The 144,179-nt window shown below is 42.3% G+C and overlaps 1 protein-coding gene across 3 annotated transcripts; it reads left to right on the forward strand.

Annotated features, from left to right (window-relative positions):
• The first annotated feature begins 51,017 nt into the window (after positions 1-51,017).
• On the forward strand, positions 51,018-106,945 carry LOC147443354 (protein SEEDLING PLASTID DEVELOPMENT 1-like). 3 transcript variants are annotated; one of them, XM_086529233.1, is made up of 9 exons: positions 51,018-51,533; positions 54,081-54,295; positions 76,969-77,119; positions 78,310-78,501; positions 104,091-104,253; positions 104,355-104,614; positions 105,162-105,338; positions 105,454-105,639; positions 105,718-106,945. In XM_086529233.1, the coding sequence occupies exons 1-9, from the start codon at positions 51,063-51,065 to the stop codon at positions 106,009-106,011; spliced, it is 2,109 nt and encodes a 702-aa protein (XP_086385359.1). In that variant the 5' UTR covers positions 51,018-51,062; the 3' UTR covers positions 106,012-106,945. The 3 variants fall into 3 exon arrangements, with proteins under 3 accessions (XP_086385359.1, XP_086385361.1, XP_086385360.1); XM_086529235.1 differs by lacking the exon at positions 51,018-51,533 and adding an exon at positions 53,134-53,254 and having other exon boundaries at positions 54,081-54,315; XM_086529234.1 differs by lacking the exon at positions 51,018-51,533 and adding an exon at positions 53,134-53,254.
• The last annotated feature ends 37,234 nt before the right edge of the window (positions 106,946-144,179 follow it).

Genomic DNA, 144,179 nt, shown 5'->3' on the forward strand with positions numbered 1-144,179 from the left:
CTTTCAACATGAGTGTCCTCCTCTTCCTGCACTTCATCTTCTATGTTACCATCTTCTTTTGATGCTATGAATGTGGGTGCTTGAGCTGATACATCAACTAATCGAGTTCGTAGTCTTGTTGCCACTGTGGTGCACTTCTGGATCCTCATCTGTCTTGTTCAGCAACCATAATTTTTTCTCTGGGCCAGGTAGTAAATTCTCTATTTGGCCTATAGCGTGATAGGAAATTCTGGTGAGCACTTCTGGAGATCCTAAAAATGTGATGTTCTCTAGCTTCTTCACATGAGTGAGGGTTGTGTAGATGTATTGTGTGTGGTTCACGTCTGTCATCCCCTCTTTCTTTGATGCTTGAGTGAAGGTGGAAGCCACGGCATGATTGGGAACTATATACCTTGGTAGTCTCTTGGCAGTGAAGTGAAAATGTTGATGATAGAGCCGTAGCACCCGCTCTATTTCCCTTTGCTTCAAATCCAAAAAGGAGGATGATCCGCTGTCAAAAATACCATTGGTTGGTAACTGTCTATCCCTCATAGATTTTCCTCCTTTTTGAAGCTTTAGTGCTTCTGCCACTTGGTCCTCTGTTATGTGAACTTCAATAGGAGAGACATTGAGATCATATATGGTTGCTCGTCCTTCCTTTGTGATACTGTGCAAGATCCCATAAGCTCTTTTGTAATCGACACCACAAGGATCTATCTCTATGTAGTCTTTAAGGCCAATCTTTTTCCAAAGTGGTCAGGGGCTGCGTGTTCTTTGATGAGGTCCTGAGCTTCCCTTGGTAGCATCTGTACTTCAACTTTGGTTCCATGAGAACTCTTGAATGATCCGTGGTAGACAGTGACATGTTGGCTATCCAATTGGTCTCTTGCCAACTAGGTGACATTTGCCTCTCTCAACAAGTCTTCCTCTAGTTGATATAGTGGGAGTTCAGCAAAATTTTGCTTCATGATCTTTTTCTTCGGAGCTCCCAAGGTAGATGAGAAAGAACTTGACAGTGTATGAGCACATCCAAAGATTAGACAATCCTGGCAAGTTACAACTAAGTAGCATAACTAAATAAGAAAAAAAGAGCCCTAAAAAAATTACAATTTTGGCAAAGTCTATCTTGGGCGCGCCTAAAATGCAAATGGGTGTAGGTGCATGCAAAACTGGTGTCAGAAGAGCTATATGGAAAATATAAGTGTTGGTGGTGATCTGAAAGAATCTTGAGAGCTTTTGGACTTTTATGATGGGAGCTGTGAACAGTTATTTGTCCGCTTGACCGTAATCTGTACTTTTGGTAATTGACCAAGTGAGGATTTGTCAAACTCGATGAAACTTGTGGAAGTGTTTAATGTGACCATTGTGAATATATATGTGTATCACATATGCAAGTTAGGCTCTTCCATTACCATTTCTATCTTAGGTGCACCTAAGATAAAAAGAGGGGGATTTAAGGCCATTTCTTATTTTTGGTGCTCTGATGGTCTTAGAGAAAATATTATTGATGATGGGTGAAGTTGGGTTGATTTGGCAAGCTAAAAGTGAGAATTGGGCACAAACGGCTATTGGATGTGGCATAGTGTGTTTTATGAGTATTTTGCATGAAAAAATGTGATAGGGAGGGAAAACATGCTAGTGTAGAAGTGGGTGCCAAAAAATGGTGCCATGCTAGTGATTCATCTTCAGCACGCCGAAGATAGAAGTCACCCTTTGTTGCATTTTTGGCCTTGCTTTTGCCCTACTAGGTCTTTGATGGTTGTTGGAACCCTTGGTCTTTTTTTTGGTAGCTGACGTAGTTCTCGATGAGGTTGACCGTCTTTTGTAGAGCAAGGTTTGACTTGGAGTCACTAATCACTATACTGGAGATTGGTGCAGGTCCAATATGGTGTAGAGAGTGTCCCCCTTGATTTTGAGGTGAGTTGGGTCAAGATTTTTCATTGCGGTGGGTGCAAAATGTTCTTTGCGGTGTGAATATGGTCTTTTTGTCTTATACTATTGACTGAGCCTCAGTTGCACCCCTAAATCTCCACAGTCCCTTAACTTGATGGCCTCAAAACATTTTTAAATTTTAGTCACCATGTGACTCCTTTACCTTCAGCGCGCCGAAGATGCTAGGTCAGATTTTCTGAAGCTTTTTTCACTTTGGAGCTTATCAATGTGTTGTCCCCCTAGTAACGAGCCTCTGGTTTAGTTTTGGTGAAATTTGGGTGTTAGGTGTAGCCGGTGTTAGCATTTTCGTTCCTAATCGTTCCCAGATTTCCATATGTTTTCGTGCCCCTTGTAGCTCCCATTGTTGACAATGTGGTAATCAAAACACTTCTAGATGTAGTTCAGAACTTATCCCTCATAGCTGGTGTGAGTAAGAGTCAGCGGGCAATGCGTATGGGAGCGTAGAAGGTCGCCGAAATCAACTACTCAGAGCTCCTTCTCTAAGGTCTAGAATTCAAATGAGAGAAATATGGGTCTACGTGGCTATACATACCTGGAATTTCCCGACGCCTCTTTTTAATTACCTACCTAATGAGCTCATCAGGTCTAACTTCATACTCTTGGATTGAAAATTTCTGAAAACTGACATCCCTCGATCATTCCCAGATGACTAGTTGGTGAAAGGCCACTGAACTTTTTGATCCGATTTGCTTCAATTTTTTTCTGACTCGTCCCTTGAACTTTGAGATTTAGCATTTGAAGTCGGAATCCAATTTTGACCTTCCTTCTTACTTATTCTATTTATTTTGGATTTTATTATCTTTTATTAGAAAAAAATAAAGAAAAATAGCTAAATCACTTAAAATTTTCTATTCGATACTTTAAAAAATGTAAAACACTTCCACTCTTACTATTCAGCCATATTTTTGTGGATTGCTCCTATTTTTCATGATTTTGGCCGTATTATATGCTAACAATTGAAATTGTACTATATTATAATTATTGAAAGATATGTACAATATATATACGTACACCTAGGGGTTATCAAATGAAAATCCCCATTCATCCCATTATTAGGGAAATCACTTAATTGGCTCAAAAAAAACCAGACATCAACACATAATTATGTCAAATCATTGCCCTTTTTACTTTCCAGATTCATATGCTTATGTTCTTCTCAGATTGTCTCGTTGTCTCCTCTCCTCCTGGCTTCAATTCATCCTGGGTTGTGCAGTGTAGAGGGTAGAAAGTTATGTCTATGCATGGCCCTCATTGGCCCTATTATGCTATGGAGGTCAATGCAAATAAACACATTATGATGTGCAAGAAATGGGTCTTGAGTATGGCACTCAAGGGTTTTCGATGTTGAGGTATCCAATTGCATGAATCTTTTGAAGAGAAAATTTTGCTGCAATTGAGCTTGTTCTTTGATAGTGCAATATGCATTGTCCGTTGTGTGTTGCTTGGATACAATGGTCTCTATAACTATGAGTGCCTTGACTTTTAGGTACCCACTTATACCTGAGTGTAGTCGGCTTGACTTGTTGTGGGGTCTTCGACACCCATTGTTGAACTTGTTTATCGTGGATGTTTGGTTTTATTGTGGCTTTACTTTGCTTCTTCGGTTGCCATATCCATGTCCTCCTGAGTAGCAATGACTTCTGTTGAGCAGGTGGATGTAATTTTTTTTCTATTAAGTTGTCGGCATTGTGTAGCAGCCTTTTTGGCACCCATACTTATTGAGGCTGGCTCTTGAGTATCCAAATTTTCTCTCCTTTCATAGGCTAGTTAGAAGCAGTCTTTAATGGAGTAGTGGGCATATTTCTAACTGATGACTTCTGATTCCTAAATGGGAAATTACCGAGAGATACCTTCCATTCTTCCTTACTATATGCAAATGGTATTCTTAGTTGTCCGCCTTTAAGTATGAGTTCCAGCATTCGGGCATCCCAATCTTGTACTGCTTTGTAGGTTCGCATCCATGGAATCCCTAGTATTAGGTCTTCATTCATGTGTTCATCCGCAATACATATGAATGTATGTAGGCAGGAAAATCCATGAACCATAATATTCAAGTTAATTTTTCCTAGTGTTGGCGTGATTTGTTTGTTATAGCCTTTGACAGTGGCTTGACAGTACTCAAGTGGTTAAGTTGTTGCCTTGAGATAATTTGAGTAACTCACATCATTTGCTATAGATCCTATATCCACTAAAGCTTTCACTTTGTATCCCTCTTTCAGAAATTAGGAAGAAAATGGGGTCTAGGAGGGCCTCTTTATTTCGTAGTTTAAGGAAGTCAAACCTTTAGTATTAAGAAAGTAATCAAAGGACAGCTTTTGAATTCAAACAGTCAAAACGGCTGGTTTATTTGAATTCAAAGTTTCCCCCCACAATGGAATTTAAAATCTAGCAGGTAAAACCATATCATGTAGCATATGTACAAAAAGCGCTCGATGCATAGATTGCAGATGTATGATCTCCGCTTAAATCGGCAATCATATGTGGGACTTATGGGAGGCCAAAAATCATAAAATTGTCCACCTCCTTTTTGGGGGCAAAAGTGCATCCTTTGACCACTCTTATGTATCTCTTACACACCCACCATTCTTGCACACATGGCATACTCCTGTTCGTTTGTAAGGATTCCACTTTCTGAAACCTTAGAAATTGTACAAAGCCTAATTAAATTAACTTGGTTGTTAAGAAAACACTGTAGAATGATCCAACTATGGTAAATATTGGTATTTTTGGAACTGTAACCAGAGCTTTACTAGGGTTAGAATTTGTTAGAACTGAATTCCAATAAAATCTGGAAAAGTTACGGGCTCTGAAAGGTTACACTATGAATTTAATAAGTTAAGTAAAATTGAATGGTTTCAGTAATTATTACTGCAGATAGTTCCAAAATTAATCATTAAAAGTCAACAAACTAGCAAAAAATCGATTTTGTGTATTTGGTGGGCTGTGTGGGATAATGATAACTTTCTCAGACTAGATTTAGTAGCAAGGGGTGTTTCTGGAGGTGTAGGGCTACTTGGGATGCAAGTTATTGCCATTTTCTAGCTTGTGAGTGCCCAGAAACCTTTAAATATGACCCTTGCTTCACAATTTCAGACAGATTCGGAGCCTTGGTACATTCTCTCTCATCTAGAGAGACCTCTACGCAGAAATCACTAGAGAGCAAAGCTCTAGTTGGTTAATCAACGGTAATTAGCACCAATCTTTTTTAATTAGTAAAATTAGGTTAACCTATTTATAAAATTTTTAATTAATTAAAGATTAAACCTATGTATACTCTAAAATTCTCTCCTAATTCAAAACTCTCTGTTGATTATTGTGATTAAGCTTAGGGATACTAAGCTAATTAATTATTATATCGTATTAGGGCTGAAATTTACTCCTTTTAGCCATAAATTAATGATAATTATACTAATTAAGTTTAGATTAAGATAAAATAATTATCAGAGCTATGTTAAACTATCATTATGCTAGAGAAAATATCTTGTAATGTTTTGAGTAATTTTCATAATTAATTAAGCAGAATTACACTCTTTTTAAGAGAAAAGTAAAGGGAAAAATAATCAAACTGATCCAAAAATCTTTGAGATAATTATGAGAGGTAAATCACATCTTAGAGAACCTATGATAATTATCTTAACCTCAGATAATTAGTTTACCTAATTATCTCATCAGAATTATACTATTTTTAGGAGAATATAAAAGGAGGAAAATAGTAAACTAATCCAAAATGCTTTGAGATAATTATCAAAGGTAAATTATATCTTATGAAACCTGTGATAATTATCTTAACTTCAGATAATTAGTCTAACTTATTATCTCAATAGAATTACACTGTTTTTAGGAGAAATTACAAGGGGAAAAATAGCAAATTGATCCAAAATGCTTCGAGCTAATTATCAAAAGTAAATCACATCTTATGAAATCCATGATAATTATTTTAATCTCAGATAATTAGTTTAACTAATTCTCTTAGCATAATTATACTATTTTTAGGAGAAATTAAAAGGGGAAAATAGCAAATTGATTCAACATTCTTTGAGATAATTATCAGAGGTAAATCACATCTTATGAAACCCGTGATAATTATCTTAACCTCAAATAATTATTTTAAAAAAATTATCTCAAAAAAATTACACTGTTTTTAGGGGAAAATAAATAGGGAAAAATAGCAAAATGATCCAAAATGCTTTGAGAAAATTATCAGAGGAAAAAAACATCTTAGGAAACCCTTGATAATTATCTTAATCTTAGATAATTAGTGTAACTAGTTATATCAATAGGAAAACATTGTTTTTAAGGAAAAAGTAATGGGGGAAATAGTAAATTAAACTAAAAACTTTTGAGATAATTATCAGAGGTGAATCACATCTTAACAAACGCATGATAATTATCTTAACCACATATATCTAGTTTAGCTAATTATCTTAGTAGAAAAACAATATTTTTGAGAGTAAAGTAAAGGGAGAGATTAGTGAATCATGTGATATGATTACATACTATTTATCAAAGTTAAACTACATGATAAAAAGGTCGTGATAATTATGTCAAAGTTATAAAATTAGTATAGATATTTACTAAGTCAAATTATACTAATTCTAGCTGAAAACTAAAGAGGAAAATTAGTAAATCATGGTATATGAGTACATGCTATTTATCACTACTAGATTACATGATGAAAAGGCCACGGTAATTATATCAAGGGTAGAAACTTAGTATAGATATTTAGTCTAGTCAAATTATACTAATTCTAGCTAGAAACTAAAGGGGGAAATTAGTAAATCATGTTATATGATTACATCCTATTTATGAGAGTTAGATTACATAATAAAGAGGCCGTGATAATTATGTCAAGGTTGAAAAATTAGTATAGATATTTATCTAAGTCAAATTATACTAATTTTAGCTGAAAATTAAATATGGAAATTAGATAATTGAGTTGGAAAATTAAAAGATAATTACCAGAGATCACCAACGTCCTTACCTCCTCATGATAGTTATACCATAGTTAATTAGTGAGTTTAGAAAATTATAATTGACCATAAGTCCTATGTTTAGCAAAAGATTAATTACAATAAATAGACTTTGCAGTCACAAGTTTTTAGGAAAATTATAGTAAGTGTAAACCTATGATATAAAGTGGAGGAAATGAAATCTTTGAGAGAAAATGAATAGAATAAATATTAAGCTCAAAATAAACAGATTCCAAGCTTAAAATTCGAAGGAAAATTTAGGAAAAAGATATACAAAATTATAAGAAAATTAGGATAGCTTAGAAAATCCTTAGGAAAGTTGTGGAAAAAGTTATCATGCCTATTTAGGCAAATAAGAAATTACTAGGTCATGAATTTACCAATTAAGACTACAAATTTAACATTGGACGGGTTAAGTCTAGATTTCAAATAATTTACCTAATGATTAGACATCCTTGACGTAGCTCCAAAACGAACTAGAGCATCACACGACGATGAAGTCGGGCCTAGTAGTAGGCCTACAGAGGAGAGTCTTCAAGCGCCAGCACAACAGAAGATGGCCGATCAATCCCAGGTGGGTTTCCCATTATGCAATTAAGTCTTTAAATAGTTTAAGTTCTTTTATAAGTTAGCATTGCATACGTAAGGAGTGAGTAAGAATCAGAAAAGGAATAATTGACCAAAAACGGAAGGTAACTTTCAATGTGCATTTATTTATAAAGTAGGAAAGAGTTGTTTGGGTTAAAACTGGTTGAATTAGGAAAGATATGATTGATCATCCTTAAGACAGCTTGTCTCAAGACACCTTCGACTCCTTGGTATATTTTGATGATAATGATGGCTTTCCAGCCACAGATAAGTCGGTTACCCCCATGAACGATGAGTTTCTACTCTGTGTCATGTCTTGATGTTTCTACATAAGTTAGGATACCGTTTTTTATCCTAGGGGAGCCGCCCAGTTGTATGGGCAACTGGTTTGGTGTATGGGCACCCGGAACCTTGGGTGGGGGTTTATCCACTCCGGATTTGAATAAGGAATGGGTGCCATTTTTTCACCCTTAGCTGGTCTTGAGACAAGAAGAGTACTGGTCATGGTTATTATTGGACAATGTTTTGATTGACAGTACCCTGTCTTAAGTTTAAAGATGCCTGTTTGCTAAAAGAATGTTTCAGTACTGTTTTCAAGGGCTGTTTTAATGGAATTCAGTTATGAAAGTTAAAAGAAATCATTATTTTAATTGTGACAAGAATGTGGTAGTAATTAAATAACAAAGCAATATGTGTGAGTGCGGGGTGGTAAGTGGGAATTGACTAAGGTTGTCAATCATGGACTGGTGGACCTGATTAGTGAGGTAACTATCCTTCCCTGCGCACTAAAACGTTTAGAAAACTTCACTTGAAAGAGGAATCTACCAGCGGCTATGCCCTCACATATGTTAGGGGGGAAAAAGCGTTGGTTGAGGATACCTTAGCCAAATTTGTGGAAGTTATAGAGTCAAAATAGTTTTTTGGACTTTTAATACGTTGTCCCGTTTCCGCTGCGAGACAGGACTAGGTCTTCTTCTAAGGCTATAGACCCAAGCCATCGTCAATGGTAAAGGTCTATACCTTGGATTTTTCTTGTTTAGAGACTCTGATTTTTATCAGACCTAGAGACCTGTCAAGGATCCCATCGCGATCTTGGTATTGACGGGTTTGGGATCTCACATCGTTAAAATCTTAATCACCTCCATAAGCTAATGGAAAATAAAGAGGCCCTCCTACACCCCATTCTCTTCCTAATGATCACGTTGATCCACATATCAAGACCATCCATCCACTCATCATCAGTCTCGACCTCATCCTTAGTGATGGGCTAAACTTGGAGAGTATTGAGTGGTACCGCTAGTTGCCTTGCAGCTTTCCATTTTAGAATCCAAATGTAAGCCTCCTTTTGAGCCTCGTCTATCACCTATTGTCGTTTAAGCTTTCTTCCCTTGGCTGCATGCATTCTCTGCAAAAGCTCATTAGAGTCTAATAGGACATTTAGCTACACGATGTGGATCCCCACACTCATAACATTGAAGAGGTGGTCTCTTAGCAATGAGATTGATATTTTGGCCTCTTTCTGCAAGAGCAACTACTTGATAAATAGGTTTGACTTGTTCCCATGAGTCCTCCACAAAGTATTGTGGACACTTTTCAAATGCATCCATCCCATAGACAATAGTAGGGTCTATATCTTCCTCACAGCCTTCCAAACAAGCACTAGATGGCTCGCAACCCATATGATTCACAGGGGTGACTCTTGGATGTGGGGGTTGTGGTCCTAGCACTGGAGGTGGTAGTTGTGTAGCTTGAGCAACATTTTGGGCTATAGGAACCATGTTTCGATAGTTGTTCAACAGGTGAGACAGGCATCAATGCAAGAACTCAAGGTGAATTTGTCCAGGATAAGGGTGGTTTATTTGCCTTGCCATCACACGTTTGAACATTATACAATCCTTAGCTTGGTGATTGTACCTACCATATGCATTGCAATTCTCATTGAATTTTACTCTAAATGTAGGGCATTCACTAGTGCTATGTGGACCAAAGCAAAATGAGCACCATTGTTGTTCCCTTCTTGGATACATAAGATTGTTTTGTGAAGCACGATTATCTCTAAGACTTTCTTGAATGGACTTGGTGAGATCTGCTAAAGTCATCTCAGATATCTTTGGCTCTTTATTAACAATAGGCTTTGTGGTCATTGGCTCATGCATCAATGCTTGCGAGCTAGTAGATTTATGCTTGAATCATTAAATTGTCCTCCAATTGGATTGTAGTGGTGGTGACTGCTTCCCGAGTGGTGATACCTCTAATGACTAGGCCATTGTAGATATCCTTATGCCATAGTCCCCTAAAGAATCTATCAAGCAATTGGTTATTATTGAAGCGCTCATTTGGATTACAACAAGAATTCAAATGCTTCAAGAGATTAATAAAGTCTCTCACTGACTCCCCTTCCTCTTGTTGGGCTTTCTAGAGCTAAGATGCTACACCCTAAAGCACTCTTTCTCGTATATACTCCGTTAGGAACAATATTCGAGAGTAGAGTAAATCATTTTCTCTTCCATCCTTAAGGTCCTATACCAATCCCCAACCTTCCCACTCAAAGTCAGGCTTAAAGCATTCCTCTTATGTAGTTTGTTATGTTCTCCTAGGGAATCACATATTTGTTCAAATACTTCGATATGCTTTCTAGCATCCCCGTCCCCACTGTATTTTTGTGTGAGCTTGGAAACTTGTACTGCCTTACTTCTAGGTTCTCTATCAGGCGTGTTACACATATTTTCAACAATAGATCAATTGATAGATTGAGCAAATGTTGCCAAGTCACCCAAGTGAGCAGGTATAGTGGGGACAGGTGCTCTAGGGACTGCAAGTGGAATGAAAGTTTGCATCGTGTTAGGCATACGAATGATCCTTGAGTCCCAAGCTGGGTACTATGTTGTGCCATGTGGTGGCCCAAAGTTCATATGTGTGGCCCTAGGCATAGTGGATATAGGATATGACATGTTAATACTAGCTGGTATGGCCCCACTAATGAGTAATCGGATAGGGTGGTTGTGGAGTGTAGGTTGTTACACAATCGGGGGTGTGGGAGTTGCATGGGTATGAGGGCCCATAGGTACATATGATCAATGTACACTAATTGTAGGTATTGTTGTGGGGATTGTGCTACTATGTCGCGGAGCTTTACTCATGAATAAGGTCCAAGGTGTACTTTTTGGTGGGACTGAATAAGTAGCCATAAATTCTTCAAGGGAAAGATGAGCTAAGTTTGGGAATGTGAAACTATTGTTTGTGGGTTTAGAGTGTATCGAGAGTCCAGGCAAAACAACATATGGGATCAATGGGACTCACTAAGGGAGTTTCCAATTGTGATAGGATTGGTCATTTCGTATCCAAGAATCTCATAGGAGCCGTTGAAGGAATGTTAATTCCATGGTCTTGCCTCCCTAACTAGACATCATAGATCGTCCATTGCTGCTCCTCTAAACTTGTGGCCTCAAACGTGGATTGTACCACCTCTAACCACCCCACAAGGTATGTGCAGCCTGTGTACAGGTCGGTCAACATCTCAGCTTGTGGGTCATACTCCCAATTTTTTGTAAGAAATATCCCCTCTAAGCTTGGTGTGTTGGGGAGGTTTCCCTTGAAGTGGAAGCATTATGGCTCCTCATCGCCTAACTCTCCATGACTGCTATCTTGGGAGCCCTCAGTTGCTTGACTAGTATGGTTGTTTTCATAGGGGTCTTTGCTTTCATGGCTCACCTTTGTTCTAGCATTTGTAGGTTCTCAATTTCCCTCTCCCTCGTTGCTTGCATATATCGTTCAATCTCTTGCACTTTGGCAAGACTCCTACCATCGGATAGTAGAACCTCAAGGGGTGATGGCTCGGTAGGGTCTTTAATGAGCGGAGTAGGTAGGATTTCAACATGGGAATCCTTGGGGAGTACAGGGTCTACATGAGAGTGAAAGGCAAATCTACCTCCCCATTTGCTTCATTCACTTCACTAGTTGTGGGCTCCGAATGGGTGGCTCGACTAAAGGTTTCTTTTAAGCGGCTAAACATGCTAGATCCGTGCCATGGGGCAAAGACATGCATGTCTTGACTTGAAATTTCAGTTTTTTTTGTAGGATATCCCTCCATCATGTTGCAGTCAGAGAAAGAGTCACTAGCTGCTAGGTGGGGGTCTTGAGTAGTACTGCCTTGGGTTCCCGCTGAGGGCTTAGAGCTTAATGTGAAGGAATAATGGGTGCCCGTGTAAGCAGAGGAACTCTCTATATTCTCATGCTCTAGCACATTACCAGAGTGTAGGTGCATGTGGGTGAGTGCCCGTGAAGGCCACTCACCTGTTTTTTTGGGTTTTTTGGCAACCCTATTTTACTCTCAAATTTTTGATTTTTTTGGTCTTTTTTTTTACCAAGCTATGGAATATAGCGTGTGATAGCTCAAAATGAGTGTCTTGGTCAAAGGGATGTGGTGTGCTTTACAACCCTAGATTTGGTTACTTTACGCCCTCTAAATCCTTGAAATAGTCTTTCCAAGTGTGAAGGGGAGGGAGGAGGACTTATCCCACATGCCCTCATTCCTCTTGGGGGATTAGACTATATATATAGTCTTGAGTCTACACTATATCGTAAGACTGAGGATTGAGGCATGGGCTTGGCCTTGAGGAATGATCCCGATCATTCTTTTAATGCGCGGTTTTTTTGCATTTATTTTTGAAATGCCGTATTGCTTGTGAGTCACTAAGGCTGCAAATATGCAACTCCTGTGTGGGAAAGCTCGGGAATGCAACGGTGTGTCACTCACCTCTGTCTTTTTGTCATTGTTGCAGGAATTTGGTGCCACCGTGAAGAGGGAGCCCACCGACGGCACTGCTCAACCGCCGATGCCGCTGCAATGCTCAATCGCTCTCTCTCTCTCTCTCTCTCTCTCTCTCTCTCTCTCTCTCTCTCTCTCTCTCTCTCTCTCTCTCTCTCTCTCTCTCTCTCTCTCTCTCTCTCTCTCTCTCGTGAGCACACAATGGAGAAGGAGATGGAGATAAGGAAAGAGCACTCTCTTTAGCATGCACCTCTCAAAATGAAGGATTAGGTCACAATGACCTTTTTACATGGGTTTGGCCCATTCACACATAGGCATCCATACTGGCCAATCAAAGTAAAAATTACTATCAATTGAGATATGTGGTGCACCTCTCATTGATGATCACCCAATCACCTATAGGACCAACAAGCCTGATCCCTGACTTTAAACAATGTGATATCTGTGGATGTTTACTGGGCCGACGTCTAGCCTCATATTCGCTCGGTGTGTTGAATCCACTGCATGACCCGTAAAAACATCATCACACGGGTCTTCGTCATCGGTTAACAGGCACATTGCATTCCAATTCTCTTGCACTTCATTTGAAATGAATTCAAAAATTGTACCGACTCACACTTATGGTTGACCTACGTGTCATTAAGGCATTCCCAAAAGAGACAATGTGAATCCATATCCTCTTCCTTCATTTTGCATGTGTCCATAGTGAGCCGGTCCTGCTTGCCATCCCACCCAAGAATAAAAATCGACTTTCTGCAAAACAATGGTCTCTGTAACACATAGTATGCTAGAAAAACATACCTTGGACCATATACATGAGACACCATAGTTACCCACCAATCCATGATCCATTTGGTGTGATCAAATTGAACCCAAGCATAGCGTGGATCTCTTGTCCCAATTTGCCTCATAAAGTTCATAGGTTGATGCATGATGATGTACCCACTATGAAAAGAAAGCTCTTTTTGTTACCATATGCATGTGGTAGTGATGTGTGTGAACACACTTAAGACCATTGGGGCATTTTTTCGCTCACTAGGAGCTTTTTTTCCTAGTGAATTTTATATACGCCCATCCCTCTAGGGCTATCTTATCTTTCCATTGCACACTAAGTAATACATTATTTGTTATGTGCCTTGAGCTTCCTTTGTCTTCTACAAGCTGTGTGTGTTTCCTTGCAACCCTAATTCCAACAATTAGTATCAGAGCAGGTTTCCTTGCAACCCTAATTCCAACAATTAGTATCAGAGCAGGTTGCGTCCTCTCGAGCTTAGTCGCTGGCAGCTCTAGCACACACTTGCTCACTTTCTCCAAATTTTGTGAGTTTTTATGAGTGTTAGCACGTCGACAAATACTTCAAGAGAGGTCATAGAGCTAAGACTGCTCAATTTTTCATTCGGACTCATTTCGATCTCCGTTTCCATTACGGGCAGCACTACACAGGCAATTTCATCATTTTGTACAAAAATTTTATCAATGCTATTTTTTCATAACATGTCTCTTACAGTCTTCTATCGGTTGTGCTTTGTAGCATGTGTTGGTCGCGCTTCATATCTCCTCTTTTTAGGAAGTTTTCACATCAAGTGCAGAAATTCGCCATGGCTGACAACAATACATATGTATTCAAGATGTTTGATGTTGAGGATATATTGGAGGATAGATTAGATGGGGAAAATTACCCTATGTGGACTTACATGATGAAACATGTACTTGTGTCAAAGGGCGTTTGGAATATTGTGTAGGGCATTCATGTACATCTTGATTCTGAGGATGTTGCAGGTTTTGTTGAAAGGGTTGCTGCCATAGTTGTTTTGCCTATGCTTGAATAAGCTCTTTGGGATGTAAGAGATGCACATGCTCATGCATTGATTGCATTGTCTGTGAAGTGCACTATTACTCCTCATATGCATTTAGCAAAATCTGCAAAACAGGCTTGGGATATTCTGGCTGGTCTCTTTATGCAAGTCACAATGAGGCTAAAATTTTATTGTTGCATAAAGAGCTGGAGTCAAAGATTATGCATGAGGAAGATGAGATGGATAATTTCCTTGCTAGTGTCAAGGATATTAATGAGCAACTTATTTCTGTAGGCAAATTCATTTATGACAGTTCCCTTGTGCAGACCGTTCTTGATGGTTTGTCAGATTCTTACTAGACTCTTGCTAGTACTTGGAGACGTATGACCCAAGGAAATCCAAAAGTTGTCAATTTTGATGCATTATACACATTGCTATTTCAAGAGTCACTTTTTGAAAAAAACAAGGCTAAATAGTGTGTAGTTGAACATGTTTTTTGGTACTCAAAGAAAAGGTGGTAACAACAATGTAGTCACTTTTGATGGTTCTTTAATGAGTGGAAAATAACTTGTTTCCAATGGTTCTACTAGCAACACTTTGTCTGGGAATTCTGGTGAAAAGGGAAAAAAGAAGATGCATTGCCATTATTATAAAGCTAATGATCACTTGATCAAATAGTGTCCAAAATTGAAGGCAAAAGAGGCTAAGAAGAAAGAGATTGGTTCCACTACAAGTGCAGCTATTGTTGAGTCTTTTGTGTGCTTTGAGAGAATTTCTATCTAATTGTGTTCAAACATAGTGATGTTGCTTTGTGAATCAAAAGTTCCTTGTAAGAGACAACTATTTCGTATGAACAATCACATCTATTCCCCTCTGTGAATCAAGAGAAAACTCTTCAAATCTTACACACCCTTATTTTAAAAAAATTTAATTAATCAAGGCACAGAGCAAGGTCATAACATTTCCCATCTTGAAGCTAACAAAATCCTTCCAAGCCTTTTGTATGCTCAATAGTGGTAAGGCCAAAGGTAACCCTTGTAAGGGTCCACTCTTAATATGACAGTTCCCAAGCCCGTTAGGTTGCACAATACATGGGTTAATAAATCCCAATACTCCCTTGCAACAATTAAGATTCAATCCTTCATGCTCAATATTAAAACCGCCCTTCCTTTAAAAAAAAGAGATAACCTAGACACGCTCTGATACCAATGTCAGAGAATTGGACTTAAAGTGCAACAAGAATTACATATTAACTAGAATAATCAATAAATTTGAGCATACTCAAGCATGGAAATTGCAAAGCAAGCATTAACTTAGACTCAACCACACATCATGTACATGTACTAAATCTGAGAGAGAGAGAGAGAGAGAGAGAGAGAGAGAGAGAGAGAGAGAGAGAGCTAGTTTAACACCACTTGAGGGCCATACTTTTTTGGATTTGACTCCCTCCCAAAAGGACTGTATTAATATAATTCTTTTTCTTAAAAAGAGTTTTGACCAATACAATTGTCTAATTGCACTTTTAACTACACAAATTCAAGAAATGAAAGCTCTAGAATTTGGCAGAGATTGCAATTAGGCTTTTCACTTAAAACACCTCTTTGAACTCAATCCCAAGGTCCTAAACACCTTGTGGGTGATCGGATCTATGGGAATAAAGCAAGAATCCGGTTGGAAAGAAGATATGTAAGCTTGAATAAGTAGTAACCTATTTAGTTAATTATGCATTGTCATAAAATCTAATATCTAGCCAACCCAAATGATTTTATCATATTAAACTGATAATTTAATGTGGAAGAATAAATGAGAACAAGGGTTAGAATAGAGACATGTGCTTTTAGATCTATCTCACCATGGGGCCAATGGTAAAGGGGTCCAAATGAGAGATGGTCTGTCAAAGAGCAAAGTTATCCAATGGAGCTTAAGAGACCTTAGGGTTAGCTTCATTGAAGACCTCCAAAGGTTAGTGTTAAAAAGTCCTTTGACCTTAGGTAAGATAGGGCTAAGCTTGAGGTGGGAACTCAGCCCAAGCTTGAGGTGCTTGTCGTGGTTGATAACTAAGATGCTTGAGGTGCTTGTCGTGCTTGATCATTAAGGTGCTTGTCGTGCTTGCTTGCTAAGATGCTTGAGGTGCTTGTCGTGCTTACCGACTAAGGAGCTTGAGATACTTGTGGGAACATTACCCAATATTGAGGTGCTTTGTCATGCTTGCTGACTAAGGTACTTGAGGGTAAGGTGTTCCCCAAAGTCAACATCTATCCCTACAAGGAGGGGGCAAGCACTACAAGAGGGGGCTAGAGAGAGAACACACACACCCTCACACAACAAGCTCGGTACAAAGAAATCATATAGGACACTTGGTCAAGTTCCTCCTCATGTTTCCCTCATGGTGTGCCTAAAGCCTATTGGTTAACCTCCCAAGGGGTCCAATGATAATTTAGTAGTTGTAAGTAATTGTTTTTGCATTTATCAAGTCCTCTCTCTCAAAGGGGAAAGGGGGACACTTGTCCCAAGCCTACCCTTGTTGCTTGATATGCTTCTTGTAGGTGATTGGCTAGGCATGGGAAGGTCCAACGAGCTTCAAGCTTGTGCTAGAAGAGGGGGTCGTCGACCAAAGCAAGTAGGGGGCATGCTTGAGGAGTATAGTCTCCCATACACACTCACACACACTCTTATTGTGCAAAGTGCAAAGTGCAAGAGCTCCATCTTCTTCTCCAAGCTAGTAGAGAAGTTGAGAGCCTACACCAACACTCTTGGCTATGGAATGTGAATCCAACCAAGAGCCATGCTTCAATGCTTAAGCTTGCCATCTTCTTCATCTTCATTACTATGCTTTTATGTATGCTAGCAAGAAGAGCGATGATAAGTGAGGAACTAATTCTTTCTCCTATGAAATGTTTCTTCTTCCTCTTCCCTACCCTCAATCCCCGCTAGCTCTCTCCACCTTCAAAGGTGTTTGAGGCCTTGGGACTAAGGCTTGGGATAGCTAATGCTTTCTACAAAGTTTATGTTATGCTCATGATGCATGAAGCTTTCCATCTTCATTGCATCACCTAGGTCACAAGCAGCACAAAGATTGTATTGTACCAAGTCTCTCTTAATGGGAGAACCTATAATACATATGCCTATTGGAGCGGGGACTGGCTCCACATAAATCCGGTCCTCAATTGTGGTCATGTTCTCTAAACGCTCTCTCTTGCAAGAGTATTGTTCATGCCAAGTTAACTAAGTACCATGTTTACGGTGCTACCATCAATTAAGTTCACCATCTATGCTCACAAAGTAATCTCACAAAAGTGCTTTATCTAATTTCCTAATTCGGCTACTCTCAAAGTTCATAAGCATTTCCATTACATGCATAAGCTTGAGCAGCCATAGCTATGAAGACTTGTGTGTGTGTGTGTGTGTGTGTGTGTGTGTGTGTGTGTGTGTGTGTGTGTGTGTGTGTGTGTGTGTGTGTGTGTGTGTGTGTGTGTGTGTGTGTGTGTGTGTGTGTAGCTGTTTAAATCTTAACTAATAAGACATAATTAAATTTTTACATTCAAAAGACATCTGGCCAAGGAATAATGAACTGATTTATACAAAAATAACTCAGTATCAAAATTATTTAGGTACAATGATTGTAGGAAAGAGATCCTCTTTCAGTAGGATTAGTAAAAGAACTTCCCCATTCCTCAGTGAGTATTTCGTTACAGTAAGGTTGCTTGCCAAAGAAAAGAAAACCCTCCAAGATAAGATAGAATCCTTACCTGCATCCATCCAAACAAGACAACAATTCAGTTAGCCTTGGATGTGTATTACAGGTATCAATGGACCATAGTTGTTATCCATGTCCATCTTATAGGTTTTAGTTACTTTAGACAAGCTAGGTTATTCATTAGAACTAGTATTTTTAGCAATCTTTTCTTATTACTTCACAAATGAGTGTTATAGTCTACTTTCTTACATGGTGAAGTCCATTAAGAGTCAAACTATTTCGAGAGCCATAGCTCAGTAACCATATACTTACCTTCAGAATTAGTAAACCCATGGAATCAAAGGTACCCCTTTAGCTACGGGGATGTGAAATCCGACTTACTTTTTGTCAACGGAAGGTATCAAATGAGGGTGATAACTACCTCGCTTTTTTTTAATAACCAATAAGATACTAGTATAAACGGTTAGTAGAGTAGCAAGACTGCTAGGTACACTCCTTTTGGAGCTACTGTTGAAGCCAAAAACTACCATATACTTACCTTCTCAAACAATTTGAGGAGAGGACCATTTCATAAACCATAAGCAAACCCAAAACATTGGGTTATAACCACCTTTATTTTCAAATATAGATGATGATCCTTTCTTCAGAATGTGAGCACGCACAATGATATAGAGTACCTAGTGCCTCAGTTGCTACACAGGCTAAGGGTACTCCCATTTTTTGAAAAGACGAGTTACGCCGAGACTAGGAAACGTGAGAATCGTACAATAATGCAAAATTAAAACAGCGCCTCAGTTATTATACAGATCAAGAATAACCCCAATTTTTTTGAAAAAGACCAGTTATGCCGAGATTAGGTAAAGCATGCAGACGGTAATTCCCTGCGGCAGCGGTTTTAAAAGAAACCCATTTACAAGATCATATCACTGTATATTGCACACAGTTCCTTTCCAAAAAACATCAGAAAAACCCTATCTACCAATGTATGCCGAATCATTCCAGCCATTCATTATCTTTTACTGGCCTAAGAGGTGCCAACCACACACAGTATGAAGAGCTGACAGACCCTGACAAATTACCAAAGACGCGGCAAAACCAGTCCAAGGTCAAGAGCACCTCCCATTTGCATTACCATAATGTTATATCATACCATGTTAGCCCATAGCAGATGGGGGTGTAACATGCCCTAGTTATCATACTAAGAAAACACCATTACCTCATGTGTTCATCTCCATTGGTAGAGTCATAAGAAAGGCCAAAAAAACAGTTGTTTTTTATGCATAAGCAGTCCCAAGGCCCACAATAATGTCCCATTCTATGCATATGGAGTCTTAAGGCAATGCTAAAACATGCCTCGGCCGAGTAGTTTCATTGAGAAAAACCAGTTAATCAATGTTTCTATCAACATGCTCCCAATTGAAGCCAACCATGCCATAATCCATAACCAGGTACCTTACCACAAAATCCATAACCAAAAACTCATGCCCAAGTACCTTTCCACAAAAAACCTAGGTAAGGTCCTAAAGCGGCAGAAAAAAACCCAATATGTCCATTAGTACAGTTAACATCACTCCCTTAGGTGTTTATCCCCATAGTAAAATGCCTTGCTTCAATATCTAAGAGCCACAGCGAATGTTTGTCGAAAAAAACCAGTCAAGCAGAGTTCTGCCGAAAAGACCAGTCAAGTAGAACCTTTATGCACAATCAGTCCCAAGGCCAACAATAAAGCCCATGTTATGATTATGCAGCGGTTTTTCTCAGAACTGACACTTAAATTACATGCAAGTGCTTCAAAAAGCTTCCTTATTTTGCTCAAATGCTAGGCAAAAGAGTTTGTCTCTCCAAGTCTAGGACATATACACAGTGCAGATGACATCTTTCTTACCATGCAAGGTACTGCAACAACATTAAAACAAACACTGAAGCTTTGTAGTAAGGTACCTGAGTCTCTTGAGTTGCAAGCTCCATTTTATCAAGATCAGACAGCAGCGGAAAAATGAGCAGAAAAAAACCTACTCCAGGGCTAAGTGAGGGCTAGAGGATGCCCTCACCTTTGTTTATAAAGGATGTCATGCACGTTCCCAGAGCCCTCAGTTTTGAATGCAATCGGCCGCCCTCAATCTGCGCGAGCCTGTAGGCGCCATAGCCTAGGAAAGGTGATCGAGAGTGGACAGGGACCGCCTACCCTTTGTAATGATAATACTTCACGCTCCGGTTTAAGCGGGGACCAAGTCCCAGTATGTCTTTATTATGCAACCATGGGGGGGGGGGAAGTTTTTCTTTGAAAAACACTTATGACTAGTATACTAGGGTGTGTGTGTGTGTGTGTGTGTACCCGCCCTAACCCAAGCACCACACACAATGGGTCAGTAGTAGGCCCATTGTGTATGGGCCTACTACCTTATGAGAGAGATGAGACTCTCTTTCTGAAACAATAGTCCAAGCCAGTTATGCCGACTGAGAGCTTGTATTATGGTGTTTTGGATCTGATTATGGTTAAATCCGTTCTAGCAGTATTTTTTTAACTAATACAGATATCTCTTCCCAGGCAAAAGAGGGGGTAGATGAAGAGTAGCAAATTAAGTAGAGAAGGCCAATACTATGGCCTATTGCTATTTCTTTTAATGAATTCTATGTGAGGAATCTTAAGAAGATCCTTTCTCCAGATAAATCTAAGGTCATATCCACCTGTAGATGGGGAGTGAAGAGATATTGAAAGGTTCAGAAATTGGGTTGATTTGCAAAAGTCCCCAAGAACAGTCGAATTACCTGGGAGGGAAGTAGGCTCAATTTTTAGGCAGTGGGGGTAGATTAGATCAATCTCTCTGGAGAACATTCTGTTGTCAATGCTAACAGGTCATCCATATATCTAAAAGTATGATTGAATGATGGAAGTATTTTATGGTTAGCTTTTATGTTCTTAAGGCACCATTTGTATTCGAAAAAAGCAGGTAAATATTACACATAAGTGGTGAGCATGAGAAGCCCATAGGGATGCCAAGGCATTGGTTAAAGCAGCAGCCACCTGCAATAATAGTGCAGTTATTCAGCAGCCAGAAAATATAGGAGCAGAGTTTTGTTTCATTGAAGTGTAGAGGGTGTATGGAGTGAGATGCTTGAATCCATCTGGGTTTCTTGGATAGGGAGATAAGACGATACTTTCTTTTTTTAGCATTGGTAAAGGCTAAATTAATAACCTTAGCTAAAACAGTCTTAAGGCCGAGATCTCCACTAAGTGGAATGTTTTCGTAGCATTGTGTAATATTAGCTGTAAAGATGTGGAAGATATGTTGAGGAAGGTTAAGTGTAACTTCTGTTGCGTTGTTTGTTAACCAGAAGGGATTATATTGGATATTTAGGAAATCCTTGCAGATTCTCTACTTCTCCGCACAAATGAGCTCAAATTCTGTGGGAATAATATCAAGGCAAAGAGTAATATCTTTGGTGATATCTGTGAAGATACAGTTAGAGGCATCAGATATCCATCTGAATTTATGTTTGTGGAATTTATATGGAGGAACTAGTACTGGTAACCTGGTGTTACTAATAGAGTAACCAAACTGTCTTAAATGTTTAGAGATCTTGTCAGAGATATCTTGCGGCGTTTTGTTAGTATGACAGAATTCTTTCCCGGATACTCGATCCCGAGATGCTTTCCAAGCAAGGTATTTGCACATAATAGTAGGATAGTTGGAGCTTTTGTCAAGCCCGACCACAAGCCATTTATCTGAAATTAGTTGAAAATCAAAAGCTAGTTGAGGTGTAAGCCAAGAATTATCAGAAGAAAGCCACTTCCTAGGAAGTAGAGAAATTTTATGACGGAAGCATTCCTTCACTAATTCCTTTAAGTCCGGTAGAACTGTCATCTCCAGTCGGAGAGCACTGACAAGGTCGGTGAGGCAGCTAAGTAAATCTGATAGGGCAAGGTACGGGTTTTTTGGATAGTTAGGTATGTGATTGAGCCCTTTGGCTAGTAACTTACGTATTGTGACATTATCGATAATGCTGAGGTCCTGAGTACAAACATGGTTACCAAATCTTCAAAATCCCTGCAGAATGAGGCAAATTGAATGCATGTAAAACTAATCCTTTAATAGGATGATGGTATTTCCATCCTATGAGAATATTGTCAAGCAGTTTATGATTCCCAAAAAATAAGTCAAAGCACTCACAAAAAAGACTTTTTGGTAAGATCCAATCGAGAAGTATATTGTGAAACAGACAGTGTATGTAGATAGCACCACAATTCGAATCTTCTTTGCTGATAACTTTTCTTCCACACGGGTTTGTAGAGACCTGCAATATATTCATGGGTTAGATTTCAGGGAAGTTTCTGATTGCAGGGAACCTACCTCTCCCTCTTGTAAAGCTACGAGTTTTTCCTCGATTAGACGAGGAGCTAGGTGTAAAAAACGAGGTGAAAGAGTTGGGAGTAGCCAAAGAGTTAACTCTTTTCAGAGCAGGAGAATCATCATCTTCAATACAAGGTTTAAGCAGATTAGTGATAAACTTGACTCCTTTAAAGCTAGCATATGTGGTGAGGTATAGACCGGGCTCATCATCTTTAAGCTCTTTCAAAATATCATGCATAAGACCACGGAAGATATTAAAGGCAATTTGTGCAATCACGATCTACTTAGCCTATCCACCTAGCCATGAGCAGATGAGAGATAGGTGAAAATCGACTGGTTTCTCTGGGAATAACAGATCCAAATGGTTGAGGATATACCATATTGAATGATCAAACCACATGATACTTGATTCACAGGTAGCTTTGGGGTCAAGGAATCTGTAGGCACATTTTACATAGGGACGGAAGATATTCCAGATGAACTCTGTGTAGAAATCTGGGTTACTTTTCGCAAATTCCATGCTACCTTTAGTACGTATGTACAATCTAGCATTTGAGGGGCATTTGGAGTGGTTGATGATATGAAGGTTAAAGGGGGTTTTAATCAGTTCTCCCTTGTCCAAGAACTACCCACCTTTAAGAATCTTGAGTTTACAGTCTTCCATGTTAAGTATGGAGCCTGATTTACCCTTGTAATTTTCTGTGGTAAAAGCGCACATTTGTAAGGCCCCCATTATGAGGAGAAGCCATCATGCGTAAAGGAAAATCACTCGTCGGATACCAAAATTTTCACGGCCAAAAATCAGGGGCAACTTTAGGGGCCTCGGGGGCGGAAGCCCCCAAGACTTTTTTTTCCCTCGCCGGAATATTATGGCCGGACGGCGGCCGGAAAGTGGTCGAAAAAAAACCGTCGATTGGCCGGTGGCCGGTGGTCGGAAGTCAATGGCCGGTGGCCGGTAGTCAATGGCCGGTGGCCAGTGGTCGGAAGTCAATGGCCAGTGGCCGAATTCAAAAGCGGATTTGTCTACACAAGGGCGGCCACACATGGACTTATTCACACAAGGGCGGCTACACATGGCTGCCTCTCATAAGAGAGGGCATCCCTTTTGGCCTATAAAAGGAGGCCATTTCTACACACATTTCATAGTGTGAAGTTGATGCAACAAGGTGAGTGTGAGGTGGTGAGAGTGAAGCAAGGCAGGAGCTCTATTAAGGGTTTAATCCCTTTGTAAACTACTTCTTCTTTTGAAGTGCTAAAGCCATTGAGTGGCTGCTTTCCCGTGGATGTAGCCCACATTGGATGAACCACGTATATCGTGTGTACTCTCTCTCTCTCTCTACTCTATAATCTCTTGTGTGTGAAATCTATCTCTCTCCATCAAGTAATCTACTCAAATATCTATTTAGCTACGTCTTATTTCCTAACATTCCACTGTTGAGGCGGGAAGGTTGGCCAAGTACACCCAGGTTTCACTAAGAATAGGAGCCAGGAAGGCTTTGTTTGGTAGAACCCACAGTTGATGGTCAACTCCGAGAGATTCAATTTCTATTTGTCTTATTGGTAAGACAGGGAAAAGTTTAGATATTTTTGGTACCATCTCAAGGAGGTTAACATCATTGAGTGAGCAAAGATTATTTTGAAATTCTTTCACTACTTCTAGTGTTGCACTATCTCGACAGAAAATGCCACCAGTTGGAGGGATGGAGGGGGTATTTGGGGTGCAGACAAACGAGGGGTTAAGCCCATAGAGTTTTCTAAGGAAGTTTGACAGCTCGGCTCCAAATGAGGAGAACAGGGCAAGCTCTTGCTGGTATTGTGAAGCAAGGACAGGAAGTTGGGCAATATATTGGGAAAGCAAATTAACACCTTCTAGGGGGTCTTTGTCCAATGTAGCCATAATTTTTACCCAGTCATTAAATGACAACATATGCAAGACATATAGTTTTTTATCCAAGACAAGAGCTGAATCATAAATAAGTTGTGAAGCATCCAGACTGCTAATACATCTGAGGACAAGAGAGGAGGCCACAGAGAGGGGCTCCGAGGTAAGTTACAATCCTTGAAATAAAGCAAGAGTCTGCAAAAACAGTGAGGTCAGGTTTACTTTTTCTTGCCATAGTATGTAATACATAATTTGGCTTTCCTAGCAAGGAAAGGTCTAGTTCTAGTAGCCAAGGCATTCTTTGGTGTATGGTCTTTAAGGTAAAGCTTAATCTGATCAAGAATCTTTGCATGATTCTCAGGGTTGTGATTAGTACTCATGCGAGCTGTCATTCTATAACGTGAGCAGTCCTAAAACAGAGGTGACATAAAAACTAGCAGATTGTCTATATTGTAAAGTATACTTGGTCCTGCAAACCTTCAACCGGCAAAGTCAGAGACTATGGTAGCTGTGAGCAGGGAACCAGAAAAAGAGTCTAAAAGGGGCCACCTAACATCAGTCTACCAATGAAGGATTTACAGACTGTGGGTCCAATTTAGAGCTCCATTCCTAAAATAATTTCCTAGGCCAGCATCCCGGTTTCCCCCAAAAAGAAGAAACCTTATGTATAGGATGTGTGTGTAGCTGTTTAAATCTTAACTAATAAGACATAATTGAATTTTTACATTCAAAAGATAGCTGGCCAAAGAATAATGAACTGATTTGTACAAAAATAACTCAGTATCAAAATTATTTAGGTACAACGATTGTAGGAAAGAGATCCTCTTTCAGTAGGATTAGTAAAAGAACTGCCCCATTCCTCAGTGAGTATTTCATTACAGTAAGGTTGCTTGCCAAAGAAAAGAAAACCCTCCAAGATAAGATAGAGTCCTTACCTGCATCCATCCAAACAAGACAACAATTCAGTTAGCCTTGGATGTGTATTACAGATATCAATGGACCATATCAGTTGTTATCCATGTCCATCTTATAGGTTTTAGTTACTTTAGACAAGCTAGGTTATTCATTAGAACTGGTATTTTTAGCAATCTTTTCTTATTACTTCACAAATGAGTGTTATAATCTACTTTCTTACATGGTGAAGTCCATTAAGAGTCAAACTATTTCGAGAGCCATAGCTCAGTAACCATATACTTACCTTCAGAATTAGTAAACCCATGGTATCAAATGTACCCCTTTAGCTAAGGGGATGTGAAATCTGACTTACGTTTTGTCAACGGAAGGTATCAAATGAGGGTGATAACTACCTCGCTTTTTTTTAATAACCAATAAGATACTAGTATAAACGGTTAGTAGAGTAGCAAGACTGCTAGGTACACTCCTTTTGGAGCTACTGTTGAAGCCAAAAACTACCATATACTTACCTTCTCAAACAATTTGAGCAGAGGACCATTTCATAAACCATAAGCAAACCCAAAACATTGGGTTATAACCAACTTTATTTTCAAATATAGATGATGATCCTTTCTTCAGAATGTGAGCACGCACAGTGATATAGAGTACCCAGTGCCTGAGTTGCTACACAGGCTAAGGGTAACCCCATTTTTTGAAAAGAACCAGCTATGCCGAGACTAGGAAATGTGAGAATCGTACAGTAATGCAAAATTAAAACAGCGCCTCAGTTATTATACAGGTCAAGAATAACCCCAATTTTTTTGCAAAAGACCAGTTATGCCAAGATTAGGTAAAGCATGCAGACGGTAATTCCCTGCAGCGGTTTTAAAAGAAACCCATTTACAAGATCATATCACAGCATATTGCACACAATTCCTTTCCAAAAAAAATCAGAAAAACCCTATCTACCAATGTATGCCGAATCATTCAAGCCAATCATTATCTTTTACTGGCCTAAGAGGTTCCAACCACACACAGTATGAAGAGCTGACAGACCCTGACAAATTACCAAAGACGCGGCAAAACCAGTCCAAGGTCAAGAGCACCTCCCATTTGCATTACCATAATGTTATATCATACCATGTTAGCCCATAGCAGATGGGGGTGTAACATGCCCTAGTTATCATACTAAGAAAACACCATTACCTCATGTGTTCATCTCCATTGGTACAGTCATAAGAAAGGCCAAAAAACAATTGTTTTTTATGCACAAGCAGTCCCAAGGCCCACAATAATGTCCCATTCTATGCATATGGAGTCTTAAGGCAATGCTAAAACATGCCTCGGCCGAGTAGTTTCATTCAGAAAAACCAGTTAATCAATGTTTATATTAACAGGCTCCCAATTGAAGCCAACCATGCCATAATCCATAACCAGGTACCTTACCACAAAATCCATAACCAAAAACTCATGCCCAAGTACCTTTCCACAAAAAACCTAGGTAAGGTCCTAAAGCGGGAGAAAAAAACCCAATATGTCCATTAGTACAGTTAACATCACTCCCTTAGGTGTTTATCCCCATAGTAAAATGCCTTGCTCCAATATCTATGAGCCACAAAAAATGTCTGTCAAAAAAAACCAGTCAAGCAGAGTTCTGCCGAAAAGACCAGCCAAGTAGAACCTTTATGCACAATCAGTCCCAAGGCCAACAATAACGCCCATGTTATGATTATGCAGCGGTTTTTCTCAGAACCGACACTTAAATTACATGAAAGTGCTTCAAAAAGCTTCCTTATTTTGCTCAAATGCTAGGCAAAAGAGTTTGTCTCTCCAAGTCTAGGACATATACACAGTGCAGATGACATCTTTCTTACCATGCAAGGTACTGCAACAACATTAAAACAAACACTGAAGCTTTGTAGTAAGGTACCTGAGTCTCTTGAGTTGCAAGCTCCATTTTATCAAGATCAGACAGCAGTGAAAAAATGAGCAGAAAAAAACCTACTCCAGGGCTAAGTGAGGGCCAAAGTATGCCCTCACCTTTGTTTATAAAGGATGGAGCCTCAGTTTTGAATGCAATCGGCCGCCCTCAATCTGCGCGAGCCTGTAGGCGCCGTAGACTAGGGAAGGTGATCGAGAGTGGATAGGGGCCGCCTACCCTTTGTAATGATAATACTTCACGTTGTGGTTTAAGCGGGGACCAAGTCCCAGTATGTCTTTATTATGCAAACATGGGGGGGGGGGGGGGGGGGGGGGGGGGGGGGGGGGGGGGATTTTTCTTTAAAAAACACTTATGACTAGTGTACTAGTGTGTGTGTGTGTGTGTGTGTGTGTGTGTGTGTGTGTGTGTGTGTGTGTGTGTGTGTGTGTGTGTGTGTGTGTGTGTGTGTGTGTGTGTGTGTGTGTGTGTGTGTGTGTGTGTATAATGGTATATGTTGTCCAGGAAACCAAAAAAAAATTTAAAACGACTAAGATGGTACATACAAGCGATTGTAAACGAATAGTGGACGAAGTTTCTAAACGGGACCTTTCACACGGTGATGAGGATTAATACCATGCTTCGAGGAGTGATGAAGTAGGGAATGATGCAAAAGATGAACTATCAAGTGGTTCCAAAAATGAAAATTTAAAAAAAAAAAGATGAGCCAATTTTTTATGACCAAAACACAATATCTCATGCTCGTAGGAACAGATGATTGTGTTCGAAACAAAATCACCCAAAAAACCCTAGAAGCTGACAAGTTTTTGAGCAAATTAAACTCAAAGAAACAAAGCAAAGAAGAACTTAAAGTAAAGACTGAAAAACCACCAACAATGTCAAAAATTGAACGTAAAAGTGAATAGGAAAAGTTAAAACGTTGCGTTGAAGGAGGTTTGCACTATAGAAATGGAAAGTGAGGGAGACTCTAACTCACGAAAATTTGATGCACCTTCTCATTATAAAAAATACACAATTCAAGACCGATGTATTATGGTGGAGCAACCGATGCAAGAACCTAAAGAACCAAGAACATCATATGATGGTCCTGGGAACACAAAAAGGATTGATCTGGCGGAACAGGGGAAGAATCGAGACCAACCTACATAGCCACAAATCTTACCAAGGAAGAGGAACAATTGTTGATAGCTACCCTCAAATAATATAAAGATGTGTTTGCATGGTCTTTCAAAGATATGAAAAGAATAAATCCTAGTATTTATCAACACACGATACTCCTCTAGAGCGACGTTGAACCGTGCCAACAACGTCCTTACACTTATAATGAAACATTTGCAAAGAAAATCAAAGTGAAAATAGACAAACTGAAAGAGGCAGTGTTCATCTATGAGATAGAACACACGGAGTGGGTGTCACCAATTGTAGTGGTGTCTATAAAAAATGATAAATTATGAGTGTGCATAAATCTCAAATAGGGGAACATTGCTACAATCAGAGACAACTATCCATTACACATCACGGATCATGTGATTAAAGAGTTGCTGGAAAGGAAGCCTATATCTTTCTCAATGGCTTTTCAGGGTATAAACAACTCACAATCAAGTTAGAGGATCAACACAAAACGGGCTTTGCTATAGAATAGGGTATATGTGCATATTGGGTAATGCCATTTGCTCTACCAATGCACCGGCCACATTCCAAAGGCTGATGAGTCATGCATTCAAGGAATATCCAACACAATTTTTAGAGATTTATATGGATGGCATGTGCGTGCATTCTCTCCACTGAAATGAATATGTTAAGCATTTAAAGGTCTTTGAAAAATGCAGAACGTATCATATTTACCTTAACCCTAAAAATTGTGTTTTCATGGTAAGACAGGGAAAGATTCTAAGACATATTGTGTCCAAAAATGGCATTTCTATTGACCTTGCAAAGATACAAGTGATTGTTGCTCTTCCAGGACCAACAAAATTTAGAGAGATAAATGAACATGTCAAGCATTTAAAGGTATTTGAGACATACAGAACGTATCGTATTTACTTTAACCCTAAAAAGTGTGTTTTCATGTCAAGATAGGGCAAGATTCTGGAACATATTGTGTCCAAAATTGGCATTTCTATTGACCTTGAAAAGATATAAGTGATTGTTGATCTTCCAAGACCAACAAAAGTTAGAGAGGTATAAGCCTTTATGGGTCATTGTGGATGTTATCGTAGATTCATTTAGATGTACGTGATCATTGCAAAACCTCTCTACGCACTCATCATTCATGAAGTTTGAATGGAATGAGAAATGTGAGAAAGTATTTCAACAATTGAAGCAGAGACTTATTTCTGCTCCAATTTTGAAAGCTCCTGACTGAAACAATATTTTCCGCGTCCATGTAGATGCATCGGCTTATGCTATTGGATGTATCTTGGCTCAACCTAGAGAAAAAAAAATCGATTTATAATATGTTACTCTAGTAGACAACTCAATAACAGGGAACGGAATTATACGACCACAAAAAGAGAGGGCTTGGGAATTATCTATTCTGTAAAAAGTTTAGACATTATTTTCTCGCAACGAACAAGTTCTTATTCTTTGTGGATCATCACGCGTTATTGTATTTAGTGAAAAACCATGCAATATAGGTCACATTGTTCGATGTTTCCTAATATTGCTGGAATTTGATTTCACTATGGTGGTAAAAACGGGACTACACACCAGAGAGCGGACCATTTATCACGAATGCTACATGGAGAATCTTCTTTAGGGATTGAATATGATTTGTCTCACTCGTATCTCTTCAAAATCCATATGGTACCAAGGTGGAGCAAACAGGTTATATCATTTCTCACCGTTGGTTCGCTTCAAATTGAAAGACAACCATCAGTTATCAAGCAATCTCGCAACTTAGTATTGATCACATGAAGGTTATATAAGCAAGGACAGGACAGGATACTCAAGTTGTGCATCGAGCCATTCAAAAAAGAGATATATCTATAACAAGCTCATGTACAAACTACAAGCATTCATAATGCTAAAACGCAAACATATCAAAGAATGTTGCTACTTGGAGTGTGTTGGCCTCACATGCAGAAAAGCGTCCGACAACTTTGTTAGCTCATGTGATGTTTGGACAATCAACAAGTCAATCGAGCATGCTACACTGTCCAGGATATCAATAGCACCCAAGTGAGCAAAGTACATTGTGGAGTACTTAGAGCAAGATGTTTTACCAGAGAACTTGAGCAAAGCCAGATTATGTTCGATTCAACAAGAAGCCATAAATTATATTATTATTGAAAACCACCTTTATCAAAAAGAACAACTTAAGAATTTGTGCTACAAAACATGAGTACCTGCCCATTCTTGAGCAAGCACACGCCGATCCAGTTGGAGCATACTTTTCAACAAACAAAATTGTAAAAGTGATACTCCTAACAGGAATCCAGTAGCCTACTCTATTGATGGATGTTGAATATTATGTGAGACGATGTGATGCTTGCCAATGTACTAAAGTACCAACGTGACATGATGACATGCCACTGCGACCAATAATGGAAGCATGCACTTTTGCCAATGGGGAATAGATTTTATAGGGCCTATCTCGCCACCGGCATATAGAACACATGCTCAATACATTATAGTGGCAATGGATTATTTGACCAAATGGGTCGAGGCTAAGGCAACACAACAAAATGATGCCAGAACCACAACACAATTCTTGTACGAGAACATTTTCACGCAGTATGGCCTTCCAATTGAAATCGTGAGTGATCGGGACACTCATTTCCTCAATGACATGATTGACTATCTGTTGCATGAATTTATGGTGCTTCATTCTAAATCAACTCCATACCACCCTTAAGCCAAAGGACAAGCCAAGAGCACCAACTGCGAAGACGAAAACAATTGAAAGCAGTGTGAGGACGAGCAACAGGGCGGTAGACTTGCCTGCGTTCGGCATTGATAGAAACATTGGCACGCAGCTAGAAGCAGGTTGTGGGATTTTTTTTTTTTAAAGTATAGAAGTAATCTACAAACAAATAAACAAGCATGATGAGTTGGTTAGCTTGACATCCCTTATGCATGTGGCGTTCGAGTTCGAATCTCAAAGGGCTTCTTTAAATGTGCACTATCCTCAGAGGAGGGGATGAACGAATATGGGAAGATTCTGTGCAATAAATATGAAGCCTACCAGTATGTAAGTATGTAGGGGGTACTAGTTGGAGTAAATTCAAAAAAGAAGCCGAATCAAATTTTAATACCCCTGATCTGAAAAGCCAGAAAGTAGGAACATGGCGAAAGTGTGTGAGGTGGTCAGGATATTACGTGGGCAAAGGTAGCTGGAAGGAGCTCGCACATAGGTCACAGATGTTGCAAGAGCGCTGTGGTGGGAGGTTCAGCGGTAGGTATTTTTTAATGTTTGAAACTACGGACTGCACATCGAGCGTTCTTGTCGTCATGGTGTAGACTGGTGCCATTGGGAGTCGTCATCTCCATTGGCTAAGTTCGAATCTACCTAACCTGCTGTATTGCGAAGCCTTCAGTAGAAAGCTTTGGACAGTAGAAATCCTCAGGGAGGGAAATGGAATCTACGAGAATCTGAGAATGAAACGAATATAATAATGGAGTTCCCAGTATTAGCCCTGCGGTTCTTACCTTTTGCCCAGCAGTCACACACCCTCGCCTTCAGACTTTCGCCCTTTGCCCTTCTTCTCCTAGCCCTCGTCTATTGCTTGGCCATTCTCCTTTTGCCCAAATCGTTATTCGCCATTTTCCATGATTTAACGTGCCTTAGTTTAAGAAATTATCAAACGTGGCAATTGTTAAAACAAAATTAAACAAAATAAATAAAACGATGTGTCTTTAGGCTTCTTTCCAATTTGCAGTTCATTCATAACCAGTTGTCAGTGAAAACTTCCCTTGGCTGTTGCACAAACTACAAAGATCCCCAATTTGGCCCATCACCCATCCTCAACCGCCCTCTCTCCTTGTGGTTAGTGGCAGTGAATACACATGCCTAGGCAGAGATACAAATGTATTCCTTGTGAGGGTAATATTAGGATTCTTTGAATGTATCTAGGTGTGGAAATTACTGACCTATAGAATGTATGCTTTTGTGGGAAATCTACTCCTCTCAGGGACAGCTTGCAATCTCTGTGACTTAGTCATTCACTAAAAATTGTGATCACCAAACAATATTGTTCTTACTCGAAATAAGGAGAAAAACCTCCTATCTGAGCAGGAATCCTCAGATTCTTCCTTTGGGGGTAGCAGTGAGAACAAGCCCAACTACAAGCCTAGTTTAGAGCAATTGTCTGATGCAAAAACTCGGATGAGGATTTGCCCCAATCTTCAACGGTTGCACCCGAAAAGGTGACAACTCTACATGTGCCTTAACCCATTTGATGCCCTCTCCACCATGCCACTGCTTATGGTATATCACCTACAAGTACCGAACCCATTACTAAAGGATATTTTCTCCCAGTAGCAATTGATACACCTTGGTCTCCACAATCTAGCACAGGTTGTTCTAACTAGCAATATTTCAAATGCTAAACTGTGTGCTTTGCTGATCGATTTTCCAAATGACTCTTAAGGTGGAGGATGTCGGACGCGCTATGGGGATAATGAATGTGTCTGTATCTTTGTCTACCACAAAAACATTCTCCAATCTCTCCCCTAAGGACACTAGTGCTCGCTAGGAGTTGTTGGCACACTCACATGCACAATATGTCAGAAACCAGCAACTCTACTCCATCTTACAGGATTACTTCTTACTGCATGCACCTGACAAGGTAGTCGTTTCATCATCTGTGATGCATTTTTTTGTCTTTGCCACTGCATGCCCTACCCCTTTCACCACCCACTAATTAAGGTGCTGCAAGACATGGCCAAACGATTTCGGACACGAAGAAAAGGGAAGGTAGAGAAGTTCAATTGCTATGCCACCCCCATTATGTATTGGATGGTTGAAAATATGCAAAAGACAACACATGCTACCACTTGTATTTAGAGAGATGATGACAATCCGAAGCCAAGTCCATCAAAGAAGCCAAAAGGGAAGGCAATCCACACAAAAGGACAAAAGTATTTAAAGATTTAATAAAGAATTGTCGACCTTACCTTTCTTGGAATCTTGGGTTAAATCTTATGAGGTCCACGTTGCCTCTACCACTCCAAAAACTATTACATTGTCCACTTGCTTTGCCACCTCTACATTTACTCCACCCATTGTCAGTGTTACGGACACACACCCCATTTACCCCAATAGTACCACCTACTACTAGCTTGCCTCCTACAACTTCAGAGGCACCTAACTCAAGGCAAGGTGACCCATATGTCAACGTTTGGGCACATGTTGACAGACTTTTGGATGTAGATAGAAAATCACTTTAGAGTATTGTACATATAGCGCTCACTTTGCAGGGTACCCATGATTTGCATCATACAATGTATGAAAATATGCAAAAGGAAGTTCACATCTAGAAATCAATGGACAAGGATGTGCACAGACCCAAGATTGCATAAGAATTCTCAATGGTCAGAACTTTACATATGCAACTAAAAGAGGCAAATGATATGGCAACTATCAAGAGCTTCTCTACATAGTCGTTCAAGTGTGTCCTTCCTACACCCATGCACATTCCATAGCAATTTTGAAGTCACTTCCATCCCCGATTGTTGTCCCTTCAAGTAGTATTAGTGTTGCTGCAGTGACAATCCAAGAGCATGCATCAATAAATAATTGAGTGGGTTCACAAGGCACAGAGAAGCCTGCAATTATAGAGTCTTTGCATCCAATGTCGACTTCATCTCAATTTCGAGGACCATCGGTAGCCTCACTCTCCCAACCACCCTCATCACATTATGCTTCACTTTATAGTGGCTTTGTCGGCTATCTGCCATCCGCTGCTCCATCATTTCACACTACTCTACCTGCTGCTCATGGGGCCAGGGTCGGTGTGCCATACCCGATGTACCCTCCTCTAGGATATGGCCACTATCCTCCACCATACGCTTGGTCTCCATTTCCATACCCCCCCATCTATCTATCCCTACCTCTATTGTCAGAGCACCAGTAGACAGCTGCCTATGGGTGTCTTCACCCCTCGAGGGAGGATCACTATGTATAAATTGTGTGTATCACGTGCATTCAACGACTATTTATAAAACTCCTTATCAGTAAAGTTTTGACAAACAAAATACACCCTTTTTCTATTCAGGGTTGTGTAATTTTTTTTCCGATTCCATTTTAGGGTTCCATTTTTAATGTGAAAATGTTAGAAAAAATGAAATTTAATAGCCCCTTCTGCTACACTCACATGATAGTCACATGATTATTAAGTGATCCCCCCCCCCCCCCCCCCCCCCCCCAAGCTTCACTCCATCCAGTGTACATACCCACAATAGTGCTCTTTCATATTTACAATACCACCACTCTCTAAAACGGTGAGTGGTCTTATGCCGGGAAACCTGTAGGTGGGCTTGCATGGAAAAGACAATTATGTTTGTCGTGGACTCACACTGGGTAGACTTTTGCCTAGATAGTGACATGTGGCAAGAGTGGTGCTCTACATGACACCATGGCCAATTATTCGCCGCCATAGTTCGGAGATGGGTGCATTTGGACTGTCAAGGATCTTTGAGTTATCCGCTGGCTACCCTTTTTATATATATTCTCATATTTGTTTAGTTCAGGTATCTATTCTAGATGGTTTATGAATCTTGAGTCCAGCTTCTTGTGTTCAGTCTATTACCACAGATCTGCACTCTCCCTGCACATTGGAGCTTTGACACCCCCATTGTACCTGTGAGTCTCGGACTTGCTTAGTGTGTTGTCAACCAGAGTCTGTACTGGTTTATATGAGTTAGTCGAGTCCCATGTTGTTCAGAGTCTACTATTGAGTCATTTGAGTTTGCTTTGTTGTTCCATTGTTTACCATGTTTCCATTCTGTTGGAGTGAGGTTTCATGCACATGCACGGAGAAGCACCCATTGTAGAGAGCACGACACACTATTCCTGCTACATTTGCGCATGTAAATGGTCAAGAATGACTTCACAAAAAAGAATTACTCATTGATATCTTTGATCTCAGAAAAAAAAAAGTCCAAGCCACTAGCTAGGATGCCCCAAGCTTATTTTTCTGTTTTGACTGCACCAATGTGAGGATGAATGGTGCACTTGACAAACAATGCAATCAATGCATACACCTACGTATCTCTACTATTCAACAACCCTATTCAGCCATGGGTAAAACATCAGTAGCAGTAGGAGTAGAAGTGCTAGAACATGCAACATCCTCAGAACATGTATCCATAGAAGCTGGGCATACATCATAACCTTTAACATTGGTGCATAAACCCTTGGAAATGAGTACATGTTGTATCATGTAAGCCCACAATGGATAATTGTCTCCATCCAGTTTGTCATCATCAAACAACATCTTGAAAACATCATTGCTCTCAGCCATAGTGAAAGACTGAACTTGATATAAAAAATGCACAAACTGAGTAGAAATGGAAAGAAAATTATACGTGCTATATAGCACAACCATAGTAGACTATCAAAGACCTATTATACAAATATTTTTGGTGGAATAAATTATGTGAAAAGGGACAAAATTGCCTGTGTAGTACTTGTAGTGGAAATGGAGGCCAAAACGAACCTAAATCAAAATTATAAGCGCATCGAGATCCATGAGTCTTTCCAAATTATAAGTCGACTAGATGACACTCTACAAAGCTCACCAAAATTGGAGAAAGTGAGCATTAGGGTGCTAGCGACGTTGGCGACTCTGCTTAGGAGGACACAACCTCCTTTGATACCAATTGTTGGAGTTAGGGTTGTAGGAATGCACACACAACTTGTAGATGGAGAAGAAGCTCAATGCACACAACAAAATAAATACTACTAAGTGTGCGAATACAAAATAAGATAGCCTACGAGTAATAGGCATATATCTAAAACACGGGTAGAAAAAACCTCTTAGTGAGAAAAAAATTCTCGGATGGTCCTAAGTGTGTTCACACATATCACTACCATATACATGGTAACAAATATAGCTTTGACATGTTTTTGCATATAGCAACAAGAAAAACTTCATGAGTACAAGTAGTAATTATTGTCAATTTACATCATTTTAGCCAAGAAAACTTTGTGTCTCCCTATATACAACAACATAAAACACAACAACACAAGCAAAGTCTATTGGTGCTCTAGACTTTTGATTGCTCTTGGCCCATTGACATGACTTCTAAAGTCTACAAATGAGTTGAGATTTACCTTCTACTAGTGTGGCCGCCTTCAGTGGTCTCTCTCTCTCTCTCTCTCTCTCTCTCTCTCTCTCTCTCTCTCTCTCTCTCTCTCTCTCTCTCTCTCTCTCTCTCTGTGTATCCACCTGTGTTTTCGGGTTGCCAAGGCACACCGGTCAAACTCAACCGCTTGCGACATGTGTCGGGGGGGCAAGATAGAGAAATCCCTCTCTTAAAGAATCTATTTTTAAATATAGACACAACGAACTCACCGTAGTGAGTACTCATACACAACACTTATGCAGGCACGCACACCTTGAATGAAGCTATTTGTAATGTTTTCTTCCCACCTACACACATATATTAACACTTAAATCTGAGCACACATACATAGAAACAAAGCACAAAGGATTACAAAGAAAATGGATGCATTACATACAACTTGAACTAGTGCATATATAAACATCTACAAAAAAATTTAAAGACAATTGCCTTTAAAAACATCAAGCGCACTTTCAGCTCATGGGAGAACAAATTTCACGCTTTTATGTGTGTGCGTGCGTGCGTGTGTGTGTGTGGGGGGGGGGGGGGGGGTGTTGTTAGAATTAGGGTTGCAAGAAAACACACATCTTGGAGAAGACAAACGAAGCTCAAGGCACACAACAAAAAGTATATTATTTAGTGTACAATGGAAAGATGAGATAGCCATGGGCGTATCTACAATGCATGGGGGGGGGGAAACTCCTAGTGAGGGAAAAAATTCTCCGGCGGTCCTAAGTGTGTTCACACACATCACTACCACATGTATGCGGTGAACGAGAGATGGCACATAGAGTATAGGAAAGCATGCCCTGTGAGGACATGATCATTCCACAAAGGGGAGTAAGCCCAAAGCTTTGCAGAAAGCTGCAAACTTCTCACGAGACAATGCCTTTGTGAAAATATCTGCAAGGTTTTCCTGTGTTAGCACATAAGCCAAGCTAATCTCTCCTGCTGAGAGCCCCTCCCTGACATAGTGTGTAATGCACCTCAATGTGCATTGTGCGAGCATGAAAAATTGGGTTCCTCACAACTGCCAATGCGCTCTGACTATCATTGTAGATAGTGTTGGTAGTGTCATGTCCAACACCCAAATCAGCCATAAGGCGTCTAAGCCATACACACTCAACCGTAGCTATAAAGATTGCCATGTACTCAACCTCACAACTAGAAGTGGCCACATTAGGTTGCTTCTTGCTCAACCATGATATGCATGAACTCTCAAGCATAAAACACAAACTACTTGTGGACTGTCAAAACAACCAACCCAATCTGAGTTTGAAAAAGCATGTAAATCTGGCGGCAATGATCTCCCCTTGGGATAAAACAAGCCAAGATAAAAAGTGCCACTCAAGTAGCAAAAAATCCTCTTGACAGCCTACCAATGCTTAGACCTTGGGCTATGCATGAATCTGCTGACGTGTGAGACTACAAACTGAATATTTGGCCTCGTGTTGCATACATAAATAAGGCATCCAATAGTAGTTTGGTAAAGAGTGACATCGGTAGGATCATAAGCATCATGAAGACTCAATTTTAAACTTGTTTCCATGGGAGTGGCAATAGGTTTGCAATCCTCAAGTCCAAACTTACATAGCAATGTCTCTATGTAACATAAGGCAATAGCACCATCACACCGCTTAAACTGTATACCCAAGTAATGATGCAGCAGCCCCAAATCTTTCATCTTGAAGGTAGCATTCAAATCAGCCTTAAATTCAGCAATATGTATCTCATTTGGTCTAGTGATCAGCAAATCATCCACAAAGAGAACGACAATGAGAAGTACATCACCCTCATGCTTTACATCAATGTGCTTTCTGTTGGACTATTACAAAAGCCTCGTTTGATCAAATGAGTGTCAGCCTTCTCATATCAGTCACAAGGAGATTGCTTCAACCCATACAAATCTTTCTTATATTTGCACACGTTCATACAGCCAAAGTGTGTCGACCATAAAAGATGGCATGGACAAATATGTGCAGGCTAGTAGAAACATGGCAAAAGGCTGGAGCAGCTAAGAAGATCATGGGCTAACTAGCAGCAGTGGAAATGTATACCTAATGCAGTTTATAGGCCAAGGAAGGCTCCATGAGGAGCTAATCGGGGGAGCAGATGAAGGAGGTGCAAAGTGCAATTTTTGGGTCCAGGAAGGAAGAGCTTGAAGTGTTGAAGGAGCAGGTCCAAGCGGCTCATCAAACCGAGCTATGGAGCCCAAGATATTGAAAGTTGAAGGTTCAGTGTGTTGCAGATTCTTGCCGGACAGGGCAGCTGGAGATAGATGGTCCAAGTGGATGTCGGGGTATAGGTGTGTAGTGCTCAAATTATAGAGCTGACTAGTCTTTTCAGGTTACAGATCAGAGCCACGGTTTGCATTTTATGGCCAGTTGAAGTTTTGCCGGGGGCTAGGCTGGTGCCCATCTGACTACATGGGGAATCATGCCATCTGGTGTCTTTTGAGCCCCTCAACGAGGTTCTACAGCAGGATATGCATCATACGGCGCTAGCAGAAAGTGACTGCATGTCAAACGGAGCCGGGAGCAGAAAGATATGGAAGCTGGAAGATGGGGTGTCTTTGCCCTAAGTTGATTGCAGATGATTTGATCGGTTTTTGGCGGCCTCGTTTCGGGGGCTTGGGGAATTGCGAAGTGCGGGAAGGTGAGGTGAATCCGAAGTCAGTCAAGTAAGTTTGCGATCGGTTTTTTCGGCTTGGCAATCCAACTCCGCGCTAGTGGCGGCCGGCCAGCAGGCGATTGTTGTGCGATGAAGTGGCGCGCCCTTAGGGGTTTAGTCCCGCGCTCAAGGGGGGGACCCATTTTGAGGAGATGAGTCACACCCCCCCCCCCCCCCCCCCCCCCAATAGCGAGGTCGCTATTGCCTGTACATGGGAGGGGTCCCGCAGTGAAGGCAGTGGGAGAGGAAATTCCACGGGGAGGGATCCCGTGGATAGTGAGCCAGAGCAAGAGGAGTTCAAAGGCCCAAGGCCAGTCAAAGATGAACCAAAGAGGCCTATCCCGCCCACAGGAAATAGGAAGGAGTTCAAACGCCTAAAAGGGTAAGTGGAAGGAGTAAGGAGGCAACTGCCAAGTCAGGTGGCAAGATGGAGCAAACAAAGAGCAAGAATGTGTATGCCATGCAGATACCAAACACCAAAAAAGTGCCAAGTGGTGGCCATGCAAGGAAATTTCTAAAAGAAGCTCCCTTAATTGTATGAGCTAGATAGCTCCTTGTTTTTTTCATTTTTAGCCTTAGCCAAGCCTTATAAAAGGGGATAGAAGTACTTGACTGTACTATCTCCCTATGCAATAATACCAAATTTGCCCCTACTTCTTGTGTCGCTTCTCCCCATCCCCCTCCTTTTCTCTTTCCAAGCCTTATTGCCGCAGAGGGTTTTCCTGCAGCTTGAAGGGCGTCACCAAGAGGGCAGAATTGGGGTGTCTTGTGAGCCAAGAAGGGTGAGTCGAGCAGTGTGGGTGCGTTTGTGATGTAAGGTGTTTTTGTGCAAGGTGGGAGTCGGTTGTTCTGTATGCTAAAGTGGAATTGTTAGTGCAAAATAGCCAATTTGAAGGTGTTATTAGAGAGGTTAGGGGTGTTGTGGAATCCCTGGGCTATAGAGAGGCAAACATTTTGTGTGTTGGGTGTGTTCCCTATTCCCCCTCTCCATCTTCTGGTGCCCCCACTGAGGAGCAGTTGATTGCTCGGTGGTGTTGATCAAGACGGTTATTTCCATCAAGGAGAGATGGCAGCGCATAGTTATGGACCAGTTTTCACCGGAGAAGAAGATCGGAAGAGTGGATGGCAGATTTCGAGTTGTATATGCTATCATTGCAAATGCCAAATGAAGATAGCAAAATGCAAACGATTCCACTGTTGATTCGGGGAAGAGCAACGACATGGTTCTATGCTTTGGAAGGAGAGCCAAGACTTATGTGGCCGGCCTTGCGGGCCCATTTTGTACATGATTTTCGAAAAGAGGTATCTCCTGTCGATTTGGATGGAAGGTTTGTCGATTTGGATGGAAGGTTGAAAAACTTGAAGCAGGACGTGAACGAGGAATTTGGTGTCTTCCTCGCCCGCTTCGAAGAGTGCTGGAGGGACTTTGTAGTGGCCATGCAGTTGGTCAATGGTGGTGAGTACTTTAAATTGGAAAAGTTTATGGCTTGTTTGCATCCCAAAGTTTGTGAAAAGGTGGATTTCGAGGGCCCGGAGAATTACAACGGGGTTGTTGCTATTGCACGGTCTAAGAGCCGGAAAATTAAAAAGAAGATTGAGCAAGGTGCGTTGGGGTACGAAGCGATGGCTCCCAATCTGACCTCAAATCCGAGAGAAGAAGGTTGCATTTAAGTGTTATGGACAGAGGTCAAGCAAGGGCAGGAAGAGGTAGGGCTATGCAATTGCCTTAAGGGTGGGGAGTACGACCGATGTGCTTCCAGTGGTGGACATTTTGCTTGAAAAGAAGAAGCATGTTCAAGCCTACATTGATGGTGGTGCCCAAGTCTGTGTGATCACCGAACTACTATGAGGGATATTGGTATTAAAGCTGGTGTCAGATTTAATGTGTGAATGAGGATGGCCAACCATGCCAAAGCTCGGTGTTTAGGAGTGGCACAAGATGTGAAGGTAAAGGTTATGGGAGTTGAATGCTTAGTCGATTTTTTTGTTATGAAAGCACGAGAAAATGATTATCCAATTATATTGGGGAGGCCATGGTTGTTGGCAATTGGGGCCAAGCAAGATTGGGAGACAAGGGTGTTTACTTTGCCGGATCGAGAAAATGGAGGACAGATTGTGTTGGATATAAAGACCAAGGAGAGCCGTATTCATCCATCAGCCAAGGGAGATGATCGAGACTTCAGCACCAGTTACGAGTATGAAACTGAGTCTACTTATGATGAAGGATTAACCAATGTCGAAGAGGAGGAGAGTGACGAAGATTTATTGAAGCTGGATACACATTTTTTCGGAGTCACCATAGACTCTATCATTGCAAGGAAAGGTATGTAAATCCCTGTTTGTAGTCTGAAGGCTGAAGAGGTGGAAGATTTGCTAGGTACAGACTTAACCAAGCAGGAGAAGGAAGGCTATATGGACCTATGTGCATCCTATCCCGACCTCTTTGCGACAGAGTATAAAGATCTGAGAGGAGCTAAAGGAGTGGAGCATCAGATCCTACTTAAAGAAGGATACAGGCCGAAAGCACAGAAGCTAAGGAGGTTGGGAGATATTCATAAGGAGGCTCTATGGCAAGAGGTCAACAAGTTGCTCGAGGCAGGTATTATATGTCCAGTGAAAGAGTCTGAGTGGGTTTCTCCTGTTGTCATTACCCCAAAGAAAAATGGAAAATGGCGAGTATGTGTAGACTATAAGCCTTTGAATGCTGCGACCAAGCGGAATCATTACCCTCTGCCATTTCAGGATGAGATTTTAAACCAGGTTTCCGGACACGAACGCTATTCTATTATGGATGGTTTTTCATGATATTTTCAGATTGGTATTGCTCTCGAGGACCAGCTAAAGACTACCTTCATTTTTCCATGGGGGTGCTTTGCCTATCCTTTTGGACTGGTGAATGCGTATGCTACATTTCAAGATTGGATGAACAAGGTGTTTGGGCCATACTTTGGTAAGTTCATCATAGTTTTTATGGATGATATTGGTTGTTATAGTTCCAGGGCAGAACATTTGTCCAAGTTAAGGCTGTGTTTTCAAAGGTTAGATGAAGAAGGAGGTCAATTGAATCCAAAGAAGTGCAAGATGGCACAACCAAGGGCTCAGCTGTTGGGTCATGTGGTATCACATAATGGAATGGAATAGAAGCGAATCCAGAGAAGGTGAAGTCATTGGTTCTTATGGAGCCTCCTACCAGTGCGATGTGGTTGGCATCGTTCGTGCATAAGTTAAAGTACTTATCCCGCTTCTTTTGGATGTTGTCTCAATATGTTTACCCTCTTCAGAAAAGGGATCAACAGGTGCATGGATTTCAATGGGATGAGGAAGCTCAAGAGGCATTTGAAAAAGTGAAAGGTATTCTATGTCAGCTACCTACAGTGCCCTCCTAACCAGGAGGACGATTTCTATATTGCTATGACGGTGGGTACAGTGGCTATTGGAGCAGTATTGCTAAAAAAGGTGGGGAGGAGTTATAAACCCATTTACTTCGAAAGCAGGGTCATTAGTCCAGGGGAAACGATTTATACGGAGGCGGAACAGTGGGTTATGGCTTTAGTCTTTGCCTGCAGAAAGTTCAAAGTATATATGATTGTTCGAAAATTTTATGTGTTGACTACTAACAATCTTTTACCTGAAGTGGTGCTACACTTGAAGCTGGGGAAGCGAATCATGAAGTGGGTGATAGAGCTTCAAGAGTTTGAGTTTGAGTTCAAAGTGGATCACACGAGTCAGTCTCATTTGGCGGATATCCTAGTCAACAAGAAGGTCGAATTACCAATTTATCCAAGAGTAGTGCGAGAGGAGGATAAGGAGGAACCTGACTTGGAAGGGGCCTTCACTATGTGGTTTGATGGCGCTTACAGAAGGGTAACACAAAAAGCAGGTGGAGGTGTGGTCATTCAAGATCCGCACAGCACAATCATTTTTTCCAAAGCTTACGACTTGGAAGAGGTGCATACCAACAATGAGGTGGAGTATCTTACTCTACATCTAGGACTAAAGCAGTGTATTGAGTTTGGCATATCAAGGTTAGTAGTAAAAGGTGATGCTTTACTGGTTATCAAACAACTCTTGGGCCAATGGTGGCAGGTAAAGAGGCATTCTCTCAAGAATTGGTTTTTCTCTATAAAGACGCTGTTGAAGTTTTTTTGCAGCGGTGCAGTTCAAACATGTAAGAAGGGAACCGAACCAGGAAGCAGATCGGTTGGCTAGCAGTCATGTTCAGACTCATGTATCGAGTTTGTATGTGGCACCGGCTACTTATGCATGTAGACGGACTTTGAAAGATATTGATGATTTCCTAAGTACAGGTCAATGTTCTGAAGGGCTTTCCAAGCTACAAAAGAGGAGAGTTGTTCAAAGAGCTCGAAAGTTCACTCTGATAGGAGAGGATCTTATGATGCACGGTAGAGATGGGGTGCTACGTCGAGTCCTTTACAAGGAGGAGATCGGTATGGTATTGGAGCAGTGCCACGAAGAAAGCGGTCATCAGGGTAAGGATCAAGTCTTGTTTCGTATCTTAAGAAGTGGGTTTTGGTGGTCTTCTGTTGTGCGAGATGTGCATTATTGGTGCAAGACGTGTCATCAGTGCCAAGTGATGGGTGAAAGATGACTGGTAGCCGAGAAGTAGGGGGTTATCATAGCACATCATGCTTTTGAAAAGTGGGGTTTGGATGCAATTGGTCCATTGCCCAAGTCAGCAAGCGGTATGAAGTATGTTGTGGTGGCCATAGACTACCTTACCAGGTGGGTCGAGGCTAAAGTAGTCAACGAGGTAAATGCACATATTGTTGCTCAGTTTGTTTTTGATTGCATATGCTGTCATTTTGGATTACCTTGGGTACTTATATCGGATCGAGGACAAGGGTTCAAAAGTAAGTTGGTGCATGCCCTAGTGGAAAAGTTGGGGATTCAACACCGATTTTCATCTCCATACCATCCACAGTGCAATGGTTTGGTGGAAAGTGCCAATGGACAGATAGTCAAGATGCTTACTAAGTACATCTACCAGCAGGTGGAAGGGTGGGTATCTAACCTTGACAAATGTTTGTGGGCTTACAGGACTTCATATAAGGTGGCTACCAACTTTACTCCTTATAAGTTGGTATATGGCAAGGAAGTGGTATTACCTATACATGTGCAGTTAGGGGCTCTCAAAGGTTTGTGGCGAATTGATAAGACTCATCAAGATGTTTTGCAAGATAGGATTACAAGTCTTGAAAATTTGAAGATGGATCATGAGGCAATGATAGATTTTTATGTCAAGCAGCGAGAGAAAAGAGTAGCAAAGTTCAACCAACATTTACCAGAAAAGCTGATTGAGAAGGGCGATCTAGTGATGAAGTACGAGAGTTATATTGACTTCACCTTTCAGAAGAAGTTCAAAAAGTAGTGGACAGGACCTTACAAGGTCCATCAAGCTTTTCCCAATGGTACTTATGCATTAATGAGGATGGATGGCCGTTTTCTCAAGAACAGGGTTAATGGTTTGTGTCTCAAGCTCTATTTTGAAAGAGAGTTGGTGCTAGCAATGCATCAGGTTCTAATGGAGGGGGTTGGGCAACCAACCTAAGCAGTGTTCTCATATGCCAGGAATAAAACTATGTACATACAATCGATTTTTTTGGGTTTTCTCATAGTGTGCTCAGTGTTTGCAGTTTGTAGGGTCTTAAAGCTCTTATGTGGTTGAGCATAAATGCGCAACTAGGGGTGGGCAATGATGGTATAGCCAAAGTGTGTCGACCATAAAAGATGGCATGGACAGATATGTGCAGGCTAGTAGAAACATGGCAAAAGGCTGGAGCAGCTAGGAAGATCATGGGCTGACTAGCAACAACGGAAATGTATGCTTGATGTGGTTTATAGGCCAAGGAAGGCTCCATGAGGAGCTTATTGGGGGAGCAGATGAAGAAGGTGCAAAGTGCAGTTTTTGGATTCAAGAAGGAAGAGCTTGAAGTGTTGAAGGAGCAGTTCCAAGCGGCTCATCAAATCGAGCTATGGAGCCCAAGGTATTGAAGGTTGAAGGTTCAGTGTGTTGCAGATTCTTGCCGGACAGGGCAGACGGTTTGCGTTTTATGGCCAGTTGAAGTTTTGCCGGGGGCTAGGTTGGTGCCCACATGACTACATGGGGAATCGTGCCATCTAGCGTCTTTTGAGCCCCAACGAGGTTCTACAATAGGATATGCATCATACGGTGCTAGCAGAAAGTGATTGCATGTCAAACAGAGCCCGGAGCAGAAAGATATGGAAGCTAGAAGCTGGGGTGCCTTTGTCCTAAGTTGATTGCAGATGATTTGATCGGTTTTTGGCGGCCTTGTTTTGGCTTGGCAGTCAAGTAAGTTTGTGACTAGTTTTTTGGGCTTGGCAATCCAACACTGGAAGGGGACATAGGAGCCTGGTGAAGGAAGGCCAAGGAAAAAAAGCTAGGCTTGAAGGGTTTTTGGAAAAAGGTTTGCAGTGCCTAAGAGGCCGTGGAGTATGGGCCTGCCACGTGGCAGCGGAAAAGCCCACATGCGCAGGGGGAAAGGGGGGAGGCCGGTGTATAAAGGCCACGAAGTGGCGCCCTATTGGGATGAAGGTGGAGTGAGCTTGTGAGCTCCCCAGCGATGGCGGCTCAGCACGGGCTCTGCACTGGTGGTGCTCCGGGCGGCCTGGGCAATGATTTTGGCCGAGCTGGCGAGTGCGCGCTAGCGGCTGCCGGCTAACAGGTGATTGTTGTGCGATGAAGTGGTGCGCCCTTAGGGGTTCAGTCTCGTGCTCAAGGGGGGCCCCATTTTGAGGAGATGAGTCCCCCCCCCCCCCAATAGCGAGGTCACTATTGCCTGCACAGGGGAGGGGTCCCACAGTGAGGGCAATGGGAGAGAGGAAATTCCACAGGGGAGGGATCCCGTGGATAGTGAGCCAGAGCAAGAGGAGTTCAAAGGCCCAAGGCCGGTCAAAGATGAACCAAAGGGGCCTATCCCACCCACGGGAAATAGGACGGAGTTCAAACGCCTAAAAGGGTAAGTGGAAGGAGTAAGGAGGCAACTGCCAAGTCGGGTGGCAAGATGGAGCAAACAAAGAGCAAGAATGTGTGTACCATGCAGATACCAAACACCAAGAAAGTGCCAAGTGGTGGCCATGCAAGGAAATTTCTAAAGGAAGCTCCAGTTAATTGTACGAGCTAGATAGCTCCTTGTTTTTTTCATTTTTAGCCTTAGCCAAGCCTTATAAAAGGGGATAGAAGAACTTGACTGTACTATCTCCCTATGCAATAATACCAAATTTGCCCCTACTTCTTGTGTCGCTTCTCACATCCCCCTCCTTTTCTCTTGCTCTTTGTGTACTTGTCGGTGTTTGCAGAGGGTTTGCCTGCAACTTGAAGGGCGTCACCAAGAGGGCAGAATTGGGGTGTCTTGTGAGCCGGGAAGGGTAAGTCGAGCAGTGTGGGTGTGTTTGTGCTGTAAGGTGTTTTTGTGCAAGGTGGGAGTCGGTTGTTCTGTATGCTAAAGTGGAATTGTTAGTGCAAAATAGCCAATTTGAAGGTGTTATTAGAGAGGTTAGGGGTGTTGTGGAATCCCTGGGCTATAGAGAGGCAAACATTTTGTGTGTTGGGTGTGTTCCCTATTCCTCCCCTCCAACGTTATCTTCATGCCCTTTAATGACAAAACCGCGAGGCTGTGTTACATAAACTTCCTCAAATATGTCACCATTCAAGAAAGCAGTAACAATGTTAGACTGATGTACATCCCAACCAAAATGAGTTGCCAATGCACATAGAAAACGCACAGTAGTCACACAACAAGTGTGAGCAAAAGTCTCTTCATAATCTATGCCTTTTTGTTGTGCATAACCCTTTGCAACAAGTTGAGCCTTATAGTGATCAATCTCACCATCCGGCTTGCATTTTAACTTGTAAACACACTTTGTACCAATGGACTTTTGCCGAGGGGCAAATCACATACCGTTCATGTGTCCTTTTCTATAAGTGTGTCATATTCAGATGGCATGGCAGCCATTCAATTTTTGAAATTTTGTGCTTCATCAAAAGATAGAGGTTCCTCAACATCACATAAGCTAGACATAGCCAAAGCATGGCGAGAACCTGAACGTGTACAACTAGACAAAGGTGCATCCAATTTACTATCACGCAAAGTATGCACCAACCATTTTGGCATACCTCTAGCTTGCTCATTCTTAGCCCTTTCCTCATCAAGTACATCATGTACATCTACATCATTCAGAAACCCCCATAGGTTGTACAGTTGCCTCATTGGAATTTACATTCGAATTCCACTATTGAAAAGAGGCAACAAAGTGTCATTAATGTCCTGTGACCTTACATTATTGTCTCTAGTACATGATAGCAAGGGCTGAACAAAATCTTCCACAAACACAACATCCCATGAAACCAAGATATGCTTTTTTTGTGGATGATACAACCTATAACCTTTGCTTTCAACACTATAACCAACAAAAATACATTTGACAGCTTTATCATCCAATTTTTTGCGCTGCGTTTGTGGCACCAAAGCATATGCCAAACAACCAAAAACACACATGTTCTCAATAGAAGGCTTTCTATCATGCCATTCTTCATATGGAGTCATAGACTGCAAATATTTTGTAGGACACATGTTAAGTACATAAGTGGCACACATGATGCCAAAACAAATGCGGCAAAGCTTGACTTTTGACCATACATCGTGCCATTTCTATAAGTGACCCATTTTTCCTCTCAGCCACACCATTTTGTTGAGGTGTATACGGCACTGTACATTGGTGTTTTATCCCACGACTAGCAAGAAATGCATTAAATTCATGAGACACATACTCCCCCCCTCGATCGGAACGGAGGGTGCCCATAGTACATTTCGAGACATTTTTAGCCATAGAGAGAAATTGCATGAAGCACATAAACACTTCGGACTTAGGTTTAAGCAGATATACCCATGCATGCGTGGAATAATCATCAATGAAAGTCATGAAGTACAGGTAATTGCCCTGGAAGAACGGAGTTTGCATGGGCTCACAAAACATCACAATGCACAAGCTGTAACATGCATGTGGCCCTAACTGAACCATCCTTTGGAAAGTTCGAACACTACATCTTACCCAAAATACAGCCTTCACAAACATGTTTGACAGGTGCTTCAAGAGGCGGCAAAGAAGCAATCTTATCAGATTTCTGCAAATGCAGCAAACTGGCAAAATTCAGATGTCCAAAACGTGCATGCCAAAGTTTTGCATCTGAAATAGCCTTAGAATCCACAACTGCATTTTGCAAAATCCTACCCACGCTTGTCATACAAAGTGAGGTTAGATAACCCACGACATAAAATGCCAGATGCAACAATTTCATCACCGAAACTGAGATCATGTAATGTACATCTATCATCCATAAATTTTACTACAAGTCCAAGTCTAGCAAGTGCAGATACAGACAAAAGATTTTTCTTGATCTCAGGTACATACAATGCATCAATAAGTGTGAAAGAACTACCATTTGTAGTTGTAAGCACAATCTTTCCAACTCCCTTGATCAGATAAGAGGCATTGTTGGCACGTGTCTGAATTCCCATGAGGGATATCCTCAAGAGAGGTAAACAAGTCATGATGAGAGGTAACGTGCTTTGTAGCACCACTGTCAAAGTATTACACATGAGCATCTGCAACAACTAACATACATGCATCATGGGCAAAAGGATCATAAGTGTACTTTGCACTAAAAGCCCATTCTGCATCAACATCAACGTTACAATCTCCTTTCACAAAAGACAATAATAGCTGCATTTGTAGTGGAACCCACCTCTTTCTTCTTAGCCTCTTTTGCCTTCAACTTAGGACATTGCTTGACCAGACGAATTGATGCCAGCAGAAGCATTAGGAATAGGTGATTTACCGCTTGCTAAATAACCATGAGAAGTGGCTACATTTTTGTTACCTCCTTTTCTTTGAGCAACAATAAAGGTCTGTTCAACTGCATGGTGTTTTGCCTTGTTTTTTTTGGAAAGTGACTCTTGCAACAGAAATGTGCATAATGCATCAAACTTAACAACTTTTGGATTTCCTTGGGTCATAAGTCTTCAAGTACTAACAAAAGTCTGGTAAGAATCTAGCAAAGCATCAATAACATTTTGCACAAGGGAACTGTCAGAAATGACTTCGCCTGTAGAAATGAGTTTCTCATTGATATCCTTGACACCAACAAGGAAAGCGTCCATCTCATCTTCCTCATGCATAATCTTCGACTCCAGCTCTTTACGCAGCAAAGCAATTTTAGCCTCATTGCGGCTTGCATAAAGACCTGCTAGAATATCCCAAGCCTGTTTTGCAGATTTTGCTGAACGGATGTGAGGAACAATGGTGCACTTCACAGACAACACAATCAGTGCATGAGCCTGCGCATCCTTAACATCCCAACGAGCTTGTTCTGCCATAGGCAAAGCAACTCTAACGAGCTTGTTCTGCCATAGGCAAAGCAATGGAATTTTAGCCTCATTGCGACTTTCATAAAGATCAGCTAGAATATCCCAATCCTATTTTGCAGATTTTTCTCAACGAATATGAGAAGTAATAGTGCGCTTCACAGACAACGTAATTAAAGCATGAGCCTACGCATCTTCTACATCCTAACGAGCTTGCTCAGCCGTAGGCAAAACAACTCGATAACAACAATCCTGCCACCAAAACGTGCAACATCCTCGACAATACCTACACCCTCAGAACCACGTACATCAATGCCGTGCACAATATTCCAAACGCCCTTTGGCACAAGAGCATGTTGCATCATATAAGTGCACATAAAATAATCATCCCCATCCAATCTATCCTCAACAGGCAAACATCCTGAACACATCTGTGTTGTTGTCAGCCATGGCAAATGATGCAACTGATGTGAAAACTGCCCGAAAAGAGGAGAAACTGCCATCACACACACACACACACGCATGTGAATGTGTGTGTGTGTGTGTAAGAGAGAGAGAGAGAGAGAGAGAGAGAGAGAGAGAGAGAGAGAGAGAGAGAGAGAGAGAGAGAGAGAGAGAGAGAGAGAGAGAGAGATGGAGATGGACTCAAGCTCATTATAATCTCAACCTGAAAGATTACAGATCTCTCTCTCTCTCTCTCTCTCACACACACACACACACACACAGAGAAATTTAGTGACTCTCTCTCTCTCTTTGCTGAGAGAGAGAGAGAGAGAGAGAGAGAGAGAGAGAGAGAGAGAGAGAGAGAGAGAGAGAGAGAGAGAGAGAGAGAGAGCACCCGCATCTTGAGAGAGAAAAGAGGTACTGCTTCGCAAGGCAAATTGCTGGGAGGAGTCGAAGGACGTTCGCCTAGCTGGCAGGCTTGTGGGGCGGCTTGTGGCAGGTCTGGCAGCTCAGACGTGGCATGGCAGGGAAAGACATGGAAGGTGAAAGGAAGGCCTTAGATCTCGCCACGTGGATCAAAGGCCTAAGATATAGATGCTTAGCATTGAATAGATGTTCTTCGATTGAGCTATGTGTGAAAAACCTTCATGAAAATGTAGAAATACATATTAAATAAGAGCATACAACTATAGTAGGCAACTTGCTAATCAATAGCATGTTAATCAATTTTACACTCATCAACCCTCATAATGGATTTAACGTTGTGAGTTTGCGACCAATCTGCTAGAGATGAGGATCTAGCATGGTACGGTGTAATTGTGGACTATTGCTTCTTAGGCCCGGTTAAGACTGGAAGGGTGGAAGAAAAGGAGCATCTCATTGCTTCCAGGCGGAATAGAGCATAGCGTAGTGCTTCCACCGCCCTGCTATTCACACAAGGCGGTAGCTTCTTGGCGTGCTTTGCTTGCATGGCGATTCCCCATAGGTTGCAGGAGACCCTTGTCAAGGTGGAAGTGCTCACGGGCGGGGGTGGGGGGGGGGGGTAGGAAGAGAAATAGGGTAGGGTGGAAGAGAAAAATCATTTCTCTTCCTTGACGTGACTGCCCCGTCAGCGACTTCCACTGCCCTATGTGAACAGGGCATCAAAAAGGGCGCTTGTTGATTGGCTAGCAGGTAAATGCTAGGACTTTTCCGCCGCCCACGGTGAACCCGGCCTTGGGGTGAAAGAGCATCTACTTTCAAACTGGCCTTTTCCTTCACGCTCTACGCTCTTGATGCCATTAGGAATTTAGGACACTACAATACACACTCACTCAGTCAGCAAGAGGTCTAGACTCTAGATCCAATTAATGAATGGATAAAACACCGGTTGGCAACATACAAAATCATTTTGCTAGAAAGCAGTTGGCTTCCGTGGAGCAAGCGTCTACACTCAAAATATGATCGTGTGGGCGATGGAAGTGGGCTGCGCGAGGCAGCCCCGAAGAGCCCTGCCTCCCTCCCTAGAGGCATTGCCTCTACAGGGCCCCCGTGGCGTCCCCTGGAGCCTGAAACCTATGCTGCAATCTGAACTCAAACGTGTGTGTATTTGGGCGTGCTTGAGAAGGCCCAGCCCTCCTGAAATCTTCAGCACATTCGGTGATAGTAGCAGCAAGAGCTCAGCTTTTCACAAGAGGTTCCCTTCTGTACCTGCTCCTCCTCCACAAGGCTTCAAACAAGAATTGCACAAACTACTGGCACTTCTTCCTCCTCATATCAAGAAAAGACTTGAAGAGCTCCCTGACTTGCCTCAGCTTGTTGAGATTGTTCTGGACTTGGGTCGTCGCCCAGTGGCAAGGTTTCCGTCAGGTGACTTCCCCTTAGCTGAGGATGTTCTTACAATTGCAGACCTGGAGCAAGCAATTTCTCTGGTACAGCTATTTCGTACTTCCATTTTATTCATAGCAGTGTTGCTTCACTTTATTCCTACTATATCACACCTATGTGATCTTCTTGTGTCGTGGTATGATGATCTGGTTGGAAGAATCTTCTCAAGTACTACACATGTTTGCAAGTTGGCCTCACAGCAGCAGATAGGAGAGTCTCTTTTGCCAGAGTCTAGACATGGGAATGCTCGTTCAGGCGACCCCTATATATATATACCTACAGCATTTGTGCCTTCTTGACCCCCTCGCGTCAGAGCTTCAGGATGTGAAGCCCCATTGAGCTTTGGGAGAGGAAGTCTTTCCTTTGGCAAGAGGAGCCTTTCAAGATGGTGCTATGGAGCCCGATTGTGAAAAAGAAGTCGGGATGAACAGGACTCCAAAGCTCAGCATCTATGGTGTAGCCTGTGTCATCTCAAGGCCAACCTCCCAAAACTATGCACAATGAGCCTACAGCCAGTTCTGCAGAAAGGGCGGCCATGAAGAGTGACGTGAAGAGGTTTTAGGAAGATCTCAGCCTGGAAACCTTCTACCCGTTTCCTCTGCCATCCATCTGGTTGCCTCCAATGTCCACCTAGTGGACCACCACTAGGCAGATGCCTCTTTGTTGAAGGTTCTCCTCTATGCCATCATTGCGCTGATTCTGAGGAACATCGTACTAGAGACTGTTCCATGGGATGCTCTTCCACCTCTCCCCAATCATCCATGGAGACTGCACTTTCCTTATTAACATGATTTCAGTCAGTGGACCATCTTCCTTTGCCTCCATCCATGTCCTACCACTGAAGAGCTTAGTGGATTGCGTAGCCGTGCACACAATGGGCTGCTCATGACCTTTTTTTTGGGAGTCTTTTAAATCTCATCCTCTATCCCCTCCACCGTCCTGTCACACTGCGCCCTCCATCCTGCCTAGGTGTTAGATGATGCTTCCATGGATGTTGTTTACGACCTTCGTTAATAGGATTCTAGGCTAGTGTTTCCACCGGGGAGTTCTCGTCCTCAACCTGGTTTCTCAAAGTGGCAGGCACCTTCCCTTCTTGGCTGATAGAGCCAAACTCCTCTTGCATGGTAGCTCATCCCTCTGCACCACTCACTGAGTACAAGAGTCAACACTAGAGGGTTTCTAGTCTTGGCAAGAGGTTTACAGGTGCTCAGGAATCAATCTGATACCAGAGTTCTCCATGGTTGCCCTTGGCCTGCAACCCACTTTTCCTTCTCTTTTCCTAGTGACTGGTCGACCGACCAAATTATCTTTCCTATAGGCATTGGTGAGACTGTTTTCTTTACGATCAATATCCTGCTTTCTATTTGAATTTTGCTTTGGTTCACCTTCCTCAGGTGCTAGGAGGATTTCTCTGTTGATTGTTTGGCCATGTCTATGGTACACCAGGCGGAGTTTTAAGGGAGAAGGTGAGGCCTTTATGCAAAGCACAGTGGGGCTGTCTCTGATCGATGGGAGCTGTGGGGAGGAGAAAGAGAAGGGTTGCTCTTGGGGTTTTGTGAGAGTTGGTTTTTCTTGGCTGAGAAAATGGTGTATTTTGGTTGGCGTTGTTTGCGTGATTCCTAGCTTATGGATATACAATTCGTCTCGCAGGGTGTTTTGATTTGCCGTATGCTTGTACTTTTTTGGATGCGAGGCTTAATTTGAGGCCGAGGATTTGTGCGTAAGAAGTGGGCTTTTCAAACGGCAAGGAAGCCTAACTATAGAGGTGCTCCACTTTTAACTTTCCTCGTCAACGTGAGGAAATCCATCTTCCAAAAGAGATTTCATGATCTATTTGATGGTGTGAGGACAAGGGTTCTGAGCAAACAGCCCTAATGGCATATGAGTCTCCACCCAGCCAATTCCTTTATAACCCTTGCTAGAAAGGCCCTTGCCTATCTGCCAGTGGGCTCTTTGCCCAGGACCCTGCCATATTGGCAAGGGGCCTTTTTAGCAAGGGCTATAAAGGGATTGGAGGGGTGGAGACTGAAGACTCATATGGGCTCTTTGCCCAGGACTCTTGTCCTCACAAATGACTTCTAAGCTGAGTTCTTGGCATGTGTGCCACCTATCCTAGCTTGTCAGATAGCCCACATTTTGGTTAAGCTTCAATCAACTACTGGAAAGTAACATTTTTCCACAACGCTTCTAAAGGATTGGAAACTTGTGTGTCAATGTTTTGCTGTTCATGCTTAAAGCGAGTTGAGGCAGAAGATTTCATGAAATAACTGGCACTAAATAGGGACATTGTAATTTTTTTGCTGCTAAGCCCCTTCTACCATGTAGATTGCTTTTGCTATTGTGTTTAAGATAGCCACAGAGTTATTTGTATGTATCACCCTCCTGTCATTTATGTTATGCAAGCTTAAGCCTCTTTATTTTTATCACGTAGATGGACCTCATCAGGTCTTGTTACCATTCCCCATCTTCTGGAGTATTTAGGTAGCAAGTTACTCTCCACCAGCAAGCCTTTTTGAACAGCTGGTTTGAACTTGCATAATCTTTTATGTTTGAATAAACAATAGCTAATTTGTAGGCTTCCTTGGTTCCAGGTTGGTGAATTTGCCGATGACAATCGTGCAGGAATTGATCGAACCCTGCATCGAATCAGCGCAATCCGCAATCGGGCAGGGCGAATAGTTGGTCTTACTTGCAGGGTTGGTAGATCCATTTCTGGAAGTGCAGAGATGGCCAGGGATTTGGTAGAAAGGGGCGGTTCTCTCTTGCTCATGGGGCCCCCTGGTGTTGGCAAAACTACAGCAATCAGGTCTGCTTCCCCATGACAAGGTTAGGTGGTTGTTTTTAGTCTGTCTGACCTTTGGAGGTTTCATTTTGTATTTACCCTCTTTTCTGGCTATTTAAGTGTATTTTGCACGCGCTCAAGTTATCAGAGACAAATGGAAAACTGTTATTTTTTAGTGCTCACTAACTGCATCATGTTTCATGAGGAACCTTGATGTTATAGGATAATCATGTAGAACAGATTTCCCATAATCTGGTTTGTATTGATTCTAAGCAATATGATAGATTAGATGATTGCAAGTGATTCAGGCTATCTTCAATAACCTACTACTCTCTTCTTTGCATTCTCTTTGGCGAGCTGTGTCTCAATTGGGCCACCTACAATAGTATGGAGTTGGTGGATAGTCCCTCTGAAACTCCACTCTGGTTCTCTCTTTCGTTATGTGGAGAAGTAAGAAAGTTCCTTAGAAATGTGGAAAAATTCCCTTGAGCTCAAATTACATACTGAACCTCATTTTTTCACTTAGCATGACCTCTGATCACATCATTGATGCCTATGCACCATAGCTGCTAATTTTGGACGTTGTTCATCCGCATCGAACTCTATCAACGAAATGAGGGTGCCACCATGATGCCCTTGACAGATGTACATTTCTGAACCAAAGTAACCTGGTTTTTTGTGATAATACACACAACAGGGCAACGTTCAAGGCCTCGCCTCCCTAGCAAGGTACGTATACGAATGCAATTGTAATGGGAGGGCGTCACGGGTCATTGAAAAAGAATAGACGGAACAAACTTTAAGCACTTCAAAACAAATGAACGGAAAGAGATATACAACACATGAGACACAAAGTGGTAGAGTTACAGCCCAAGAGAGCACCGGCCCCAAACAGTGGCGCCCCTTTCTGTATTTCTTTATATTGCTTCAACACAGTACAATATGGGTGGCTGTGCTCTGTATTTGCTCTTGCAAGAATGCCAGAGAGAGAGCCCACCCTTCATATTTAAGGGCCCATTGCCATTCCAAAAGCAGTACATGAAAAGCATCAAACTTAAAAGCATCTGGTCTAAAAGCATAGTGTCCGTAGGGGCCGTCCGTAAAACTGCCACGTAACCAATTGTTAGCGCGGTTTGTGGAAGCGTGCCACGTCAGCAACGTCAGTACGAAATTCGAAGGGTCCGTACAATCCTACCACGTAATCAACAACTATGCAAATAGTCTTCTGTCTGTGTGTGGGTCCTGCTTTATTTTTAGGTCCCATCGGATGGGGTTTTATAAGTTGGTAATACTTTTATAACTGGGCCACTGGATGAGGAATTGTAAGTTGGTGAGAACTTCTTCTTCTGCTACCTCAAGGGTTTAGGCCCCTCGGTTGGGATCTGCAGGTTGGCTAGGGTTAGGCTCTGGGAGCGCTTTAACCCTGTCAGTCTTCAATGGCTTGACATGTTAGCTGTTTTTGACACCCTCCCTTCTTGGAAGAAGAGTAATCGTCTGTACTACAATATAACTGCAAAACAACTCAAGTTAGCTTCAAAATATTCGAGAGTCATTCTGAGGCTCATTCACTTTTCTCATTCCATATCGGAGCTCTTGATATTCTGACGTAGCAAAATTAGCCATCACACCCAGACCGCGTTGATCTGTAACAGGTGTCTCGATGCACTAAAATTACATACCTAGGCAATCTCACCCAATTAGGAATATTTAGTGGTTAACACATCACAATGCAGCACAAATACTCACATATGCATGTTACAAGACACAACAAACAGTGCGGCTGAGCACGCCTCCCAGAGAGATGGTCTTAGGCGTGAAGCTACTCAACAACTACCTCCTTACTCCCCCGTGAATAACGTGAGCTTAGAGGACCGATACAACCAAACGTTCCCCAGATTGCAGCCTGTGTCGCTTGGAGGTTTCAAGCATTCAACTAAACGCTCCTGAGACACACGGTCTGCGTCGTTCAGAGGTTTTTCAATGTACAACAAAACGCTCCCAAGACACCTGATCTGCGTTGTTCCGAGGTTTCAGACATTATCAAACAACAACTCTTCTCTTCAATACTCTTTTGGGAGTAAATCACAAATCATTGAAACCAGTATTAAAACCAGAGTCAAGAATTTCTCAAACCGGCAAAAGACATGTATAAAATAGATACAATCCATTTCAAACAAATTTCAAACAGTACTTTGTCAAACAAAACTCAAAAGCTATCTAAATACAAAGCAGTTAGAAAATTCATACAAGGTTTTGTTCGGAGAGTCGAACTTTGAGGACAATTGGCTTGTCCTTCTGTATCAAGGTGATCTTGTGTTTCCGGATCTGGAGTGTCGCGTCATTCTTGTCGTGCAAGGCATGTGTCGCAATTGCCCAACTTCATGATGTGGAAATGGGCTTTTCCTTGGTATCCCTAGATGGTCACGTAAGGGCACCAATTAGCGGTACCACCTTGTGAGTTTTCCCTGTGGCTAGCTTGGCCTCAAGTTCTACACCCTGTGAGTCATAGTCAAAATCTGTTTGCTTGAGAAAGTCAGGATGGATGAAATCCTCGGTAGCTTCTGGGTCAGAGAATATTAGGGCTTTCAAGCCGTTGATTTTTCCATATGCTTTGCACAATTCATTTGGACTTTCAAGATTAATGCCATAAATATCCGACACAAGTCCAGTTGCAAGTCGAGCTCTTTTAGCCGAAGGTGGTGTTGCGGGTCTGGTCTATCTGCTCTCGGAGTTGGAGGTTGCTCTGAGGATGTCTCAGCTCGTTGAGGAGAAGAATTGTAGGTATGCCCTGTCTGAAAACATTTAAAGCATCGGCCTTCTTATAACAGGGTTTCTCGTCGACGCTGTGCCAAACAAGGCCTTTGAGGTTGACTTTCACGAGATGTTTGGGGATTTGTTCATTGTTGTCAAGAGTTCTAATTGTTTTCCATATTTTCTTCTATATTAAACTCTAGCTTCCCTTTCATAAGCGTGCAGCCTACCACATCATGGCCCATAAGCTCTTGCATTGTTGATCCTTGTTTAGAGAGATAGTATTTCTCTAAAGGTGATGATAGTTTAATGGTATATCGCTCGCATTGGTCCTCCAAGGGAATCACTTGAAGAAAGATATAGAAAGGTATCTTCCATGATCTCCGTAGGAATCATTTTCAAGTTGCCCCATTCTAACAAAATTTGGACTTCAAACGGGGAGATCATATAACTTCGTGCAAAGATAGTCTTGAAAGTTTGCCAAGTCCTTGGAGCATGTAGTTGGGTCGTGATCGAACTCCACCAATGCATAGCATTATTCTTGAGAAATCTCGCAGCTCGAGAAATTTTAATTCTTTTGTATATTTCCCCAAAGCATAGATATTGTCGAATTCTTGGAGGGATTGCAATGCTTTCTTCTGATCTTTCACTCTAGAAAAGGTGAAAACTTTGATTGTCGTGCCGCCATCCTTGAAATTCTTTCGTTGGCTAGGCGCAAACTTTGGATGGGGATAGTAGAGATACCCATACGGGCTCCAACCATTGTAATCGTGTGTGGTGGTGGCGATGGGGGAGGTGGTGGCAACGGTGGTGGCAGAGGCAGTTGTAATGGATTAGGGTCAAACGGTTGCACCATGTTCCTGAAAACTCCCCCAAATGGAACAAACGGCTGAGAAGGTTGCCGGTTAGAGGCTCTTGCACTTTCTAGTGTTGGAGGAGGGGGTGCCAGTGGGGGCAGTAGAGGAGGCAACATGTAGTTCAGGAACTGTTGAAAACTTTGCAAGATTGAGAGATTCTGATGCGGATATCGTGAAAGCATGTCGCGAAGCTCGTTGAGAAGAAACTACAGGTACTTTGTAGAATCTAAAAACCCCATGATGCTCTATCTGTCCTTGGTAGCACCGGTATGCTTTGAAAAAAGCACACAACTGGAGCTCTAATACCACTGTAACGGGAGGGCACCATGTGCCAACGAAAAAGAACAGACATAACAAACTTTAAGCACTTTAAAACAATTGAACGGAAAGAGATGCACGACACATGAGACACGGAGTGATGGAGTTCCACCCCAAGAGAGCACTGGGCCCAAACAATGGTGCCCCTTTCGGTATTTCTTTATAGTGCTTCAACACAGTTTAGTATCAGTGGCTCTGCTCTGCATGTGCTCCCACAAGAATGCAACAAGAGAGAGAGGCCACCCTTCATACTTAAAGGCCCATGGCCATTGCAAAAGCAGTATGTGAAAAGCATCAAACTTAAAAGAATCTGGTCTAAAAGCATAGCGCCCTTAGGGCCTGTCTGTACATCTGCCACACCACCAACTGCCATGTTATTTGCGGAAGCCTGCCATGTTAGCAACGTCCGTACAGTTTTCGACATCATTAGCCAGGCGAAAACCAGAGGTTCCTCGTCATGACCAACTACGCAAATAGTCTTCTGTGTGTGGGTCTTGCTTCATTATTAGGCCCCATGGACGAGGTACCATACGTTGGTAACACTTATATAATTAGGCCACTCGGCGAGAAACTGTAAGTTGGTGAGAACTTCTGCTGCTGTTTTTAGGGTTTAAGCCCCTCGGTCGGGATCTACAGGTTGGTTAGGCTGGGGGAGCCCTAACCCAATCAATCTTCAATGGCTTGACACGTCAGTAGTTTGTGACAGCAACCATGGCAACCATTTTCACACATAGGACATCATGTACATTGTAGCATTTGGTCCCACATATCACAAGGCATGCAAAGTGAGGTGAACATTTTAATTTCACATCGTAAACGAGCTACGGTATGGCAACGTGGCATTAATGTGTCACCCTAGCACATTTATGCCGTGTTGTGTTATAGACCGAGTCACTTTATTTGAGAGGGCATCCCCACATTAGGTCATGGGCTGCTTTTTAGAGTCCGGGCATTGAGGGTGAGTCCCTATAGAGGGACCCCTTGCCCCCCTTCTTTCTACAAAGTTGATCAAGCAGCATTTTGGGATTGCAATCTCTCTCTCTTTATCTCAGTGTTTTCTCTATCGTCTCTAGCGTTTTTAGATGGCACCTCTCTTTGGTGTGTTCCAGTCATAGGTGGCAGCAAGAACTGGCTCGTGATCCAGTGGGTACCTCGACTTCGATCTAGAACACCTGCAATGCCAAACACATGAACAAGGCACACCTATGGAGAAGAGAGATCACTGAGGTAGAGAGACGGGACATGCAATGCCAAACACATGAACAAGGCACACCTGTGGAGAAGAGAGATCACTGAGGTAGAGAGAGACGGGACGTGCAATGCCAAACACATGAACAAGGCACACCTGTGGAGAAGAGAGATCACTGAGGTAGAGAGAGACGGGACATTTGAGAATGAGAGAGAGAGAGAGAGAGAGAGAGAGAGAGAGAGAGAGAGAGAGAGAGAGAGAGAGAGAGAGAGAGAGAGAGAGAGAGAGAGAGATTCGGGAAAGGCTCTCCATGCTGATAACAATCTGCTTATACAAGCAACCAAGGGTAGTCCGGCATAGATCTGACATGCCAATGGATAGACCGGAGGACACACACAACTACGACTGCGACTGACACTGCCAACTGCTCCTGCAGTCCAGACCACTGCCATGGTCTCATCATGGGCTGCCCTAGCCTTTTGTGGAACTGAGGCTCTGGCGGGATCTTCCCCTAGCAAGAAAACCGCTCTAGAGAGTCGTGTAGAGAGCATAGAACCTTGTCACATGTGCATGCACCTCTGCTGTGGTGCTGTCACGTGCACAACTAACCCTATGTGCCTGTGGACAAGCTATCTCAGGTCTAGGGTTCAGGTCAGCTTAGGAAGTGTTCTGGCACCTTTGTGAGCCTATGAGCAGGCCGTGCATGTCGAGGCACTTATAGTAGTTGCATATCCTCTCATTGCACACCCAGTACCACCCAACATATGCATTGTTCAAGCAGAAGGTCCATTTTCCCGGCCAATTTTGGGACAGTACAGTTTACAGGCATTTTAATTTAATTACCAATTTTCATGAGGTCGTGGGCTGTAGGAGACTGCTCGACCCAGTTTTCCTTAGCTATATTGGCAGACATGGGCCGCCCAGTTTTAGCGGAAGAAGCAGAAGAAGTTCAAGTAACTTGTAGTGCACCTTCTCAGCAAGACCGACAGAGAGCCTAGCATTTTCAGCCAACAAGATCCATCTGGCGTTTTCTGAAGCAGATCATTTCCAGCGTTTTTGTCACAAACGGGAGCTCATAACAATATAAAATACATTCGGATAAATAGGATTTATCACTTATTACTGAAGCCAGAGGATATAGAGAGAAATAGAGAGAGAAATAGATAGAAAGAGAGATAGAGAGTAAGAAGATCGACACAGTACTGAGGACCAAAAGATGGGCTGGTCCCCCCCGTAATAGTATCTTTATTACTGAGGAGAAGTCTATACAAGCACTTGAACCGAACGTATTACCACGTTCGTTCTAGAGTAAGACTTGATGGTTCCTGGAAGCCTTAGCTTCCGATTCCTAGGGCAAAACCCTATTCCAAGGAACTTCCGTTCCTTATTCCAAATCCTTGAGAACCAAGGTCTCGCCTCTGGATCTCACCTTCCAGACTCAGGGCATGACATCCCTGCAACTCTCTTTTCCAACTCTGTTTCCAGAGTCCTCTTCCCGCAGAACAACTCTGCTTTCCCGGACACGAAGTCCTTACTTGGGAATCCCAACTTCCGGATCACAACTCGAGAGAGTATCACTCTCGGATCTGTGGATCTACTTCCCAAACTCGGGTACAAAACCCTTGGGCTGATCTGGCTCTAGTTCCTCAGAGCGCTTTCTCGTGCAGAGGCTCATGCCTTCCTCTGCTCCTACTCCCTCACTAAGAGGAAGTACACCTGCAAACAAATACTTAGAGATCATAACATGAAAATGGCTACCTTCAAAGTCTCGACGCTCGAAACGCAACTCGGTTCTCGAAAAGCAATTCCCCGGAAGAGATCTCTACATAGAAAATCCTCTCTTCCAATCTTACACACAGAAGAGGTGTGTTCTTGGGTTCCTTCTCGTAAATCAGCCTTGTCTACGACGTTTATGGGTGAAAACAGAGAAAAACAGCAACTTGTCGCGATGGAAACACGCTCCGTAGGCACTTCTTCGCGAGGGAACTCGCGCATTGGGTCTTGGCGACATCGGGTACACTCTGGACAATCATGGGCATCATCGGCAAATGTCTTCTTTGCGGGTGAACTCTGTAGTAGCATCTCCTTCTTGCAAAAAACTGATCCTCCCCTCTGAGTGAGGGCATGTGATGCTTTTATAGCTCTTGGCCACGGGCGCGAATAGCTGCTCGCATAGAGATCGCGGCCGTGTTTTTTTTTTTTTTTTTGTTGCGCTGTTCTGCCAAAAAATGAGAGAGAAAACGTTGGCTGATCTGTTGCCTTATTTATCAGATGGCTGCCCACTTATTAAGTGGGTGGCCGGCGTATTTTAAAATAGTCAGAATCTGCCCAAAAACTCAATAAAACCTTATAATTTAAAAAAATGCTTTCACAGCACTTCCCAGACGTCCCTGGATGCAATCACGTACACAGTTGCAATGCAAACATAGACTTCCTCGCGGGAAAGCATTTGCTTTCCTGAAAAGCAATCCCGCTTTCTCAGAAAGCATCTGTTTTTCCTCAAAGTTTGCTATGAACCCATCTTCATTCAAGTGCTTGCTTTTCCTTGTGCACAATTCTAACATAGTTCGGAATTACCTCCTGACTATGGATATTCCCTTTCCGATGCACCTGCCACCCACCTTGTGACGCATCAAGAATACTTATCACCTAGTCCTTTCCTACCGAACTTACGGTATAATCTCCTTCGTGATGCTCTATGTCACCCATCCTATGACGCATCAGAGATGTTCGTTCCCGGATGGTCGGATACTTCTTTCCGATGCTCTCTGTCACCCATCCGATGTGACGCATCAGAAGTACCCGTTCCTGGTGGCCTTACAGACATTCCCGTTCTTAGTGCTCCCGTCATTACTTTGAATGACGCACTAGGGATACCTTGTACTTGGATGTCTCCAGTGAGAAAAACCCTCTCACTTAAAATTCCAATAATTCATTTAGAATTATTTTTCCTTGGTGTTCCAAGCGAGAAAACCCTCACTTATAAATCCAATAATTCATTTTGAATTATTTTTCTGTAAGATAAAGGCAATTTAGCAACAGTTTTTTGGTATTTTTCCTGTAGCAGATCAAGCCTAGTGTTTGCAGTTCCACAACGCCAGATCAGCCAAGCACATTAGCGTTTTCAGTATGTAGCATTTAGCCAACAGATTCGGCCCTTAGCCTCGCAGATCCCACCTACCCGTAGCAGATCCTCGCCGTACCTTCGAGTCAGCCAGTGTTTAGGGTTTCAGCCCGTTGTTTTCAGTTTTCAACATCTGCGTTTTCAGAGCATCGTCGTCGAGTCATCGTTATCGCCATCCTCGCCGACACAGTGTCAGAGATCAGCAAAAAGTAAGCGTTTTGCAGATTTCAGCAGTTCAGCCCTAGCCTCCGTCACATTGTTCATCTACATTGCATGCATAGTCTTTTAGGAAGACTAGTATTTTTCTAGTCACTCTACATGGAATGGGTATGTTCATGTTTTGTGTAGGAAGTGGTTTCAGGAATTTTCCTCCTTGGAGATTCTTGATGAAGGTGGACTGACGTCCATGAACGCAGTTGGACCATTGAAGTAGTCACAGATCACTTTGTGTCGCTTTCGGTGCGGCCCAAAGAAGCAAGCATTGCAAACCTGAAGTTCAAGTATCGCACGACCCACGCATGAGAGTGGGTCGGCGAAGAGTCCTTCCCAGGATTCCAGACGCTGTTGGCGATCTCCCTCGACGCCATACAGTTCGGTACCAATACCTCACTTTAAAAGTGAGCAAATGCTCTTGGCGGCCGAGCAAGTGCGAAGCTCTACGCATCACAGCCGAAGAAAAGCGAGCGGTAATTAGAACGTGAGGTGTAGAGAGATCAACGCATGTAAGAGTTGGTCCTACTGGTACTCACCTTGAGATCCGAGCCACTGAAGGACGTGGGCGATTCATTAGGTAGCACAAGTTTAGAGGCGGATTGCAACAACCCCGTCACTGAGAAGTTTACGTTCAGTAAGTATGACGATAAGATGGATACTAATGTTATTCATTCTTGGTTGCATCAATTTAATGCTTACTTTGCGACACTAAGAAAACAGAAAATAGCAAAGTTTTGACGGCAGCCATGTATCTTGCCGGTGATGCCATTTATTGGTATCAAGCGTGGCAAGAGGCACAGTTGGCCGCGCACCTAGAGGAAGCCAAGGAAGGCGTGCCCCTTTCTTTCAATTGGGCCGACTTCCAAGATAAGCTCAAGGCGCGGTTCATGCCACCTTAGTACCTAGCATGGTTATAGGAAGATTGGCGCAATCTCAAGCAAAATGGTACCTCAGTCATGTCCTTTTCTAACCGTGTTTTGAAGCTTGGCACCCGACTACGCAAATCGGATATGAAGCACAAAGAGGTTTTTATTTTCGGATAGGACGAGTATATCAGGTTCGATGTCGAAGTCCTCGATCCCGTAGATCTCAACAAGGCGGTAGCGATTGCTCTCGCACAGGAGGTGAAGCACAACAAAGGAAAGCCTAAGGAGAACAAGTCTTCTCACAGTATCTCTTGGACTCCTCAGAACCCATAGAACGGTAAGAATGGTAACTCTTCTAGCCAATCTTCCTCTAATCCTTCGGATAAAATTCTCAAAATGAATTTAAGGGTAAAGCTAAAACACCTGCTAAACCTAAGCGAACCCCGGATGAAAAGGCTGCACAAGGAATATACATAACGCCAGAAGAACAAGTCATTTATGCTAAGCAAGGTCGATGTTATTAATGTCACGTCAAGGGTCACATTAAGAAGGCTTGTCCTAAGACATCACCACCTAAAGAACCCAAAGCACCGACAACAACCACAAGCACTTTAGTGAACCAATCCGAGTCTCAACATGTTTTTGACACACACATTGATGAGTCTCTCTCTAAATGTTATGGTCATGTGAAGGGTCAGCGTTTTGTCATAATGTGATTGATGTTTCTCTTGTAGAGAGAGTCCGCCGCCTAGAGGTTAGCCAGACAACTCCTCCCGGCATGGACTCTCTCATCACGCAAGAGTGCCTTGATGTGTTATTCACTGTTCAACAAGCTTCCTTTCGCATAAAATTTCTTATGTCTCCTCTCTCAGGATGTGATATGATTATGGGCATTAGATAGTTTCGTGAGTATAACCCTCTCATTGATTGGGCGGACAATACTCTCTAAATGCCAAAAGTAACTCTCGCATGATCATTCGTGGTGAGAGGGTCTACATTCTTTACCCCTCATTTCTCATGTGCAGGCGAAGCATGAATTATGAAGAGGAGCACAAGAGGCATTCATCTATGCCTCTCCAGTTACCCAGAACATTAAGGCTCCAGATAGCTAATCAGCATTGTTTACCAAGTTTAAGCACCTCCTTTTGCAGGATGATCTTGCACCCCCTCTCTCTCCCAAGTGGCCGGAGGACCATCGCATCGAACTCATGGAGGGGGCACAACTAGTCAGTAAGGCTCCCTACCGTTCGAACAAGACTCAGAAAGAAGAGTTAGTGCGGCAACTCACGGAGTTGGTGGCAAGAGGATTCATACGTTCTAGTGTAAGTCTTTTGTTGCTCCTATTTTATTTGTCCGCAAGAAGGATGGTTCGTCTCGTTTATGTGTTGATTACAGGGCATTGAATAAGATGACAGTCAAGAACAAGTTTCCGATGCCTCGCATTGAGTATATCCTCGATAGGCTCAATGCGGACAAAGGTTTTCAGTAAAGTTGATCTCAAAAGTGGATACGATGAGGTAAGGGTATTCAAAGGCGACATCTACAAGACCGCTTTTCGCACAGAGTGAGGGCAATGGGAGTATGTGGTTATGCCTTTTGGATTGACAGGCGCCGTGGGTACATTTAACCGTCTCATGGTAGGCCGTTTTGGCGATATGGTTGTGTGTGTGTTCATCTTTCTCGATGATATTCTCATTTTTTCTACATCGTGAGAACAACATGAAAAGTATGTAGAAAGGGTTTTAACCCGTTTGGATGAGTGTTAGCTGTACATTGCAGCTAAGAAATCATAGTTTTTCTCACTGAAGTTCCTTATCTGGGTTATATCATTTCTGCAGAAGGCGTCAAGGTAGATCCCGCAACGGTAGAACAGGTTCGTAATTGGGATTTGCCCAAAACTACATATGATGTGCGTTCTTTTCTTGGTTTATGTCAAGCATATAGTGCGTACATTGAGAATTTTGTACGCATTGCCGCACCCATGGCAGATGTTTTGAAAGGGGTAAAGACTCTCCTACAGCGCGTGGATTTGCCCGAAGGAGCCATTGAGGCTTTCGCATCTCAAGGTTTCGGTGATAGAAGCGCCGTTTCTCATCCTTGCCTCTTGGGATGACTCCTTTCAGGTTTGGACGGATGCGAGCAATATCGCCATAGGAGTTGTGCTTCAGGAGCATGGCCGTCCAATTGCATTCCTTAGTCGGAAGTTGAATAGTGCAGAAATGAACTATTCAGTTTATGACAAAGAACTTCTGTCTGACATTCACTCTCTCAAGCATTGGAAACGTTTTTTGTATGGTAGAGAGTTCACAATTCACACAGATCACCAAGCCCTCAAGTGGCTCGAGTGTATGCCTAGTGCATATTGGAGTGATCGCCAAGCACGGTGGTCACAATTTTTTGAGCATTTTGAAGGTTTGATTGAGTATGTGCCTGGTAAAGCTAACCCTGTTGCAGATGCGTTAAGTCGCAAAGGACACATCCTGGCTCTTGAGTCAAGATCCACAGTTTGTCTTCAGGGTGTCTTTCGACAGCATGAAGAACCAGTATGCAGACTCCGAGTTTGGTAAGCAATGGTTGCAGGCTCTTGCTTCCCAAGGGCCTAGCAACTATCTCATTCGGGAAGGTTTGTTATATTTTCGTCACTGTCTATGTGTGTTGCCCTCTCTCAAGACAACCATATTGCACGATACTCATGACTCTCTCACCGGTGGGCACTGGGGAATGAATACCATCTTGGAAAAAATAGAAAGATTCTTTTATTGGCCTAAAATGCCAAAGGCTGTGTTTTCTTATGCCACGCAGTGCACCATTTGTCAAAAGGTTAAATTCCTCGGGGTAAGTAGCAAGGCCTCTTGCTTCCGTTGCCTATTCCCGATGGACTTTTTTAGGATATTTCTATGGATTTTGTGACTAACCTTCCACCTAGTTTGCATTCAAGAAACACTCAACGTTTGACAATTGTCGACAGTTTCAACAAATTTTGCATGTTGATTCCTTGTAAGGCCAAAGTCACCGCACAAGATGTAGCACGGTCGTTCATAAATCATTGGTACTCCCTCTCTGGTTTAGAGGCGGAGCATGTGGTGCCACACCCTTAGCCAACAATGACAATAGCTCGAGGAGGTTTTGTTGGAGAGTGGACCCTTCCTTTCTCCATGTTGGCTAAGGGTGTGGCACCACATGCTCTACCTCTAAACTAGAGAGGGGGTACCAATGCTTTATGAACAACCGTGCTACATCTTGTATGGTGACTGTGGCCTTACAAGGAATCAACATGCAAAATTTGCTGAAACCGTCGACAATTGTCAAATTTTGAGTGTTTCTTGAATGCAAACTAGGTGGAAGGTTAGTCATAAAATCCATAGAAATATCCTGAAAAGGTCCATCGGGAATAGGCAGCGGAAGCAAGAGGCCTTGCTGCTTACCCCGAGGAATTTAACCTTTTGACAAATGGTGCACTGCGTGGCATAAGAAAACACAGCCTTTGGCATTTTAGGCCAATAAAAGAATCTTTCTATTTTTTCCAAGATGGTGTTCATTCCCAGTGCCCACCGGTGAGAGAGTCATGAGTATCGTGCAATATGGTTGTCGTGAGAGAGGGCAACACACATAGACAGTGACGAAAATATAACAAACCTTCACAAATGAGATAGTTGCTAGGCCCTTGGGAAGCAAGAGCCTGCAACCATTGCTTACCAAACTCGGAGTCTGTATACTGGTTCTTCATGCTGTCGAAAGATACACCTTGAAGACAAACTGTGGATCTTGACTCAAGAGCCAGGATGTGTCCTTTGCGACTTAACGCATCTGCAACAGGGTTAGCTTTACCAGACACATACTCAATCAAACCTTCAAAATGCTCAAAAAATTGTGACCACCGTCCTTGGCGATCACTCCAATATGCACTAGGCATACACTGGAGCCACTTGAGGGCTTGGTGATCTGTGTGAACTGTGAACTCTCTACCATACAGAAAATGCTTCCAATGCTTGAAAGAGTGAATAACAGACAGAAGTTCTTTGTCATAAATTGAATAGTTCTTTTCTGCACTATTCAACTTCCGAATAAGGAATGCAATTGCATGGCCATGCTGCTGAAGCACAGCTCCTGTGGCGACTTTGCTAGCATCCATCCATACCTGAAAGGGGTCATCCCAATAGGCAAGGATGAGACACGACGCTTTCGTCACCGCACCTTGAGAGTTCTAAAGCTTCAATGGCTGCTTCTTTACCCCTTTCAAAACATCTGTCACGGGTACGACAATGCGTACAAAATTCTCAATGTACGAACTATATGCTTGACATAAACCAAGAAAAGAACGCACGTCATATGCAGTTTTGGGCAAATCCCAATTACGATCCTCTTCTATCTTCATGGGATCTAGCTTGGCGCCTTCTGTAGAAATGATATAACCCAGATAAGTAACTTAAGTGAGAAAAAACTCTGATTTTTTAGCTGCAATGTATGGTTGACACGCATTCAAATGGGTTAAAACTCTTTCTACATTCTTTTCATGTTGTTCCCACGTTGTAGAAAACATGAGAATATCATCGAGAAAGATGAACACACATACCAACCATATCGCCAAAACAGTCTACCATGAGACGGTTAAATGTACCCACGGCACCTGTCAATCCAAAAGGCATAACCACATACTCCCATTGCCCTCGCTCTGTGCAAAAAGCGGTTTTGTAGATGTCGTCTTTGAATACCCTTACCTGATGGTATCCACTTTTGAGATCGACCTTACTGAAAACCTTTGCCCCATTGAGCCTATCGAGGTATACTCAATGCGAGGCATCGGAAACTTGTTCTTGACGGTCATCTTATTCAACGCCCTGTAATCAACACACAAACGAGACGAACCATCCTTCTTGCGGACAAATAAAGTAGGAGCAATAAAAGGACTTACACTAGGACGTATGAATCCTCTTGCCACCAACTTCGTGAGTTGCCGCACTAACTCTTCTTCCCGAGTCTTGTTCGAACGGTAGGGAGCCTTACTAACTGGCTGTGCCCTCTCCATGAGTTCGATGCGATGGTCCTTCGGCCTCTTGGGAGGGAGACAAGGTGCAAGATCATCCTGCAAAAGGAGGTGCTTCAACTTGGTAAACAAAGCTGATTACCTGTCTGAGCCTTAATGCTCTGGGTAACTGGAGCGGCATAGATGAATGCCTCTTGTGCTCCTCTTCGTAATTCACGCTTCACGTGCACATGAGAAGTGAGAGGTAAAGAATGCAGACTCTCCCCACCACAAATGATCGTGGGAGAGTTACTTTTGGCATTTAGAGTGAGAGTACTGTCCGCCCAATCAATGAGAGGGTTATGCTCACGAAACCATCTAATGCCCATAATCATATCACATCCTGAGAGAGGAGACACAAGAAATTTTCTGCGGAAGGAAGCTTGTTGAACAATGAATAACATATCATAGCACTCTTGCATGATGAGAGAGTCCATAGCGGGAGGAGTTGTCTGGCTAACCTCTAAGCGGGCTCTCTCTACAAGAGAGGCACCAATCACATCATGCATACTGCCTGAATCAAACAATACGACAAAACGCTGACCCTTGACATGACCATAACATTTAAAGAGAGACTCATCAATGTGTGTGTCAAAAACATCTGGAGACTCAGATTGGTTCACTAAAGGCTTGTGGTTGTTGTCGGTGCTTTGGGTTCTTTAGGTGGTGTTGTCTTAGGACAAGATTTCTTAATGTGACCCTTGACGTGACACTGATAACATCGACCTTCCTTAGCATAAATGACTTGTTCTTCTAGCGTTTTGTATATTCCTTGTGCGGCCTTTTCATCAAGGGTTAGCTTAGGTTTAGCAGGTGTCTTAGCTTTACCCTTAGATTCATTTCGAGAGTTCTTACCCGAAGGATTAGAGGAAGATTGGTTAGAAGAGTTAATGTTCTTACCGTTCTATGGGTTCTGAGGAGTCTGAGAGGTACTGTGAGAAGACTTGTTCTCCTTAGGCTTTTCTTTGTTGTGCTTCATCTCCTATGCGGAAGCAATTGCTACCGCCTTGTTGAGATCTACGGGGTCGAGGACTTCAACATCGAACCTGATATACTCGTCCAACCCGAAAATAAAAGCCTCTTTGCGCTTCGCATCCGATTTGCGTAATTGGGTACCAAGCTACAAAACACGGTTAGAAAAGGACATGACTGGGGTACCATTTTGCTTGAGATTGCGCCAATCTTCCTTTAACCGTGCTAGGTAGTGAGGTGGCATGAACCGTGCCTTGAGCTTGCCTTGGAAGTCGGCCCAATTGAAAGAAAGGGGCACGCCTTCCTCGGCTTCCTCTAGGTGCGCGGCCAACTGTGCCTCTTGCCATGCTTGATATCAATTAATGGCATCACCGGCAGATACATAGCTGTCGTCAAAACTCTGCTATTTCCTATTTCTTAGCATTAAATTAATGCAACCAAGAATGAATAACATTAGCATTTCTTGAGTGTCAGGTGTAGCGGAATTGAATATGGTGAAGATCTAGTTTTACACTTCCACAAATTCCTTTCCTTCTTTCCTTGCATTAGTGAATGCTTTGTGCTTGAATGATTGTTCTTTTTACTTTCCCGTGAAGAGAGGGGCTGAGAGAATGCAATAGAGATGTGTAGAGGGAGAGAGAAAGAGAGAGAAGAGAAGAGCGACACCCGATGGGGTCCCAATTTACCCTCTCAAGGGCCCCCCCACACCGTTACCGATGTGGTGTTTGCTTTAGATTGGGTAATTGGAATGTATACACAATGCAATACCTCAATGCAGACTCTACTGACTTGACGACGACAAATCACCGCGGTAATTCCTCAAGAAGAGGCACCTCCGGGGCTGATGTGATTGGATCCTTCTCGATGTGGGAATTGCGGATGACCACCACGGGCTGATTTGCACTCCCGATGTGAGAAGTATGATGGGCTGAAAACACAGATCTCGACGAGGTCGATGATGGACAGCGATGGAGCATTCAATTTCGGCGAGGGAATTGCCGAGGGGAGGGCTCAATTTGTTGCCGAAGTACCGGACCGCATCCGTCAATGGGAACCGCTACGGATCTCTTGCACACCTGGCGAGGGATGGACTGAAAACTGAAAAACGCAGGGCTGATCTGCTGCTATTGGAGCGTTTGGGCTGGAAACCAAAACGCTAGCTGGTATGGCTGAGAATTGCCGGCGATAGGGCTGAAAACAAAAAACGCTGGCTGGGCTGAATTCTGGAAACGCTGGCTGATGGGGGCTTCCTCCTTCTTCTTGCTCCAAGTGATGGAAGATGGTTTTCTTTATAGGTGGGGAATGGACCTTAAGTAATTATTAAGGCCTAGGTAGGGCAACTACCCACCGAGATTTCCAACAAATAAATAATAAAAATGAACTATTAGAAATATGTCCAGTGGGGTCCAAATTGGGTGCAACTGTTGCACATCCGTCCACCCGGGAATCCGATCGACATGGGGAATGGCTCGTTGGATTCCTCTAACCTAGAACTACATGGTTGTCATGCCAGATGCCCATCGTAGTGTAACAATATATGTCAAAACGCGTATAAAAACCATTAATGCAAGAGGGTTCGAAACTGGAAAAACCTAATCTAATGGACTTGTCTGGATATGCAGGTCTTGCGAATAAGCTCACAAAATTGCCGGTACTAATCCTCCTAGGATTCTAGACATCCCTATCTAGGAAGAAGGGGAAAACTAGCTCTGGAAGTCGATGAAGTATGTCCTCGTGGCACACAGAGCCATTTGCACGTGACATCCCCTCCTGCTTAAGGTGAGGTACAGGTACCAATTTGCTTGGCCTCCTTGTATGAGGCTAGCAAATCCGAGTAATCGGTGAAGAATTCCTCGTCCACCCACGCCACTTTATGTGTCCCTCGATCATTGAATGAGGAAATGTTGCTTTGCTTCTGTCTTATTGCCAAACTGAAATGGAAGTATACGAAAACACTTCGACTTGGGGACTTTGATTGGAACAATTATCTCCGGTGGTTCTTCTTTTGGATTGCTCCTTGAAGTCCACCCTTGTGGCGGTAACTCGACGGGTCCAATTTGGAAACGCGCTATGCTTCCTGTGGAAGCTCCAAAGGAGTGGCCATGCGAGATCTCGGCTTCCGGAATCTGACCATCCTTGACTTGAGTACCCTGAAATCCACACAAAACTGAAATGAGTTTGATTTCTTACGAACAAAGTGAATTGGTAAACCAAAAGACCGTACCTTAAGAGGGCGAAGCCTCCTAAATGAGAAATCACTTGGTTTTGGCTTCACTTTATCCGAAGGAGAAATTTTTTTATCTACATGTTCCTCGTCATGCAATTGGTCGGAGACAATGTCCATAGGTCGATGGGGAGGGTGTGTAGGGGAATGATGATCTTGGGAATACACCGAATTGACCTTAACAAAACCGTGACTATACTTGTCAGGAATACCCAAGTTCCTTGATGTGGGGTTGACATAGATGACCGCTGCTTGGGCTCCCTCGACGTAGCTCTCTGTTTGCGTGGACATGAGAGATAAGAGGGAGAGAGGGAATACCTCTTTCGCCTTGAATGAGGACGGATGAGAAACGTGAGCTTCTCCCAATCGATAATTGGTTTGAGCATGCGAAACCACTTAATGCCCAAAATGATATCACATCCTGCAAGTTTAGAGACTACAAAATGACGAGTAAAGTGGGTTTGTTGAATGATCAACTTGACATCATCACATTCTTGAAAAATCGAAGCGTCCATGCCTCCAGAGAACCCCTGCACCGGGAGGGTGGGGATGGGAGAAGTTTGAAGACGTGCACGTTTCATGAGAGATTCACTTATGACATCTTGAGAACTTCCAGAATCAAACAACACAATGACCCTTTGACCATTAACATGTCCATAACATTTTATGAGTTCATCATCTTCAAACATCCCATCCTGCTTAGCTTCTTGCTTTATTACACTCATAGCATTCACTCGAGAGGTAGCATCAAGTTGACGCAGTAGAGGTTTCCTTGTTAGATTCTTTCTTAGGACATTCCCTCTTCATGTGACCTACTACGTGACAATGAAAACACCTATGTTCCTTTGCATACCATGCTTGTTCTTCCTCACTTAAATTGACCACCTAAAACTCCTTGAGCAATCTTTTCATCAGGTGTGAGTTGAGGCTTATCAGATTTTCCTTTACCCTTATCCTTAGATTTATCGCCCTTAGATTGAGATTGAGATGGAGAATTAGAGTGAGAAGAAGAACTGAGAGAGTTCTTTTTTATGGTTACCACTCCCATTAGAATCCTTGTCTTTAGACGAGCTATGAGAGGAAGAGTTACCATTACCTGAGGCCGTCTTAAGCTTACCCTTGTTGTGCTTCATCTCTTGGAGTTGAGCCAAGCGTATCGCTTCTTGCAATGTCTTTGGATCACCGGCCTCCACATCCAATTCAAAGAGAAAAGCCTCTAACCTCTCATCATCCGATTTCCGCAATTGTCCACCTAGCTGTGACGCATGGTTAGCATACGACATCACCGGTTTACCTTGTTGAGACAAAGCCCGAAAATCCTTCTTCAATCGCTTCAAGTACCGTGGAGAGAGGAAGCGAGTCTTGAGATCCTCCGCGAACTCCTCCCAACTAAGCTCGAGATTGGGAACAAGGTAGGACTCGGCGTGGGCAGCCGTATGGGCCGCCTCTTACTTTTCCATCCATTCATTGTAACAAACTGCTAACATGTCAAAGCCCTGAAGAATGGAGCCAACTTGCAGATGTCGGCCGAGGGGCCCAAACCCTAAGAAGAACAAGTAACAGAAGAAGAAGTCCTACCAACTTATGGGCACCCCGTCCGATGGGGCCCCAAGTGACATAAAGGAAGTAAAATAAAGTAGGACCCACACACACACACTTGCGGAAACTGATGACATGGCAGATTTTCAAAAATTACGCTGATATTGCTGACATGGCAAGCTGTACGGATTTCCGCGTTTTGCGCTAATTGATGACGTGGCAGTTGTACGGATTTTCGTGAATTACGCTGGCAGCTTTTTGGCATTGCTTTTGGACCAGAAGCTTTTCAGATTTGAAGGCTTTTCATGTAAACTGTTTTTGGGGCCTAGGGCCTTAAAATATGAGGCCATGGGCTCATTCTTTGGCATGCTTCGTGGAGAAGGTGCAGAGTGGAGTGCCGGCTTGTACAATGTTGATGCAATATAAAGAAATACCGAAAGGGGCGCCAAGGTTTGGGGCCAATACTCTCTAGGGTGGAATTCCGCCACTCCGTGTCACGTGTCGCCTCTCTCTCTCAATTCAGTTTTTATTGAAGTGCTAAAAGTCTGTTCAGTCTGTTCTTTTCTATTGGCACGTGGTGCCCGTCTTGTGACATTCATTCTTCCAAGTGATGGCATCACCCGTGAGATGCATGGAAGCCAAGAGAACCTTGTTATTATCAGACTTTTTAACAACCGCAAAATAGGATGTAAATTGATGCAACCACGAGTAAATGACAATAGCATCCACCTTACTGTCATACTTACTGAACGTGATCTTCTCGGGAATTGGATTATTGGTCGTCCGTGTAGCAATGGTTGCCTCCGCGATGGTCTTGGCAAGCTTGTGCGCCTCACGTTCTAATTCCATAGCCACTCGCTTTTCTTCGGGTGCCATGCGTAGAACTTTGCGTGCTTGCTCGGCCGCCAAGCGCGCTTGCTCACGCTCACGCTCCAAGGCTGCTAGTCTTTCTTCGATTGCCAAGCGTGCTTGCTCACGCTCACGCTCCAAGGCTGCCTTTCTTTCTTCGCGGTCGCGATCCAAGGTGGCGTGTTGCGCCTCTTGTTGTAGCATCATGTCCATCATCGACTTGACCAAAGTCTCCATAGGATTTGGTACAACCCGTGGCGTAGATGGGGAAGGGGGAGGGTTGGAAAAAAATCCTCTTGGTGGGGAAGTCTTCATCACCACCTCCATGCTCATCACCTTCACGCAAAGTATCCATTCCGCTTTGGGTGATGACTATACATTGAGATCTTGGGTACTTAAGTTCGCGAAGAACTTGGGTTCTTGAGGTTCTTTAGCTTGCAATCGGTGTTTAAGAAGTCTTTTCTCTTACCTGAGCTTGACTCGTCCCTGCGGGCGCACCTCTTGGCGGCCTTGCGCTCACACCAAAGTTGCTTTTTCCCACCTCACATCCATTGGCGGGCCGCTAAGTGCATGGTCCGCTCTCAATGAGTGAAAAGAGGAACAAGGGGAGGTTGGACAAGCCCTTCTTTCTGGGGTTACCTGTCACTCTTCAAAAACACGATTAGGAATCGACACGCTCAAGTGGACTTGGGTTACGTGCAACCGCAACAAGCAAAATTTTTTCTGTGGTTCTTTCCTTGAGTGATATAGAACACGGTCAAAGCTCTGATACCAATGTAAGGTGCAGCGGAAGTGAATGTTGATATTGCTCAAGATGAGTGCTCCGAACTGTGCTCAAGGGTTCCTTTGACTTTCGGAAGGGAAAGCCTTCCGTCCTTTAGAGAGAGAATCCAACGATCACAAACAAAGTGAATGCTACTGTGAATGAAGGTGCTGAGAGAGAGAGAGAGAGAGAGAGAGAGAGAGAGAGAGAGAGAGAGAGAGAGAGAGAGAGAGAGAGAAGAATACGACACCAAAAGATTCTCAAACCCTCCTCCAAGGGCCCCCCTGGCGAGAGAGGTCTATGCTATAGATTGCACAAATCTGGTACAATGGTCTAGATGCAATGGATTTACGGATGATGTCGACGACAATGATGAAAACGACGAGGACGGGCTGAAATCTGAAAACGCTAGGGCTGAACTGTTGAAATCTGTAAAACGCTGACTTTCTGTTGATCTCTGACAGTGTGCCGGCGAGGATTGCGATGACGACGACTCGACAACGATGCGCTGAAAACGCAGATCTGAAGATTGAAAACAGTGGCCTGAAACTGTAAACACTGGCTGACTCGACGGTACGGCGAGGATCTGCTACGGGTAGGTGAGGTCTGCGAGGCTAAGCACTGAATCTGCTGTGGCTAAATGTTGTAAACTGAAAACACTGATGTGCTTGGCTGATCTGGCGTTGTGGAACTGCAAACGCTAGGCTTGATTTGCTACAGGAAAAACACATGGCTGGATGTGTTGTTGATGAAAACGCTAGGCTGAATCTGGTATTGAAAATGCCAAGGGAGGGAAACCCAAAAATGCTATCTGCTTTTGTTGGCTGAAAACGCTAGAGCCTCTTGCCGGTCTTGTTGAAAAGGTGCACTGCAAGTTGCTAGAACTTCTTTTGCCTCTTTTGCCCAAAAGTGCTAGCGCTAGGTTTCTTTTATAGTGCCTTAGCCAATTTGCCCTACTCACTTTTCCAACAAAAGTCACTTATTAATAAATAAGTGAAAAATGTGTATTTTGGGAAAATGGGTTCTATGCACTGTAAAATGCTCATGATGGGTACTGCATGTCATACTGATGATCAAACTGTGTGCAACCAAAGATGATTGCAACATTAGATAGTGGGGCAAGAATTGCCATTGCAACCAAGGGGATGTGGGAAAAATGGGGAAAGCTTGTTCTCAGAAAAACTCAAAATGAAACTGCAATTAGCGGACGGATACATGGAGAGATCGATAGGAATGTTAGAACAAATCATTGTATCCTCATGTGGCATTGAGTATGAGCACACCTTTGCCATAATGAATTTTGACAAGAGCAGCAACTTTGATATCATATTGACCAGACCATTCATCTGTCAGCTCAAAATGGTACAAGACTGGGGTTATTACTATATCTACTTGAGACACAAAGATGTCAGTACAAAAATAAGTGTCAAAGATCATAATTATAGAGATGACAAAGGTGCCAGAATACTTCCTAAGCTGATCTGAACCCTAAACCTGAGATAGCTTGTCCACATGCACATAGGGGTAGATGTGCACGTGACAACCTTCTCCTCCTAAACCTCAATCTACTGACACTGATGCTGATCATCAACCATGAGTTATCATCCCTTTATTTGATCAAAGTGTTAGCACTCATGATGCTGATGATCTTGACAACCAGTCTGCTAGTTATTACCTGGTTGGCTGTATTCTACTGTTTCCTCTTCAGGATTGTGAGAATTATCTGAACCGATTTCCCATGGATGCCTTGACTCTTTATTCTTTTCTGGTGTCTCTCCTTTCTTTAGATGTATCTTTCTTGTCTATCAAGGAGATATGATAACATTGTCTCCCATATCTCTGTGGTAGAATGTCTACAAACTCTTTCTTGACTGTGCCAGTATGTTTGAGGGGTAACATGTTCCTTTTGTAAATGCTGAGAAGAGTTATTCTTTTCTCGTAAGAATTTAGGTGTATTATGATGTATTATACTTGAGAGGAGGAAGTTATTGATAACTTGTTATGTGCAGAGAGATTGCCCGCTTATTAGCGGACGAATACAACAAACGAGTGGTGATTGTGGACACGTCTAATGAGATTGCTGGTGATGGTGACATCCCTCATGCAGGGATTGGTCGTGCGCGCAGAATGCAAGTGCCGAATGTGGACATGCAACACAGAGTAAGATAACTTAAGTCATGAACGTTGCTAATGTGATTCTTTTGGCCACGCGCTAAGACGAAAGTGGTAGGGAGTCTTCAAATATGCAATGGATTCTCACTCCTACTTAGAACACATACAGTCCAGTCGTTGACACAGTCACTGCTGTAAAAGTTTTCTTTGTTATAAAAGGAGCAGACTTTTGGGTTTTTTTGTTAAAAAATGAATCAACTTTTGAGCTTGTGTCCTGAAAAAGAGACTTTTGAGCTTTTCAAGTTTTCTGTCTTCAAACCGTTTGTTATGTTTGTTTGTTATTGGTAATGAGCATAAACCTCTCATAATTTCTTTTGTTTGGGAATGTTCATACGAAGTAACCTCTTGAGCTCATGTGTTTCCAGAATTGTGCTTAATTTGCTTATGTCTTGCTTCTCCTAGGTTAGTGCATTTAAGATACCTTGTGAAACCACTGTGAAAGATTGGAGAGAGAGCAAAACCTCAAAGCTTATCCCTTGAGCTTTATGCATGCCAAATTGAAAAGACTAGGGTGAGTCCCCATCCATGCACCCTATATCAAATGTAAGACCTATACATAGGCCCTTTACCATACCCTAGCCTTCCTTAGGACCTTTGTCCCGACTACTCAACAGTGTGATGAAAGAAACAGGCATCAAAGTAGCGTTTGACATCATGGTGGCTTCATTCTAGAAATGCCTCCATTAAGTATAGCAACAAGTTTGCAACCATCAAGCACAAATCTGCACAGCAACACCTCAACATCTATAGTCACACATAGCAATAACTTATCACATTGCTTATAGTGAATACTCAAATAAATTAATAATAAGGCAAATCTCAAAGGCTGACATTTCAATAGCTGAATCTAACTCAGCCTTAATACAAGCAATATGAGTCAAATGAGGACCATGTCATCTGTATCTGACACAATTATAAGACACATGTTACATGCTTGCTTGACATACAAGGAGCTCTCAGTAGCAGTGCTTTGAAAACCACGTGTTATCAGATATCTATGTACCTTCTCATACCAAGCATGGGGGCGCATACATTGTACAACGCTTTTTTTCAGCCTACAAGCTCCATTTTCTTGCCCACTGGTTTTCTGAAAATCATTGGCCTTCTGTGAATTTCACTCTTTACAAGCGTCAACTTAATCATTCATATGTGCTGACATAGAACTTCGCTCTATGCAGGTAATGATTGAAGCTGTTGAAAATCACATGCCTGAGACAATTGTAATAGATGAGATTGGCACAGAGTTGGAAGCTCACGCTGCTGGCACAATTGCCCAGCGTGGTGTGCAGCTTGTTGCAACTGCTCATGGTATTTCAGTGGAGAATCTGATCAAGAATCCTTCTTTACAGATTCTTGGAGGTGGCATTCAGGTGAGGGCAATAAATTAATTAGCCTGATTTTACTTTTCTGTGGTATTTGTTTTTAGTGGCAAGCTGCTGCAGGCAGAAACTTTCATTATTCCATTAACCCATGGCAAGAAAGCATGCTACTAGGAGTGAAACTCAGGTCCTCACTCTTACACATTGCACACTTTCAACTGCTGAAATACACTCTGATTGGTGGGGCTGATTTTATGGGCATGGAGTGGCTTGAAGGGTGCTAAAGGTTTATGGCCCCTACCCCCCCCACCTCACACTCAAGGAGACCAAATGAATGAATGTCAATCAATGTCCTATATCAAGACTGGCTGTTCATGAACAAAGTCCCCTGCCTCCACCACTGCTTTTTCAATAGCATTCCCGGCACTGGTTCCATTATGTATATAGGCCTGGTAGCTTGCTGCGTAGGATCTGTCAACCACTCGTTAGACCTTACTGTGTCCACTTGTGCTTATATTCTGTCTCATGAAGTACTCTTGACAACTGTTACTCCAAAATCCCAAGAAAAGCAGAAGGCCACTGGTAGTATCAGCAAGAAAGGAACCTGCTGCTTATGGTAGCTGCTCAATATCGGGCAGAAGCCCCACAACTAGTACCATCTGCAACCATGGAGCTGAGGAAGAACAGAAGAAAGGTAACAGTTGATGACGAAGATGATAGAAAAGAATCACCAAGGAAGCTGCTTAGGGAGATCCAAAGGAAGAACCATCAGGGACATTGAATGAGAGTTGCCAGGCCTCATGGCAATGTTGAAGACAGACCACTTGCCGAAGGTGGCTCCTACAATCCAAAGCTACTGAGGCTAACACCAAGAAGATAGTACATGTATGTTCAGGGACAACCAAAAGTTGCCCATTAACAGAAGACCTAGTAGGGAGAGTAGAGCTTCAACCCCAGCACACCTCGCCCAAAAAGAACAAAAGAAAAAAAGAAAACAAAAAATCAGAACAAAAACCCACAGAAAAGAGAAGTGGAAAATAGAAAACAAAAGAAATAAAGAAGAAAAACAAACCATGCATCCAAACAAAGCTTCACTGACTCATCCACACACCCACCCCCGCACACACCCACAACACACACCATGCTTGCTGACTTGGAGTCTTGGAAGACAAAAATGGAGAAGTGTATGTCAGACAATAATGTTGTGATTAGAGAGCTTCAAGTAGAATTGGCTACATGTAAAACGCTTGACACGAATGGCATAGCCCAAAACTTTACAGTGAATCCTCAATTGGAGGAAGAAATGAAAGAACGGAAGTCCCATGTTGAGAAAGAAATCAAATCTTTTACTGATGTACCTAGAAAGAATATCTCCAATGTAGAACATGTAGTAAAGGAAAATGTCAAGTGGGTAGAGGTTATGAAGAAGCACAAAGAGATGCCAACCAGTAGATTTAAAATTATGAATGCTACCCTGAGGAAAAGGCAAAGAGCAAAACATGTGCATTGTGAGTACCGATGGTGGGTGGGAGGAAAAGGCACCCCACATTAGAATGGAAAGTCTTTGAGTAGTAAAATGGAGGCAAATGATGTACCCATTATGGATGCATGGTGTGCTTGGTGGCAATGGTAGCACACATGATAGCCTCAAGTCAAAACGAATGTGGCTCGACTCTTGACCATACATCGTGCCATCTCTGCAAGTGACCTGTTTTTTTTTTCCAGCAACACCATTTTGCTGAGGTATATACGGCACTATACATTGGTGTTTTTTCCCTCGATTAGCCAGAAATGCATTAAATGCATGAGGCATATACTCCCCCCCTCGATCTGAAGGGAGGGTGTCCATAGTACATTTTAGCGACATTTTCAGCCATAGCCAGAAATTGCTTGAAGCACATGAGCACTTCGGACTTAGCCTTAAGCGGATACATCCATGTATGCCTAGAGTAATCATCAATGAAAGTCATGAAGCATAGGTAATTGCCTAAGGATAGACGTAATTGGCCCACAAACATCACTATGCACAAGTTGCAACCTGCATGTAGCCCTTATGGAACCAATCCTTTAGGAACTTCGTACGCTGCATCTTATCCAAAATACAGCCTTCACAAACATGCTTAGAAGGTGCTTTAAGAGGCAGCAAACAAGGTTGCGTACGTACATACATACGGAACCTTTCCGTACGGTACGGTTCCATACGTACCGTATGATTCAGTACGGCCAGCTTGGTTCGATTTGGGCGAATTTGCAGCGTGTAGGGGCGGAATGTGAACGCGAGCTGTTTTGGGCTTTTGGGTGGTCTAGAAGGTTAATAGCCAAGGGTTGCATGCTTAATATGTATTGCAGGTAACGATTTTCCAGATTTCCAGAGAGAAGGAGACTGCAAAGACTTCACAGACAGTAGTACAGAGACTTGCACCTGAGCCTTTCGCGCGTAGAAAGGTAAGTTCCGCTCTCTTTCTTGCTCCTTCCACTCTTTCTTCCTACCCTCCCTCTATTCCTCATGTGTTTGCACTCTTCGCAGAAATTCATCATGCCGTGCAAGACCAACCCAAACTGCAGCTCCACACTAATGTGTTGAGCGTAATCACAACCACTTCCCAGCAAGGTTTTGACACGCACTTATGGCAATGCAAGTATTGCGGGGTCCAACACACTAGTACCATAATGCGAGTCAAGAGGCACTTGACCGGCATTGGGTGCACTTATCAGATTGGTGCATGTGAAAAAATACCAAAGTCTTTGAGGGAGCAACTCATTGAGGAGTTTTTTCTGGGTGGTGCACCTACAGTGCAAGGTACTCTCAACATGCAGGATGCTTTACACGATGCTTTTGTTGGACTTGGAGAGTTTGGGTACGCAGACACAGGTCGGAGAAGGTTCGACTTCCACACAACCCCCTGCTGGCAGGAAGAGGGCACGTGTTGGTGACAATGATGATGACCTCTTGCCACGTGATACGGGTACATCTGACAAACCAAAGAAGACCACTTTGCCTAGTCATCTCTTCGTAGGCTTGGACTAAAGAGCGTCAGAGGGTGGCTGAGAGATACGTCACACTCTTATTGAGTGCAACATATCTTTCAATGTTTTGCGCACAGATCAATGGAAAAGAATGGTAAAAGCAATTGCACAGGTTGGGCCTACTGACACATGGACCGGTCTTGATTACACCAAGATGCGGACCATCATGTTAGATGAGCAAAAGGCCTTAATTGAAAGGCACTTACTCCAGTGAAAGCAAGATGGAAGGAGTTTGGATGCACCCTTATCTCAGATGGGTGGGCCGACATTCGTAGACGCCACATAATAAATATTCTTGTGTCCTCTTGTTTTTGCACCTACTTTTTGCGTGCTGTGGATGTAGGAAAAGCAAGGGAGAAGATCACAGCTGAGTTTATATATGGTCACATCAAAGCAGCGATAGAGGAGGTTGGTAAGGAGAATGTTGTGCATGTGGTGACAGATAATGTGGCTAATTGCAAGGCAATGGGAATGATGGTCGAGGAAGAGTTTCCCGGCATAGTGTGGATTCCATGTGCTGCACATTGTTTAGATTTTCTTATGGAGGATTTTCGTCCGAGTTACGACCAGTTGATATTGTGCTAATTTTTTCTATCTTTTGTGGTGCGTATGCCCTATCAACTACCTCATTTTTGTGCTAATTTTTTCGATTTATCGCTTCTTTTAGTGCTAGGCTTCATTATGGCTGAGTCTGCCCTTGATCTCCGGAGTCATGACAGAAACTCAGTACGCTGAACTTTGTGTTGATGTATGCTCATGTGTGTGTGCGTGTGGTGTGTGTTGTGTTTGGGAGCATATGTTAGTACCTAGTTCTACACCCACTATTGGGCACTGACGACGTTAGTGGGGATGTCGTGGTATTTAGTCAATACTATGCATGATGGAGCTGATGGTTATATTGTCTTGTGGGTGACTACCATGAGTCTATACCTTGCACTTTCCTTTAAGGGTGAATCTGGGCTTATCCTGGATTCATCTAGGTATATTTTTTAGTTGTATAGCGGACATGCAGACTTCACATTGCGAAGTTTTCGTCCGAGTTATGACCAGTTGATATTGTGCTAATTTTTTCTATCTTTTGTGGTGCGTATGCCCTATCAACTACCTCATTTTTGTGCTAATTTTTTCGATTTATCGCTTCTTTTAGTGCTAGGCTTCATTATGGCTGAGTCTGCCCTTGATCTCCGGAGTCATGATCGAAACTCAGTACGCTGAACTTTGTGTTGATGTATGCTCATGTGTGTGTGCGTGTGGTGTGTGTTGTGTTTGGGAGCATATGTTAGTACCTAGTTCTACACCCACTATTGGGCACTGACGACGTTAGTGGGGATGTCGTGGTATTTAGTCAATACTATGCATGATGGAGCTGATGGTTATATTGTCTTGTGGGTGACTACCATGAGTCTATACCTTGCACTTTCCTTTAAGGGTGAATCTGGGCTTATCCTGGATTCATCTAGGTATATTTTTTAGTTGTATAGCGGACATGCAGACTTCACATTGTGAAGTTTTCGTCCGAGTTACGACCAGTTGATATTGTGCTAATTTTTTCTTTCTTTTGTGGTGCGTATGCCCTATCAACTACCTCATTTTTGTGCTAATTTTTTCGATTTATCTCTTCTTTAAGTGCTAGGCTTCATTATGGCTGAGTCTGCCCTTGATCTCCGGAGTCATGACAGAAACTCAGTACGCTGAACTTTGTGTTGATGTATGCTCATGTGTGTGTGCGTGTGGTGTGTGTTGTGTTTGGGAGCATATGTTAGTACCTAGTTCTACACCCACTATTGGGCACTGACGACGTTAGTGGGGATGTCGTGGTATTTAGTCAATACTATGCATGATGGAGCTGATGGTTATATTGTCTTGTGGGTGACTACCATGAGTCTATACCTTGCACTTTCCTTTAAGGGTGAATCTGGGCTTATCCTGGATTCATCTAGGTATATTTTTTAGTCGTATAGCGGACATGCAAACTTCACATTGTGAAGTTTTCGTCCGAGTTACGACCAGTTGATATTGTGCTAATTTTTTCTATCTTTTGTGGTGCGTATGCCCTATCAACTACCTCATTTTTGTGCTAATTTTTTCGATTTATCGCTTCTTTTAGTGCTAGGCTTCATTATGGCTGAGTCTGCCCTTGATCTCCGGAATCATGACAGAAACTCAGTACGCTGAACTTTGTGTTGATGTATGCTCATGTGTGTGTGTGCGTGTGGTGTGTGTTGTGTTTGGGAGCATATGTTAGTACCTAGTTCTACACCCACTATTGGGCACTGACAACGTTAGTGGGGATGTTGTGGTATTTAGTCAATACTATGCATGATGGAGCTGATGGTTATATTGTCTTGTGGGTGACTACCATGAGTCTATACCTTGCACTTTCCTTTAAGGGTGAATCTGGGCTTATCCTGGATTCATCTAGGTATATATATTGGGAAACATTCATGGGTGCAACCCATAGTTACAAATGCTACAAAGGTCACCACGTTCTTCTGCAGTCAGTATGCTTGTAGTTGAACTTGGTTTTTATCAATATGTTCATTTTAAGCATTGTAATTTGTAATGTACATTTTTTAATGAGTCTGTGGGTTTTTCACTAAACATGGGTTTTCTGCAAATGGTACGTACCTATTATGTACCTGAAAGGTGGTTTAATACGGTAGTACGTTTCGTATGTATTTAAAACATGCCGTACACTACGTACCTTTCCACCTTGGCAGCAAAGAAGCGACCATATCAGATTTCTGCAAAGGCAGCAAATTGCAAAATTCACATACCCAAAACGTGCATTCCAAAGTTTTGCATCTGAAACAGCCTTCGAATCCCAACTGCATTTGCACAATTCTGCCTACACTTGTCATACAAAGTGAGCTTATATAGCCCATGGCACAAAATGCTAGATGCAACTATTTCATCACCAAAATTGAGATCATGAGCCGTACATCTATCATCCACAAATTTGACAACAAGACCAAGTCTTGCAAGTGCAGATACGATGAAAGCTTCTTTTTGGTCCCTGGTACATAAAGTGCATCAACAAGTATGAAAGAACTGCCATTTGTAGCCTTTTCAACTCCCTTGACTGGATAAGAGGCATTGTTGGTATAAGTGATTGTATTCCCATGAGGGACAGACTCGAGAGACGTAAGCAAGTTACGACGTGAAGTAATATGATTTGTAGCACGACTAGCAAAGTACCACACAAATGAATTTGCAGTAACTGACATACATGCATCATGGGCAGAAGGATCACAAGTACACTCTGCACTAAATGCCCACTCTGCATCTACATCAACATTAAAATCTCCTTTCCCAAAAGATTCTACAATGGTTGCACTGGTAGTGGATCCGGCCTCTTTCTTCTTGGCCTCTTTTGCCTTCTTAGGACATTGCTTTATCAAGTGATCATTAGCCTTGCAATAATGGCAATACATCTTCTTCTTGCCCTTTTCCCCAAAATTTCTAGACGAGGTGCTGCAAGCAAAAGCATTAGGAACAAGTGATTTTCCACTCACTGAAGAACCATGAGAAGTGGCTACATTGCTATTACCACCTCTTCTTTGAGCAACAACAAAAGCCTATTCAACTGCACGCTGTTTAGCCCTGTTCTTTCTTGAAAGTGTCTCGTGCAACAGCAATGTGCATAATGCATTAAACTTGACAATTTAAGGGGTTCCTTGGGTCACAAGTCTCCCAAGTACTAGCAACAGTCTGATAAGAATCTAGTAAGACATCAAGAATAGTCTGCACAAGTGAACTGTCAAATGATTTCGCCTGCAAAAATGAGTTGGTCATTAATATCCTTGATACCAACAAGAAAAGTGTCCATTTCATCTTCCTCTTGCATAAGCTTGGACTCCAGCTCTTTGGGCAATAATGCAATTTTAGCCTCATTGCGACTTCCATAAAGATCAGCCAGAGTATACCAAGCCTGTTTTGCTGACTTTATTGAGCGTGCTATAGGCTTGGACACTCCAAGCGAGAAATCAATAGCAACACACGAACAGAAAGTGCAAAATCATTGAACTTTGAGAGAGAGAGAGAGAGAGAGAGAGAGAGAGAGAGAGAGAGAGAGAGAGAGAGAGAGAGAGAGAGAGAGAGAGAGAGAGAGAGAGAGAGATGGCACGCGGAACTTGAGAGAGTCGACATGGCACGACGGAGTTCCGCGCCCAGATGCATTGGCCCCAAAGACTGGCACCCTTTTCGGTATTTCTTTATTATTGCTCACAACAAAGTACAACTCCCGAGGGTCCTCTGCTCTTAGACTGTGCGTCCAGATGCTTTGCAGAGCGAGGCCCCAGGGGCTCTTATAAAGAGTGCAAGGGTTGCCCAAAAGTAGAGCCCCAAAAGCAATCAGTCCAAAAGCACTAAACCCCAAAAGCATCCGCTCTCAAAAGCTAGCGCTGAAATTAGCTAGCGTAGCTTGCGGAAATGTGTACAGCGGTGGCCACTACCCTGGTCACATCACGGCGCAAAAAATCTTACAGACAGGCTTATGGTGGCTCTATATATTTAGAGATGCCATTGCTCATGTCAAGATTTGTGATGTCTGCCAGCGATGTGCGCCCAAGCCTAGCAAGCAATCAAATCGCCCTCTGCAGGTATCTATGGCGTGGTTGCCCTTTGAGTGATGGGGCTTGGACTTTGTTGGTCCAGTTACTCCATCTGCTCAACCCGGCAATCGTAAGTATCTCTTGGTTGCAACGGATTATGCAACAAAGTGGGCCGAAGTGGTGGCTACCATCGACTGTACAGCCTCTATTGTCACAAAATTTTTGTATGAAAATATTTTTTGCAGGTTTGGGTGCCCTCTGGAAGTCACCAGTGATCGAGGTAGTCATTTTGTCAACGACCTAATCTCCACACTCCTCACGAATTACAAGATTTTTCATCGCAAGTCTTGCTCTTACTATCCTAGAGCAAATGGGCAGGCTGAGAGCACTAACAAAGTGCTAATCGCGTTTCTCAAGAAAGCTTGTCACCTGCATCCAACATCTTGGGCTCAGGCTATCCTCGGTACAGTTTGGGCTTATCGCACCTCCTTCAAGGCAACCACTAACTATACCCCATTCCAGCTAGCTTTCGGTCTAGAAGCAATTGCACCATATGAGTTCAACTCAGGTTCAGCAAGAGTGGGAAGTGTTCGTGTCACAGCGGGGATTGCTTCAACAAACCTCTCTCATCTAGAAGAAAGCAGGATATTAGCTTCACATGCTCTCCAAGCCGAGCAACTGCGTCGCAAAGCGTGGCATGCTCGCCATCTCCGAAAGCCGAAAATAACACAGGGTTCCCTGGTGCTACTCTATTAAGCGAAGTATCTGAGAAAGGCTAAGAAGCTGGTCCCAGCCTAGTAAGGGCCAGTCATGGTACAAGAGATTTTGCCACAGGGGGCTGTCCAATTAGTCACTCTGGCAGGCGTTCCCTTGCCATTGGTAAATGGATCAAGAATTAAGTGCTATCACTCACTTGCCCTGACTCTTTAGAATTTGATTATGTTATAACTCCCACCTACAACCTTATGACTGTCCCATCCTTAGTTCTCGGCTCTCTCTTGCTTTCCATTTTCCCTCTTCTCAGATTTACCTTATGTCAAGTTCTCATCTCAGTTGTAATCCATGTTATCTTTAAAATTCTCCTTGTTTTACTGCATGCATTAAATTCCTTCTCATCTCATTTCATCTCATTGATATAATTCGGGTTGGATTCTAGCTACGATCCAGCTTTTTTCTTTTTAATTATTTGAATTCACTCATAGATTGGATAATCATCTTCCTCCTGTTTTTGTTTCCGTGTCTATCTGTATCCCTGGGTATCTCTATCTCTAGTCCCTATAGCTTACAGCTCTCTCTCTACTGCCTCTCTCTCTGTCCTAGTGGATTTCTTCAAAATGTCCGAGGTACAACTCTGATCGGATAGAATATGGATTTTCCTTGGTATTGTTCCTAGCACTACTTTGTTGCATCTCTCTCTCTCTGTCACACACGCTCACACACACTAATGTCGCTTCTCACGCAACCACAGTTCCAAAACAAAGCTCATGCTCCGTAACAGCCTTCCTCTATGTTTCCACTCCCTCTCTGTACACTATGTCTCTATCAAGTGTGGAAGTCTCGATCGGCCATTTATTCTTCAGCATCTACTCTCTCTCTCTCTCTCTCTCTCTCTCTCTCTCTCTCTCTCTCTCTCTCTCTCTCTCTCTCTCTCTCTCTCTACCTTCGACTCCGAATTGATGGTACTGCCGTTGTACCACAAGGAATCTCTGGAGAATTGAACCTGAAGCTTTTGCTGCAACTGATAGTGAAACCGGCCCGTAGGGCGGTGGACGTTGGCTTTCACCCAAAATTCTTTACTTTAGACACACACACAGAGCACTTTGCAGAGGTAACCTGTAACGAGGATTAACAGCTAAGTACACACACGGCTCGGAAGCTAGAATGCTCCGAGCAGACACCGACAACTTGTAGGCCCCAAAATTGGCGCCCCTTTCGGTATTTCTTTATTCTTTAGGAGGGTAAAGTACAAAGAAGAGTCCTCGGAATCCTTTGACTGTATCCCACTAGATACCGCCTGTTTTGGCCAAATTTCGGTAGCATAACAGCCCCTAAATTTGCGTGAAACCAATTCCCCTGCTGGAACTCGCTTCTACTGGCGTATACCCTCTGATTCCTGCCCAAAAACAGTAAATTCAGCACGCTGTATTTACTGGTTTTTGCCCTGTTTTTAGCCCCAAACAGTCCCCTAACTGTCCTCTGCTAGTGGGGCACGATTCCCAAAGGTTTTGGCGTCCGTATGGCTGAAAAACAGTAAAATTACAGCGCATACACAGCGCTGATTTTGCACCTGTATGGTGAGGTTATGACCCTCACGAGTGCCTGCTTTGGAGTAGCAGCTAGCTACCCCTGTTCCTGCTCAAGGAGGCTCTTACCTCAGTACAAAAGCATGAACCCACACAGCTGTACATCAGTCAAATGAGGAGCCCTCTTGTGGGGCATCACATAATTGCACGTAGGGGAGAGAGAGACCAGTGTGTAGTGTGCAGGGCATCACTCCTAGCACCACGCTGTACATGAGAGGGAAAGGAAGCACTCCATAGCTCTTAACCTGTGACAAAATGCATAATGGAGCTCCTCCCAGCTTAAATTTCAGCGCCCATTTTTCTGGAAGAGGCAAGTGCATGAGAATTTGCCACTTGGCGCATTTACAAGCATTTTCCCGTTTCAGGTTCGCCGCTTAAAAATATCTTGACCAGTTCCCCAGTTGACTTCGCGGCAGAGTTGTAAAATGTTCCCCTAGTCATACCGGAGGTAATGACGCGAACACATTTCACGGCCCAAAATAGCAGTTCCCTAAATTTTAGGAGATGCTTCGGTTGGGCTCCCATTGGTCTTCTGACCATCTATCCTCATTGGGACCGCATCCAAAAGTGCAATGTGGCCCAACTGTCGGATACTTTTTGTTGGTAGTCCCACCTTGACTTTACGCCTTAATTAAGTTCACTTCCTAGTATCCACCAACTTGCTAAGTGCGACGGGGGGACCTATATGATCTTGCTCTGAGCCTAGACATCCTCTTACCATACGAATTCCAATGCCGACCACTACCCATCTGCGGGTGAAACTACCGTTCACATTGGCCATGCAATGTCCGACTGTTCGCTACTTCAAAAAGAGGGTCTCAGACGAAATAGAACAAAACCCATTGGAAAGAAACCAACAACTAAAGTTAGCAGTTGCCACGTCCTCGTGACATAGTTAACAGTTGCCACGTCCCCATGACAGATAGCCTAAATATTCCACCACGCCAGTGCTTGCTGCCTACCTAATCACAATTTCAATAATTTCTGCTTGCATAGAACGCTTCTTTTTGTTGTTGCCGCTTTCTGCTTTCTTATATTGTTGTTTGCTTTTTGCTTACTAAGTGGAGCGGGAGCTCAGTATGATATTCCAAATGCTTTTTGCTGATGGGCCTAAGCATTAGATTACTGCAGAACTGCTTTCTACTGGCTTAGCCAACAAAGATTATGGCCCACGGTGCAGTGCTGTTGCGTGATGTTGCAAATAGTAAAAGATCAATGAGTTTAGCAAGCAGACTCAAATAATGTTCCTCAAAAGAGAATGCATGGCAACCCTAAGTGGACGCCCCCCTATCTACCCTTGCCCCCTCACTAGCTAACCACCTAAGCACCCCTCGCCCCCTATAATTCCCCCTCGTCCCTACCCCCTAAAATAACCCCCCTCCCCCTCGCCCTCACCCTAAACCCCCTCACCCCTACCCTCTAAATTATCCCCTCGCCCTAACCAACCCCTCCCTTGCCCTCGCCCCTACACACTTTCCCTCGCTCCTACGCACTTCCCCCTCGCCCCTACCCACCCTCTCACAGACTCTCGCCCCTACCCACCCCCTCTCTTCCCCTCGCCCCTACCCCTACTCCCCCTCGCCCCTACCCACCCCTCTCTTGCCCTCGCCCGCTGCCCTACCCCTACTCGCCCCTACCCACCCCCAACATTACCCCCTCGTCCTAACCACCTCTCCCTCGCCCCTCAACACCCACCCTCGCCCTACCGAATTATTCCCCCTCGCCCCTCACCAACCACCCTCGCCTCTACCCAACTACCCAACCTTTTCCCCTCGCCCCTACTCAACTATTTCTCCCTAACCCTTCCCAAATTTTCCCTCTCGGCCCCTCTCTAATAACCCTCGCCCTTATCCTAAGCCCATCGCTCCTTCCCTGATCCCTCTCTGCTATCGCCCCTACCCTAACCAAACCCCCTTCGCCCCTCCCTCAGTTTATTGCCTCTATTCAACTACAGGTCGCCCCTCCCTCAGTCTATCGAGCCTCTCTTCAACTACAGGTGATTCTATTCAACCTTTGGAGATAGACGTGTTTAAGCTTTTCATCTCAATCTTTTCGGGCAGATTTTCATCTCACGCTCTTTAGTCAGTCAGACTTAATTCAACACAAAAAGAAAAGCAAAGAAAACAGAATTCAAGATGGCTGGTACAAGCAAGAGGGCTCGGAAGAAAGCTTTGTCTCGACAGAAACCTACTGAGACACCTCGAAGTTCTACAGAAGAAGAAGATATAGAAACTTCCAACCATGGCCTCACTGATCTATCTTCTACTGACCACAGTGATGAGAATTACAGAGCTACTGACTCCGGCTCTACCTCTGGCACTACCTCTGACTTGAACTCAGAGTCTTCTAGCCAACAGGAAGATGATGAACAGGAAGATGATGGGAAAAAGAAAAAGAAGGCAATCACGCAGGTGCTGAGCCATCAAATTCCTCGGCCTCCTTCTTCCAAAACTCAAATCAAATTCACTTTGAATTCCATCTGCAACAGCCACATCCTTCTCTTCGAGAAGTTTTATCAAAAGAGCAGCTACATACGCTAGGTCTGTCAGCATTAGCAGAGGCCGATTTGCCTTTTGATATTCCCATAGATATGGTGCATGAGGTTCTCAAGTTTTTTCCCAAAGTAAGAGGGCACCCATTGACTGCTACACGCATTGGTCACGCTTTGGGGATGACAACCTTTCCTGCAGTAAAACCGGCTACGAGAACCTTTTCACAACTTTCAAAAGATGTGACCATCGAGGCATGCAAAGAGCTAAGTACTAGTCATGCTGACTATGCAAGAAATAAAAAGGTCTGGGCCATTTTCAAGTACTACTTTTTGGTCAGAGCTGCTAAAGTAAGCAAGGGCAGATGTGACGTGCCTACTATATTCTCGCAGTGCGAAGGCCTATACTGCCTCATCCACACCATCCCGTGTGGCTTTCATCAAATTCTATTTACCTCTTTACAGTCGCGGGCAAAAGGATTCAGAGCTTAGGTGCAATCTGTGCAATCTAGCTTTCAATGCTTTGCAACTCCCATGTTGGCCTCGGTTATTAACATACCTGTTAGTCCTATGGATGTGGATGCGGATATGCGGCGTAAAAGCTCTAAGGCAAAAGGAAAAGATATTGAACAGACAATGAATCTACCTGGGAAGCCTAAGAAAAAGAGGGCGAAGGTAGTGAAGGACGTAGGTGAATCTTTAATATCACTGCCAGTTTCAGAAAGCCAGAATCTTCGAGTGAAGCAACCTGTTCGACGTTCCTTGCATACTTCCGCTATTGGTTCATGGTAAGTTCAGGCGTTGCAGATCACACTATGCATGTCACAGCTATGGCTTCTACAATGTGTGTTCCTCTCTCTATTGCTGCTATTTTTACTCCTACCACATTGACTAGCTCCCAAGCCCGAGTGGGAGTTGCTTCTTCTCCTATGCCTAATCCTGTTGCAACCACTCCCACCGTCTCTACTCCGACAGAAAGGCATGCTCCTAGTCCACCACCACGAGCAATGTCACTTGCCACCCCAGTGCCACTAGGTGTACCACTTGCCAGCTCTCTTCACCCTGACACTGTTACAAGACCCTCCACAATGTCGGACTCTACATCACTTTTTCAGCTATCTGAGGATATACTGCAGGAGTCCAAGCAAGCCAATGCCACCATTGAGCTTGGAGCAGAGCGGTTAGCAGCTACACACCAGCGTCACGCAGCTATGGAGGGATCTCTGCGAGTTGCTGAGAGCGCCATCGCCAATCGGGATGCTACTATTTTCGCACTCCAACAGACCTTGAAGTTAAAGTCTCAAATGATTAGTGACCTTCGAAATCAGGTACAAGGATTTAGAGAACTGCTCTTACATGAAAATAGGGCAACCCAGCCTACGATGATGGGTATGGGGTATGGGTGGACTGGAGCAGGTACACCAGTGCAGAATGCAACAACGGGTCCTTCTCAGCAATTTATGGGACTTTACCCACAAACTCCAGTTCAGTACTACAATCAACAACAGTATCCTCAGGGGTTTCGGTCGTCACCATTGCCTCATATGCAAAATGTTACTTGCTGCGACGGAATTGCTAGAGCACACCGCCATGGGTGTGTTACTCGACGTCCTCAGTACTGTCACAAGGCGGGTACCACGTGGCAATAGAAAACAATAGACTGAACAGACTTTTAGCACTTCAATAACAACTGTTCAACAACAACTGAACTGAGAGAGAGAGAGAGAGAGAGAGAGAGAGAGAGAGAGAGAGAGAGAGAGAGAGAGAGAGAGAGAGAGAGAGAGAGAGAGAGAGAGAGAGAGAGAGAGAGAGACGACACACGACACGGAGGGGCGGAATTCCACTCCAGAGAGTATTGGCCCCAAACCTTGGCGCCTCTTTCGGTATTTCTTTATATTACTACTGATTTGCAAAGTACAACAGCCGGGTAGCACCTCCTGTGCAATCTGCGCGCTGAAGAGTGCCAGAGAGGCCCCCAAAGCTCATATTTAAAGGTCCAAAGCCTAAAAGCATCAAATATGAAAAGATCACTTTTCTAAAATTTCGGGATTTTCCTAAAAATCCACCGCGAATTCCGGAACGTCCGTACAAGTGCCACATCATCATATTTTGATGTGCAAAGTCTTTTGAGTGTGTTCTGCTTTATTTTTAATGCCTTTATGTCACTTGGGGCCCCATCGGACGGGGTCCCCATAAGTTGGTAGGACTTCTTCTTCTGTTACTTGTTCTTCTTAGGGTTTGCAAGCTTTAGGGTTAGGGTTTCCAAAATTAGGATTTGCAGGTTTTAGGGTTAGGATTTTCAAAATTAGGGTTTCAGCAGTTAGGGTTTCTGGCAGAAATTAGGGTTAGGGTTTTTGCTCTCGGGCAGCCACGTCATCTGCAAGTTGGCTCCATTCTTTAGGCTTTGACACGTCAGCAATTTGTTACATCTCCCCTTCTTGAAAGAGAGTAATCGTCCGCGATTACAGCATATTTGCAAAACAACTCAAGTTAGCTAAAAAATTTTCGAGGGACATTCCGAGGGACAATCAGTTTGCTCTTTTTATTAAGGAGTTAGCTTCTCCTTTCTGCTCTTTTGATCAAGGAGTTAGCTTCTCCTTTCTGCTCTTTTGATCAAGGAGTTAGCTTTTCATTTCAGCTGTTTTGATCAAGGAGTTAGCTTCTCCTTTTGGCTGTTTTGATCAAGGAGTTAGCTTCTCCTTTCGTCCAGATCGGAACTCTTGATATTCCGCCGTAGTAAAATTAGCCATCACACCCAGACCGTACTGATCTTCCACGGGTGTCTTGATGCACTAAAATTACATACCCAAGCAATCTCATCCAATTAGGAATATTCAGTAATTGACACATCACAATGCAACACAAATGCTCACATATGTAGACACAACAAACAGTGCCGCTGAGCACTCGTCCGAGACAAACGATTTGCGGTATGAAGCTACTGAACGACTACCTCGCAAATAACCTAAAAAGGTCCGGGCCATGAGCTCAGAGGACTGTACAACCAAACGCTCCCCAAACCGCAGTCTGCGTTGTTCGGAGGTTTAAGCATACAACCAAACGCTCCCCAGGCATCGGTCTGCGTCGTTCGGACGTGTTCTAGCATACAACGAAACGCTCCCCAGGCATCGGCTTGCGTCGTTCCGAGGTTTTTAAACATACAACGTAACGCTCCCCAGGCATCGGCCTGCGTCGTTCCGAGGTTCAAACAATACCAAAACAGTATTTCTCACTTCTCCACCCGGGAGTAAAATCACCAATCATTGAAACGAGTATCAAACCAAAGTCAAACATTTCAAATCGGCACCAAAACAGGTTCAAAACAGATACCATCCATTTCAAACAAATTCCAAACAAGATCACCAAACAAGATCAAACAGAACTCAAACTTAAAAAAGCAATCTCGACATCAGTCGAGCTTGAAAAGTTGACGGGCTTTCCATCCTGGAACCTGCACCAAAAATTAGGGTTAGGTTCATTCTATAAGGCCGTAGCCGAGCACATCATGGTCCATCAGCTCTTGGACAGACAGTGTTTCTTTGGCGGCGATGGTAGTCCCAAGATAGCAATCGTACCGAATCTCCAAGGTCATCTGCTTCTGAAGAGACATCTAGTGAGAGATGTCGAGAAATTTCAAGTTATGATCTGCTAGGGTTCCATGGCAAGCATTTCAAGATACCCCACTCTGCCAGAAGTTGCACTCCGAGGGAAGATGTCAGAAACCATATAACGAACAAAATTTTTCTTGAAAGCTTGCCAAGTACTTGGAGTATGCTGCTTGGTAGCTATCAACATCTGCATGGCCCTGCCTCTAAGAAAAACAGTGACTTGAAACAAATCTTCGATCCTTCTTTTGCAAGTGATCTTTATGGCTTATGCCCTATAAGACACGAGCAGTTTGCTTTGTCTGCTCTTTCCTAGGATCGGTATGCTTTCAGAAAAGCACACGCCTGATGCTCTGATACCACTGTCACAAGGCGAGTACCACGTGCCAATAGAAAACAATAGACTGAACAGACTTTTAGCACTTCAATAACAACTGAACTGAACTGAGAGAGAGAGAGAGAGAGAGAGAGAGAGTCACAAGACGGGCACCACTTGCCAATAGAAAAGAACAGACTGAATAGACTTTTAGCACTTCAATAACAACTGTTTAATAACAACTGAACTGAGAGAGAGAGAGAGAGAGACGACACGCTACACGGAGTGGTGGAATTCCACCCGAGAGAGTATTGGCCCCAAACCTTGGCGCCCCTTTCGGTATTTCTTTATATTACTGCTGATTTGCAAAGTACAACAGTCCGGGAGCACCTCCTTTGCAACGCCGGCACCAACGGTCGACAGAACCCCAACGCCACCTCCTGCTAAGAGAGCTAGACCCGGTATTGGACTAGTTCCTGATATTTATGGCATACGCCTTGAGAGTACAAATGAATTGTGTCGAGCATATTGCAAAGTCAATGGTTTCAAAGCCCTTATTTTCTTAGCTCTCTCTCTCTCTCTCTCTCTCTCTCTCTCTCTCTCTCTCTCTCTCTCTAACTCTAACAGAATGCAAATGAGGTCTATCTTGCCCAATTCTACCTATATGTGCCTGACCTACCCGGAGTGTTGAGTGTATACTTACTTTGTTTGATCACATTTTCCATGGCATACCACTTGTGGCTTAGATGGCTCATTATTTGGATGCCCAGTTTTTAATTGCCCTATGTTATTCCAATTTTTGGCACGTCATAGGTTTGGCCCAATTTTGACTTGTGCCAAATCCTTCCAAACTTGACATGCTCAAAGCTCTTGCTTTGTAGATTCAATGTTTGCTTTTAGAACTTGATTTCAACTTTTCTAGCTCTATTTATTAAATTTTTATCCTTATTAGATTAAAAAAGGGAAGAAAAATTACAAAAAATTGTTATTATTTGGCCAAAATTTTAGCCAAAATTATTCCATACTCTCGTATACATACTCTCACCCTAGGTATCATGTCTGTCGAGATTTGTTGTTATGGCTAATTACTATGTCTGAGATAAGGGTTAAATCCTCTTAAAAAGCAAACATTTAAGCGGCAAAACATAGCTTGTACACTAAATACATGATTTCTCAGCACATTGTGGCTTTAGATCTTGCAATAAGTTGTTCAAGCGACTCTTACACCCCTATTGGTTTCATAGTGACTTGGTTTGTGGTCTGGACCAAGAATTCCATGGACAATTCCAAACACCAAATTGAAAGGTGTTGTCCTTAGTTTTTTTTTTTCTATTGAATATGCCCAAAGAGATGAATGTAACTTCTGATCTCAACCTGCTCTCAACTCGTCTACAATTTTGGTGAGCATTGTGCATAAAATTTTGTTTGTTCTCTCCGCTTGTCCATTCGCTTGAGGGTGATAGGGTGTTGATTTCAAATGAAGCACCATGAATTCTCTCAATAGGAATGCAATCACTTTGTTTATGAAGTGAGCCCCTCGATCACTCACTATCTCAATTGGTAGCTCGTACCTGGTAAATATGTTTTCATATAAGAATTGCACGGTTGTTCGTACATCATTTTGTTGCATTGCTTTGGCTTCTACCCACTTCATGAGATAATATGTAGCCACCATGATATATTGGGCATGCATCCTATAGACATGTGGTAAGATAGGTCAAACAAATTCTATCCCCCACTTGGCAAAAGCCCTTGCTCCCATGATAGGTCATAATGGCATTTCATCTCATTTCATAAGTGCTTTGGTGCACTAACAATCATCACATTTGTTCACATATTGTTTTGCATCCATGAACAAGGTATGCCACCATATTCTTGTAAGAAGTATTGCTTTCATAGTTTTGTATGCAGAAAAATGACCGCCCACCTAGCCGGCATGTGGTTGCTCAAGAATTGATAAATACTCACTTTTCATGGCACAAATTTTCAAATTGTTATCATGTCCTCTCATGTAGAGGTGGTCTTAAATTATGACAGTTTTCCGCTTTCGTCTAGATCAATTTTTGTATGGATGTGCTCATGTTTTTTGACAAGACTCCCTTTTCTAGGTAGTCCACAATGTAGTTATTTGACTTGGGTGCAACTGCTATTATGAATAGTGTGGCATAGTCGTTATAGGTGCCTGGATTACACAAGTGTCACATGAACTAGCATAATCATGAACACTCCACTACATTTCAGGCTAGTACACTCCAAGTCTCATCAATCATTTGAATTGTTTGTATTTTTTCATTATGTATCCCCATCATTTGTACACGAGCTTATCTCAAGTACACAATTTTCTCCATTCGCTCTATACATAGCCTAAGTATTCCATCATTTCCATGCTTATATACATGCTATTAGCACAAGTGAGTGTGTGTACTGATGACTATCTTTCAATCTACAAAGAACCAATGGTGAGCAATGGTATCATGTGTTCGCTCCAACTCGGCATTATTTCAATATTGAATAGGTATGAATCAGGAAAATCATCATCAACTCCTTGAGGTGTTTTTCCATGAGTTAATCAACACAAATGGTCCATTCTCTGATCCGTGGTTTCCTTTTTGACTACTACGGTGAATCAAACTCAAGCAATATGATAAACCATCAAACAATTTGTCATGTATTGCATAGTTTGTTCACCGAGTATAATAGTGCTGATGGTCCACAAAAAATATAAGCTTGTTAGCAAGAAGCTAGTATCTAAATTTTTTGAATGGTTAGACTATTCCCAATCCTTCTCTTTTTGTGGTTGTGTAATTTCTTTTTGCACTATTAAGTTGTCTGTTAGAGTAACAAATAGGAAAATCCATATTGTTCTCTCTAGGCAAAGCTAGGATGCATCCGATTGTGTACATCGAACAAGCATCAATGTGGACATGAAAGATATGATTCCAGTCGCGATCTTTCAGAATTGGAGCATAAATTAATCTCTACTTTGACTCTTGGAAAGATTTCTCACACTCTTCAATCCACTCAAACTTTGTGATGAGAGCATAGAGAGATTTTGCAATGACTACATAAATATAGATCAACCTTTGGTAGTAACCACAATGACCCATAAAGGCTTGTACCTCTCTAAGTTGTGTGGGTCCTGGAAGAGAAACAATGACTTGGATCTTTTCAAGATCCATGAAAATGCCTTTTTTGGACACAATGTGCCTTAAAATCTTCCCTTGTCTTACCATGAAGACACATTTCTCTGGATTCAAGCAAATATGACAAGTCCTATACTTTTCAAAGATCTTTTTTAGATGCTCAACATGTTTGTTTCTCAAGGGAGAACGCACACATAAGTCATCCATGTAAATTTTTAAGAATTTCCATAGATATTCTTAAAATGCATGACTCATCAACCTTTGGAATGTGGTAGACACATTGCTCAAGGCAAATGGCATCACTCTATAAGTAAATATGTCTCATTTTGTTGTAAAATCCATCTTGTGTTGATCCTCTGGATTTATTGTAAGTTGATTGTAGCTCAAAAAGCCATCAAGAAAGTTATAAGCTTCCTTTCCCGCCACTCTCTCAATCACATGATCGGTGATTGATAAGGGATATTTATCTCTTACGGTGGTAGCGTTTACCTGTTTGAGATTAACACAAACTTTTAGTTTGCCGTTATTTTTGGGTACCACCACAATTGACGACATCCAATCTATGTGTTTGATCTCGTAGATAAACTCCGCCTCTTTAAGTTTATCTATCTCCTCTTTGAGTTTCTTCACGAATGTTTCATTGTATGTATAGGGACATTGTCTATGGGATTTGGCATCAATCTTAAGGGTATCAGATCAACTCCCTTAAGGTCCTTATATGACCATGAAAAAACATAACTAGACAGCTTGAGAGTAGCTATTAGAAGTTGCTCTTCCTCTTGAGTGAGGTCTATGGCTATATAAACCTATTTCAATTCTTCCCATGGTTCAGCTAGGTCAATCCTTTTAGCATTTTTAGGTCCATCATAAGAGGTACCCGGTTCCTTGATTCTCTCGTTGGCTGTTGAACCACAATTTGTTTGTCTTGAATGGTGTATTTCTTATAGTAAGAGGATGCATCAAATCTCTCTATGTTAGATCCCTCTTCACTTTCCATCTCAATTGTCCAAACTTCTTTCAGGTTTTTTTATAGCTTTTGACACTCACATTTGTGCTCAATTTTGGATATGTTTGATGCCAAATTTCAAGTGTGTCCTTTCGTTTTCTTTTTCTTTGCTTCTTTGGATTTTTGTTTACAGAAGCTGGTTTCATTGGTTTGCATGTGATCCTATCCTTGATACAATCGTCTGCTCATACGAGCATAAGATATTGCATTTTACTCAATAAACAAGATATTGGTTTCCCTTGTTTGTTTCATTGTCTTTTCATTCATTTTTTTTATATCATTGTTGTCTAGCTCGTCATGTTGTTTTGGTTTGTCTTTCCTTTTTGAGCTACTTGATAGCTCATCCTACCCCGGAGCTACAAAGAACTTCATCCATCCAGAATTCTTAAGGCAGATGTACTTTGATTATGATACAGAGGGTGGAGAAATTGAAGGTGAGCTAGCCAGAGGGCAAACTCAGAAAGTAGTACCGCTCATTGGTGCTCTTCCAGTGACTATTCAAGATTATCATGGAAAAGCTGATTTCCATATCATGAAGTTAGGTAATTGTGACGTTCTATTAGGCATGCCTTGGCATGACAAGAATGATGCAACTCTCCAAGTACGGAACCGAACCATCACCGTGATGCAGAAGGGCAAGCCAGTCGTCTTCAAAGTTCGGTTGTCCGAACAAAATCCTGAATGAACTCTCTAGTTGTTTTATAGTTAGATACTTTTGAACTTTTTAAGAAAGTATTGTTTGAAACTTTGTTTGAAATGGATGGTATCTATTTTGAAACTGTTTTGGTGCCGGTTTGAATTGTTTGACTCTTGGTTTGATATTGGTTTCAATGATTGGTGATTTTACTCCCGGGTGGAGAAGTGAGAAATACTGTTTTTGTTTGAACCTCGGAACGACGCAGGCCGATGCTTGGGGAGCGTTTCGTTGTATGTTTGAAAACCTCGGAACGACACTGGCCGATGCCTGGGGAGCGTTCCGTTGTATGCTAGAAAACCTCCGAACAACGCATGCCGATGCCTGGGGAGCGTTTGGTTGTATGCTTGAACCTCCAAGCGACGCAGACTGCGGTCTGGGAAGCGTTTGGTTGTACAATCCTCTGAGCTCATGGCCCGGACCTTTCTAGGTTATTTGCAGAGGTGGAGTGGTGAGGTAGTCGTTGAGTAGCTTCATACCGCAGACCGTTTGTCTCGGGGGAGTGCTCAGCCGCGTTGTTTGTTGTGTCTTGTAACATGCATATGTAAGCATTTGTGTTGCATTGTGATGTGCCAATTACTGAATATTCCTAATTGGATGAGATTGCCTGGGTATGTAATTTTAGTGCATCAAGACACCCGTGGAAGATCAGTATGGTCTGGGTGTGATGGCTAATTTTACTACACCAGAATATCAAGAGTTTCGATCTAGATGAAAGGAGAAGCTAACTCCTTGATCAAAAGAGCAGAAAGGAGAAGCTAACTCCTTGATCAAAACAGTTGAAAGGAGAAGCTAACTCCTTGATCAAAAGAGCAAAAAGGAGAAGCTAACTCCTTGATCAAAACAATCGAAAGGAGAAGCTTACTCCTTCTTCAAAAGAGCAGAAAGGAGAAGCCAACTCCTTAATAAAAAGAGCAAACTGATTGTCCCTTGGAATGTCCCTCAGAATGACCCTCGGAAATTTTTGAGCTAACTTGAGTTGTTTTGCAGATATGCTGTAATCGCGGACGATTACTCTCTTTCAAGAAGGGGAGATGTAACAAACCGCTGACGTGTCGACCTACTGAAGAACGGAGCTACCGGCCGAGGGGCCTAAACCCTAAGAAGAACAACTAATAGAAGAAGTGTCACAGAGTGATGACGTGGTTGCCCGAGAGCAGAAACCCTAACCCTAAATTCTGCCTAAAACCCTAATTTTGTTGAAACCATAACCCTAAAATCAGCAATCCCAATTCCGTCCGAAACCCTAATTCTACTGAAACCCTAACCCTAAAATCAAAAACCCTAATTTTGCTCAAAACCCTAACCCTAAAATAAGAAACCCTACGAAGAAGCAACAAAAGAAGAAGAAGAAGTTTTACAGACTTGACGAGTGGCCTATTTTTAAAGAAGAGTTTCCACCAACTTATGGGACCCTGTCCGATGGGGCCCAAGTGACATAAAAGCATTAAAAATAAAGCAGAACACACTCAAAAGACTTTGCACATCAAAATATGATGATGTGGCACTTGTACGGACATTTCGGAATTCGCGGCGGATTTTTAGGGAAATCCCGAAATTTTAGGAAAGTGATTTTTTGGGGTCAACTTTTCATATTTGATGCTTTTAGGCTTTGGGCCTTGAAATATGAGCCTTGGGGACCCTCTCTGGCACTCTTCAGCGCGAGATTGCAGAGGAGGTGATCCCGGACTGTTGTACTTTGCGAATCAGCAGTAATATAAAGAAATACCGAAAGGGGCGCCAAGGTTTGGGGCCAATACTCTCTGGGGTGGAATTCCGCCACTCCGTGTCGCGTGTCGTCTCTCTCTCTCTCAATTCAGTTATTATTAACCAGTTGTTATTGAAGTGCTAAAAGTCTGTTCAGTCTGTTCTTTTCTTTTGGCACGTGGTGCCACGTCATCTGTAAGTTGGCTCCATTCTTTAGGCTTTGACACGTCAGCAATTTGTTACAAGTACACTACAGGACAGGTGCTACAATCTCCCCAGCAAGCAGGTGGTTGGTCCCTTCCCAGGGGCCTTAGTTACGGACAAGAGAGCTCACATGTAGCATGGCCCCACCATTGATTTGATGGCTCCACCTTCAGAGACTGATGCTTCGGGTGGTGTGGCGACTAATCTTTCTCTTGGGTGACTGGGCAGTTTTTTATAATGACAATGATGTGTAGTAGTGGTTTCTTTGCGATCGAATAGCAGTTTCATTTGTTTTTCTTAGTTTCAGTTGTTTTCTCACTGAGACGATGAGCGGTCTTGTGGCGGGCAACCTGTAGGCTACAGTGTCACTTTCACAAAACACGCAGTTAGTATAGTTGGTCTAGGCTGGTTCACACTAGACGGACTCTCCTGGCTGGGCAGTGACGTGGCAGCAGGGATACGGATGGTGGTCTAGTGCACATCGTGGCCAGGTCACCACCACTCAGTTTGGGGATAGATTTAGATGGCTGACATTTATGAGCTGTTGGTGGCTCTTTGTGGTTGTACATATGAGTAGCAGCTGTTGGGTCATCGGATCATCTTCTAGATATATGGTCCAGCATCGTCGTCTAGAGAGTGAGTCTATACACACAGCACGTCTTCACCATCCCTGCACATTTTGAGCCTCGACACTCCATTGTACCTGTGAGTCCTGGGCTGGAGCTGAGTATGCTGCCACGCCAGAGTCTGCATCAGTTCTTGAGATAGTCGACTCATATGTTGTGGTCTGCTGTTGTTCTTGAGATAGTCGAGTCATATGTTGTGGTCTGCTGTTGTGTCTCTGTGAGCTCAGTTGTTGTCTATTTGTTCCTTTGTTTTCAGTCTATTTGAGTGAGATTGTCATGCACATTGCACTGAGGAGCACCCACTGTAGAGAGCACGACACACTATCCGCGCTACAGCGCACAATATGAACATCTCTACGACCAGTCACGTCAGTATGTCAACGCGATTTACGAACATCTCTTGTAGAGTCCAAGCTTCTATCTCTTAGGGTTTTGGGCCCCATGGTAGTGCTCGTAAGTTCTTCAAGTGTGTCGGTTCAATTTCTCTTGTCCACTTGGCCTTTCTCTTCCAGTTGGCCATGACACATCATCAATTTGTGATAGAGTGAATGCGAGGACTAATAGTGTGCTTCACAGAATGCAATCAATGCATGAGCTTGCGCATCTCTAACATCTCAACGAGACTGCTCTACCGTAGGCAAAACAACTGTAGCAGCAACTAACCTGCAAGAACTTGCAACATCCTCAACAGAATGTGTATCCACGGAAGGCGGACGTATATTAATGCCCTGCACAACATTCCAAACGCCCTTTGACACAAGAACATGTGCCATCATGTAAGCCCACTTTGGGTGGTTATCCCCATTCAGTTTATCCTCAACAACAAAATCTTGAAAACAACTGTGTTGTTGTCAGCCATGGCGAGTGACTGCACGTTATGTAAGCCCACTTTGGGTAGTTATCCCCATCCAGTTTATCCTCAGTAACAAAATTCTTGAAAACAACTGTGTTGTTGTCAGCCATGGCGAGTGACTGCACGTTATGTAAAGATTGTCCTAAAAGAGGAAAGTGAAGCAGGACTAATACGTGCTAAAGATGAGTGTAAGGGACCTATTCTGTAAAAAATTGCACTGACAGAAATTTTGCAAAAAAGGATGAAATTACCTGCGCACACTGCTTGTAGTGGAAATAGAGGCCGAAATGAGCCCAAATCAAAATTCCAAGCAAACCAAGCTCTTTGAGCCTTCCCCAAGTATTAGTCGACGTGGTGACGCTCATCAAAGCTCACCCAAATCGGAGAAAGTGAGCAGGTAGGTGTTGGCGAGGCGCCAGGCAACTATGCCTGAGAGGACGTAATTTGCCCTGGTACTGATTGCTGAAATTAGGGTTGCAGGGATGTGCACACAGCTTGGAGAAGATGAAGAAGCTCAAGGCACACAACAGAGTGTATTGCTTAGTGCACAACAGAAAGACAAGTTAGCCTTGGAATATGGGCCGGGGAAGAAATCTCCTAGTGAGGGAAAAAATGCACTGGCGGTTCTAAGCGTGTTCACATACATCACTACCATATAAATGATAACAATGTTGAATCATCATCTATTACTTGCCATGTACAAATGTTTATTTGGAAATGTTTGTTTTCCTTGTCACTAGTCTGCGTCAGATATCTTTTTTGGACTGTGTAGTTCAAGTTGTGGTTAAGTAGTTAGTTCTAGTGCGCATGCACACAAAACCACACACTTTTACTTCGTGGAAATGTCTCATGTTGAAACTGTTTCCTTTAGAAATTCAAACATGCAGGTTGAGAACAAGGGGGAAAAGGAAAGAATCCGGTCAAACCTTCATAAAGATAATGTAAAATGGAGATTGATGTCTGTTATTTGCTAGGATTCAATCGTCTATTTCTCAAATTTGTAAAATTAAATAATTTCTCTGATGCAAGCATGCTCAAAATCTTGTCAATGGTGAATAATGTCATAAACTGGAAATCTGACAGCCTTTCTCTGCTTTTTTACCCTCTCCTTCAAGAGTGTCACGCTTGGGGATGATGAGGCAAGGAGACGAGGGGTTCAGAAAAGTGTGCTGGAAAGGAAAGGGCCACCAACCTTCACATCTGCTGCAGAGATGATCTCACGAACCGAGTGGAGAATTCACCACAGTCTTGCAGCCACAATAGATGCCCTTTTAGCAGGTTTGTAAGCTTCGTGACAGAAAAGGGTTATTGTCTCTCCTCTGTGAAACATCGAGTAACAAAAATGCTTACTATAGTTTGTTAACTGTTTCCCTAGATAGGTCGAACTCCGTTGTTTGAGGAGCGCAACATGAATGAGAGTGGTGGATTTGACTGCAATGTGCCTCTTTCTGAGTTTAGTGAATTCAAGTATCGTCCATTCGATATTAAACATGGACAGGGACTGGTAAGTGGAGCTGACTCAAGCACAGATGATGATGAGGATGGGAATGACTCCGAGGATGACATGTTTGGAAGCAGTGGCAAGACCGATCAATTATGGCGACCAGGCGATGCTCCTCTTTTATTGTACCCATTTCAGGTAATATATGTTAGGAATTCAGGGCAATGCAATGTCTACTCTTACTTGCTTCTGGTCATAGGTATCATTTACCGTGGCTTTTCATATGGTTTTCTTTTATATATATCAGCAGTATATTGGTCTAGCTATAAGTATTACTGTGCAGATGAACAATATGAGGGGCTATTCATTGAAAGTAATTAATTAAAACGAAGCTGTTGATCTGGTGTGGCAGCTGGCCATAATCCTCGAATCTCTAGTGAAGAGTTTTGTGATCAAATGTAAGGTTTATGTAAATGGGCTAAATGAAGAACATTAACGGAGAAAGGAATTAATTAAAATGAAGCTGTTGATTTGGTGTGGCCATAATCCTAGAATCCCGAGTGATGAGTTTTGTGATCAAATGTATTTAAAATGCAGAGTGAATGTAGTGTTTCTACATTTTTGTAAATGGGACAATGAAGAACATTAGCGGAGAAATTGATGCAGAATAAAATTGATGAATGCTGGACTCTAAAGAAAAATTTAAATAGCATTTTTCAATGGTCTCTTTTGATTGGACACACAGATTTCAGATTCAACCCTAGAGCATGTTGTAGAGGTGATGTGTTTGGAGGATGCAGTCCAGTTAACTGATGACCTTGGAGCTGCTGATGCGGTCCTTGCTCTACGCTCTAAGCTTAATCAAAGCTCATGGGTGAGAGGGATTGCTAAGTACAGACAACTTCCAATCTTTGCCATAAAGGTAGTGCAGTGCTCCTTCAATACGTGTTGTTGCAGTAGTCTCAGAGATGTTGCTGCATACATGTTTGGAGTCACCAATGAAATGGCGTCTCATGTTGATCATTGTTCCCTTGCAGGCAAATACAATGCCACAAATGGTAAGAGCTCTTCGCACCATTCTTGGAATGGAAAGTCTTGCGAGTGGCAACAGCTTGCCATCAGGTAGGTTGAAAGATGATGCAAAAGCAAGATCAGAAGGGAGTGGTAAGGGGTTGAACAGCAGTAGGAAGGTTACAGTAGAAGATGAGGTCGATGCACTTGAGGTATGGTTGCTCTATAACATGAATAGTCACCGGTATTTACTGCAAAGATTGTGGCTCACTTTTTGTCTTGAATTACAGGAGGCAAGGCTAGCAATTGAACAGATAGTGATCCCAAAGAGCCAGCCTGTGGAATTGCTGCCAAGGTCTGTTGGGATCATTGCAAGTCAAATAAAGTTGATAGAGAGCTACCAGCTAGGAACTGAAACAGCAGGTTCTGAAAGCAGCTTGAGGATTAGAATTTTGCCCTATCATTTAAAAGTAAGCACTGGGATATCTAGTATAGAATCAATATCTAAATCAGGGGATGGTGTGTCGGAAGCCCTTGGATTGAGTGGCACAAGCGTCAGCCGATTGCCTATCCTTCCTGAATAGCACAAATGCAGGAAAGAATGCTTATGGGCATATGTATATCCTTGCAGCATCGATTGATTTGCTCTAGTTTGCAGGTCACAAGATCAACCATATAAGTGGATGTGTCAGACTTGGCCCTTTCAGTAATGAGCCATAAGCTGATTGTTTCAATTGCCTCAACACAGTGGACCTATCAAGTTGCCACAACCCCAGAATGAAGTAATATCAGCAATTGGCCTCCCTTCCATGAAGTATTTCAGTCCAGCAAAGCCTTGGTTGTAGGGCTGCAAGATATGTTATCTTCCCTTCCATGATGAACCTTCGTCAACCCCTGTTGTAGAGTGCTCAGAGGTGTTTCTTCGATCAATGCTCCAAGAAAAAATGTACTAACAAATTGGACAGTTCTTCTCCACCATGTCATGGAGTCTGTCCTGTTTTGGACAAGCTCATCAGAAGCACCCTTATGGGCTTGTTCTTATGAAGCAGCTGAGTGGCAATCCTTTGTCAATATCATGTAGTAGCAGAGTGGGCATTCTTTGCCAAACTCCTATTCAGGAATCACCTGCCTATTCTTGTGCTATACTTACCAGAAGTGCTGGCGTGGCTAATCCTTGGTGCTGTCAGGTGACCTGAAGCTTTTGAACATAGCCCGTGTCAGAAGAGTGTGTTGCCATCATCATGTGAAGTCAACCTGAATGGCAGACCCCTGAAGCTTTGTGAAGATTTATAAAGACCATCCTCCCTATAATTCAATGTGTACTCAATATGGTCATTTTTCATCTTGCCCAGTTTTTTTTTTTCTAGATTGTGATTTATTAGAGGCTAGCTGTACAAGTCTCACCATTTCAACAAGATCAGGCCCTAGGGCCTTTTTGACATTGAGCAATGTATTTCTTCTTGTATTGCTTGACATCATTTTGGTTTGCGTAATCATTACCGCTCTTTTTTGGCATCATATGGGTTTTGTTTCCGCCGACGACTCAATGCCCAAGAACAACTTGGTGATGCTTCCTTTGCTTGGATTTCAGCTCAGTGTATATATAAGATATATGCTTAGTTACTATCATGTCCTTGGGTAATTGGTGGCATGCAATTATTTTTGGCATATGTAACAAAATGATTTTTGATGGCAAAAATGTCATACACGTATGTGGAAAAGCATCTTCCTCTCAAGGAACATTTATGTCTAGGGTGATACCTTGTTGGAGTGCTTCAAAATGGCATTCTGCTTGCCAAACAAAAAATATTTGGATGCACGACGTCCATGTTGTCGGCATGGCTTCTCAGACATTGCTTTCTGCATTTCCAGTTGCCTTCATGTCAAATTCCCTTCTCTCCACTTTTGGAATTGGTGTTTTGTGAGTTGTCTTATCCTTTTATGGATGTTACCTTGTTCTTCACTTGGGTTCATTACTTGCTATAATGTTTTGGTAATGATCTTTTCGTCCTTCAATATCCAAGACATCCTTTTCACTTCCTCCATATGTCCTTAGATAGTCATTACACTTCTCAAGAGTTCTTTTTGGATTGACAATGGAAGGGGCATAGCTCTTGATGAAATCAGTTATGTTTAAAGTGCTCCATGTATGTAGGTCACTACAAGCACCAGGAACAAGGAATAAATGTACTCTGATAACAAGAGCAAAAACTATGCAATGTAGCAAGAAAAAGAGCAGTAGTCTTTGGTGGCCCCAATTTTGTCTTAAGAGTGCAATTATTGTAGGGTATGGAGCAAAGAAATTCTCTTTTCTTTTGCTTCGTGGGCGATGAAAGCATCCAAGCATAGGGTATATGTATGCATGATTATTAGTATGACATAGTTGGGACAAAACGTTGTTTTTGCTCAATCTTCCGGTGCTATCCTCAATTGATTATACCCACTGTGCCCATCCAATAGGTTGTACGTCTCATGTCCAAATATCTCGTCCAACATTATGTCTTCAAAAGGGTAAGTGGAAATGGGTCTTTAATTTTTTGAGCATTCAATTTCTTGTAATCAACACAAACCTTGATTTTGAGTGGCGAATTGTAAAAATTATATAAGGTATTCTTTAAAATAAAAGTCCATAAATATCCAAGCGTAGGATATATTAATGCATGATCATTAGTATGTCATAGTTGGGACAAATCGTTGTTTTTGCTTATTCTTCCAGTGCTATTCTCAACTGATTATACCCATTGTGCCGATCCAATAGGTTGTACGTCTCGTGTCTAGATATCTCAAGGGTTAGTGGAAATGGGACTTTAATATTTTGAGCATTCATTTTCTTGGAATCAAACCCTGATTTTGAGTGGCAAATTTTAAAAATTATCTAAGGTATTCTTTAAAAAACACAAGTTCAAAAATAAACTAAATTTTGTATTATCAAGAGGAAACTCCTCATTGTGTGCTCAACACCACTTTTGAGTATACTGATTCATAAGTAGATCCAATTGCAATTATCATGTCCTAGTGGAGTATTGGAGTTGCTCTTGTTGATTTTAAGTTTTTCTTTGAGAGCCAATCTCACTTCACATTAGTAGCATTTGTGGATTAAAGAAAAATCCTTAAAATGTAGTCACATTATTTGTTAATTCATTTAGTGGTATTTTTGCTTTACTTTAGAGTGGGACTACACATTAAGTTTTCACTCTTCAAAATACCACTAATATTTTAAGTACATAGGTGGACTCGGCTCTAATGTCTATCGCCCGAATTAGTTCATGACCAACTTATCAACATTGAATGCAAAGAATTAGATCCTCTTTAGAAGATTGCATATCTTGGGCCCCAAAAAAAGCTATTATAGTTGAAATGAACTCTTTTGTGTATACACAAAGAAAACCTCCCATTAGCCTTGTGACAAAGAAATAACACACACTCTAACTAAACAAAGTGGTTGCAAAAACGTGTCTGCCAAGCCAGTGAAACAAATTTGGGCTCTGAGAAGATTATTACAAGCTTTAAAAATTACAAGTATCATTTTCTACCTTCCAAGTACATTTTTTCAATGGTTTTTTTTAAAATTCAATTCTTATAAGATTCCCCTTACCCCACCATACCTATTTCTCTCCCCCTACCCTGCACCAACGCTCACCTGCGTGCCCTCTGTACTAAACTTCTCCGCCTATTCTCCACCTTGCACGCCTTCTCCATCTCCTCGTACATGTCCTCACTATGGCAATGGAGTAGTTCGGGGGGGGGGGGGGGGGGGGGGGGGGGGAGAGAGAGAGAGAGAGAGAGAGAGAGAGAGAGAGAGAGAGAGAGAGAGAGAGAGAGAGAGAGAGATGACCTTGTCCGCTCAGCACCTCACCAACTTCCCCTCACCTGTGCATCGCACTCTCTCTCACCCCCTCTTGCAGCACTTGTGCCTCCCCCTTTGCGATAACGTGTCTATCATCTCTCTCTCTCTCTCTCTCTCTCTCTCTCTCTCTCTCTCTCTCTCACACACACACACACACACACACACACACACACACACACACACACACACACACACACACACCTATGAGACCTTGCATGCTTTGCCCACCATCACTCCTGCACGCCAATGTTAGGAAATAGGACGTAGCTAAGTAGATATTAGAGTAGTTTACTTAATGGATTTTCACACATGAGAGATTATATATATATATATATATATATATATATATATATATATATATATATATATATATATACATACATACATATATATACACACACACACACACACACACACATATATATATATATATACACATATATACATATATACACATACATACATACATATATATATATATATATATATACATACATATATAGATATATACATAGATATACATATATACATACATACATAGATATATATATACATATATATATGTGTGTGTGTGTGTGTGTATATATATATATATATATATATATATATATATATATATATATATATATATATATATATATATATATATATATATATATATATATATATAAAGAGAGAGAGAGAGAGAGAGAGAGAGAGAGAGCACAAACAATGTACGTGGTTCACCTAATGTGGGTTACATCCACGGGAAAGTAATAGCTTTAGTACTTTAAACTAAAAGTAGGTTACAAAGGGATTATACCCTTAATGGAGCTCTTGCCTTGCTTCACTCTCACCACCTCACATACACCTTGTTTCATCAACTTCACAATGCGTTTTGTGTGTAGAAGAGGCCTCCTTTTATAGGCCAAAAGGGTTGCCCTCTGTCATGAGAGGTAGCTCTATGTAGCCACCCTTGTGTAGACAAGTCCAAGTTGGACTCTCCTACGTACCCATGTGTGGCCGCCCTTGAGAAGACAAGTCCACCTAAAATTTGGCAACTTGCCATTGGTCATTGACCACCGCCCACCGGCCATTGACTATTGGCCAATTGACCAACTTTCGACCGCCGTCCGACCATAATATTCCGACGGAAAGAAATATTTCGACAAGTGAATTTTTTGTTTTCCAGCGTTTGATTTTTCTTACGCACATGGCTTCTCCTCATAATGGGAGCTTTACAAATGTGTGTTTTTTAGATTAAAAGTTACAAGGGGTAAATCAGGCTCCATAATTAACAGCCAACACTTGCACACTGTTATGCCAATACTTGCACACTGTGAGGACTTGTGTTTTGCTATTGTTGGCATGCTCGCCCTCTAATTTATACGACGGGCTTACAACATTTGTCATAAGTGTATTGTCGTAAGTCCTAAATTCAACTCGCGCTTGCCTTTGAGATATGAATGCGCAGCAAGTTGCTGCCACTATAACATGCGTGACAGTCTCTGCTTACACTGGACTTTTTGTGCGAGTGCACACCTTGTGAACATGTAGGCTATTGTTGGCATGAGAGACTCTCACCGTTGTGTGCAAAGACCATTGTGTGCTTTGCAAGTCTAGCAGGTAACGAACTCAGTCGCCCAGATGGCTTGCGGGGGCTGTTATGATGGAGGTCATGAGCGCTTCACCAGTTTGCAAGTCCCATATGAAGGCAGCCTTCATGTTTATAAACAAGCGGATAACACAAGTGGAAAGGGAGTGAAGGAATGGAAAGGGAGATGGAAGGATGGTGAAAGGAGAAGGCCAACCTTCTTCAAATGTTCCTCAACGAAGGCATGCAAGGGAAGAAAGGAGAAAGAGGACTTACATGCAGAGATACAAGCACTTAGGGGGGATTCACAAGCACTCAAAGAGAGGTCTCAACCCTCAAGCGAGAGCTTGCTGATGGAGCAAGCAGTGGACTAGAGGAAGGTGAATTTTAGCCTCTGGTGATAGAGGAATCAAGGTCATCAAGGAACATGTACGGTCCACGGATGATCAAAGAGGAAGAGAGACAAAATGTGGCAAAGAAGTCTTCGTAGGGAAGAAGACACAAGGAAATGGGGAGACTTCAAAGGAGAGATCTCTAATCGTGCGTTTCCCATCCATGGAGGCAAAGAAGGACTTCTTGAAGAGGCATCCTACACTAAAAAAATTGAGCATATTCCTTGGAGATGACCTCACACTCTCACAAATTTCTCATATGAAAGAAGTTATGCCCGAGATAATCCAGAAAAGGGAAAGTGGCCTTCTACAGGGATGGACGAGTGGTTATTCTAGAGAGGCGCCCCACATGATGACCCAAGACCTGTGGGACCACACTCAAAGTGGCTACATGAAATTGTACCAGATCTTTGCACCTTGATGTAGGGGCCTTTGAGGATAGTTTCACACGGAGGGACGTCATTTTCTCCTCTGAGACACATCAAGGCCCGGGGCAGTCCATGCCACATGTGAGCGGATATATATGGGAGATAGTTTGGAGACCGGAGACTCCATCAAAGCACAGAGGACGAGGTTCAAGAGGAGTGGCAGTCTTATTCAATGAGGATCTACAGTCTCTGATACATATAGCTTAGAGGGATGAGCATGCTAGGTACATGTGGGTGAGACTAAAGGCAAAGACCTCTACATCGCTATTTGCTATTTCCCTCCTAGTACGTCAGTTTATGCATCACCTAGAGGATAGTCCCCCTTCTCTATTTTGGATGATGATATATGGGAGTTTTCAAGGATGGTGACATTATTATCTTGGGGGATTTCAATACTAGGACTTCACATCATTAGACAATATTCTATGATACCTCAGAGGAGTTGATGCGGGAGCTTGATATTACAGAAATGGGTCTCTCTAGATTATCCCATGATACTTGATTGAAATGGGGACTGCACATGGATTGGCCATTTTGAATGGCCTATAGAGATTCCATGAAGTAGCAGGTGATTTTACATGATTTACACATCGGCATGGTGCTAGTACAATGGATCATGTTATGGCTTTGCCAGGACTCATTCCTTCCTTTCAAGATTTCATGGTGGGAACTAGGCCGGTTGAGGTAGTAGTCGATCATGCTATCTTGTCTTTCACTCTATCGTTCTAGTTCAGCACCACTCCATTGGGAGAGGTCTCCACACATACTCGGTATACCTTCACGAGGGAGACGGATCCCGTGTACACTGATGAGATATACAGGCACCTATGCACTTAAGAGCCAGGACGGCCACTAGATGAGCTCACCCAAATTCTGATAGAGACGCTTCATGATGCATCATCAAAGGCATATCTCCACATCCAGCCTACACGTAGACGATCTGGGAGCATGCCTTAGAACAGTTGATATGATGAGGAGTGTAGAGAGACGAGGATCAGATTACAGAGAGAGATGCTCATGGGTATAATAGATCCCTTTATGAAGGTTTTCCTGAGACTTGGAGTATGTTGGGAGATCCTATGCTTTCTCAGAATTACCGCACCATCATGGTTGGTCACACTCTGGCTAGGCTATATGCATCAATTCTTGAGCATGAGTTGAGTAGATGGGCAGAGAGAGGATGCGTTGCGTGTACTTGCACATGATAGTGGATTGTCTGTGAACCTTGATAAGACCAAGGTCATGGTGTGTAACACTATGGCGGAGTGTGTAAGCAGGTCCACCCCCACGTTTAGATATGGTCAAGAGACTCTAGAGTATGCAAATGCATATACTTATCTTGGGGTGGTTTTCAGTGGTCCAGTATTTTCCCTAAGGTGTGCAACAGATACACGATTGACCAGAGCCTATGCAACATTGGGGAGACTTGAGAGGATATGTTTGCAGGTTCGGTTCCAGGAACCTCGGACAAAGCTTTGGCTCTTTGACACTTTGGTCACTTTGGCTATGCTATAGGGAGTGGAGACATGGGACCCTTCAGTTGATCATCATAGCAGAGCTGGAAGTACTGAATGGAGATGTATAATGAGGCTCTTGGTGTCTATGATTTCTTGAATGAATAGGGCCAAGGCCTCAATACCACATGACATTGTTAGGGTAGAGATCGTTGCTCCTCCATTGATAGTGGAGGCACTCACTTGATCAGTTTCATTTATGCATAGCACTTGGGCTCTCCCCAGAGACATATATGTTCGATTAGCACTAGAGTCTTAGTGATAGCTGGCAATGCAGGGAGATGAAGGGGATCGGGGAGCACGAGAGACGGAGAGTGAGAGAGAGAAGGAGACACACGACACAGATATAGGTGGGGAGACTCAAAGTGGCAGCTCCCCCTATACAGTATACTCACTATAAGTATAGGGTAACAGTGGGCGGGCGCCCATGACCTGGGCGACCGGTCAAGGCACATAGGCCTTAACCCCAACAACCTCCCACTTAAAGGCCAATGTGCCTTTAAGCAAGATCTACTAGTGTACAACTAATAGAAGGTGAGATTGGAGCACCACAGACGGAGAGTGAGAGAGAGAGAAGGAGACACACATACGATGTGGGTGGGGAGACTCAATGAGTGAGCAGCCCCCTATACACTTATGCTATGTATAAGGTATACAAGTCAGTGGGCGCCCAGACTCTGGGCGGCCGGGCAAGGCATAGACGCCTATACCCCAACAACCTCCCACTTAAAGGCGACTGTGCCTTTAAGCAAGAGAACCTAGTCTAAAGACTACAAAAGGCGAGAGAAAGCCGCTCTCAACCGATGCCCACTGGCTGGCTGTGATCGTGTGCATCCGGCTGTCCTGCTCCCGTGTAAGTCCATACACCACCAGACGTACCGCACACGTACTGCAAGTATGTGCGCAATACCTGCATATCTCCCTCGTGCACTATGCCATCATCAGTCAACAGACGACTGACAACCCCAACTGCAAATGCTCCCACTGCAGCTGCGATATCTGGTCTCAAGATCAGCATCTCATACATGAGACCACCGAATGCCGATGCAATGCTAGCGGGCCCTGCTAGCTCTACGGAGCATGCATCAACATATATATCCCTGGAAATAGGCATCTCTGACTGACAAGGCGTGTCAGCCACATGCATCTCCTGATTGTCCGCAAAAGACGCATCACCCTGTCGTGCAACCTCAGAGCAAACCAGCTGCTCTAGGTGTCTACTGGAAGACATATCCTGCACAACTATATCCCCATGCTCACTGTCGAGCATAGAAAGGAATGACTGCATAATCGCTGACATCTCAGCCTCCTCTGCAATCATCCACTGTAAACATGACCACTCAATCTGCTGTGACTCACTAGAGCTCTCATGCTCTAACTCCGTATGCATAGACTCTTGCACAACGTCCTCCTGTCGTGACTCACTAGAGCAAGACCGCTCTACTTGTCTATCCTGCATAGAAGTATCTCACACAACTGACTCTCTGCTTTGCTCAGTCACTAGCAAAGCATGCATGTCTGATGCTGTCACCTCTCTGTGTGACTGCTCAAGTCGTGCCCCAACTGTGTGCACAACGATCTCACTACTCTGCACTCCATGCAAATCATCCTGCAACCCACAAGAAAAAGAGACTCGCCTGCTCTCTCGCTCTCTACCTGGCTGCGTGATCACAAAGACAACACCGTCTCTCCCGTGATCCACATGCAATGGGTAACCTGTACCACTCCTGGCACCTCTCGCAATCACTAGCGAACCCAAATGCATCACAAAATCTCGCTCTCGTAGTGAAATCTGACATCCACTATCCCGTAACTGTCTGACTGAGATCAAATCTCGTCTCAGATCTGGCACATAACGCACATGACGCAGGGTAAATCTCATACCACTGGGCAAGGACAAACATACGTCTCCTGTACCCTCAATGTCATACACAACACCATCAGCCATGTGCACACAACCAAGTCTCCCACTAGAAAACGTGCTAAACCACTCACAATGCGACGTGACATGGAAAGTAGCATCTGCATCTAGCAACCACTGCGAAGGGAGTGCACTATCCACATGTATAGCATCTCGTGCATAGCTCGAGGTAAAAGTGACATCCCCGTCACTAGTATACTCCGACACTACATCTGCCTCAACTGTCAAAGCAACTGAGTCCATGGCATCACTACATACATCTCTGAGACTGCCATGTCTCCTACGATGTCGCATACAACGAAAACAACGCCGTCTAACGTATCCAGAATGACCACAATACCAACCATGGTCACCTGTCGGTGTGCTCATGAATGTACATGTCTCACACGAGTCCGTGATGAATCAGATCTATCATACATATCATGTAATCTGCACCAAAGTGCTCTCGAAGTAGTCTCATACATAACAAGAGCATATACAGATTCCGCAAGGTGCAAAGAGAGCGTAGATAGTGCCATCTCCTCTAGCTCCTGCCACTGATCGTCAGACATGTTTGAAGGTCTACCTACATCACCACTCAATGGTCGATGCAACCCTTGCTGTGTCAATGCATCAAGCATACACTCTCTCCATGCTGCAAAGTCTGAACCATCAAACATGCACATTTCAGAGAGATCATAATCTGAGCGATCACCTGTCTCTGCCATGAGCACAATGTAGCAAACTAAAAAGCAAAACCACCTCACCAACAACACCTGGAAACTGTCTACAAATATGGCTAGAAACACAATGTAAAACCTGTGAGACACACTCCAAAATAGAGCTCCCGCAATGTCAATACAAGCCTCGCCTGCTCTAGTATCACACTGCAATCAAACGCACTACTTACAAGACGCATTCATGACGACCATAACCTTGTGCATAATCTTCACCGAATCAGCCCTGAAATTCAGTCCAAAATTACAAAATTCTCAGCCCTCTTGCATGGCCAAAAACAGTCCGTAATTCAGTCCCACACTACCAACCGTAGCGCATAAAGAATTAGCCCAAAACTTCTCCAAGAAGTTATGACTTGTTCAGTCTGAAGATCACCTGCACACACGCCGTCATAGAGCATACATCTGTGAGCTAATCACCAAGCCCACACTGTGCGGTATTGATGCATACACACGCACAAATCTCCCACCTGCAGAGAACACCGCACGCAAATGTTGAGTGCAACCCGCAATCTCTACCTAGATCGCATAAATAATGCGCATAAAACTCCTGGGAAAATTTCGCCAGAGTTTCGTTAGTAAAACAGCCACAAAATCAGTAACCAAACTGACTGCACGCTCAAAACCATGAGCAACCAAAGCACATCAAACCGCACTCCAAATGCATGCACCAATCTCCACACTTTGCATACATCATTGCAAACACCTGCAAATCTAGTACACAAATATCTGCTCTACCTGTGACTGCCAAAAAACATGCTCGAGACATACATTGCCGAGCTCAAAATGCAATCACATTAGTCTCCCTGAGCATCAAACCACATAAGGCATACATCGTATCCTCCCACCTGTGAGGAAACTTGCAGCAAATATCACTCTCACATTTGAGAGCAAACCATGTGTGGAATCTTCGACACACAATAAACAACTGCTGCTGCAAAAAAATTCAGCGTTCAGAATTTTAAAATTCTGATATGACGAGCACGTCCGGAGCGTGCCAAAACCCCAAGGTAGACTCCTGGATCACATGTATCCGAGTCCGGGTGTGAAAGCTATGCCAAAAACCTCCGTTTCGACCCAAAAACGCAGCATAAACTGCCAAAAGAGGGCTGAAAAATGCAGCTCCTCAACCGTAGCTCAAATGAGGTTTCTGATGGCTCGAATGGCTTCGAAAGGGGAGTAAAACGTCAGGACACCTGATGGAAACACTCTCGGAAAGCTGAATTTTCCGATGCCGAAGTCGAAACCCTGTTTGCACTCTTGAAAGTGCGCGCGCGGACACGATATCGGGAATGAAACTGGCTCTCCGCTGTCGTCGTGACTGTGCACACACGCGCTCCCTCCGCACCTACGCTCTGATACCAATTGAAGGGGATCGGGGAGCACGACAGACGGAGAGTGAGAGAGAGAAGGAGACACACGACACAGATATGGGTGGGGAGACTCAAAGTGGCAGCTCCCCCTATACAGTATACTCACTATAAGTATAGGGTAACAGTGGGCGGGCGCCCATGACCTGGGCGACCGGTCAAGGCACATAGGCCTTAATCCCAACAGGAGATAGATCATGTTGGTATGCAGAGATGGCATATTGTTTTCAATTACACGGCTTTAGTATGGATCGGCTACCCCCATTTCAGTAAGCTCTGGATGCACTCTAAGATTACCAGGCTCGTCAGACAGGACTTGATTTAGTTAGATACGAAGGAGCACATGGATACTCAACTATGCCACGGGATATGATGTGCTATTGGTCAGATACTCACATCCTCACATTAGCTAGAGATCGAGACAGGAAAATTTAGAGGAGTACTTGCTGAGTCCATGATTTTACAAGTTTTCTAGATAAAGCCCGAGACATAGCTACATTACATATGTCACTACCCAGTATACTATGGGATACGAGGCCACTTTCACTGTCTATTCAGAGAGGGTTTTGTGACCACTTTCTAGAGTCATGAGAGACCAGGATCAGAGATGCCTTGGATTATACTTACTAGAGATTTGCAGACACAAACAGGACCTCTTGAAGAGGGGCACAATGAGAGAGATCCAACGACAATGGCAGATTATAGATTTCTTTCACTCATAGACAGAGGAGTTCAAGCAGTCCCCACAACATAGCAGCACCAGAGGAATATTGCTTGATCGTGCGATAGAGTTGGGGACGTCTCGCCGTCCCCACAGATGAGGGGGCCCTCTCAACATTGATACAGATTGCGATAGAGGATCCATACCTTACTGGCGCAACATAGGAGCCATCCCGACATAGCTTACCTTGGAGGACATTGAACCTCTACAGCCTTTTGGATACTGATGTATATGTATATGATGCCTCTACTATCAGAGAGCTCCATCGTATCAACTCACCCTGTGTATCTCCTTTGTATCATCTTTCACCCCAGCCCTACCCACTATATTCTTTTCAGTTCTTTATACTCCCAAACCTGGTATTAGATTCACCACATGTAAGCTTTTGGTTTCATAGGCCATTTTGGCCTTTTGAAGATGTTAATACTACATTTCATTTCTCTCTTCGCTTCCTGGCCATGCGCGTGTTGCCTCCTTTGGTTGCAGGTACCCTTCTCCGGATTGGAATGTTGAGGGCTCTTGAAAGTGTTCAAAACCCTCCTTAACACACACACACACACACACACACACAGAGTTACACAAAGGCAGCAAAGAGGGAGATGGTGTAGACATGCTACCAGCTACGCGAGAGAGAGAGAGAGAGAGAGAGAGAGAGAGAGAGAGAGAGAGAGAGAGAGAGAGAGAGAGAGAGAGAGAGAGAATCTGGCAAAATAAGTATACGTGATTGCATTTGGTTCGGGCGATCTGTGGACACAAAACCACCATTCATGCATGCAAACTGAATCTTGATGTCAGATTGAATGAGAGAAAATAAGAATCTTAAAAGATGCTCACTAAATAGTGATCTTACTTGCTACTAGCACATGGCTTTAATGCATGTGCAACCTTATTTTCATGACTTAAGCCATTTGTATGAATGGAAACTTTTAATGAATGATGGGCATTTAACAGCTCATTATAGAGCAAGGGCTGCAAAAAAGTAAATGTAAAATGCTTTGTTGATTGATTTTCATCAAAAGTTATGTCCCATCAAATTGTACTCATTGAGTTTAAACTGTCAGTTGTGATATAAAATTTGATAATTATCTTACATTAACACAACACGGATACCATGTCACCCTGTGAGCATATATTTGAGAGTTCCAAAGGCATTCTATTGTTGTTAAGCTTCATTACAGGATGTGGTACACGTTTTGTGGGTCATATATGCAAGAGTTTAAGTCATTTTTTCATAATAGTTACAAAATCCAAGAAAAGAAAAAGTTTTCATTGTTAGATTAAGGGTCTATGCCATTCAGAAATAGAAATTTTCTCTAGTCCACAAAAATGCCCTTACCAAAACAATTTGACCTAAATAATTATCTTACTTTTGAAAAATGAACTCATTTCACAATTTAAATGAAGTGTATTTTTTTACAACAACCAAAAAAATAAATCTATATGTATTACCATATATGTGGCACTCATGTCTGTGAACACACTCAGGACCAACGGGGCACTTTTTCCCTCCTTAGGAAGTTTCTCCCCCCATGCATTTTATATATGTCCATCACTCTAGAGCTAACTTATTTTTCTATTTGCGTACTAAGAAATACACTCTCTATTGTGTGCCTTGAGATTCTTCATCTTCTCCAAGTTATGTGCACGCCCATACAACCCTAATTCCAACAATTGGTATTAGAGTAGGTCACGTCCTCCTAGGACTTTCACCAACACCCCTTCGCTTAAGTTCTCAAATTTCTATAAGCTTTGTCAAGTGCCATCAGGTCAACGAATTCTTTAGGTAAATTTGTAGAGCTTGGTGAACTCAAAGTTATCATTCGGACTCATTTTTGCATGTGTATCGACCTATAGGAAGTACTATGCAAGCAATTCCTTTTGTGCAAAACTTTTGTAAGTACATTTTTTTTGTATAATAGGTCCCTTCCAATCCTCTTCAAGTTGTGCTTTATAGCACGTGTTAGGCCTACTTTGTTTTTCTTCTCTCTGGAAAATTTTCACATCTCGTGTAGTCACTTGCCATGCTTGACAACACTATAAATATTTTCAAGATGTTTGCTGTTAGAATATATTGTATGGGGATAACTACACAATGTGGGCCTACATGATGATGCATATTCTTTTGTCAAAGAATATCTGGAATGTTGTGCAAGGCATTGATGTATATTTGCGTTCTATGGAAATGAGCTCTATTGAGGATGTTGCAGGTTCTAGCAGATCTGTTGCTACTAGAGTTGTTTTGCCTACTATTGATCAATCTCATTAGGATGTAAGAGATGCACATTCTCATGCATTGATTGCATTATCGGTGAAGTGCATTATTACTCCCCACATTCACTCAGCAAAATCAACAAAATAGGCTTGGGATACTTTGACTGGTCTTTTATGGAAGTTGTAATGAGACAAAAATTTCCTTGTTGCGCAAAGAGCTAGAGCCAAATATTATGCAAGAGGAAGATGACATGAATATTTTTCTTGTTGGTAGCAAGGATATCAATGAGAAAATCATTTCTACAAGTGAAGTTATTTTTGACAATTCACTTGTACAGACTGTTCTTGGTGCGTTCTTAGACTCTTACCAGGTTTTTGCTTGTACTTCAAGACTTATGACCCAAGAAAAACCTCAAGCTATCAAGTTGGATGCATCATGCACATTTTTGAGATTCACTTTCAAGAAAGAATAGGGATAAATAGCGTGGAATTGAATAGGCTTTTATTGCTGTTCAAAGAGGAAGTGGTAACAGTAATGCATCCACTTCTTGAGGTTCTTCTATCATTTGAAAGTCACGTGTGTCTAGTGCTTTTGTTGGCTACAACTCATCTAGTAATTTTGGTGAAAAAGGCAAAAGGAAGATGTGTTGCCATTATTGCAAGTCTAATGGTCACTTAACCAAGCAATATCCTAAGTTGAAGACCAAAGAAGCCAAGAATCTTCTACTAGTGGAGCTATTGTCAAATCTTTTGTAAATGGAAATGGTGATGTTGATGTAGATGCACAATGGGAATTTAGTGCAGATTGTACTTATAATCCTTCTATCCATGATGCATGTATGTCACTTGCTGCATAATCACATGTTTGGTACTTCGATAGTGCTACAAAGCACATTACTTTGCATCGTGAGTTGTTTACCTCTCTTGAGGTTGTCCCTCATGGGAATGCTATGTCTTGTGCACACAATACCAATTATCCAATCAAGGGAGTTTGAAAGATTGTGTTAATTGATGCAAATGGCAGCTCTTTCACACTTGATGTACTTTGTGTACTAGAGATAAAAAAGAACCTTTTGTCTGTATCTGCAGTTGCAAGACTTGGTATTATTTTCATGACATATGTACAACTCATGATCTTAGTTATGGTGATGAAATTGTTGCATCTGAAATTTTGTGTCGTGGGCTATGTAAGCTCATTTCAAATAATAAGTGTGGCCAAAATTTTGTGGACTTAAAGGTTTTTTCATAAGCAAAACTTTAGCGTGCACATTGTGGGCATTTGAATTTTGCTAGTTTGCTACATTTGTAGAATCATATGGTTGCTTCTTTGCCACCTCTTGAAGCACCTTTTAAGCATATCTATGAAGGATGTATTTTAGGTAGCCTACATAGTTCAAAGTTTCAAAAGGTAGGTTCAATAAGGGCTACATAGAGTTTACAACTTGTGCATAGTGATGTTTGTGGGCCTATGCAAACTCCATCCTTGAGTAATTACATATACTTTTGTGCCTTTAATTGATGATTGCTCCACATGTATCCGCTTAAAGGTGAGTCTGAAGTGTTTATGGGCTTCAAGCAATTTCTAGTTATGACTGAAAATGTCTCAAAAAGCACTATGGGCACCCTCCGTTCAAATCAAGGAGGGGAGAATATGTCTCATGAGTAATAACAATTTTTGTGGATAAAACACCATTGTATAGGACCATATAAATCTCAAAAAAATGGTGCTTTTGAGAGGAAAAATAGGTCACTTATTGAGATGGGACGATACATGGTCAAGGGTCAATCTTTCCCACATTTGTTTTGGCTTGAGTAGTTTGTCATGTACGCTATCCATGTACTTAACAAGTGTCCTATTAAAGCATTGCAATCTAAGACTCCTTATGAAGCATGCCATGATAAGAAGCCATATATTAATCACATGCACGTTTTTGGTTATTTAGATGATGTTTTGTGTACCGGAATTAGGCTAGTAACATTGATTATAGCAGAATTAAAATGATAGTAGTGAGCATTTCATTGAGAGAATTCCTAATGAAGATAGAGAGGAAGTGCTTGATTGAAGATAGCAATATAAACTTTACACCTAGTTAGCTTGGCATGAACAATACTTGTAAAAGAGAGAGAATTAGAGAAATTGACAACAATTGAGGACCGGCTTTACTTGGAGCTGGTTCCCCCTCCAAAAGGCTTTTGTATTATATGTTCTCTCATAAACAGAGACTTGGTACAATACATTCTTTGTGCTCCTTGAGACCTTGTTGATGTCGTGAAGATGGAAAGCTTATCTCTCCTCTTGGTCCCTTGCTAAGAATGGGTCTAACAGCACATATCCATATCCTAACTCTTGTTTCCATTTATCTTCCCATATTAAATGATCATTTCAATATGAGAAAATCATTTTAGATAGGTAGATATTAGATTTTATGACATTACCTCTCTCTTGAAATCATAGTCGTCCTCGACAATGAGGTAGAGGAGGTAAAGCCTAGCCACTAGTCCATGGTTTCCTAGTGGGTAAAGGATTCCTTTATACCCTAAGACATCATTCCAAAATGGATGACTAATCCATTTGGTGCTTGAGAGATTCATCTATCACAAGCATGTCTGCTCTTTAGTCCATATCATACTTCCAAAGTAGAGTGACAAATTCTACTTGGTGTTTGGGAGACATTGTCACCACAAACATTATTCTAAGTATGCATACTTCTTAAATTTGTACACAATAAAAGAAAAAGAGAGAGTATTATAAGGTAAAAATATTTTTCATTTTAAATACAGTTACATTACTCTACTGTAGCATTGTAAGAATTGACAAGGTTCATATTATCCTTAAGTTGTATTCCTTGCATCCAATAAGATACCATCGGATAATCTTACCATGTCTTAGCACCTTGTCTTCATGTTGAAGGATGGATTCGGGTTGAAGCACCTCTTCTTGATCCTCGATCTTTGGAGAGTCTTCAATTATTGCTTCTGTTGGTGGCTCTCCTTTGTAATGATTGAGTAGGCTCACTTGAAAAGCATTGTGTATGAGACAATGATTGGGCAACTTTAATTGATAAGCCATCTTGTTGATTGGCTTAATAATTTGAAAAGGACCATAGTATCCTTCTACTGGGCCGTAGGATTCTTGCTCGTAGTTTGCCTTAAACAAGCCTTGAGGAACTTTAGCAAGACCCAATCATTTTCCTTAAAAGCTAAGGCTCTTCTGTGCTTGTTAGCAGCATCTTCTTGCCTTTGTTGTGAGATGGATATAGCCTCTTTAATCTTTTGAAAGATTCTTGTAGATCTCGGCTATACTCATCAGTAGGAGCGAAGATCTTCCCATGTACCTTAAGTAGCAAGGGACTTCTAGATCTTCCCTCTATGACCTCGAAAGGTGCCTTTCTTGTAGAAGTATGTACGGTGTTATTGTACGCATACTCTACAAGGGGTAAGTACTTCTCCCATTGTGAGCATTGATCTACTTCCATGAAATAGTTTTTTAGTAGATCTAGAATTGTAAGGTTAGCTATCTTGCTTTGGCCATCCGTTTTTGTGGGTGATAGGCCGAAGAGAAATTTAACCTTGTACCTAGGTTCTCAAAAACACCCACCCTTACAAAAATTATTGGTCATTCTAAGATCTCTATCCGACACTATGGATGTTGGAAAGCCATGGTATATGAGATATGGGATAGTCTTTTTACGAGGTATAAAGTGTGGTTGTTTGCTAAACCTTGTCAACTATTGTCTATATTCATGTATTTCCATGGATAGACTTGGGCAATCCAAAGAAAAAATCCATGGATATGCTCTCCCATGGTGAATTAGGAATTGGCAATGGCTGGACCAATCCAGGTTTCTTTCCCCTATCATACTTTGTCTTTTGGCATACCACACATTTTGAAACATACTCTTGTATGTCTACTTTCATGGTAGGCCAATAGAAGTAGGTCTCTACTCCTCAAAGAGTAGGTTGAATCCCTCTATTCCCTGCATACGGAGGTGCGTGGTTTCATACATTACTTTCTCATGAAGTGAGTTAGTAACACATAGCCAATTTCCATAGAGAAGATAACCATCCTACAAGGTGAATGGTTCCTCTTTTTTCCCTAGTCCAAGGGCTGAAATCACATCCTTGAATCGGGGGTCATCGCATACTCATCTCATAAAAGATAGACCATTGTGAGTTGCTATAGATACCACATTTTTTCTTGGATGTCATGATAGTGCATCGACTACTTGATTGTGCTTTCCAGCAATGTGAGCAATATGAAAATTAAATTGCAAAAGAAAATTTTCCCACCTCATTTGTTTGTTGGAGAGCTTGGTTTTCATCGTGAAGTACTTGAGGCTTTGGTGATCCATGTGTAGAATGAATGGATTCCCCTAAAGATAGTGGTTCTTGAGTCTCGTGCATGTAGAACAGCTAGTAGTTCCTTTTCATGTATTCCCAATACTCGCTCATCGGAGTTAAGTCTTCAACTCTCGTATGCTATGGCATGCCCTTCTTGAAGCAATACTACTCCAAGGCTATCACCACAAGCATCACTTGGACCCCAAATGGCTTTGAGAGATCTGGTAGTGTAAGCACATGTTGGGAGATAAGCTTCTCTTTGAGCTTGTCGAAAGCACCTTTCTCTTTTGCAGTCCATGTATACCTAATGTTCTTTTTTAGTCACGTAATGGTCATGCTATTAGGGAGAAATTTTTTATGAAGCGTCTATAGTATGCACAAATACCAATAAAGCTTCATAGCTCAAGTAGATCCCTTGGATTAGGCCACCCTTTCATTACCCTAGTTTTGTTGGATCCATTTGGATGCCATCTTGAGAGATAATGTGACCTAAGTATTGAATCTCTTGTAGGAAAAATTCACTCTTTTTTTAATTAATGTGAAAAGTTTATTCTCTCTCAGAACTTGAAAGATTACCTAGAGATGTTTCTTATGCTCCTCAAGAGAATTGGAGTAAATATCATCAATAAATAACACTACATTAAACTTGCGGTGGGGCCTAAAATTTTTCTCCAATAAGCGATTGAATGTGGCCAAAGCATTTGTCAAGCCAAAAGGTATGACAAGATATTCATTAAGACCAAATATCATGCAAAAAACGATCTTTACAATATCTTCATTGACTACCCTTATCTAATGATAGCCACTTTTAAGGTCAATCCTACTAAAGTAGGTAGAGCCTGGTAATTTATCAAATAGATCTTCTACTCGTGGCACGAGAAATCTATTTTTGATAGTGATCCTAGTTAGTGCTCTATAGTCACCACACATATGATATGTGCCATCTTTCTTTTGTACCAAAAGGATTGGTGAACAAAGTGGTGAAGAGCTAGGCCTCACAATTCCTTTTTCTACCAGTTCATGGACTTGCCTCATGATATCCTCTTGTTGAGCTTGTGAAACTCAATAAGGAGGCTTATTAGGCGGTTAGCTTCCGGGTAGAATCTCTATTGCATGATCATCATCCCCTCATTTTGGAGGTAATTCTCTAGGAATATCATCAATAACAACATCTTGGAATTTACTTAGGAAATTAGGCATCTCTAATTTCTCTTGATTCCCACAATTTTTATTTAGTAAAACGTTAGGATCCTTTATAGATTCCTTAACAAAACTCATGTGCATGGAAATTGAGCTTTTCATTGACTTATAAAAAATGGGCGTATTTACAAGGGGTATGGTGTTACCCGACTCATTGAAATATAGTCTCCTTTCAGGGAACTTTATATTGGCAGCCATGCGATCGACGAACCATGGTGCCCCTAAGATACCATCCTCGTGCTGGAGAGGGGAGATGAAAAAGTCCTCTTTGTCGACGTAGCTTTGGACATGAAGCCTCAATTTCCCAATCAAGGGAGTAACGGAGGCGTTTTGCCCCTTGAAAGCCCCATTGGCCGTCATAGTGTCTCCTATCTCATAAGCTTGTATGCCTAATTTGGTAGCCAACTCCATTGATATAAAGTTTTGAGTTGAGCCAGGGTCAAAATGGATAAAGGTCAATTCCTTTCTTCCTTCTTGGGATTACGAGGAGAAAGACTATGCGACGATCTTTTCCTCTTAGAAGGAGTTGGAGATCTTCATGATCGCCATCTTCGTGGAGCCACATCTTCCAAAGGATTTGTAGACTTGCTTCTTTCTCTTTTGTATGGTTCCTTCTCTTCTCTCACCGGAGAGAGTCTTCTTTTGGAAGTCTCACCGAGAGGCTTCCGAAGTACTCTCTCTTCTTGGGGAGTTTGAAAATCCCATGGGTGCGAAGTTGTTGGACAACTTTACCTTGCAGAGCAAGGTTGCCCATGGCTTGTTGTAGCCTAGTGACAAGATAATTCACAAGCATAGGGGCATCATTAGTAGCACCTTCATGTGAAAAATCAAAGTCATCAATATTCATTCTACTCTCTTTATTATTTTCAACCATTCTAACAAAATTTAGGAGTATGCTAACTTATTCTTTGGTAACTCAAAAACCTCTTGTAAAAAGCTTAAAGACCTCTCCTCTTAAGCAAGAAAAGAGAAACCAATAGCTATGATACCAATGTAATAGAATTAGGCTAGTAACATTGATTGTAGTGGAATTAAAATGATAGTAGTAGTGAGCATTTCATTAAGAGAATGTCTGATGAAGATAGAGAGGGAATTCTTGTTTCAAGATAAAAATATAAACATTACATCTAGTTAGCTTGGCATAAAAAATACTTGTAAAAGAGAGAGAATTAGAGAATTGACAATAGTTGAGGACCAAATTTACTTGGAGCCGGTCCCCCCTCCAAAAGGCTTTTGTATTATATGTTCTCCCATAAAGAGAGACTTAGCACAATACATTCTTTGTGTTCCTTGAGACCTTGTTGATTCCATGAATATGGAAAGCTTCATGCACCAATATTATGCCCAAAGCAACAATTAAACTTACTTGCAATAGACATGATCTTGTCCCCGGCCTCAATCCTAGGACCTCAAACACCTTCAAAGTTGAAGAGAGCTGGCAAGGAGTGAGGAAAGTGAAGAGGAAGAAGATGTAGCATATGAGAAATAAATATTCTCCTTACGTATCATCACTCTTAGAGCATAGCTTAGCATAGTAATGAATATTGGGAAGATGATGAGCATGCTTTGAAGCTTGACTCTTGCTTGGATTTGCATTCCATAGCCAAGAGATGTGAGTGTAGGCTCTCTACTTTCTCAAGCTTTGAGAAGGAGATAATTTTTTTCTTAACACACAATGAGTGTGTGTGTGTGAGGGCTCGTGGGCTACGAGAGAGAGAGAGAGAGAGAGAGAGAGAGAGAGAGAGAGAGAGAGAGAGAGAGAGAGAGAGAGAGAGAGAGAGAGAGAGAGAGAGAGAGAGAGAGAATTGACCTTTTTTCTTTACTCTAGCTCAAAGTCCATTGGCCCAAGCTTGGGGCTAACCAATGAAAGGCCTAGGTCAAATCAAGCAAGGGGTGTATCATTTAGACAAGTGTCCTTCTTTCCCCCTTTGAGAGAGAGCTTGATTTATTGAAACTAAATTCTTATTGTCTCTCTAGATCAATTGGCCAAATGGAATTAAGCTTGCACATGGTTTGCTCAATTGTCATTGGACCCCTTGATAGACTGTCCAGTAGGAATAAAGGGACTTGTAATCTTATTGGTCCTTTAATGGGATTTTCCATAGAGTTTAAGCCCAATTTAATTAAGCTTAATTATCATTGGTCCTTTCCATAGGCCATCCAATAGCATTCAAGATTAGGCACAGAGTCGTACCTGATGAGTTGAAGTAGAATCCATATGTGTGTGCAATACCGTATGCAACAGAATGCAGTAGATATTCCATCACAGATACATCAGAAGATTTGACTCTCCTTGCCCATATTTACTGTATGAACTGAGGATAAGATGAAGATGTAAACAACTATGTGTGTTGGTGTATGTGTGTTGGTGTGTGTGTGTGTGTGTGTGTGTGTGTGATGGAGATGTAAACAACTATGTGTGCTGGTGTATGTGTGTTGGTGTGTGTGTGTGTGTGTGTGTGTGTGTGTGTGTGTGTGTGTGTGTGTGTGTGTGTGTGTGTGTGTGTGTGACTCGTTGCCACAACGCTACAACATACGAGTAAAATCGAACCCTTGACAAAGGCAAGTGTATGAGTTTGCGCACATCCACGGGTAACTATGTGTGCAGAACCACGTTTATGCAGGCCTTTATATACAAAAACATCATCAAGAGCGTCCAAAAATGCCATGAATACCACACAAATGGGTAATTGCTAAGTAAAACAAAGTTTAGCTCTATTAAGTTGAAGACCCACTACATATAGTAAGCCCACCAACTTAGCACAAAACACCACCGCCCTATTACAAGCTAAGTAGGGAGCAACCAAAAAAGGTTTGCATTTTTCTTTTAATTATATTATTGGACTGCAGACGTCAATCCCAAAAAAGAAAAATGGGGTAAGTTTAAGTTTGCAAAATCAACACCATTGATTACTGCATTAATCAAGCCGAGATAACTTCCCAATCACACACTATCCAAGGGATTGTTGGTGGACATAGTACTTCCTGAAGCCATTTTCCTCTGCATAAAAAGACATATGTAAATAATTAATCATGTTTTTAGAACAAGACTCCTCTTCCAATCAATGTTAGCTTGAGTAGTCCACCATAATGTATCAGATGTTTATTCAACATATATAATTTCAGTGTCACTCATATGTTTGGGTATATATGGTGAGTCCATAATTGGGTGCTATTCCTACAAGCAATCATAATCAACCAATGATATGAGTGTGTGTGTGTGTGTGTGTTGTGGTTGTATTAAACTTAATACATATACACAAAAGAACATTACATTCAAAAGACAATTGGCTTTAGATAACCGAACAATGATTTGTACAAAAATGACTCAGTTGTAGATTCCATTTGCGTACAACATAATAAGAACGAGGCATCATTCCAATGATCTTATAAAAAAGTATAGAGCTGTCAAAGTCATCCAGGTTTAATCAACAAGGATCTTTAGAGTCGGACTACATCATGTTAAACCTTTTTAAGCCAAGATAGAATTCTCACTTGCATCCATTTAGACAAGCCAATAGACCTATTAGACTTGGATACATATAACAGATGTCAAAGAACCTATCAATTGTTATCCATATCAAACTTAAAAATTATTAGACTAGCTACAATCCTATATGTGTAGAAAACTGATCCAATTCTTTAAGCTTATATAAACCCTTCCTTTAATTACTTCAAAGGTCTGACACAATTTTTAGTAAAATATTTTGAAGTCCCAAGCTATACTCACGGAGTAAAGTCCATTTGATAATCTCTATACTTTACTGATTCATGCAAATTACTTTAAGATTATCATTTTTGAAAATTAATGCATAGTCTACAACTTAAGTTCTCCATGAGTTAAAGCCAAGCAATTAGTAATGAGTTAAAGCCAATGAAGAGACTAAGCTCATAGTCAAAAACTCAGGAGAGCCAAAGCATTCATAAAGCCAACATACTGTAAACCATTTAGAATGAGAACTACCTACCTCATCCAAGATAGCCCAAATGAGCAACACCTTCAGCAGACCATGTTAGATCAAGTAGTCAAGCACTGGTATAATATAGAAGTCTATGCTAAAAATTTATAAGCCATCATAATAATTTAAAAGGCATCAGTTCTATAAAAAGGTCATTATCCCAGCTAGTGACAACCATCATAAAGCAACCCTACTTCATTAAGAGCTATAGTCAAAAAGATCAAATAGATTTATATCCAATTACTACATAGAAGCTAATGAATCTAGGGATGTAAGCCACTCAATCCAATCTGTGGATTAATCTTTCCATGTTAAGTTGCACATCAGATTGCTGCCAGCCACCACGCCATTTTTAAAAAAAGCATTTAAAGCACTAAATTTAATAGTGCCAGCATCTAAGGTTTAGTGTCAGCAAAAGAGCACAATAGTACCAAATCATTCATTATTTGTATGATTCACTAGTAATTCATTCATTATTTGTAATCACTCATTAGTAAATCAGTAAAACTAGTAACCCAAACCAAGAACAAGCATCCTCCCTTTCAGATTTTTAACAAGCCATAGCCTGACGAATGTAGCCTACCAGCATGAGTAATACCATAAGATAAGGACAAAGCAACCCTAGATAATTGTACAAAGCCCAAAGTTAGAATTCATGGGATTACCAAATCAAAATATTGAGAGGATTAGAATAGTAAGCCTAAACTTAGCATCGGATCATAACTATAGGTGAGACTTGAGTTTGTAATATGAGCAATACTTGATGAGAGCATAAGCCCTGGTCCTGATGAGGAATAACCATCAATGAGAGAATGTAAATCAAGCTAAAACCTAAGAGCACAAAACCTTCAAGAACCTCACAGCTTCTCCAAAAGTAATAAATTAAAACTCTACTACAAAACAGTCTAGGTCCTTGTCTTTAAGGTACAGATTATTTATACTAACTATTATCCTATCAAAGCAAGTTGCAGTATGATGTTACCCTAAAAAAAACACTTACATGTATAGCCAATCAACTTTAAAAGTGTAATCCCAAAACCATTTTTAGTGCCAATGAGAAGTGGAACCAGCTCCTAGCTTAATATACTAACACAAAGCCCCAAGTTATGAGAAAAGCGTTTCTACTACTAATGGTTGAATAACAAAGACCAGCCAAAATTATTCCAAAAAAACCAAACAACTTGGTATTTTGAGGATCCAAAATGAGAACCAATTAGGTAAGTGGCGTTAGCAATGTTTAGTGAAAGCCATGATCTAGTGCAACCAAACCTAGATTTTTTAATAAAATGTATCATGTTGAAGAATTCCTAATTTTTACAGAAAGCCAACTTAATTGTTCTTTGTCACATATAACAACCAACATGCCAGTCAAACAACATAAGGGCCAAAAAATTAAACCCTTCTTTAACCATAAGGCACCTCAATAATAGTTGAAACCCATAACCTTCTTATAGTAACATGTCAAGGTAGCTTTACGGTGTATAAAAAAAATAGTGTAAGTGTGAGATCCCCAACCCGCCAATACCAAGATCGGGATGGGATCCTTGATAGGTATCTAGGTTTGATAAAAATCAGAGTCTCTATCCAAGAAAAATCCAAGGAATAGACCTTTACCATTGACAATGGCTTGGGTCTATAGCCTTAGAAGAAGACCTAGTCCTGTCTCGCAGCGGAAACGGACAACGTATTAAAAGTCAAAAGAAACTATTTCGGCCCTATAACTTCCACAAATTTGGCTAAGGTATCCTCAACGAACGCTTTTTCCCCCTAACATATGTGAAGGCACAACCGCTGGTGGACTCCTCTTCCAAGTGAAGATGTTTTCCAAACCTTTTTAGTGCGTGGGGATGGATAGTTAGTCTTATAAGACAAAAACTTTGTTCATTTTAAACATCTATACAATTGCTTACTCTAGGGAAGCATTGTAAGCATTGACAAGGTTTAGGTTATCCTTTAATTGTATGCCTTGCATCCATATAGCATCTTCAACAGGATAATTTCTAAACTTAATAAGATAGTGCCGGATAGTCTTACCACCTCTTAATACCTTGTCTTCATGTTGGAGAATGGACTCGGGCTGCAACACCTATTCTTGGTCCTCGATCTCCGGTGGGTCTTCAATAGTTGGTTCTTGACGTGGCTCTCCTTTGTAAGGCTTTAGTAGGCTCACATGAAAAGCATTGTGTATGAGCCAATGGTTGGGCAACTTGAGTTGATAGGTCATCTCATTGATTGGTCTAAGAATCTAGAAGGGACCGTAGTACCTTTTTGCTAACTTAGCATAGACTTTTGGTGTCCCGTGGCATTCTTGCCCGTGGTGTGCCTTAATCGAGCAGTGGGAAATTTAAGCAAGACCCAATCATGTTCTTTAAAGGCTTGGGGCCTTCTGTGCTTATCAGCAACAACCTTTTGCCTTTGTTGTGAGATAGAGATAGCATCCTTAATCTTTTGGAAAGATTCTTGTAGGGCTCGGCTATAGTCATCTGCAGCGAAGGTCTTCCCGTGTACTTTAAGTAGCAGGGGACTTTTGGATCTTCCCTCAATTATCTCAAAAGGTGCTTTTCTCGGGGAAGTATGTACAATGTTATTGTAGGCATACTCCACTAAGGGTAAGTACTTCTCCCATTGGGATCTTTGATCTCCTTCCGTTACATAGGCTTTTAGTAGATCAAGAATTGTTAGGTGAGCTATTTCACTTTGGCCATCCGTTTGCAGGTGATAGCCCGAAGAGAAATTTAGCCTTGTCCCTACATTCTCAAAGAGACCCTTCCAAAAATTACTGGTCATCCTAGGATCTCTATCCGACACTATGGACATTGGCAAGCCATGGCACTTGAAGATTTGTGACATGAAGAGGGTTGCCATTTGATGGGCTTTGATAGTCTTTTTGATAGGTATAAAATGAGCTTGTTTACTAAACCTGTCTACTATTGTCCATATTCCCGTATTCCCATGCATAGACTTAGGCAATCCAAAGATAAAATCCATGGATATGCTCTCCCATGGTGAATTAGGGATTGGCAAAGGTTGAAGCAATCTAGGTTGCTTCCCTCTATCAAACTTCGCCTTTTGGCATACCACACATTTAGAAACATACTCTTGTATGTTTGCTTTCATGGTAGGCCAATAGAAATATGTTTCAATCCCTTTTAGGGTAGACTGAATCCCTCTATGCCCGCATAAGGAGGAGCAGGCGATTCATACATTACTTTCTCATGTAGTGAGTTAGTAACGCATAGTCTATTGCCATAGAGAAGATAACCATCTTGTAAAGTTAAATAGTTCCTCTTTCTTCCCTAATGCAAGGGCTAAAATCACATCTCTAAAATCGGGATCAATAGCATACTCATAGAAGATAGATCATTGTGAGTTGCTATAGAAACCGCATTCTCTCTCGGCCGTCTTGAGAGTGCATCTGCTACTTGATTATGCTTGCCAGCAATGTGAGCAGTATGAAAATGAAATTGCCAAAGGGAATTTTCCCACCTCATTTGTTTGTCGGAGAGCTTGGTCTGCGTCATGAAGTAGTTAAGGCTTTGGTGATCCGTCCACAAAATGACATGAGTCCCGAGTAAATAGTGCTTCCATGAGTCTAAGGCATGTAGAATTGCAAGGATTTCCTTTTCATATATGCCTAAGCTTGCTCAACAGGGTTGAGCCTTCAACTTTCATAGGCTATGGCGTGCCCTTCTTGGAGCAAAACAGCTCCAAGGCAATCACCACAAGCATCACATTGGACCTCAAAAGGCTTTGAGAGATCCGACAGTGTAAGCACATGTTGAGAGATAAGCTTTTCTTTAAGCTTTTCAAAAGCATTGTTCTTCTTGGCAGACGATGTATACCTAACATTTTTATTTGTTAGGTCATGTAATGGTCCCGCGATTTTTGAGAACTTTTCTATGAAGCGTCTATAGTATGCACACATACCTATAAAGCTTCTTAGTTCAAGAAGATTCCTTGGTTTAGGCCATCCTTTTATTACCTCTAGCTTTGATGGATCCATTTGGATGCCATCTTGAGAGATAATGTGACCTAAATACTGAATCTCTTGTAAGAAAAACTCACTTTTCTTTCGATTAACATAAACTTTTAATCTCTCTTAAGACTTGAAATATTACCTGGAGGTGTAGCTTGTGTTCGTCTGATGAATTAGAGTAGATGATAATATCATCAAAGAACACTCCAATAAAGGTTCGGTGAGGCCTAAATAGCTTCTCCATCAAGCGGTTGAATGTGGCTAGTGCATTGGTCAAGCCAAAAGGCATGACTATATATTCATAAAGACCAAACGTAGTGCGAAATGCAATCTTTAAAATGTCTTGATCAAATATCATTATTTGATGGTAGCCACTTTCTAGGTCAATTCTACTAAAGTAGGTCGACCCTTGTAGCTTATTAAATAGGTCTTCTACCCGTGGAATGGAAAACCTATTTTTGATAGTGATCCTATTTAGTGCTCTATAGTCGACACACATATGATGTGTGCCGTCTTTCTTTTGCACTAATAACATAGGTGAGCAAAATGGAGATGAGCTAGGCCTAACCATGCCCTTTTCAACTAACTCATGCACTTGCCGCATAATCTCCTCTTGTTGAGCTTGAGAAACTCTATAAGGAGGTTTATTAAGCGGTGAACTTCCTAGAAGAAGTTCAATTGCATGGTCATCATTGCCTCGTTTAGGAGGTAGTTCACAAGGATGTCGTCAATAAAAACATCTTGAAACCCCTTGAGAAAATTGGATAACTCTATTAGGCTTTTGATTGTTTATATTTTCTTTTGCTAAAGCATTAGGTTCATTTTGAGAATCTTTAACAAAAATCATGTACACGGAAATAGAGTTCTTTATTGACTTATTGAAAGCTTGCGTATGTACAATGGGTATGGTGTTACCCATTTCCTTAGCATCTATGTACATATCTTTTTCCCTGAACCTAAAGTAGATTCTCCTTTCAGGGAATTTAACATTGGCAGCCATGCGATCAAACCATGGTGCCCCTAGGATTACATTCTCGTGCTTGAGAGAAGAGATAAAGAAGTCTTCTTTGTCCACATAGCTTTCGACATGGAGCCTCAATTTTCCGATTAAGGGAGTGACTGAAGCTTCTTGCAACTTGAAAGCACCATCTGTGGGTAGGACATCTCCCATCTCATAGGCTTGGATGCCTAGCTTGGTGGCCAACTCTGTGGATATGAAATTGTGAGTAGAACCAGGGTCAAAGATAATAAAAGCATCATGTTCTCTTACCTTTCCCCAAGCATGGCATAATGGAGATCCTTTGTGGTGAGCTTCCTCTTCTTGGATTTCGACCAAGGTAGCTCTAAGAGGCTCATGGCATGTGTTCTTTTGGGGACAAGCGCGGTACACATGCCCTTGCTCGCCGCACTTGAAACAACAGTTATCCTTGTGATAATGCTCAAGCTCTTCAGGAGAGAGTTGATTTTTGCCTTTGTAAACTCCCTTCTCCTTAGCTTTGTTGTTATTGGAATTGCCTCAGGAGACTTTTGGACATTGTCCTTCCCCTTAGGCTCATTAGAACCCTTGTTTTCCATGGGCTTAGGATTTCTCTAGCCCCTGTTTAGAAATTGATTTGTGAAGCCACCATAGTATGGTGTATGACCGCAGATATGGTGCGTGGCCTTTGGGAGCTAACATATTTCCCCATTTCTTCAGGTAAGCCCGCACAAAATTGTTGTTTTTGCTCTCCAAAATCTATCTTTTTGAAGACAGTGGCTTTGAGATGTAAGTCCCAAAACTTGTCTACATATTTGTGATTGGATTTGTAGGTAGAGAGCTTCAAGCTTCGGCATTCAGTGAGTACTTTGTCTTTGGCATCGGTAGCCAAAAACTACTTCATAATGGAAGCTCTTAAAGCTTTCCATGTTCGTGGAGCTTTACCGTTTGCCCGTAGGCTAGACCACCATTGCCTGGCAGACTTTTGAACATGCATAGCTACATGGCGTAGCTTAGAGGACTCCGTGAAGCCCTCATCTCCAAACACCGCATCGAATTGTTGTATAAAGGCCAAGACTTTGTCCATAGCACCAAAGGTGCCATCGTACGTAAGGAAAGATATGCTCTTTCCTCCCTCTTTGAGCTGCTTGACTTGGACGATCTGATCCACGCGGCATAGGATTTCCTCTGGCCTCTTCTTTTTGATGGTTCAAAAGTTGCATCATCGCTTTCTTCAAAACATGAAGAATTTGAGGAAGAGGGTGACCTCTTTCTCACCTTTTTCTTGCCTTGTTCCTCCTTGTCTGCACCATCACTTTCTTCATAATAAGAGGAAGAGGATGAAGAAGATTAAGAGGAAGAGGATGAAGAAGATGGAGAAGAGGGTGACCTCTTTCTTGACCTTTTCTTCTCTTGTTTTCTATAATCCCTCTTTGAATTATGGTGTGGAGAAGTGTGCGATGGTCTTCTCCGTTTAGGAGTTGATGGAGAGTGTTTTGCCCGCCGTCTTCGTGGAGCCACCTCCGTCGAAGTGGCAGGAGACTCACTTCTTTCTCATTCCTTGTGTGGGGGCTCTTGAGTTCTCCTTTGGGAAGGAGATGCGTCATCAAGAAGCAAATTTTTGAGCCCTTCATATGGATCCTCTTCTTCTTCCTGAATCGAAGAGAGGCCTCTTTTGGGAGTTTCGCAAGGAGGCTTTCTAGGTACTCTCTCGTCATGGTGGGGAGTTTTGAGAATCCCATGAGCACGAAGCTGCCATTGCACTTCACTTTGGAGGGATGAATTGCCCATGACTTGTTGAAGCCTAGAAACAAGGTACTTAACAAGCATAGGGGCATAATTAGTAGCCTGCTCATTAGCAAAATCAAAGCTATCAACATTAATTTCACTCTCTTTACTATTGTGAGCCATTGTAACAACTTTTAGGTGTAAAATTTTTTAGGTGTACTTTGGCACTTCAAGCCCTATTTGCTACTCCTCTTTACCCCTTTAGCTCAAATACCATTAATTGCAAGGAATAGAAGAGAGGGTATTTCAACACCAAAATAGCACCGGCTCATGTCAAGCTTCTAATAGCTCAATAGTGGTTAAGCCATAGGCAAGACCCGTAGGACTCCACTATCAAGACCATAGCTCTCGATGATGATGCCCCGTTATCTGCACAAAGGCAGGCGTACTGCAAGGCTGAAAAATCCCTATTCTACTTACTCAATTGCAATTAATAATATCAACCATTTATAGCTGGCCTAATGACCTCCCTTCTTGAGCAAGAAAAGAGAAACTTTGTGCTCTGATACCAATGTAACATTTAATGGCCTAGTAACTTGTGTGTAGTGGAAAATAACATGAACATAGTGAGCATTTCATTAGAATAGATTCCTAATGAGCATAACAAGAGTGCTTGGGCCGGAGAGAGCAACAAAAACCATAACACCTTGTTAGATAGGCATGAGCAATACTTCCAAAAGAAAGAGAAATTAAGCTATTGATAATAGTTGAGGACCGGATTTATATGGAGCCGGTCCCCCCTCCAAAAGGCTTTGTATTATAGGTTTCTCCCATCAAGGGAGACATTTTACAATACAATTCTTTGTGTTCCTTCAGTAACTAGCTAGTGCAATGAAGATGGAAGCTTCAAGCACTAGCAAACACTTTAAAACACAACATTGATTCCCTCACGGTTTCAGACCCAAGACCTCACACACCTTCAAAGATGGTGAGAGCTAGCGGGGTATGAGAGTAGATTGAGAGGAAGAAGGAGTAATCTTACGGGAAAGATGTACATCTCCTCACATAATCACTCATATTAGCATATCATAGCGTAGTAATTAGCATGGTAGAGGAGATGGGCATGCATTGAAGCTTGGATCTTGGTTGGATTTGCATCACAAAGCCAAGAGTTGTTGGTGTAGGCCTCTCTTCTCACAAGCTTGGAGTAGGTGATAAGCTTTCCATTAAAGCTTGAGAAGGAGAGATAGAGCCTTCTTGCTTCACACATGAGCTAGTGTGAGTGTGTGTGGAATAATGCCTTTGGAAAATCAGCCCCCCCTCTCTCTTGGTCGACCCCCCTTGCTAAATCCTCTTGTTGGCACCTCATTGGACCTCTCCAGGCTTAGCCAATAGGATTTAAGTAGCATAAGTGATAGACTTCTAACATGTGTCCCCCTTTCCCCTTTTGTGAGAGCTTTAGGTAATTAATTAATGTAACTAAACTCTCATTGGACCCCTTTGTCTCTTGGCCAATAGGAATCAGGCAAGCCATTGGGCTGCTGAATGCTCATTGGACCCCTTGGGAGACTGTCCAATAGTCTTCTAAAGAGCTTAATTCTTAGTGGTTCTTCTATTAAGTGTTTTTAAATGAATTAAATTAGATTTACTATAGCCTAATTCTCATTGGTCCACCTGCATGGCCATCCAATAGGATTTAAGTGCACCTTGTGGGCATCTGGGCTAGGGAGCTGACATGTGTCCCTCATTCCCTTTGTGTAAAGGAAGCTTGTGAGTGTGTGTGTGTGTGTGTGTTTATCTCTCATCCCCTACTTACAAGGCTTGCTCCCTCCTATGTAGGAATCATAAAGACTTTTTTGGCAGACACATCCACACTCCCGGCACCGCGAGAAACACAAAAGTAGCAAAAAGAAAAGGGGGGCAAGGGAGAATTGACACCAACATGGGGTGAGTGGACTCTATTCCATCAGAAAAGGGCCTTTACATGGGCAGGAGCCCCAGGATATGGCCGGCTCGGCGAACAACATACCATTCAAAATTTTGCTTCACCAAAAAAAACGAAAGGGACGAACCCTCGTTGGCTCCTCGCTACACCATAGGCTTCCTCACGCTTACGACCTTGCGCGCACACCCATCTCCCGAAAAACCTTCTTCCCAAAGAAAAAAACCTCTCTTTTGATCTCTCCAAAACAAAGCCCACGCAGGTTGGCCAAATGAGAGAGCTTCTCCTTAAAAAAAAGTAAAAAATGCTTTTTTTTTATAAACCCTCCACCTTTTTCAAACTTTCCTTTTTTTTTTCAACTTTTTAAATATAACCAAGCACAAGCGACATCAACATCATCACTTGTGCTTCTGATGTCGCTTGTGCTTCTTTGAGCTTTCATTAACCTTTTTGGCGTTCATAGGCCATAGGAGAGTGGGTGGAGAATTGGTGCACTTTTTGGACCGTTGATTAAGAATGACGGATTGGCGACACATGTCAGGTGAGCTTGTTTTATAATGTATATGGGTTTTTCCATCATTTCAACTTGGCCCCTTCTTTTAATGCTCAATTAACTTCCTTGTTTTATAAAGGTTATATTTTCTTTTCATAATGTAAATGTGTTTTTCCATCATTGTAATTTGGTCCCTTTATTTAATGTTCACTTGACTTTTGTCTTTTTTAAGTCTTTGTTTAGTCTATAAGTTTTATAAAGGTTATATTTTTCTTTTATAATATGAGTGTTTCTTTTCATCATTGTAATTTGGTCCCTTTATTTAATGTTCATTTGACTTTAAAAAAATTCTTTGTTTAGTTTATAAATGGGTCTCTTTATTTAAAGATATAATGACTTTCTTGTCAATTTTTTGATTTAAAACATACTTTTATCCTTGTAATTTTTTTTTCATTTACAGACAATTTCGAACTAAAAAAGGTATAACTTGTCCTTAAATGAACGAATTTTTTCATCGCTAAGATTTTTTTTTTCAACTTTTGGTTTTGATATGCAAATGCCACCTTATTACTTTAGTGCATGTATTATTATTAGGGATTACCTTTAGAATTTTTTCACAAAAACTAAGATTTTTTTTCTCAACTTTTTGTTTTGATATGTAAATGTCACCTTGTTACTTTAGGGATTAGGTTTAGACATTTTCAATATTCATTTCTTCTTAAAGATGTTATAGATTTCTTTCATTTAATAGCATGCATCATTTTATTGTATAATTTGTTTTATTGATATATTTATACAAGAATTAGATCAATTCCTAAACTCTCACAATATTTTATATGCTTTATGTTTTCATGAGATCAAGTAATGTAATACTCAAACATAAGGGCATAACGAAAAGCGAATTTTTTGGGTGCAATTCCTTACCATTGAATTGAATTGTTGGATGTTCTCCATGTGGCATTTGAACGTTTTTGGATTTTAATGTGTGTATATGAGAGTGCCTCCCCACTCTCTCACTTCATCGGAGTCGAGGTATCTCTCTCTCTCTCTCTCTCTCTCTCTCTCTCTCTCTCTCTCTTCTGTAGGCCACCGTAAATCTTTACCTTCTTGTTTCTTTTCCTTTCCCTTTAGCTTTGAAGTTCATCCCTCTTTTTCCCCAAGTTCAATCAACCTTTCTTTTTCCTTTACAACTAATAACCAAGGGGTTTTTAAACCCTCGTTCCCTATGTTGCCGGTGCTATGTGCACTAATCCTCGAGCTACAAAAAGCTACCGAAGGTTGCCAACCCGAAGTTTGAACTTGCCAACACACACCACACTTGAACTTTGTCGAGGCCACAAACCGAGGCCACAAAAATTAAGAAAATCATTTGGTGCTGCCCTGCCGACAACTGTCGTCAAACTCCCACCTAGCACAATTCGATCATTACAACTCCGATTGTCGAGCCGTTAATTCTTATCAACTTCACATAACATGGGCCATCCTCTAGAACTTGGTCAAAGCTCAAAAACCATTAGATGGAATGTCTTTTGATGCTGTCAAGTAGGCACACACTCGACCCTCGAAAAATCTTCCACAAAGACATACCTGAACCATCACTCGCGTCAAACACACCATGCATACTTACCCTCCAATCATGTAAAGCAAGATCCTCCTCAAGCAAATCTTGCACCTGCTCAACAACCAACTACACAGCTGCTTTTATCAACATATCCTTCAACCACCATCCACAAATCCCTTTAGAAGCTTGGACACCGCCTCGGAATCCGCATCACTTGTCATAGAGTGCACTTGCCATGCTAGGATCTCCTCCATCTTTGGCTCTGTGCTTGCCTTCTCACCTACAAATCCCTCAATTTTAGCATCATCAAGCCCCTCGTCTTCAATTGGCCCTTCAAGGTCAACAAGCACCACCTATTTATCAGCTGCAATCACCTGCTCTTTTCCACCACCACTTTCATCAATAGGGCCATTAACATGGCATCACACATCATCTTTACTTGCATGGCTTCACCTGTAGGCTCGGGTTCCTTCACTTGGTCTCCACCGAACATAACGGTTTGCATTTCTCCTTGCTCTTCACACATACTCACTGCATCTCTACTCACATGCAAGAGATCAAACTCATCATTCCTCGATTGAGACGACTCAATCTCCCAACTTGTGTCAGCGTCCAAGGAGATGCTATCACTTGGCTAAATCTCTTCCTACATCTCTTGCTCAAGAACCTCCTCTAGCTTCACTGCTTTGACCTCGTCTACAAACCATACTCTTTGGGCTTCACCACACTTAGATGGAGCTTCAACAGCCACCCCTTGACTTGACAGCAAATCCTTTGCCTGATCTGGAACCATTTATACATCCTCCACACTTGGAGCCATTCTAGTCGGCATCCTTGGCATAAGAACCACCTTGTCTCTATGCAACCATAGAACCCTAGGTTCTTCTTGTATAGGCACATCCCTTAGCACTAGCTTCGTGCTTCTTCAGAATCTTTTTGGTTCGCCCTTTTGCTAGAGCTACTGTCTCTTCATACGACATCAGGCCATCTATTTCAACCTTGTCACACACTTCTACATGCAGGCAATCCATGAATTTGATCAACTTTAAAAAATTGTCATTTTTTGTAGCAGTTACCTTGATTAGCTTTCCTCAAACGGTTTCGAACTCCCACAGGAACGTTTAAAAATCCACTTCCAAGCTCTGCTTCAATTTGTCTAGATTTCTCTTCACCTCACTCAGTTGCACATCTGCCACAAATCTGCTCCGAAAAGCCTCCTCTAGGGCTTCAAACTTTGCCTTTTCTTCATCACGCAGGCCATCAAACCATAGCCTTGCTTTACAGCAAACTCGGAGTGGGAACGCCTGTACCGCACCTTCTTCTCTTAACAAACCGCTTTCCTGTTGGAATTAGGGTTGCAGAGAAACACACAGAGCTTGCGTTTCAATCTCACCATCCGGCTTGCGTTTCAACTTGTAAACCCACTTCGTACCAACGGCCTTTTTGCCAGGAGGCAAATCACATAAAGTCCATGTGTCATTTTCTATAAGTGCATGATATTCTGATTGCATGGCAGCCATCCAATTTTCTAAATTTTGTGCTTCATCAAAAGTCAGAGGCTCCTCAACATCATGTAAGCTAGACACAGCCAAAGCATAACAATTTGATGCATAACATGCATGGCGAGAGCCTGAACGAGTACGACTAGACAAAGGTGCATCCAATTTACTGTCACGCAAAGTGTGCACCAGCCATTTTGGCATACCTCTAGCCTGCTCATTTTCAGCCCTTTCCTCATCAAGTACATCATGTACATCTGCATCAGTAATAGGCTGATCTAGAATATTTTCAGAAACCCCCATAGGCTGTACATTTGCCTCATTGGAACTTACATTCGTATTTCCACCACTAAAAAGAGGCAACAAAGTGTCATAAATGTCCTGTGAGCTTACATTACTGTCTCTAGTACATGACAGCAAGGGCTGAACAGAATCTTCCACAAACACTACATCCCGTGAAACCAGAATACGTTTTGTTTGCGGATGATACAACCTGTAACCTTTGCTTTCAGCACTATAACCAACAAAAATACATTTGACAGCCTTATCATCCAATTTTCTGCGCTGCACTTGTGGCACCAAAGCATATGCCAAACAGCCAAAAATTGTTTGAAGCACATAAAATTTTTGGACTTCGCTTTAAGTGAAAATACCCATGCATGCCTGGAGTAATCATCAATGAAAGTCACGAAGTACAAGTAATTGCCCAAGGATGGAGTTTGCATGGGCCCACAAACATCACTATGCACAAGCTGCAACCTGCATGTGGCCCGAACTGAACCATCCTTTGGAAACTTAGAACGCTGTATCTTACCCAAAATACAGCCTTCACAAACATGTTTGACAGGTGCTTCAAGAGGTGGCAAAGAAGCAACCATATCAGATTTTTGCAAACGCAACAAACTGGCAAAATTCAGATGACCAAAACGTGCATGCCAAAGTTTTGCATTTGAAATAGCCCTTGAATCTGCAACAGCATTTGCAAAATTTTGTCCACACTTGTCATACAAAGTGAGCTTATACAACCCACGGCACAAAAGCCCATATGCAACAATTTCATCACCAAAACTGAGATCATGAACTGTACATCTGTCATCCACAAATTTGACTACAAGTCCAAGTCTAGCAAGTGTGGATATAGACAAGAGATTCTTCTTGATCCCAGGTACATAAAGTGCATCAACAAGTGTGAAGGAACTGCCATTAGCAGCAGTGAGCACAATCTTTCCAACTCCCTGAACTGGATAAGAGGTGTTGTTGGCACAAGTGACTGAATTCCCATGAGGGACAGACTCAAGAGAGGTAAACAATTCACGATGTGAGGTAATGTGCTTTGTAGCACCATTGTCGAAATACCACACATGTGAATCTGCAGCAATAACTGACAAGCATGCATCATGGATAGCAGGATTGTAAGTGCACTCTGCGCTAAAACCCCATTCTACATCAACATCAGCAACACAGTCTCCTTTCACAGAAGACTCAACAATGGCTGCATTTGTAGTGGAACCACCCTCTTTCTTCTTACCTCTTTGGCCTTCAACTTAGGACACGACTTGATGAAGTGATCATTGGCTTTACAATAATGGCAGCGCATCTTCTTTTTGCCCTTATCACCAGAATTGCAAGACGAAGTACTGCCAGCAGAAGCATTAGGAACAGAATTTTTGCCACTCGCAGCACAACCATAAGAAGTGGTTGCATTACTGTTACCACCTTTTCTTTGAGAAGCAATAAAAGCCTGTTCAACTGCACGCTGCCTAGTCCTATTTTTTCTCGAAAGTGACTCTTGCAACAGCAATGTGCATAATGCATCAAACTTGACAACTTCAGGATTTCCTTGGGTCATCAGTCTCCAAGTACTAGCAAAAGTCTGGTAGGAATCTGGTAAGGCATCAAGAACAGTCTGCACAAGGGAACTGTCTGAAATGACTTCACCTGCAGAAATAAGCTGCTCATTGATATCCTTGACACTAGCAAGGAAAGTTTCCATATCATCTTCCTCATGCATAATCTTCGACTCCAGCTCTTTACGCAGCAAAGCAATTTTAGCCTCATTGCGGCTTGCATAAAGACCTGCTAAAATATCCCAACACTACAACACTAAATGAAGATATCGACGCGTATATATCGACGGCCATGCTTTTCCACGCGTATATCGACGACATTAGCGGGCGTCGCTATACGTGTCGCAGTGTGCGTCGATATACGCGTGGAAAGGCTTTTAGTTGCCACGTGTATAGCGACGCGTATATCGATGCGTATAGCGACGCAAAACAATTTGGGGGAAAAAAGCGAAACCCGCGTGCAGGGGCCATTTTCGCCTGCTCGCGTCTTGGCCGAAACTTGCTGCGCAGGTATTATGTCCATCTCACCCTCCCCAA

The sequence above is a fragment of the Adiantum capillus-veneris genome, chromosome 14 (assembly GCF_014529385.1).
Source record: "Adiantum capillus-veneris isolate H3 chromosome 14, ASM1452938v2, whole genome shotgun sequence".
Lineage (NCBI taxonomy): Eukaryota > Viridiplantae > Streptophyta > Polypodiopsida > Polypodiales > Pteridaceae > Adiantum > Adiantum capillus-veneris.

Excerpts from the sequence above, each read along its gene's own strand:
- LOC147443354 (XM_086529233.1), top strand. The coding sequence starts at position 51,063 with ATGATCGTGTGGGCGATGGAAGTGGGCTGCGCGAGGCAGCCCCGAAGA. Across the intron at positions 78,502-104,090 it reads TTCTTGGAGGTGGCATTCAG|AGTGTCACGCTTGGGGATGA; the intron begins GTGAGGGCAATA and ends CTCTCCTTCAAG. Across the intron at positions 104,254-104,354 it reads AATAGATGCCCTTTTAGCAG|GTCGAACTCCGTTGTTTGAG; the intron begins GTTTGTAAGCTT and ends TTCCCTAGATAG.